Consider the following 144,179-nt stretch of genomic DNA (forward strand, 5'->3'; position numbering starts at 1 on the left):
TCCATCAGTGGTTGCAAAACTTCTGTACAGCAACAGGTTATGGTTTTATCAGCCATTTAAATTTGTTTTGGACCGACCATGATTTGTTTAAAACTTGCACCCCAACTGGAAAGGGACCAGGCAACTGGTATCAAATTTCATCAACTATATAGCCTTTAACTCCTTCTGACCCACATCCCAGCAAGACCCTAACAACCTCATCTTGATTCTAAACACACCAACTCTTGATAGAGAGGGTCCTGTTGGCTCATGGCCTGTTTTTACTCATTCAAATGATAAAACTCGTAATGATAGCTGCCAAGCCCCAGAAAATCCCCACAGCATTGATAACCATTCACTCCAATTATAGTTATATCCCTGTCATAATCAGTGATAACCAAGCTGTTAAATATGACTTACAACTTTCGAAATCAGAATAACATTATCTACATTACGCCCTGCTTTTTTACATTCCCTGCCACTTTGCAAAATGTCACTTTAAATATTAGCTTTATTAATATTAGATCACTTTCTACTAAATCACTGCCTATCCATGACATGGTAAATGACAATAATCTTGATTTTTTGGGTTTATGTGAAACCTGGCTAAAGCCAAATGAATTTGTAAGCCTAAATGAGGCATCACCTCCAAATTACACTAGTTTACAAGAGTCACATGAATCAAGAAGTGGGGGCATAGCTGCTATATATGCTGTAAAATTCATGTTAATGGAAAATCCAAGCCAGTCATTAAAGCTTTCTTAAAGCTCATAGATTCCACTGGTTTTACACAGCATGTTGATGTACCTACTCACCTCTTTGGCCACACAATTGACCTAGTAGACACGTGGTCTCTCTCTCAGATCTTAACTATCTTACCACATTTACCTGTCTTTTAAGATCACAGCTTCTTTACTTTTAAGGCTAAACTGTCTAGGCATTATATTAGCCACTCTGAAACCTACACTACCCATTGTATTGACTCAACTACCATTCCTAAACTTGCTGAGCAACTCGAGTCTGCTGTAACCACCACTGATCAATCCTGCTACCTTAACAAGTTCACTGACAATTTCAATCTCACATTGCTGAACGCACTTAATTCGGTTGCCCCCCTGTCTACTAGGACAAGGGACACACCTGGTCTCTTAAACAAAAATGCAGAAAACACAAATGAAAACAACTAAGCAAGAAACTTTTCAGCTTGCATGGTCTAATAGCCTGCTTGAATATAAACATGCTCCTCATGCTGCTGGAATGCTTCATTTTTCTGACATGACAAAAAATAATAAAAATACCCAGAATTTCTTTTTGACACTGTCACTAAACTCACTTGTAAATCTCCCTATAGGCAGCACCTCCCTTACTACAACTGCAACTTCATAGAGTTATTCATCACTAAAGTTGATGAAATCAGAAAAACAATATCCTCCTCCTTCTCAATTCCCACATAGGACAAGGTGGTTACATCTGAACATTCTTCTTCTTGCAAATTTACCTACTTTGAGATAATCTCCCTTGAAACACTCTCTAGACTGGTATTTTCTTCCAAGCCCACTACTTGTTTACTTGATCCTATTCCTTCCAAGTTTATTAAGGACGTTTTCCCAATTCTAAGCCCACTATTACTACAGATAATAAACAGCTCTCTTATTAGTGGAATTGTGCCTTCATCTTTTAAAACAGGAGTTATCAGGACATTCCTAAAGAAGCACAACCTGGACCCTGATTTAATCAGCAACAACAGACCAATCACAAATCTGCAACTCATAGATCACCTCTCATCCAATAATCTGAATGAACCTCATCAATCCAGCTTCAAAAAATTCCACAGCACAGAAACTGTTCTGACAAAAGTGGTAAATAATGTACTACTTGCTTCAGACTCTGACTCAGTTTCAATATTGTTGCTCCTAGACCTTCTATTCATTGTATTAGATCGCCTAGAAAGTTATACTGGTCTCACGGACACTGCTCTCTCCTGGTTTAGATCATACTTATCTGATATATTTCACTTTGTTTTACAGAACAACTGTTCATCAGACCACATTAAGGTCAGTTATGGTGTGCCACAGGGTTTGTACTTGGTCCTATTCTTTTCTCTATTTACATGTTACCACTTGGTACATTAATCAAACTAGGTTTCCATTTCTTTGCAGATGATATTCAGCTTTACATCTCCATTAAGCCTGACGCCTGTCATCAGCTGGTGAAGCTGGAAGAATGCCTATTAAAAATCAAACAATGGATGTCATCTAATTTCCTCCTTCTGAATGCTGAGAAAACTGAAATGTTAGTTCTTGGTCCAAAGCAGATTATAAAACAAATACAATGATCTCACTCTGAATTTAGCTGGTTCCACAATTTCACAAAACCCTTGTATTAGAAATCTCAGTGTCCTATTTGATCCTAATCTCTCCTTTGGAAAACATATCAACAATATTACAAAGACTGCATATTTCCATGCATGAAATATTACCAAGATTTGTCCCATTCTTTCCACTTATTCATGCATTTGTCTCATTTAGGCTTGACTATTCTGACACCCCTTTCTCTGGCTTACCTAAATCAAAATTAGATTACAACTTGTACAAAATACTGCTGCTAAGATATTAACCAAAACTAGAAAATTTGACAAAATTACCCCTGTTCTTGTTTCATTACAACGGCTCCCTGTACATGCTAGATCTGACTTCAAGATTCTACCTTTAACTCATAAAATATTACATGGACTTGCGCTATCCTACTTATCACCTCTAATCACTCCTCATATACCTGCTAGGGCTCAATGATCAGAAAATGCTGGTCTCCTGACTACTTAAAAAATAAATAAAACATCAGTAGGTTGCAGGGCCTTCTCTTACTAAGCCCCTGTTCCTTAGAATTGTCTTCCTATCCAAATATGAGAGGCTAGCTCAGTTGATTCATCAAAAGTAAACTCAAAACACTATTTGTCTATTTGCATCAGCCTTAAACCTCACTTAGTCTTCCTTTAGTACTAAATTATGGTTATCCAGCTTATATTCAGTTCTAGGTGTGCATGGTTACATATTTGTACGTAAATGTGTATGTTACACATTTCTGTATGTGTGTTTTCATCTGTATCCAGGTGTGAATGTACATGAGTTTTATGTGCATATTGTATATTGCTGTATTTTACTTTACTTTTTTCTTTTAAATATTTTTGTAAGTATTTCAAATATTTTGTTTATAATGTTTTATATGTAGTTTATCTCACTTTTATATGTTTTTATGGATTTTGCTAATATTGCTCATTACTGTTTTATTATATATGTACAGTCCTTTGAGGCATACTTTGTGATATTGTGCTATAATAAATTTTGACTTGACTTGATTTGACCACCCATATACTAATACTAATATAGGGATGATCCAGTTTAACAAAGCCATTCTAAATGTTCCCATTAGTGTCAAAGCCTGGGGCCAATTGTGAAATGCTCTCTGAGTTTTGCACTAAAGATTTCAGTTCAGATTTAAAGCCTCAGACAGCTATACCAAGCAACAAATTGTTTCCTATGATAAGAAATGTTTTTTAAAAGAATGGCAGGAAGGATTGTTTTCTGATAACTTCTGTTCTGGACACAACAGACTGAGCCCTTGCCCAGTGAGAACCATGTGTAGTCACTGCATTCTCTGTCTCTAACCCAACAAGACCACAGCCATAAACCCCCTCTGCAGCATCCAATTCCCCCTGCACACTTAAACTGTACCCACAACTGCTGCTTGAGAGTGACTCAATCCAGCTTAGCAGATACACAGCAATACTCAAATCCCTCTTCCTTTTAATTCGCACTCTCGTGGCGGGGTGTTAATAGCTTACACAACAGATGTTGAGTATGCTGCGTTTAGGTCCATGTGAGCTGAAGCCACCCGCAGTCTAAGACATGCATGACAACCTGTGACTCTGTCTCTGAGGCAAAACAAGCCTTTTCACACTGTGTCACACTTACGTTTCTTGCATGAGCCGACAGAAACAAACCCCGTATGAGAACATACACAAACGTGCGACACGAGAGGACAACATGCAAAACAGTAAGCGTGGGAGAGAGTGTGAATGAGAAGGAAAGAGATGGAGGAAGTGACAGAGAGAAAGAGAGCGATGACAGCTTCCATCTGCTGGGGAGCTACTGATGGTTTCCTCAGACAGAGAGATATCCACTTGGATCAGTATGCATGTATACCCACTAATGCAGTAATGAGGGTATTCGACAGAAGTGTGCTTTATGGCAACAATTAGAGGGGGAGGAAAGTTTCTTCATCATGTATAGAGCAGTCAATTTTATAAACAGCTGCAATTCATCTGATTGAGATAAGAGTGACTGTGTTCATTATACGCTGATCAAGGCAATCCTGAAGAGTGTGAGCAAAAGCCCAAATCGAGCTACAGAACCACACCTGAGGCAAAGGGAAATTTATTTTTGCAGGTTCAAAATATGAAACTCTAGTACATGTTGAGAATTTGTGCATGAAACAAGTCTAAATACAGGATGCATAAACAACTTGGCCTTGTAATATTTTTTTCCAGGAAAAGCTAGAGCAGTTGCAAAGGCTAAAACAGGTGTGATGTGTTCATTGGTTTGACACTTTGACCCCGAGGTGCACAAGAAAGGCTGCCACATTCTCTCTTTCTCTCACGCAAGAGTTGAACTTGTCATAGGTAATATTTTCACCCATCTCGCTGTGTGGTCATCAGCACATTGATTCTAATGTAATGGGATTTTGCCTAACGCTGACATCTTGTAGTACAGGTGTGCAAAAGCCTCCAGGATGGCAGATTAATGCTGCATTCATTTCTTATGGGAAACATGGTAGATATAAGCGCCTCCTGCCCCACCCCCATCCACACGCACACACACACACACACACACACACACACACACTAGAAGGTACCCTTCATTTTAGCGTTTAGCTGATAAATAGTACGAGAAAACACAGTTGACCTCAGCTAAGGGAGTTATTACTACTCTGAAGCTCAGTGTGTTGTGATGGATCCAGACGTCTAAGACTTCCTGAATTCTGACATCAATAAACATCTGTCCATATGTATATATATATAGCCTGGTATATATTCTGTTTTTTCTTCCCACAGCAAATTTTTCGGTCACAACTCTTGGCATGGCAGGCCATTATTTTTGGATGAGGAGCAACCAAAGCCTGATCTTTGAAGCACCTTTAAAGCTTTAAGAACAAATCTTTTGTACCAATTTTAACGAGTCTGGTGAGACTCTCTGCTGCAGTTTGGTTGATAGTTAGATGACTTTAAGTGGCTTTTAGTGTTTGTAATTGTTTTGTATAATTGTCACAGCAAGTAAAGTAAAACACTTAATGATTCCATAATTCATCAGTGTTATGTAACTTGCCTCTTAATATTTTGGAAGTATAATGAAGCATAAATTTCTTTACCTCCACTCAGTAACAATGTGCATAGTATTATTGTCTCCTGCACTCTTGTGGTCTGAAAGGTACGTGACGGCTTAATACTCAAAAACTCGAACATTCTATATATTTATAGATCCAAGCCTGGGTATACCAAGGCTACAAGTCTTGAATTTCCTGACACTATCAGTACTCGCTACAATAAAATTGGTGAGGGATAGTGTCCTCAGAGCACTAGTAACATCTATTGATTGGATGGAGCACCAGCACATATAGAGGTGGAATCTACAGGTAGTATGAATGCAGTACAACCGTCCCAGTGAGGCTCTTTGCTGACAGGAGAAGAGGCTGGCAACACAGTCAGGGATCAGACAAATTGGAGATGGGGTGGGGGCATTTTATAATATTAATAATAGAATAAAGACGTATATAAGGGTTTCTAAATATGTTTTAGTTTGCTTTTTTTTTTTTTAAATTTGGTGCCAATGTGATGAGATTCCGCCATCATATTTCAACCGAATAATCTTGCTGCAACAATAAATATCTTAAAGCAACTAGTTTTGCAATCGACCAATCATTTCATGACACTTTCACTTTTTTGAAAAAACTCTCAAAACTATGGATGCAGTATTAGAAACAACTGGATTTGTCTGACCCCATTGGTATATTTTATCCTTTCACAACAGTTACTATACCTTATAATAGACAGAGCGTATCCTCTTTGCATAGGCATAAGGACACCGAATAGCTACACCTATAACCTGGCCACCAGGGTCCCACCAAACACGCAAACTACAAGCAAACTAACCTCAATTTTTCAGGATAAGGCACATTATAAGATATTAGATATCAGACTTCAAGATGGTGCCCATTCATTGCTATGAAAATGCTTACTGAGTGCCAAAAAAGTTTTCTCAAGTCTTGATTTTCTTCCACAATGTGGCCCACTGCACATGCTTGTTAATGTTTATCTCCCTAACCCTGCCTGCTCACATCCCATAGACTTCACATTAGGATAACATCACACACATATAAATAGCTTTTCTAGTTTTGCTAATATGAAGCCTTGGATTTAGAGATGTTTGGTTTAAAAAATCATAGTAACAAGATGGGGAAATGGGAAAAATACTTTTTGGTCCAGCTGGTGATTTTTTTCTTTTTTCTTTTTTTTTCTTTTTTTTTGCAGTACCGTGGTTGGCCACTGGAGGAAATTGGCAGCAAAGCTGAGCAGCTGTGCCAGCTCTCTTAATACATTCATGGGTTAAAGCCACTGTGTAGAATTTGAATATGTCCAAGTTTGGTGGCCACCTATGCACACTACTACCCCCTCTCCCTCCATGCATCTGACCCAGGGAGACAGAGAAGAATGGGCAGAAAGCAATTGGCTGCACAATTTTCACTGGGATTTTCTGGAAACCTACCTGTGTGCCATTATGCCAACTATTTGAAACATCAAGTAATCACTTTAATTTAATTAAATCACTTAAATTTACTTGTGTTTCTTTCAGTGATTTCAATTGATTCTTGTTCTGCTTGTTTCAACTTTTAAATTTTTTTTTTTTGGAAACCAATTTAAAATGCCTTCTATGCTGGTTTGCTATGTTAAACCATGCTACTGCCACTGTGCCTGCCAGTATAAATTATAATAATAATTACAATATTAATAAGTGTATTAAAAATATAAAATATAAGCATCATATTAAGAACATTGTAAACTGTTCCTTCTTACTTTTTTAGGGGTGGGGGACTCAAATGCTACTTATTAGGTCAGATTAAATGATTACAAATTTGACTTTAGGTGTTCTTTTATTATCACTATAAAGGTCAGCAGCAGCCTTGGATGCCTAAAACAAAAGGCCACATCATATATTATTATGAACACTGTAACTCGGTCCTGAATGCCAGCTGATGTGACAATATGTTTTTGACATAATGCTGTATATTTCCAACAATTTACACACAGTCGTCACACTTCACTCCTATGACCATGATGCTTCAGTCCTTTACTGTGCGGCTCTGTACAGTTCTGTTTTGTACTGGACACTGCTGCCCATAGTCACACTCAATCTGACACTCAAGACTGTGCACCCATATGACGTGAGACACTCCAGCACATGACATATTTGGCTTTAAAATGACGTCACGGCAGTGTGGGGCTCAGCAAGCAGGTCGCTCGTCAGTCTGAGAGAAGAGGAGCAGCAGGAGGAGACGGACCAGCCTCCTCTCCTCTCGAATGACAAAGCTCTCATCCCCCCCTCTCTCCAACTCCTCTGAAACAACTCTCAACCTTCAGGATTCTCCTTCGTCGCTCCCCCTCTTCCTTTTTTCAGTTGCATCCTAATTTTTCCTTTTTTACTTTGTCTTACCCCTCCGCACCCCTCAACACCTCCAGAGATGTGAGTAGATAACGAGGACCCCCTGCCAGCAGTGACTTGTCTCCTCCGTGCTTCAGAGAGCCGAGCATCCTCATCTTCCACCCTCAATTTCTGGACGTTCATCTGTCTTTCAACAATGTAGGAGAAGGTGCGCTGTCATTTCAGCGACGAGGATGCCAACTACATGGCTTGTTTTTGTTCTCCGCAGCAAAATATCTGTGTCTTTGCACCCTGGGGGAAAATGAAAGATTTGCGTGAGGGCAAAGTTTGAGCGTACCTCTTTTGGTTTCCCGCTCACCTGTCCCCCTGCACGCGCGTACCTCTCTCCTTTCAACTGATAAGGAGGAAGATTATCGCCAATTAGAACAATTGACGAGCAACTTAAAAGAGACTTGACTCTTGTTGTGGTATTTTTTTAGAGGGATCTGGCAGCGTTGTTGGATGAATTCTGTGTGCGCAACGTTGAAGGATATGGCTTAAATAATGTTTGCGTTACTGACAGCTGGAGTAAGGTCCGTCACTTGAGTGTTTTTATCAGCCATTGTCGACTCTGGTGGAAACCCATCTAAATGGGAGGATACCTGAAGGACTGAGTCGGATTCGGCAGTCGAGAAAAATGTGGATAAAACGGAGTGTTGCGCGCAGGTAAGACTTCATTTTATTTCATTTAATAGCAGTTACATGGTAATTATCAAATAATTAGGGGGTAACCGAAAGGCGTAGATATTCTTTTACGTTGTTTCACATTTGACGCCGCTGTTCGACAACATGTTGTCTCAGTTTTTTAATCTACGCCACTGCAAGTTATGAGTCTGCCTGAATTGATGATTGGACTACATGTATTTTATAGGTCTGTAAAGAACATGCACACATAGGGTCTGTCCTAGCAAAGTTATTGAAATGTACGCCGAATACTCTCCGCTGTAGTGTTGACACTGAGGAATGTTAAGGCGGAGGCTTATATATGGATATGTTTTGTGAGGTTTAAAAGAATAATATGATCGAAAACTTCACATCCTGTACGCTTGGGGTCGCCAACAGTACGGCGCAAGCAACACACATATATACACTCGGAGACACACGCGCGAGCGCGCTCTCAAAAACACACGTGTACAGACGCACGCGCAGACCCAACGTCAAGGTTAGGTCTGTCAGCTCCTCCCCACCTGTGAGAACAAACAAACGCACGCGCTCTCATAGAAACGCGCAATTAATGAGGTAATTAGTTGGTGAAATTATAGGTGAAAAAATGTATAAATTGATGAATATATTTCTGTAATGGATTATGATTCAATTAAAATGTTTTTAATCTAAGAGTTTTTTACTTTAAAATGCTAGTTGTTGTTTTTTTTTGGCCAAAATATAGAAGTGGTTTCTGTATTTACTGAGGCAGAGTTTATCCATGATAGAGGAGAGGACGGCATGTTGCCTGGATGGAGAGGTAACCTTTACCGTATTCATGCCAACAACAACCACTCACACTTAACCCCTGGTCTCCTATTGTTCTAACAGTACAATGAAAAAGGAAATAGTCACTGAACAAAACAATACATTGATATCTTCTTTGTTGTCAACATAGATAAAACGATAGCCCTGAACTGAAGCAGAGGGAGGCCAGTCTACATACTTTGACTTAGTTTGGAGGTCTGCAAAAAAAAAGAAGCTAAAATTGAGCTCATTCATTTAGCGTAAAATAGGCTTAGAGGTAATGACACGCTGTGAAATGAGACCAAACCTGCCAGCGGTGAGATTTTCTTGCCACCTGCTAGATCTCATCCCCACCGGTAGATCTAATTCCTGCCCATTTGCATCCATACATTAATTATGCATGACACACACTGTACATCTTAGGGCTGACCTCTTAGGGAAATGGCAATATGCGCTGTAGACAGAGCAGCTGTACGAGATGCAATGAAATGTATTTAGGTCCCATATCTTTATATGGTTTGGTCAGAGGTACAGAGAAACTGATTTACATCTTCAGGAATTTCTCTGTCACTTGCTGACATGATGTGGAATGTCAGAATGGGATGTGGGATGAACTGTAGCTGCTGTCATGGATTGAAACTGCTCTATTTATGTAGTAATTCACCATGTTCCCGATTGTGTTCGCAACCACAGGCTGAAATCTTGTTTGTTATTGTCATTTAATACCAGACAGTGATGGAAACATTTGGATGGAAGGTTTTTACTGGGATGAATTCTTGCTCTCCATTAAGGGCTGTGTTTCACATGATTATTCATTGTTTTTGGAATAACAAGAGGACACAATGGGCAGTGAGCATGTGCAGAGAAAGCTACTGTACCTGTTGGAACAGACAAAGAACCATCCACCTACAGAAACTAGATATGTGGGCGTAAACACAATAGCAGTGACTTTAGCAAACCTGGAGAGAATGAGTGATAGATAGATACCTAAATAAATTAAAACCAAGGATTTTGAAGATTACCACTGTAGTTACTCTTCATGTAATCTGGTCACATTATCTCATTAAGACACCCTGCAGCCTAGGGTTGGGTAATATTTCAGTATCATTCTTTAGAGACTTACAGTTGAATGGTTTAGTGATTACTATCGTTTGATCATGTCATGTTATCATTTCACAAAAGTGTGGTTAAAAACCAACAGAGTAAGTAGTTGTATGTATGTATGTGTGAGGTTTTCACTCATGCTTCACAGTGGAACACAGTTAATTCAATATCATATTGATTACATATTTGTGATTTTTCATGCATGTGATATATGTTGATATTGACAAAATATCCCGCAGTGTGATAACTATTTCAACTGCCAAGCCTTCAACCATATTGCCCTGCCTTGCTATATAGTTAGAGACTTCTGCTGTAATGAATTTAAAAATATATATTTTTTTATGGCTGCAACTAACTTTGATTACTTCATTAATGTATGAATTTTAAAATATTGAAAATAGTAAAAAAGCACTTCACAAGTTCCCACAGCCCAAGTTATTTTAAAATTGGTTGTTTTGCTTGACCAACAATCTGAAACCCCAAAATATTTAGTTTGGATTCATAAAAAAGATGCTTAATAAATTACTGAAATCAATTATCAGAATTGTGGTTGATTAATTTTCTGTATACATCATATATCGACAAATCTCAACACCAATGATGTTGCAAATTTAAATTATTGCACCTTTAAGTTATTTGTATACAGTGGCACATTCATGCTTATTGTGGAACACAGTTGCTTTGGGTCACAGTCAAAAATCAAGTAAAACTCTCATCATTACCAGTAGTGGGAAGGTTCTCTGTTCTAATTAAACCACTCGACACTCAAACTCTGTCAAGAGGTTTGTTTATTGGCTTGACTAGTGTATGTTGTTAAATATTGCCGGCAAAGCACAAACTATTGCACAGGATGCAAATGAAAAAAAGAGTTATTTTAGGAAGATGCAGTAGACCAACATGTCTAGTTGTTGAATAAAACAGAACATGCTCCACCTGAATGTACCATTTTACAGGCAAAGCAATGTGTTCCTCAGGTTTCAAACATGGTATATTTGTCTCAGAGAAGATAAATTTAGTTCTGATTGAAGATGGGAGTGCCTGTAATGGTACAAAATTTTAACAAGCTTGAACCGGATAGTGTCTCACTTGAGGGTTAACCAGCAGGGATTCATCTCTCCCCTTCTTGGCATCTCCGGGCTCAATCTCTCATTGATGTCACACAGTTTTAGGTTTCCCACAGTGAGCTCCCATATCGCTGAGAAACTGGAGATGCTATAAAGCCGCGGCACACTGCAGCTGCAAAATATCACTGGCAGAGACACTAGTTGCTCTTTAGGTGGGCCTCATTTGTCTGCTTCACCTTGACTTCAACAGGATTGTTAAGTAAAGGTGGCTGTTCCTACACATATCTATCTTATCCTGTCTTCTGGCCTGGATAAATTCTTAATTCCCATAATAACTGGAAATGGGGTAACTGTGATATGTCAAGTGATTAGAGTGTTAGTTTGAAAGGATGCTTAGAATATTTTGTAAGAAAGAGAAAGAAGGTGGCTTAATGAATTGTGAGCAAAATAAGTCAGAAATTCTGTTCTCATTGATATTCCCGGTGAGCCTGTGCTTAGTATTCTGTGTGTTATCCCTGTTTAAAAAAGAAAACTGTTGTGGATCTGACTAATCGTCTAATTCTGATTAATATCGCTGGCTTAATGAACCAGGGTTCCTAATATATTATACTCTAAGCTGAAGTGTTTTCACCAGTGAGAAGAAATTGCTCTTGCAAGATAGAAGTCTAGAGGTTCTCGGCATGTATATGACCAGTCGTAGTGTTCACAGCTAGTGCTATGAAGAACTCCAGGGCTAAACATGGCATTACTGTGTAAGAAGCCATCAGATATTCAGATATTCCTGTGATTTAGGTGCCATCTTAATAGCCTCTATGAGGGTTATTAACTGGGCCTCTCTGGAGCGTGATTAACCTAATTTGCAGTGAAATAGGCTGTGTTGCTTCTCTGAGATCCTATCCTCTGGAGATGTGTGTGTGTGTGTGCGTGTCTGTAAGAATGTGAGTGTGTGTGTGCGTGCGCGTCGTAAACACCCTGTGCTCAGCAGTCTGTTAAATCCAGAAGGAACAGGTTGTCCCTGTGAAATAGCGTAAGAGACAAGACATGGATGCTGGTTCATCTGACCATTCTGGAAACACCATCAAGAGAGAGACAAGAGAAGAAGAAGAGAGAAACTTGCTGTTGCTAAGCAAAGGAGGGAACCATAAATGACTCGCCATTGACTGGCAAAGCAATTAGTACAGAAGAGACACAGGCAGAATTGGACCATACATAACTGCTATTATAAGGTTCATTTTCCCACCAAAACAAATAACTGCATAGTGAATGCTTGACATAAGAGGGCTGGGGTTCAGCTCATATAGGTTTTGGAAATTTAATAATTATATTTGAATGTAAGCTCTGATGAATAAAGCATTGTGTAAATATTCAATAACAGGTATTATAACTGTATTACTATTGTTTTTTGGACTTGAAAACACCGTGAAACACGATTTAAACCATCATGGGACAGTAAAACTCTCCACTGAAAACCAGACAAAACAAATTCTTGTACAGCTACTTAATGCAGGTTTCTGTGCAGGATGACAACCTAAGGAGTTGGCCTAACCAGAATGATGATCAATTGAATATTTGAAATTATGGTAGTGAAAATATGGTAATATATCTTGCTGTATTTCACTCAGTTTACTTTAAACTCACATATGTTGTATAAGCTCTTAGGGCTAACAATGTTACTGATCTCCTCCTAAACATAAATCCCCACATTCATATCTCATAAAATTCGGGTTCAGGTTTCCACCATAGTGCCAGCAGCCCTCAGCCTGACTGGGTTTAATGACCAGCTTGTCCAGTTTGGGCTACATGAGAAAGTGTGTGTTTCTATTCCACTGAAGCACATCCATCCCACAGAGTGAAGGAACTAACAGCACAGAGCTCATACTTGATTCATGTAGTGAGCTTTTGCTGGATCAATACTGCCTCTACAAAGGATCAGATTTATCCGTCATGGCCCTTCTCACTAACTGGCCTTCTCCTGGTGTGGGGAGCATCTCTCAGCGGGCCACTTCCACTAAAATACTTAATAAATGAACAACAGAAAGTCCCCCCACCTTCTTTATTTTGTTCCCAGCTACTCAGTGGTAATTGACATGGATTGAGACATAGGCTGAAATAAAAACTTTGACAGTGAGGGGCTGAGTTGATTGGAGAATTGCCCTGTTTGTTTGATTCTTTTTTTTTTCTTTTTCACTCTATTCCCATGCTCTTTACAGCCCTGCTTATCTTTCTGAGCATGTGGGTCATGTACACTGTAGTGGAGGACATTGTGCAGTGGGAGTAATTAATGGGATGATGCAACACTCTTGGCTATACACACTCCACCCACCCCACCTTTTTTTTTTGGTTTGTTTGTTTTCCTCTATGAATTATGTTTCGACTTAAGCAATGCAACAGTGTTCTTTCAGTACAGCCATAGTATTAGCTGCAGCTGCTCAGTCTTACAGGCAAGGATGGACTGTACGTGTGTGTATGTGTGTGTGTTGCACACTACCAAAACATTTGGATTTTTTGATTTCATTGGATATTTGCCTCCCAAAGGCCTGCTGCACTGAGGCAATCCATAAATCTCTGGAACTCTTTGGAGAGCCAACTGTGGTATTTATCTCCCTAATACTGGATATCTACTGAGGAGAGCTTAACTCCTACACCTCAGAGCCTGTATTTTTCAAAGCTACACAACCACATGCAGCTGATATTCTGAAAATGCAGCCAAGGCGTAGAGATAATTCCGAACAGTGCGTTTTGAATTATGATGAAAAGATGTTTAGAGGTAAAATTTGTTATAGAAGTCCAGTGGAACACAGTTACTCTATTGTCCTCCAAAGGAAAAATGTCAAAATACAAAATTATCTATCTACAAGGATGATAGTGATTCTCCGCATCCCCCACCAATGTTTTTGACCTCTGGAGGAGTCACTTAGACTGTGTTTACATGTTCAAATAAGCTCAAGTCTTAATAAATGTTATACATGGGAAGATATCTTGGATAACCAAGGCACTCCATATTTGAATGTGATTAATTATCCTATATGCCAAAATGTTGCATTTTTATTTCTCAGAGTCAAATAAGAGTTTAAATGGATCGTTATAAAGGAGATATTGTTCATATGACTCGACTTGAATCAGGAAACCCCTCAGTGACATGTCTGTGTCTTTCATGTTTTGTTGTTGATCAGTGGAGGAGATGAGAGCGGGGATTGTGAACTCCTGGCCAATCTCAAGGCTTATAACACTCAGTTGATATCAGTGGCATGTCTTAGTTGGAGCAGGATCTAGGAGGATTTAGACACCATAATCAACAAATTAGAAACACAACATAATGGGAATAAGTAATTTGGTTCCTGTGTATCTTGGCAATAGAGCTTTCTATCACAGAGCTATTTGAAAGGGTGTATGTGAGTGTGTGTGTGTGCGTGTGTGTATACATGCTGGGTTATATTTGCCCCGTCACTTAGTCTGAGAGCTTGAGCACACAGCCCTCTTCAGTTCCAACAAAGGCGTGATTGCATATTCAACGGGCAAATAGAGACTCAAAGGTATCACAGCTCTTCCTTTTAGTGGACGCAGGATGAACCTTCTCAGCTATGCTGCATAAAACTCAAATTCTTCCACAACTGTGCAGCTAACACGACCAACAAGTGGAAAATTGTCATTTGCTTGAGTATCTGGTGCATGAACCTGACTGGCTCAGAAATTATGCAATATATTACTAGAAGACATTATAATCAGAGGTCATGAGCGTCATTAAATTACAAGTAAAGGCAAGTGGGCAATAATAACCCTTATAACTGTGTTGTGCCAGATATATAACATGTTAATACAACATGCAACTTAAATATCAACTCAACTTCCACACCATAATCATGAGACATTTTTCATTTATTTTGTTATGTCATCATTAAAGGATAAGGCTTTATACTTTATTTTAGAAAATTATTTAACCTTTTTTAAAAAAGAGACTATATAATTGTGTCCCATTTTTAATGGGAATCAAATATTCAATAGGAATCAAAGGTCTTTAGGCTGAGAGCCACAAACATGCTGGGGACGTCAGACAGTATTGCGGGACTCGCCAACGCATTGTTGGTTTTGGTTTTTCATAAGATTTGTTGACTATAATATAATACTAAGCCAATGTGATGGGATTATGATAACCATATAATGCATTTTGACCCATGTCTGAAGGCCTGACAGTTACCAATAAAAAGTAACATCTGGTTCTGAAAAATAGACACACAAAGAATGATGTTCATTAGCTGTGAGGATCAAAAATCAGTTCTAGTTTTCAGATATTGGGACCTTAACCCCCATAATCTGCCATCCCCTGATCCTCCTCCTTCAGGAGGATCAGGGGATGTTGAAGCCTTATCTCTGAAAAAGTGCTCTGCACAATGGGAGAAGAGAGAGTGAAAAAAATGCCAAACAAAGGAAAAAATGAGCAGCGGATTAAAATAACAATAGAGCATTTTGCTAATGGCCAATTTTGAGCTGCTGCCACAATATGATACTGTCTGCAAAAATTATAGCGGATAAAAAAGGTGCTGATGTCTCTAGAGATGTCCTCATGCTTTGCATGCCATATTGTGTGAGAATGTTAGTACGTGATGCCAGAAATATGCCGTCATTCTTTTTCTCAGACATGTTGCCTTATCAACACATATTAAGGCCTGCAGACAGATGTGATGAGTTAGACTTTGCTTTCCTTTAGTGAAGAATTTATTAATGTGAGGCACGACTTCAACAATGTGTTTAAGTTTGCCTTGAGTTTCATAACAGATTCTATTGTGTTCAGGACTGTGGGCCAGGTGCCAGTTAAAATGAGTTTTAAATGGGATAATGGAGCAAACCATGTAGCCTCATGATTCATAAATATCCAATATGCAGAACCATTCATCAAGGTTGCACAGAATTCTTCTCAGCATTTTGTATACCTTCTGACATTTTCAATTTGCTTTATCATTAACAGTTTATTGAGTTTATTGGACTAGAAAGGCAGCCCTGCCATATTTTTCATATGAATAGTGCATTTCTCTGAGGAGTTCAGCCTTTGTAATGGCCATATATTTTCCTAAATGACAGTTGGGTGTTTCTTTTAAACTGTACGCATGATTACACTCACTTGTGTGGATTTTATTTCCTTGTGCAAGTGGAGATGATTCCAGTCAATTTATGCATTGTCTCTCAACAGACACTTAGATTACACTAGACTGTAGCTCTGATTGTCTTGTCAGGTTTCAGTGCATTATAGTGAGGAAGGTTAATCAGGTGAGATCAGGACTACTTCATCAGTAAATACTTTGGACCCCCATGAAGAACAATTTGTAGAGTTGTGACATAGATAGTTAAGTGCTAGTGACCTTTGATCCATTCACTTTCTTTAGTGTGAAGCAGTCATTACAGATTTCCCCATAACCCCAGTTTATAAATAGCAATATAAGCATAAAGCATATTATCAAATATCAAGCATCCTAAAATGCTGTTCACCTTTTTGCAGTAAAAAAAATCACACACTTTCTAATTTATTTATTTTTTGATAAGTTTTTTTATGTATATGGTGAGTTTGACCTGCCGAGTGTGTAAAATCATCACCTTGACTGTATTGTATGTAGACAATGTAGTCTGGACCAAAGTGTTGGACTGACCAATCAACAAACTCTAGTGTGACCAAAAATTCTTGCTTGGCAAAATATCTGATGCAGATTTAGATGCAGGCACCAGGTTTGAGTCTCTTAGTGATCTAAGAATATCTTTGTAGCTTATACTGTAGTAAGACCTCCGGATAAACAGGTGGATGAGAAGTAGATTAGAAGTAGATACATTATTTATGCATCATTTTTGATATAAATAATCTGTTAAAACCTCAAAATTTAATTCTTTAAAGAGCTTTTTATATTTCCATCTATGGTTTCCTTGTTTTGTTGTCCTCAGTGTATGTATAGAACAATGCAAGAAGAGGAGAAACCCCTGAGAGACAGGTGTATTAAGGAGAGCAGAAAGGTCAGGGAGTGTGTTTGAGTAATCATGTGTCTGGAGTTGCTTGAATTGAAGCTTCCACATAGCCTCCCTCACTCCCCTCGAGAGTTTTGCACTGTGCAAGCACCGCAAAGCATAAGAGCCTCGCTTTTGCTCTATAATCGAAACGTCCCAAAAGTCCCCAGTCCTATCGTCTGCTTTATCCCACACACATACACACATAAGATAAAATAGCAATGCAACATTAAAACCTGTGATAAACTGTGACAAGGAAGGCAGGGATTTAGTGCTATATGCATTGAAAAGCCGCCAGTGCATTTCCATACATTGAAAAATTTCACATATTCACATTATATGCAGTATACAGCCCTGCTATCATTCCCAGTATTGCATACAGTACAGTTACATACAGTATAAACAAGTACACATGAGAACAAATACAACAAACAAAACAATAAAATACAAAAACAAGCAACAAACAAACCAAAAAATATACATGAAAAAACTGAAATAAATAGTCATGAATAAATAGAGCAGAAAGCACAGTAGGTTAGTGGCTACTTACCCCTGTGCCCTGCAGACTTATACAGTATGAGACAGCAGTAGGTAATGCCAAACACGCCATCACACATGGCACAGATTTGATTCCAGCTGTTAAACAGGAACAAAAGGCTGTTTCAACCTTATTGTTTTTATTTTATGTGTCAGTATTGAGGTAGGTATTTGCAGTTCCACCCATTACCCTCCTGTCTCTTGAACTGCAGGTTGCAACCTTACTCTTCTCTGTTGTGGTGGGAAACACCCAAAGTGTAACATGGCACCATTGTGACAACCAGGGTTTCCACCAGTATATTGCAAGCCTGGCGGGCTGCCGGGCCTGAGTTGACCCCCTGCCAGGCCTAAGCATCAGGGATTTTTTTTTTTTTTTAAGTATTTTAAGATGTTTTCTAAGCTAAAATGTGTTATACATCTTACTCCTTTAAGGAATAGCTCAGTGCGTAGCAAGTGTGTGGTCGAGAGAGAGAGAGAGAGAGAGAGAGAGAGAGAGAGACAGAGAGAGAGAGCAACCCGCCTACCATCTGAGAGCAGGCTGAGCAGGCGGAGAGTGGGAGAGTTTCTGCTGAAAACACACAGAGATCCGGGGAGACATGAGAGCAGCTGCTCGCTAACAGCTATGTGTGTTTACAGCAGAGAGCAGGAGGGAGGACAGACGTCTTGCTGCGCTACTCTGCTGCTGCGACTCTGCTGCTGCTCTCTGGTCACAGAGCAGACACTTTCACTGTACAATTGTAGTGTCTGTTGTCCAACTAAGTATTGATAACACCCTTAGTATTTTACAAATGAGTTTCTTCATTTGATGAACTTGGACGCTGATACATGGAAATTAACTAAATGGGTTTTATTTCTATAAAAAAAGCAAAATGGTGGTGGGGACGATGGGAAAGTAATGTAGGCTAATTGGTGTATGCCTGAACACTGTGTATCACTGGTAACACCTTTACACATTGCCACCCCCTGTTGGGCTGACAAACTTTTTGGCAGAAACCCTGGACAACACCTTGACAAACTCAGTCCTTGTAGGTTGCCTTTCAAAACTCTAAAGGTGCACAATGTTTGGGAGAAAAATCTGTCTCAGACAAAGCATGCACGCAACTTGTTGTAATATTAGCTCTTTGGAGAGCTAACATTCAACCCTGCTCATTTAGTAGTGATTTGCAGAAACTGTACTTGAAATTTCAATGAACAAAAATGTGCAAAATAAAATAAAAACAAAGCAAAAGGGTTTAAAATACTGGTTTTACAGAACAGTTTTCTGACTGGATGACTTGCTTTACTTCTATCAGTTTTAAAAGCACTACAGTATATCACTGTAACCTTTCGTAATACATCTTTTTAAACAATTAGAGTTGAATGTCTGAGATTGACATTCCAAGAATTCCCAGCATTTCTCCCCAAAATCTGCTCCCATTTCCCAGGTAAGATACCTGCGAGAATGCAGGAATTTAGCATGTGTGTGCACCATGTACAAAAGACTATGTACTAAAACGAAGATGCTTTCTCCAAACCTCATTAACCTACCACTTATTGGTCATAGCTATATATCAACCTTAAAGTGCCGTTATTATGGGATCATAAATGCATCAAATTTCAGCTGCAGACTAACTGTGTCCTTAAATATTGTTTAAAATCCACGGTTGTGCTTTCAGGCATTGTCTAACACTCGCGACAAACCCACACCTTAATGAAAATGAAAGTAGGCTTTACAGAAAAAAATATGTCCATCAGGCTTTTTTCCACATTTCATTACAGATATTCGTCTGTAATAAACATTACAGAGAGCAGAATATATACAATTTGCATGGCTTTAATTGATAGAGGCACACATGGTCCTTTCCAAAATTACAAAAGTTTTCATATATTTTGTTTTGCCTTTTATGTTTTTCTCTGTTTTGTGTGGATTACATGTTGAAATGTCTATCAAAACACAGCTTTCTGAGATTAAAACTGTAACATGTTAGATTTCTGCGTTTTACCAATTGTAAACAGTAAAAATCTATATAATGCCTTTCTAGTCCTCCGACAACTCAAAGCACTTTACAATACATGTCAACATTCACTGATAACAGAGGCTTCCATGCAAGGTACCAACCGGCTCATCAGGATCTAATCTAATGCACATTCATACACACACTTACACACCAGTGGTGCAGCCACTGGGAGCAATGGCTGTTCAGTGACTTGCCCAAGGACACTGCGACATGTTGACTGGAGGAGCTGGGGATTGAACCACTGATCTTCCAATTAGTGGACGACCCGCTCTACCTCCTGAACCACAGCCGCCCCACGGTGCATGTCAGTGAATGTTGTAATTCATTGACGTGCAATAGTGCACGTCAATGAATGTTGTAAACTGGGGTTTCACTGAAACTCTAGTACTTATAGTTTGTTTGCAATCATTTGTACGCAGCATAGTTTCCTTTTAATTTATTAAGTACCTGCAGTCATCACACAACAGCAGGATCGATTCATGCATATCCAAATTCAGAGTTGCGCTGTGCACATTTTCATGCACGTGGCACAGCAGCAGTAACTAAATCTCTCAACAGCATTGTCAAGATCTAACGGTAATTAATGTTTAATGTTTTTCTAAATGTCAGACCAGTATGCTGTTGCACACAGATTCCAAGTTTAACAGTGAAACCATTTGTAACATAACAGCTCCACCAGCACTTTTTTTTAAATTTTCAGCAGAAAATCAGACGATCAGTGTGTTTTTTTCACCTCAAAGATCCATCTATTTTTAAAAAGAATTGCCGTTCTACCACATAATCTAATGAATATGGAAGAAAAACATTATGTAATTAATTTCTAGCAGTTCTGTGGTTAAAATTAAATTCCATTTATGGAGAGAAATCCCAGGAATCCCGGGAAAAGAGTGATTTATTCCTGGGAAGTAATCATTTTAAAATTATGGAGAATCCTTCAACTCTATCAGCAATGGCCAGATTGAGTATTTTGGTAGTGTGTAGTACCTTTGCTTGTAGTGCTTCTCTTTTACAAAGAGAGCAGTAGTTGAGCTCAATTGTTTAGAGCGTCCATACTTGAGGCTGTCTCAGCTTTACAGCACATCTCTGCTGACCTCCTCTTGAAACCAGTGATTATTCTGGGTCAGACTCTCTTAAAGCTACATGCTGGAATTAATGGAACTGGGAAGGGCAGAGGACTGTTATCATGCCCTCATTTTCTCATAACGCTGCAGTTGAGGCAAAAAAAAAAATCTGCTTTCCCTCACTAATCCCGGAGGGGTCAGAGTCATTTCCATAAGATGTGAATGTATGTTTTCTGTAAGAAAGCAAGGCAATTACCAGTATATTAAAGGCGTTGCCAATAAGTGAGAGAGATGCAATTATTTACTGTGCTCCAGCCTTGTGGTTCATGTTTTTTTAGAGGTCATTTTGGTCTTTGGGGAGATTAAGCAGCATTTTCAGTTCCCTGAGGCTTCATGCACTTGTGATTTTACTGTGATGTTAATATGGCATGAACCCTTCTCTATTATTGAAAGCTGTTCTGTCTGTTATCATAGTGTGACAGTGCGTGATGTCATTTATGTACTGCATATTCATCATTTCAGCTGACCAGGTAGTGATCTGTGGAGCAGAAGACAGATGTGTTTCCTGGACAGTGGATTGGTGCACATGGAGACATGGAGTTCACTTGGACATGTATATTATTTTCTGGGCTCAGCAATAATATCATGTCAGGTTGTAAACATGTCTGAACTACTGATGCAATAACAACGTCCTATTGTCATAAACACATGAGTGTTTAGGTAAATTTTTCAAAATTCTTTTGTCCAGTGTAATGATTCAAAGCAATTTAATTTGAAAAAAGCATTTTAATGAAAAACTAACAAATTAGTTGTTTTGCCTGTTGTATTGCAGAACAGTGGAGCGGGTCATTGCATTGACATCAATTTGCACCAACCACATCTTGAAATTTAAGTCAAGTGTGCAGCGCTCGGTGTTCCCGGTAAGTTAGCATTAGCTTGGGTCCGAGGTAGTGGGGCATGTTTCCATATTTGGAAAGTCCTGGCTCCAAATGAAACCAACTGTAAACAGCAACTCTGGGCTTCAAACCGGCTATGTCCATCTTTATATACAGACATAGCTTTCCAGACATAGCTGTAACAATAGCAGTAAGACTGCAGGCATTACAGCTAAAGTTGGAACTGACATTAGAAGAGAGTTGTTGGTTTTCATGGATAAAAAAACAAGGATGTAGTAGTGTTGTGTTGCACTGGGATATTTCCATGGGAGCTGTAGCTTTTCTGTACGCTAACAAGTTAATTGTTGTTTAACTTTGTAAAGCTTACAAAGGTTTTGACTAATGATACGAAGTATTGTATTTGAAAGTCATTTACAGTAAAAGTTTGGACACACTTAATAAGAAACTGTGTCCAAACTTTGACTTCTACTGTATGTTAACATAAACTATATTTATGTTATAATACAGTATGGATAGAAAACCCCAGGAATACGTTTCCGTTTTCAAAAAGGCAGATAAGAGAAGCTCAATAAGAGATTACATTGAGTTAGAGGCTGGTTGAACAGCGGCTAGATGGAAGGTGACATCAGGACTTCAGCTCTTATCATATATGATTTTGCATACATTTGCTATTTGAAAAATATTCTTACCAACATTGTGAAATTGATTTCTGTATATATATATATATATATATATATATGTGTGTGTGTGTGTGTGTGTGTGTGTGTGTGTGTGTGTATACACATACGTATATATATATATATATATATATATATATATATGTGTGTGTGTGTGTGTGTGTGTGTGTGTGTGTGTGTGTGTATACACATACATACATATATATATATATATATTCTCTTCTCTCTCACTCACACTCGAAGGGCCTTTGTTGTAATTTGATGAAGCAGTCAAATGCAGCTTGCTTTGCCAGTGGGGTCCAATCTGCACTCCTGTGTGCACTGCCCTCGCAGTGAGTCATCTGAAAGGAGAAGTGTCCTTGTTCTATGGCCTGGATGTTATCAGAGAGTTTTTACCCCCCAGAGGGGTAAGACTGCCACACAGCTCCTTCCCTGTTCTTTCTTTTCTTTCTCCATCTCTGTCGCTGTCTTAGGGTAATGTAAATGCATACACCATATCCCCCCATCTCTATTTTAAGAGTCTTCTCCCCAGTGTGAACGGGCTGTGCTTGAGGCTGGCAGAATCAGGGGAGGTGGAATGAATGGTAACACATTGTATGAGCTCTCACCAGCATCCCTCTGTATTTAGTGCATTATCAATCCATAATCCTTTAAAGTTGTTCAATCTAGCAACACAGCAACTGAAGATACTTACTAGTATGCCTCAAAGTGTATGATTTTAAAGGAAGACATAACCAACCCACATATCCCCTGGAGGCTTTTAAGGAAAGCCATGACAGTGTTGTGTTTTTGCAGGAATAAAGGAGAATCTACAGACAACTTGGCTATAAATAACGTCTAATGCCATGATCTACATAGTCACAGAATGACAGCATGAATGTTCCCAACTGGAAACATATCTGATTGTTTAGACATTGTCAAAGAAAAGACAAACATCATATTCTTGCACATCTGGTGCTGCTTTATAAATATAACATTTTTCATTTGCAGTAACATTTGTTTGAGTAATTGCAATTTTTGCCAAAATTTGACTTAATTCCTCAGAATTGGGAAGTTACTTTAATTACCAATGGTTTTGGTGTTGATCATCTTCCATATAACAGTAGTATCACAAGAGGATAACATGATGAGGTGTGGAGGGAGGAATGAGAGGTTTTTGTCAATAGTATGTTGATGATCTCCTTTGGACACCGACTTTAAGGAGGGGGGGGGGGGGGGGGGGGGGTAACAGCCCCTGCCTAACCTAACCCACTATACTGATGTGGGTGTGGTTATGAGATACTGTGTTTTCCTATGAGTCCATAAAGGTACCAGAGGAACACAGGTATGGCTGCCAGCCAGATTCAGAGCACCTGGGCCTGGTGCTCCCATAGGATAAAAGGCCAACTCCCAGCGTTGTTCTGGCTCTCTCTCACCCAGACTCATCCCAGCCAGCATCTGGAAGCTTTTGCCTTTGTTTCCGCTTTACAACACCTTACACCCTACTGCTCACACATCACATTTACATCACTGATGTTACTGACTGTTACACTCCACATTTTGTAGTTGTGGTTATACTACAGATGTTTACTTTATTACAATAAATACCTTTATTTACCGCCATCCATTGTGTCCATTCCCATATTTGTCATGGCCTTGGATCCAGGTTATGACAGTTCACTGATTGATAATAACCAGATGTTTATTTGAAACATTGCAATTGTCATCAAAACAGGGTTAAGATAACCTGTGTAAGATCATAATCTGATTATGAGAAACATGGCTAAGATGGCCACTTACGGTTACACATAAAACAGCTTATCATGGCATGTTACTGTTTTCTGATTTTCATCATATTTTGCTTTATTAGAAATAAATTTCAACTGTCTCTCAACAGTGTGAACAAAGCCAGTCTGTACACACAGGTGATGCTGACTAGGTAATCTTTACTGTGCTGAACCCAGCAGTAGAATTTGTTTTGCTCAGTTTATGGGTGTTTGGTTAAGCCTAGAGGCTCCAGTTCCTGAAAGTGTTTATGATACAACGGTTCAGCACAAAAGCACGAATCATAGGTGGAGACGTTCCTTTATAGTTTGCTCTTGAAAGGGTTTTCTTGAAAAGTCACAGACAGGAAAACCTCCCCCTCTCTCAAAGAAAACATTCAACATATCCACTGGCAACTTACCAACGTGTTTGCAAATTGAATGTGTCCTAGTATTTGATAAAGTATATTGGGCTTGACAGCTGTTGCTAAATACTGTAGTACAACTGCACAGAGTTTTTCCTGGCTCAGAATGGGCCTTTGGGGGGCGACTATGCATGATATTAAGCACGATCGGTCCGTGAACAGTAAAGGCAATGAGTCCGTGTTACCTTATTTGACAGACATCTATGCATTTTCCTGATATTTCTGACAATTTGATAAACAAAAATGTCTATTATGCTTGAGTAACCAACATTGTCTTCCAAAAAGCTCTGCTAGCTGCCTCTAGCTGTTGTCATTTTTGAACTTGCCAGATCTCACAAGAGAATCAGGAAACCAGGTCTATGGAAACAAGCCCAAAAGAAGTGACTTGGCTCTCCAAAAATGAAAAATAAAAAATTAAAAAACAGCACAAACGATCTTACCTTACACAATGTGAGAGAGGCTACTTGATCAATTTATATATATATGTGTATATATATATATATATATATATATATATATATATATATATATATATACACACATATGTGTGTGTATGAATTTATTTTGCATTTCATAAGCAACCATTTCAAAAATACTGTTACTTGCAATTTTACATTTTTGTTTTTAACTCTAAAGAAGTTGAAAAATCCAACTGGCCAACAAAAAATGAAGAATGAATATATGAAAGAATGAAATTATTAAGTAATTATATATGTGAAGGCAAAACAAAGATAACACACTGTGACACACAAACACACAAACGCACACACACACACACACCTTAATAACTTTTAGCCTAGTTCTGTTCCTGTTTGTTTAATCCAAAAAAAGAAAAAATTCCCTTCTTAGCGTCGTAGTCTGGCACCATGCATTTAAATAACATATCAAAAACATCTGCTAAGGATTTTTTTAAAGATTATGTTCTCGTTTTGCATTTTCACTTTATTAGATGGGTATAGCGGAGAGAGACAGGATGGGATATAGAGAGGGGGAATGACGGGTTGGGTCTGAATCAAACCCGGGCCGTCGCGGTGAGGACCTAACGTTATGTGGTACACGCACTAACTGGTGAACCACTGGAGCGCAGCTAAGGATTTTAATGTTGGCTAGCACATGTGTAGTTTTGACAGCAGGCAGCAATATTTGACAACTTAGATGGAGCTCAGTCAAACTTTATTTAATGTTAGACATATAGGGAGCAAGCCCAAATAAGCAACTACACTTTAGAAACAAGCCCAAAAAACCACAACCGATGACTACAAATATTTGTAAGCGACTTTACAGGAAAACAAACCCAAAGTTGCTCATAACTTAGTTTATAGTATTCAAGTGCTAGGATTAGCCAGGAGTTCATACTTGTGCCGCTAACCTGGTATTTCCTAATTGAGTGTTCAGTGGGTGTCAAGTTTGAGTCAAGTCAAGTTAACAGTTTGAGACAAGCATAGAGGCTGTATTATGTGTAGCTTGGAAAATAGCGATATGGAGCACTGAATTTTTCTTTCTTCCTTGTCAGATCTCTTTTCTCGGGTCTGCTGCTGCTACACTGAGGAGCTGCACCGTCGGGAGGTTTTGGAGGTTTGCACCATCCAAAAATAAAAAGAATCACAGGGCAGCCTGGTGCGGTCTCGGTGCTGGGAGCTGAGGCGAGAGCAGCAGATGCTGGTGGACAGTGCAAACCTCCAAAACATCCCAAAACTGCATTTCAAATGGCAGAACTCGGCCTATCTGTCCTGCGGTGCGCTGCGGCCGGTGTGCAGCAGTCAAAAGAAAAGAGATCTGACAAGGAGGAAAGAAAAGGGCAAAATGAGATCCCTGAGCTGTCAGACGCCCCCCTCACCTCTAGAACAAGCAGGAGGAGATGGTGAAGAAGAGAGCGAGTGAGACAGAGAGTTGGTGTGTTGTGCTAAGTCTTGTCTCATTTGTGGTCTGATAAATAGTCAATTCATTAAATTCAGTTCCCCATATCACTGTTTTCCAAGCTACGCATAATACAGCCTCTATGCTTGACTCAAACTGTTAACTCATAGTCCTTCAGAATTAATGTTTCCCATTACTCAACACCAGACACCCACTGAATTGAACATACAGTTAGGAAATAGCAGGCTAGCGGCGTGAGTATGGATGTCTGGCTAATCCTAGCGCTTGAATGCTACACAGGACGTGTCTTACAGTGGGAAAAGCAGTGGGATCCATAACAACGCGTGTCAGATGCGTTCTCATCTACTGGGAATACTCCATTTGGTTTAGGCGAGGGGTGCAGGAGGCAGGACATGACGCAAAAAATACACTGTGGTTGTAATTCAGCGCTTTTAAGATTTTCACCAGAAATAAAGCAGCTTTTATTTTATGAGAAATCACAGGAAGTCCTCTCTCCCATTAGCGCTAGCTCCTTGGCGTATCTTTCAGGCTTAAATCAATGCAGCTTAGTTGGCTTATCCAGCACCAGCTGCATGTGTAAAACATAGCATCTGAGAGGACAGTGGATGAGAGGAGAGTTGACTGCTGGAAGTCAAAGGCGTCATATGTTCTGCTTGTTCAACAGTTTAATAAATTGCTATTAAATACATTTGGAGACGATTTGAATTGCTATTTTTATCTTCAATTCTTATTATTTTGGCGCTGGTGATTTTCCTTTGGCACTGGCTAAAACCTCTTTGGGGGGACACCAAAAATTCAATATGCAGTAAAAATCCCTGCTGCAGTATTGTTGTACCGGTGGCAGTACTCTGCAGCAGTAAATAGATTTTGAAACTTGGCAGCTCATTAATTGTGCATTTGTGATATCATTCCATCTCTGTGGTTGTTTCCAATGGCTGGACTTCAGTTTCATTATTATACAAGAGAGATAACCAGAAAACATTTTAACCATTCATCCATTGCAAAATTTTCCCTTTATAAATGTTTTTATTAACAAGTAGTAACAACAAAACAGACTGAAAAACAGACTGAAAAACAGACTGAAAAGTACAATTTAGAAATAAATGATGGTGAAAAGCTATCTCCCAGTAGACATAATATACACTGACCTTACTGAAATATATCAATGCATGCTGTGACTACCAATTTATTTTGCAAAATGTGTCCCCTGAATGAGGTAAATCAGGTATTTGGGGGAAACAGATTCATCAAAACGTATTTATAATGGGTTTCAGTCCTTGAAAATATTACTCAATTTACAAACATGCATGTTGGGATCAAATGAAATAATGGATTAATATGCAACATATGTGTCTGTTTACATCCTTGTATCAATGGAAAAATGAATATGATTTTATTCATACAACTAAGGAGTACTTCAACTAGGACAGTGTTGCATCCATCTCTGCCAAAAATTAGTGTCTGTAAAATTGCCTCTGATGAAATGATTAGGCCAAGATTAGGCCATAACATTTTGGGTATTAATTGAATTTAATATTTATTGTATATCCACACATGACATCAAAGAAATTAAATCATATAGAAAAGTCAAGTTAGTGAAAACAAGTTAGTTGTTGAGATGCAGTCAACACGTACATGCTCACAGTCTCATTTTAACCTCTTGCCGTATCTGTTTGGACCCACCAGAGAAAACCACCCACTGCAGCTTGAAACTCTGTGAACTGTAGCTGGTAAACCTTTTCCCCAGTGGATCCTTTTTTTTTTCTCCAAGTGCCGTTTTTAGAAGTGTGTAGGAGAGACACGGATACCATAGTTCAGCGTGTAAATGCTCTATCAATTGCTAGTGCTACCCTGAATAAAAACACTGGTTATTTTTTGTCCTCTGAAATTGTTAACACAAGGCTGAATAGCAGCACCTTTCCCGGGGCAGGAAAAACCCCACTGAGAGGTTAAAAAAAATAAACCACTGATTCAGTCTAAATCCTGCCTGACAGATAGCGTCTGCCATCACACACAGCTTTTCAGCAGAGGTGGAGTCACCTTCACCAAGGCACCTTTCAGTGGCTGTGTTGGCTAGAAAATTATGTATACTCAGTGGCAGGGCTGTCGAGACCACGCTGATAAAATTTCTATTGGTGGCAGCTTGGGGACGGAAGATGAGGGGACTGAGGAAGGCATGCCTTTTTCACCTCCCTCAGGTGGGAAGCCCATCTGCTGAGGCCTCACTTCTGCAAACTCCAAAGAAGTTCTAATTAAGACCTACTTCGCACAAGTGATCACAGTGTGATGATGACACAAGAAGTGGGCCAGAGATGTTGTGCAGAGGATAATAATTAGGTGCAATATCTGATTAGCTGTAGAGATAATAGTTTTGTTTTACTGGGTCTAACATGACGCAAAGGATGAGTTCAAAGAGTCAGATAATCCTTCATTAGCCCCTTGTACTCTCATGACAATAATTTATATACACTATAAGGAAGGAATTTGCACTAAACTTTGACTTTTTTAATAGTCCCTATGTGTAGTGCTGCTTTAATGTATTCTTAACTGTTTTGCCACTTTTTGTTAAGCTTGACTTCTTATGATTACTAAAACATCGAGGCTCTGAAGCATTTTAAAAAGGCTTCTGAAAAGCCTTTAAAGTTGGCCTCATTCACAGAGACTATATCCTGCCCTTTGTTTCTTTGCTTATCAGTGCCCCACTGGCACATGGTTTGCAGAATTGCTGCGCATAATAGCCTACACAGCACTCAACTACTTTGATCTTTTCTGGGGGAAGAGCAGAATCATCAGGCACTAGGCACTGCACGCCTTTTTCAAGATGCTTGACATGTTGGAAGCCCTAAGTATGTGATGAGTTTCCTCTTCTTTGAGAAAAACCGGTGGCTGTAATTGGCCAAAACTTAACACATGCTTCCTGATTAGATTATACATTTAGATAATACTGATTTAGTCCGTATTTACCACTGCAAATCAGTTTTGTCAGTCTCTGTTAACTGACAACGTTTCAACCGAAATACATTGAAAATATTAATAATAAAAGCTGTAAAATATGTGTAACAAAATAATCTCAAAGGTCCACTTCCCGTGAATAACAGCACAAAAAACATTCAAAACATTGACAGGGAGTAAGTGGACGACTAGAAAAAGATAAAAGCCATAAAGAGACATTTTTGAGCAGAACAGAGACAGGGACACGATCTATACGGCCACCTGTGCCCCACGTTCCATACTTAGATCATGTGATGACACCTGAGCCAGTTGCCGCTCTGAAAAAGCTGGTAAATGGGCTTTTGAAACAAGATTATTTTGTCACACATGCTGTTTCTATGTTCAACTGCAAATTATGGTTTGTTGAATACTAAATCATATTAAAACTGAGAGGATAAGTCGATAAACCGATAGTTGATAGTCAATTGACAGAAAAGAATCTGAAACTACTTTGATTATGATTTTTCAAGAAAAAAACGTCAAACATTCAGTTCCAGCTTCTCAGTTGTGAGGATTTGCTGCTTTTCTTTGTCTCATAGTAAACTAAATATCTTTGGATTTGGGGCTGTTAACAGGACAAAACATCAATGAGAAGATGTCACTTTGGACTCTGAGAGACTGACATCTTTCTGTCTTTCTGACATTTTATAGAACAAAGGATTAATCAAGAAAATCAGCAGATGAATATATAAGGAAAATAATCATTAGTTGCAGCTTGGAATTATATTCAGTATTAGCACAAAATATTTGTAAAAACCAGCCGTGCATATCTATGGAATCTGCATTGGTGCATATTATTCAGTCTCTGTGTTTATGTGTTTGCATGGTGAACTGGCCTATATAGTGAATGAAACAGTGGTTGCTCTCTATGTGTGACTGTTTAAATTAGCATTTGCACATATAAAGGCTAGCCAACTTTGCATCCTATCACTGCTGACTTCATGCATGATATGTGTCATAACACTGGTGCTAATGCACGAAAAACACAGTTGCACTAGTACAAAGTGATATAGTGATATACAGAAAACAGTGTTGACTAGAAAATGTGACTAAGATGATGAGTAAAGCTTTGGTCATCGTGGGATTTTCATGTCAGTAAACTAAGTTGTAACTTATGACCAGGCCTAACTGTACCAATTCATGCTCTCCCTGGCATTTCAAGTGTGATACAGAGAATCTGTGTTGTGAGTGCAGAGCAATAAATTAACTCTGAGAAGTTTTATCACACCCTGACAAGTCGATCTTTCACATAAATTAACTTAGTACAGACTCAGTCATCCTCCAACTGCACAGTATAGACAGCTTTTTGCTGTCATCGGTTTTAAATATCTCCATACGATACCCTTGATCTAATGCTACATACAGTATGAAGCAGAGGGAGAGAAATGGCGCTGAAAACAAGAACCCTCAAACATTGCTCCGGCTGAATTCAAAGGTCATGAAAGAGTGAAAGAGAATAGGCTGAAAACCGTGCAATCATACAACAGTGGAAACGACAGTAGAGCACTTCACATGTCAACAATCTGACGTGGGATGTAGACAACATCCTCTTATGCAAAGCAACCTATATCTTCAAGGCATAACAGCCTGTATGAATGGCCTTTTTTTTATTAACCGCTCTCACCCTTTGCTCAAGCATTTGATTCAGGATTATGCTGTAAATCTTTTTTTACAGACTTCAAAGGCTTCCCTTCATTCATTTTGGTCTTTTGATGGCATTATGTTGGTTATGTGAGGTTTCCAGTTTCAAGGGCAGGTAAATGGTATTAAGTTCTGTGTGCAATGGATTACTCAGTCTAATATTTTTTCCTGTTTGCACAGCAGTGCAGCGTGGGTTTTGAAGAGAAAAGTGACAGGAAATCAGAAACATGTCCACTTTGGTTGCAGTATTGGCGAGACAGACACTGTGTGCTGTAACTCTGTTGGCAAAGTCTTCAGTTGTACTTTGTAAAGCTTATTTTCAAATCTTTTTATGTGCAAGTATACACTTATTGGATAGATTTTTTTTGGCCATAGGCATGTTGTAAACAAAGCTGCAGAATGTTATTTATTTTTGACTAACTCTAAAATGCAATTTAGCTGTATAAATCAGAGCACAATTCATATGCCAATAATATTGTAATAAAACAGGAAACCATAATTATGTGCTGCAGACTGGTTCCCAAGCACGGAGATCATGTGTTTAATTTGGAGTTTCTGTCAAGGCCTAATCCCAATCCAAACCCTCCCGACAGTGGCATTTGTAGGAAGCTGCAGAATAAGTTGGAAGTAGATTTACTGAATATAGTACAGCTTAAACTGGCACAGAGAAGAGGGAGAAGTCAAGCTTGGTGAACCCTCCTCCAGTGCTTTTTCATATTTGGACTAAGAAGCATAATCCAAATATATTGCTCAGAAATATCACATCTTACATACATTGGCTTTCTGTTAAAATTCAGCATGGTTTGAGTTTGATGAAGGACAGCAGAGATTGGGATCCCAGATGCACAGACGCAAACATTCATTCACACTCTATGTGTTCGTCTCAGCTCCGGCTTTCCAGTATAACTGAACCAGCGTGATGGATGAGCTAGATCAGTACTGTAGGTACACATATACAAAAAATATTGTGTTTGTGTTTTCATCGTAGGAGTCTGCAATGCACAGAGATTTTGTTTTGTGAGTAGAAGACCACACTGCCTCTTTTATCTGCTATCTGTCAAGTCCTGCTTAAAATCATCATTCCAGCAAGTCTTCAGCTGACCTTCAAACCTGAGTCCTCCAGGCCAACAGACAAGCCAATTAATAGTTTTGCTCCATAACTTCACAGAGTAATTTCATTCCCTGTATGTCTGGCTCTAAAATAAGCTTGGCATACTGAGATCCAGGACTTGAAATTAGCCTGTTGGGTCACTTAATACTGCCTGAATAATGCATATAAAGTAGCTTACAGTCAACTTTAACTTCCCCCAGTCCTCTAATAAACATGTACATTGGAATGTGCCCTCTTCTATCAACTTGCAAGTTTTCAATTTTTCAGCTGAATGTGTTTTTTTTTTTTTTCCATGAAAATCCATCTGCCCGTATGCCCCACAGGGATTGCATGTACATTCACAATGCTCTGTGATGATAGAATTGTTAGGGGAGGGCAGTAGGAGCTCAGAACCAGGAGACGTCACAATCTCCACTAAAGGGATTCCCTGCCATATTGTTAGGGCTTAACTTTATACTGAAGTTAGTAATGATGGAGCATGTGCTCATAAAATAGGACACCAGACACACATTCCACCAGAAAGCAATCTGGTATGTTCACGCTGTGAATACTGCACTTTATCTGCCATCTGTGCAGTATACTTTCAGATTATATTTTCATTATGTGGGATGTCAAAGAATATTAGAGAATCCTTCTTAGATTACGAAACCACAGGTCTTAGAAAATATTATGTGCCACTTTATCTGTAGCATATGCTGCCCTTGCTGGAATTACAGTATATAAATGGTATGGATGTTATTATGTAATTATACCATGAAAGATAAAGATATTCCAGTTACTATCATGTATACATTAAAATCATCACATCCTATGGTTTGAAACCAACCAAGTTTTGGTATTTTAGTTTAAGATATGACTGAAATGATTATCCAATTATCAAAATAGTTGCTGATTAATTTTCTGTCAATTGACTATATCGAATAACCAACTAATTATTGCAGCTCTAAATTGTTTATCAATAATTTACAGCTATGTATTACAATTCTGAACAAAAGATAAAGGAGCAACAATAATGATTTAAAAGACAATAGGCAGGGTTAAGATTTTTATTTTTTATGTTTATCAGACAGCTGATTCATGTGGGGTCTACTATGTGGCAGCCAAAATACTACTTCAGTGAATCAGGTCTATTATACTTAAATTATTCAGTAAGATGTAATAAATAAAACACATTCATCTTTAAATGTGTTTTTATGTTAGAGTTCCACATTAGGGGCACTTAATTTCTCCATTATTGTCTCTAGATTCTCCTGGTAAGCTATTCTTCAGCTTTACTTCAGTCTGGCAGACCAAACGTAGCAACCTGAGTGTTTGACGTCCTCTTTCTTCTACAAATCAATTAGGAATGATGGAGTAAATCAGCTAATTAAAATCTAAATGTGTCAGTGCTACAACAGACAATCAATAGGACAACAAATTAGGAAAGGGAATGACAACTAAGCAATGTAAATGTTACTGACTAAAAAAACGTTTTGGTAAGTTGTGTACAAATTCATAAATATATGCATTACTTAATTACAGAATATTGAAAGGAGATTATATAATGTTTCACTTAATTTGTTTTATTAATAGTTATATTAATTGTGTAATTTGTGTATTTGAATGTGAATGTGTTAATTAATCACTCAAACTGTTTTTATGCTCATTAATCATTAAATAATTAATCACAAAGCAAGTCAATAACAATTAGGGGGGACATCACAGCCCTCATAAGAATTTTGATATGATAACAGATGAAGTAAATAAGTGAATAGTGAAGAACAAACTAGCAGATTAACTGGGAGGCACTAGTGAGCATGAGCTTGTCAGAAGTTTTAATATTTTTGGACACATTATACATCTTATAATCATAATCTGCTTGAAAACATTGGTCCTGATCGTGATACTAAGGATGATGTCGGAGTAGCAGTAAAAACTACCATAAAACAAATTATATTATCCTTAAAATTGTTAAGTAAACATTTGGAAAACATTTGGTTCCTGTTCAAGAGACATTGTTTTGACATGTTTTGTTGAAAATGATAATTTGCATTAGTGTTACTCTTCATGTATTCAGTTGTCGTTTTTATTTCTAATGAGAAAATGCACACATTTTTCTCTAAAATTAGTACCCATCTTGATTTCAATGTCAATGATCTGTGGTCTTCATTCACTGGTCTGCATCTCATTACACAGGGTGACTCTTTTAGAAATCTTACGACAGGCTTGACTATCCAAGGAGTCACAGGATTCTCCTCTGTTGCCTTTTGTTGCCATCTGCACTCAGGCTGCTCTTCCAGGCTCCTATGAACTCTCCCTTATTGTTGTGGCCATGTTCAAACCCAATATGGCAAAAAAAGAAGATGTTGCATTAAAGATTCCAGAGATTGCATTAATTTGGCTTGGAGAGTTAAAAATCGGGTGTGCTTATTGAGAAAGTGCCAGAATGTCAGTCTGAGGTCGGGGTCATGGCACTCATAATACGAATTATTACCCATATTTTTAGCTTTCAATAATGCACTGACCTTGTCACTGCTCTTTCATGACCACATCAGTCACCATTTATGGCTCAATTAAAATGCCATTCTAAATTATCTATATTAGTTACAACTTCAATGAAAGGTAGGGTGAATAATAAAAGCATGGTCCAGAATCTCACTATTATTATCTACAAAAAGACTGACTGAATATATTTTGAATGTTAAGTTGATTTGCCCTAGAATTTAAATTTAGCCGCATGTTATGATGGAGAGCACAATTCAACATGTTTTAACTGGTCTAATATGTATATATATTAAATTATATTTTAGAACTACTCACTACACCACCAAAGTCAGTGCTTTGACAGTAACATAAAAATGAAATAATGGTATTGTGAACAGAATATAATGATCATCCATTTGCCACAACTTGCTAATTGTCTTATTTTTGCCTTAGCAACGAGAAAAACAATAGCCTGGTTTACTCAGGGTAGCAGGGCATGCAGTGGTTCAGAGGAACAGTGCATTTTTGAAACAGCTGGCTTACAAGGCACAGCCTGTTTGAATGGTAGATTAGATTCCAATTGAAACTGATATACCTATGAAGTAGAAAACGGCCAAAAAAATATTTAAAATCTATAGCAGAGGTGTTATAATCCATCAAAACTTCATGAAACCTTTCATCTGGCTTCGTACAATCTCCACTCTGTGTCCCTTTTGCTGAACATTTACACAACACAAGACACACTATAATGTGGATTTTCATGTGAGTAGAATCACTTACGATCAGATCACATTCTCAACAGAAGTCAAGTGTCTTGTCAAATGTCACTACAGCACAGCTAAAGTTGTTAGAGACTTGTAAAAACATAACTTGGTGATTCTATGATCGACAGATATCTTTGTATTGCCTCTGAGATTCGATGAACCTATTCACACTTTTCCATCTATCATCACCTTTGTGATGCCTCCAAAATGAGTGCTCTGTGTGAGCTTAAATTGGCCAAGGACAGCAGAGATGAAAGATAGCCCATAATGAGGTTTCTCCCTTAGGAATCAATGTGTAGCCTTGTCCCAGGGGCCACTGAAGGTTGTCTGTAAAATCAGTCTACGACAGGGTCCTAGCCTCAACAGGCAGCCTATCTATCAACTTGCCATCTTGTTGATGAACAGGACTGAGGTTTATACATTAACAAAGGACATTTCGGGACATACTTGGGTGATGAATAAATTAATGCAATAGCTGTATTGGTGAAGATTTCCATGATATACTTGTCATGCTGTGTCTACTGCCAGCATTGTGTGTTACCTCCCCGATCATTGCACTGCATAATCAAATTGCCCTTTGGGAATCAGATGACTTTGTGTCTGCGGGAGATAATGCAGAATATGATGATCAGCTAAACCAGGCCTGACCTTGTGTGTCGGTGTAATCATCCCTGGATTGATATGAATCTGTAACATCAAGGATAAGTCCTTACTGCTTTTGACAGCTGAGAGCAAAGAGTGCAAATCCATAATCTTTCACGTTTTACAAAATTTACTTTGTGTCTGACCTTTATACTGTAATTCAAGAGGCTGTCTGTGAAGCTAATTATTATTGAAGCTTAATTGAGTAGGAGTGTAAGAAGTTGTGGAGTAGAACTTTGGAGGGTGAATACAGATGTGAATCTTTACAATAGACTATTAAGTTGAAGGTGGGGGGTGGAGGGAACCTGATTTGTATGGCTGGAACATGTAGTGCACTGTGTCTGAATCTAAAACAGTTTCTCTCATTTACTTTCTCCTCTCTCTGCAGTCCGTCTGCTTTGAGGCCAGGCAGCTGTGTGGGGCAAAGGGTGTGGATCCTGCTGGCCATGACCCACCTCACCCTGGACTTCTCTGTGTGCAGCCCCCTCAGTCAGGGTCTGGGGATCAAACTCATGCCCAAACCGGTGCCTCGCTCGCGGCCTCGCTGGCAGCCCATCTGGGAGACGCCCAACAAGCTTCACTGGAGAACAGTGAGCCCTCTCGCCCGCCGCCTCCTCAACCCTATCCCTCCACCACAAGACAATAGGGCAGGGATAGGGCCTAAAATGAAGGGTCAAAAGCATCGGAAGCCAGCACATAAAGGACAAGCAGGGTGTAAGGAGTGCCGGTTAAGATACTCTCAAATGGAGACAGGTGATCCTGTAATCGCGGAAGCTCCTGCAGCTTTATCCAGTGGGAGCAGAGGAGACACAGTGAGGTTGTTACTTAGAGCCAGGAGGCAGCTCAAATGGGACAGCTATGACAAGTCTCAGGAGGGCCGGACTACCACGGTGGCCGGATATATCGACTGGGGACCCACAGGGACAGATAGCATAGATGATGATAGCAAACCGGAGCCCAACATTACGCTGTCCACCAGGGTCTCAACTACCACAGTGGCAACAACCACTAGTACTACAACCAGGCTCTCCCAAAGGACGTTCACTGTGGTGACCACACCAGAGCCCAAGAGGCTAAGCACCACCAAGGCCACTAACAACGTCGGGGAGACTGCCAAACCACCAAAGCCATATGGAGACCCACCAGGTAAGACGTATAAAACAGCTACGTAGTCATCTAGTGTGAATTTCATGATTGATATGAGTGAGTAAGCTAAAGAGATTATTGTTTTAGTTGCCTTTGGAATGTTTTTCTTTTTATTTCAGTCACACTTTACAGACTCATAGGTCACCTCATGTCTTCAATACAAAACAGATACAGTGCTGTGAGGGTGTTCCCCCAAAGCCAGCACTGTCCAACCCTGTAGCTTGGGTTTTGTTCTGCAGGTTATCATCTTAACAAGACACTGCCTCACTTTACCTTCAACCAGACACAATGAAAAACTTCATTAAATCAGTACTGAAAAGAAATAAGAAACGTGCATGGCACAGAAATGAGCACCACTAATTTAGAGTGGTGTCTTGAGTGTATGGTATCTAGATAAATAGGAGTTTGCCCTACAAAGTTCATGTGTCTTTGGCCTGTGATGTAATGAAGTATCTAAGGCTGACATTTGTAGAGTAGAAATATAAGTATACTCATAACGAGAATAAATTCAGAAATGGGCTTGTAGGCTGATCCAGTTATACCAATTGATCCACAGAGTGATGTGTACACATTCTGACAAGAGCAAAACAAAAAGACTGGATAAGAAATGTCAAGTTTTTTCATTTTATACCAAAAAAGCATCAGCCAAATGTGTGCCCTTCATGGAGGCTGGACAAGCAAACTGAGTATGTGGTCCTGAAATTCTGAGAAGTGTGGATGAATGAAATAATATCACTTTAAAGGGAACATGGGTCACATAGGGGCAAAATTTTCAAGCACCACCACCATGGAGATCCAGGATTTGAATGCAACTAGCAGTACCTCCAGCTTGGTTGTGCACACCAACAAGCGCAATTGACACGTGTTCACATGTGGGAAGCCGGTGTGGGATTACATTCTTATCATTGCAGTACAGACTTCTACTGGACGGTTTGGGTGTCTTCGTTGGGGTGGGATCCAGGGAGATAGAGTGAGAAATCACTTGTATTACACACTTCTGATGACGCTCCTTGCTGGCAGGTGAAAAGATGCATCTGGTAACATTTTGTGTCATGAAAGTTGCACTTGTCTGTTAACTCCCTCCCCAGGTTAACAGGGACAAGGACTACATAGTGCAGGGGATTCCAAAATGGAGAGAAAATGGGGCTTAAATTGATAAAATAAAAACAAATAAAATCTCCCAGTTCCAGTCATACCTGTTTTCTGTAATGATGGTGCAAGCCAAACTCTTTTCACTTTCCCACTAGTGCACGAGTAATGATCTGTAGTAATGATGTACTTTTCATTATTTGATATTGTACCTTGAGAAAATATGCCACCTGATTCACAGAGAGAGTACTGGACCATACTGTGGTCCTCATACTTGAAATATTGTACATAGGCAAATGTGATTTCTTGGTCAGTCCCTCTGTGCTGTGGACACACAAACCTCCCAGCCCGACATAATAGATTTACCATTTCATTAAGTCCATGAGGAATACTGCTTTTTAAATGGACCATACAGATAGTCATAAAACATAAGTCATGTTTAACAACTTATGAACAAGCACTATGCTAATTGAAGCTTTTCCATTTGGTGCATTAATATAAATGTCATAAAATTAGGGAGTGAACAGTAAGGGTGATCAAAAGTCCTTCGCCACTGCCTCAATTAAAATGAAAAATGCCCTAAGGCACAGATCACTGCAGATGTATGCTGTAGATGTCCTGCTGGTAGAAAATAGCCTTCACTGATAAAATAAAATAAAATAACAAAATATCTTTCCCAGCTTAATTATGAAGTTAAGACAAATATAGTAGACAGTAAATTTATAAGTTGTGCTGATGAGGGACTTCAATGTTTATGATAATTTCATTCCAAACACCTGAGTAACGCAATGGACATTTTTTATTGAGCTATGCAACAATGACATCAACCATATAAGTTTGGTGAAAGTTATGTTGCATCTACGGGGTCTGTCTCTGCTCTGTGGTTCTATTTACACAAAGATGAGTGATCGTGATTGAACTATACTGTATCTCCTGTATTTCTATAATAAATGTAAACAGCACAAGTTCCTGAACTGGGACCTCTGGGAAACTCAGCTCTCATAGCTAATATTACTTTGTCCTCTGAGTACTGGCAAAAAAAGAAAAGAAAAGAAAATAGGGAAACACTCAGCTCTGATGCCAGAACTAAAATGACTGTAGAAATAGGCTTTAATGTTAGTGGTCTAAATATATATTGTGCTTTGTGACTGAAGTATGTATAGCGAATGTGAAATGAAATGGCAGCATGTAATTGTCTTGTCAGCATTGTTATGATCTCTTCATTTTCACTTGATTGGGGGAGGTGAGTGTGAGACCACCTGTGATTTAAAATGATGGTTTGATAGTGTATCCTGGAGGAAATCAGTCACCACTAACTGAAAGCTGATGAGAGGAAAAAAAAAAGCTCTGATTTTTCCAGCCGGCTGCACATTATTGTATCAATAAGCAGACTGCGTCTCCTCAGAACAGATGAATAGAATCACTTTTCAAAGCAAAGCCCGGGTACTTAACTGTTGTAGAAAACTTTCCTTTGCCTTCACAACACATTAACCCATGTCTGCCTCATATTGGCCCCAAGGCAAGATATAATTAACCACATAGTCGGCACAGCACTGGATTGCTGATGAACTGAAACTGTTACAGGAGAGGTGTTTCACTTTGTCTCTGTCTCTTACTCATATCTTTCCTACTTTGTCTTTGAGGGTGTTTATGGATACATTACATTCAATTTTAGCCTGATTAATGAAAACTTAGATCAAGAAAAGCTCATATAAACACCTTTAAGTGATTATCTTAATTGGAACAAGATGATTATCTGAGCTCACATAACAATTTAACACCTACAGTTCCGCTTGTGTCTTGTGATTTATTACAGCATTTATTTAATTCAGTTCAATTTAAAAATAATTTGTCCCTCAACGGGAATTTAAGGGAAGTGGTTTTGCAAAGAACTGAAGAAAGAGGACACATACACATTGTACAAACGTCATACATATTGCATAATATAAAGATACATATATGCTTTCTACACGTGGAGATCTGAAGGTTTTTTTACTCTACAAGAAGAGAGAATTCTTAAATTGGTTATTTGAAGAAAAAGGATAATTACGCTTCATTACAATTTGGTTCTTATTTTTGCAGTTTTAGCCATCACTTCTATTAGTTAAGAAAACATCATCTACTCAACAGTGTAAATGGGGTCAAAGAGGAGTTTTATGTTTAACTTCAGTGTCCTCAGGACATTATAGTAGTGTGTTAGTTCATAACAGAGTTACATAAAATCTATATATAAACATCCTTTTATGAGTGTGATTTAGATTTTAGAGGGTGTATTAAATTCATTACATAAAATAACTGTCTCTGTCATCAGTCAGTAAGGCTACAGTATTAAAGCACATCCTATGTCAGTGCTTATAACAAAGGGCTGCTTTGACACTACTGAGAGATGTTTTCTGTGCTAGACCAACCAAAACGAGTCTGGCTCACTTCCAAACAGATTTAAACAGGCGTATCAACTTCAATTTAAGGCTAATTGTGAGTGTAGGAGTTAGACTGGTGCACATGCTCACATTGTCATGACAATTTAGATGTATTACACTGAAAAATGCATAACTGGTGCAAAGACCATGTGTATGCATTATGGATGTCTGCTTTTGTGCATGCATAGACTTTCAGTCCTGCATCCACAATATGTCGAGATATAAGGTTTGTGCGTTTGGCACCCAGCTGTTTGGCTATGTGGCTTTCTTTCCATTGTTGTGTCTTGTCATCCTCTAGGCTAACCCTCGCTGTGCCAAGTTAACTGTGACAACTATCTCAGGTGAATGATGTAAGATCTACTTATTTTCATGGAAATGCTCACACATTCCAATTTTACCATTTCAATGCAAGTGAGGCAGGATGCAAAACATGCAACTCCATGAACCCCAGGTGATCTGTGCTCATTGTGAAGGAAAAAATATAACTTGGGACACCTTAGGTTGCAATTTAATGCAGCTTTACACATCTTAGCATGTTAACCATCTAACAGCTAACTCATGCTACACTGAACATTTTCTTTAAATACTTTTGTATTTCCCGACTCCCCCTTTCCTTCTGTCTCTGTCATCCAGCATCTCCAACACAAACACTTCAGCTCAGAGTAAACCTCTGAAAGAAACGAACCCAGCCACCCTGACATCCACGGCATTTTCAGCTAATTATAATCTGAAGAGCTGATGAAGAAATGACATTTGGCTCGTAAGATTTATTAATATTTAATTATGGATTTAACATTTTTCAGTTGGTTAATTATTTTGTCTTTAACATGTCAAAAATAATGAGAAATACACAAGTTACCAAAGCCTAAATTAATATATTAAACTTGCCAACTCAGTTGGATCAGCAGTTATAATTTTTTTATAATGATATGAAAAATAAAAGAAACTGCAAAATGTTTGACAAACATTGGAGTATTCTGATAAATTACTAAACCAATTATCAGCTAATCAAATATTCAGATATTTGTTTCATCCATCCTTCTGCCTGTTTTCTGTACCTACTTACCCTGTTCAGGACTGTGAGGATGGAGCCTTTCCCAGCTGGCATTGGCCAAAATTTGGAGTCTGTTTTTTTAGTGCCAACATAAACTCGATCTGACCTAGTTGTGTTTCCTTATACAACTAAATAAGAAGTTTTTAGAACAAATTCTTAATATGATTTCACAAAATAGGCTTCAGCCACTGCGGCTCAGAAAAAGTATTTATCACAATCCAGCCTCACATCGAAATGTGTAATAGCTACATTGGTCCACAGTGTAAAACGTATTCGTTTCACAATAACGGCTCTAAAATTGTGCGATGCCTACATTTTTTTTTTTGTTGTTGTTTTTGGGGGTTTTTTTTGGCCTGTTTTGTTTTCTACTAGTCTGTCATGCATTTGAATCATTGTCTCTGCGTTGTGTAGTTATCTGAGCTGTTATGTCATTTGTGTTATTTAATGTAACTGTTTGATGATGTTCTTTCAATAAAAAACATAGATTTTAGAGCCTCTGGGATTAAATGAAATTGAAATCCAGAATTTGAAGCTTTGCGATTGGCTGACTGGAAGACTGGCCTGGAAGTATTTTCCTCACTGTCATTGTGTTAATGTTTTCTTTTGATGATATCTTTAATATTTCTCAGCACAAAAACAGGAAAGTGTCCAACAATATGACAGGTTAATGTTAAAGCCATTACTTCTCTGATTCTGAGAAATACAGTTATATCTGAAATACTTACTTTTTCTAAACATAGATCATCTAGATGCAGTGTAATTACTAATTCAGCTTTACTAGATATTTGATATATTCAGTAGATATATAATTTTACGACCCTATTTGCAACCCTGCTTTGCAAACCGGAAGAACTACAACTGTGGTGCTGTTGTATCAGGCTGCACGGTGCAGCTCTGGGGAATTGTAGTTTTTAAAAAATATTAGTGTTTTTCCTAGAATTGGAAGTTGTAAATACTGAATTGTGAGTACACTGAGGAGTTTAAGGGAATGGTAAACACATTTGTGTAGTCAGATTTTAAATATCTAATTGTTAAATGGGTGAAAATTCATTTTAACCCTATTTTACCCATATATGACAGTGCCCCCAGTCGTTGACTATACTTACATGGTAGCTGAGGTCAAGAGCTCTCTATAACAGTTAGTCTCATGTCTGAAGCCCCTTTTGTTGCTTAATTATACACCTTCAAACATGCACCAAGGTCAAGGTTCAAAGGTCAGTATTTCAAAGCAGGAGTCATGTAGAATCTTCATACTGACATATGTTACTCTCCAGGTCGAGACCTTTCCAACGATGTATTTGATTTAGCTCTACAACAAAGTTTTAATTTTCTCATTTCATGGACACAAATATCCCAGGCCTAGTTTCAGAGAGCAGTTTGATATAAAATGGAGCTTTTTGTTTGTTTGTTTTTTGTTGTTCTCTGGACAGGAAAATGGATTATATAACTCCCTCATCAGTGCTGGTCACTCATTGACATGCAAGAGCTGTCTACATGGAACTGAGACATGTACTTTTCCCTCTAAATGCACTTTAATACGCTGTGCTGCTAACTGCTCATTCTTTTTTCGTTTTTTGTTTTCTCTCGGGATTTATATGTTTTTATAATTTTTTTAAGGGAATTTTTAGATATACAGTATATCTTTATCCTTTATTCCTTCCAGTTGCACTACTGTGGGCTGGGAAGAGCAGCATTTCGTTTTTTTGTGTATGCAAATACACAAGAAAATGACAATAAACTAAAACTTGAATCTTGAATCTTGTTTTTTCTTTTTTAGTGAAAATAGTGACCAAAGAAAGGCTCTGGAGGAAGCCCTGAAGTGCTTGGGTTAGAGTTTGTGTTAGAGTTAGGGCTGAAAAGACCAACCTGTTCTCATTCCCAAGTCATTAAATACCGACGCATGCATCAGCTACAATTTACACAACTGGAGATTTCTTGTAGGTTTATGATTCTTGGTTTTGGGCTTTTATCTCAGCATGACGTAGCCCATTCAATCAGAATCTTTTTTATTAGCCAATGCAAGCATACGAAGAATATTTCTTGGCATTTGCTCCCAAAAAATGCAACACAGTAGAATAAAAAATAGACAAAAGTAAGGTAATAATTATAATGATAAAATAAACAAAGTAATAATAAAATTAAATTGAAATGTTAAACTGTTTATAGAATTGAATAGTAATAGTTTTGAACTGGGAAATAAAACTTGAAATGAAATATTGGCTGTACAAAGGAAATATGGACTGTGCTATGGACAAAGAAATGAAGTGTATGAAATATATGAAGGTGACAAGAGCAAAAATTAAATGTGACATGTGCATAAACATTTAAATGATGTATCAGTGGAGGTTGAATGCAATGCACAACCTCAAGTCCAGTTTGATGAAATGTCTGAAAGTGACAAGTGCAGGGATTAAATGAGGGATGTGAAATGTAATGTCCAGTTTGATAACCCCGTCTTCATCCTGTTTATATGGCCATGTTACAAGATTTGATACAAACACACACACGCACACACACACACACACACACACACACACACACACAAGGAATGCATTGAAGTGCTTTATTGGATGAAGTGGCTCAATATTAATTGAGGAAGACTCTATGTTTTGAGAAAGATGAGTTCATATTAAATATACTCAGCCACATATTCTTGGAAATATAAAACTAAATGAGCAACTTCACATTTTACAATCACAGGCTATAAAACATCTTTTTGGGTTGTGGCCGACCAGCGTCAGTTTGACATGGAGTGAAGTCCACCAACAACCCCAAACAGTAGTCGAACATGCCACGTTCGCCCACAACAGAATGCCCTTCCTTAGCCTACTGCTATCAAAAACTGACAAAGAAACCCTTTATTTCTCAGAACTGAAGGAGAAGTAATTAAAACTGATGGCTTTAACATTAACCTATCATATTGTGGATCTATCAAGGATACTTTCTTGTTTTTGTGTTGAGAAAAGTCAAAAATATCATTAAAAGAAAACCTTAACATGGTGACAGTGAGGAAAATAATTCTGGGCAGATCCTCCAGTCAGCCACTTAACAAAGATTATGAAAATAAAATGCACATTTCTCACAAGAAATGTTATCAAGACACATTTTAATGCCGAAACTATCTTAAAATATTGCATTTCCCACCGAGAATAAAGGGAATGTCAACCATGTTGTTGTTGTTTTCTCAAACAGAAACAGTCATGTGATGTCGACACAGGCCAATAGAAAAGAACAGACCGAAATAAAAAAAAGTTGGCATCTCACAATTTTAGAGCAGTTACTGTGAAACTAATACATTTTGCGCTGTGATTTTGATGTGAGACTGGGTTGTTTATCATTGCTTGTCAGGCTCTCGGTAACAGTGAGATTACTGTATGTGTGTTCACCCCTGCAATAAATGGGCGCCATGGACTAATTCACTGTGACTCATGAATACTGTAGGCAACCAGCACAAATGTAAGCCATTAGTGTGCTTTGTCTCAGTTGTGTATGGCATGTGTGTATCATGACCATAATCATCTCATGCTGAGTGTGTGGGGGTGTGTGCACATCACTGTCAAACATGGATGCGTTTGTAGGGAGAGAGTAGGGAAGGCAATGACTCCAAAATGCTCTTCTCACATAGAAGTAGATATAATGAGCATTAGTCTGGATCTTGTTAGTTAGACTGTGGTCAAATGTAACCATTAATACACCAAGTGATGATTCATGTTTGACAGCGTATAGCACCTGTTCCATTATTAAGATAGAAAAGAAATGGAGGACTGCAAGCTTCAGAGCACACCGGAAAAGTTGTCAAAATTGCTTGCCTCCTGAAATTAAATGTCTCCTCACATTATGTCAGATGTTCTTCCTGCACAGTAAACACACAAACTTTGGACCAACAGACAGAAACATCATCCACAGTCTCCTCATTAATTATCTGTTTTTTCCATTGTGCAGAAGAGTTTCCCCCTGGCCAGTTAGTCAGTCATTTAACAATATGATCATCCATGTGATACCAGCTAGGGCTGTAATGACACATGGCAACAGAGTCGCTCCTCCGTCCTCCAGCCGTGATCCGTTAATCGTTCTCCCTCCACCGTCATCGAGGATGTTCCAATCACTGAAATGCATCTTAGTGGAGATGAGGAGAGAGGAGGCTCCTGGAGGGGTTTAGAGCGTGGAGCCATGGGTATATCCTCTGCGGAAGTTTAAATGGACAGCAACTCTCCTTTGATTGAATGTCTTTATTGATTGACAGTTAACAGGCTGTTGTAGTAATACAGCAGATCAGGAAAACTACTTATGGAACAGAAATGACGGCACCAATAGCAGCTTTTCAAATTCATTCATTAAATAAAAATTACTGAATCATGAATCAATCATAAAAAACACTGTAACGTTTTTTTTTCTTCATAAGCCAAAAGGCTTCTCCTTTCTTCTTTTCCGTCTCAGTACATCTCAGCTCCTTCAGGAAAATATGATGCTGCACAGCTGCGTGTCTCCTATGAAATCATCCTGAGCCTAAATGGGACGTCAGACTTTCACAAACTAAATAAGAAATATTTTATTATTATTTTATTATAAGCATATTCTGTAGGGTACAGCTGTTTTTATTGCTCCTTTACGTCGGTTCGTTCTTTCAGTAATTAACGGAATTAAATTGTCTATTTGTGTCTTGTTCTGTGGCAGCCAGATAAAAAATGGAGCATCGCAGGTGTTTTCCTTCCAGCTATCACTATGTAGAAATTAAGTAACAATTTAAATGATTAATTAATTAAACATGAATTTTAAGTTTAAAGTTTAGAGTTTAAACTTTCACTTAATTTCTACATAGTGGTAGCTGACTTCTTTATATTTGACAGTTGAGATGCTGTGCATCATGAGTACGTGCCGTCTCTTCAAAATTACATTGCAGTGAGTGAGGACGTCCCGTCTGATGGATTAAATTTGTCCGTCTTCACGTCTCTTCCTCATGTTTCTCTCTCGCATCCTCGCTGGGAAGAGCTATGAGGCGAGGAAGAGATGTGAGTGAGGGCTACGTGTCATAACTCCCACTCACTGTTGGCATCGATAGTGCAGGACAACAAAAAAGGAGAATTTATTCTGTTGTTGCAGAATATGCAACAAGTTAAGACCCTCTGCGTTTAGATTTCCCTTTTGTACTATTTTAATGTTTTCTAGTTATTAATATCATCTGTCAGCATGTGAGTCTCAATTGAAGTTTAATGACTTGAAGCCTTAGATGGCTTTAACTCTGTAAGAAATACCTCAAATATCTAATCAATATAATTAGTAAATGAATTAATAACTGAAATTTAATGTGCAATTTCCTGACAGTGTACCACCACTGTGCATAGTCAACATTAGAATTCATCTTGTGTTGTGTGGAGGTTGTGTGGATGCTGCAGTTCTTAGGGGATGGCTCCTGTTGCTCCTGCCCTCACAGCGCTCTGGCCATCATACAGGAGGTGTGAGAAGAGGAGGAGGAGGAGTTGGGTGGATGGGGGGGAGGTTATAGCTGTGGTGTCTCCAGATGCTCACTGATTGTTCCTGGTGATTGTGCTGCTAGTAACTACTCCCCCCTCTACTCCATGCAGATGGAGCTGTCAGCTCCATTATGGATATGAGATGATTAAAACTGCAGTCAGTAAAGCCACTACTGATAACTTGGGGCTTGTCAGAGGTCTGAAAGTCGCAAGGTTACATTTAGAGGTTTGTGTGGACTAAGTAACAGGTACCATGTGTTCCTGACAGATACAGTAGAGCCTTACAGATTTATCCTGTGGCCTCCTGAAACAGACAGATTTAGTGGATTATTTCAAATAGTAGACGGCATTCGGTGTAGGGGCCAGCAGGTGTTTAAAATAAATAGATCCATATGGCAACAGTTCAACTCACATTATCAAGTTTGTGAAGGGAATGGAGGATTAAATGAATGGAGTAAATAAATAAAATCTACATTGACTGTAGAGCAAAGTGAGCATGTAAAATGTATGTTAAGTGTCTCAGGAATCTATTTTTAAAGAAGCGAGCTCAGTGAACATTGTAATGCAGCATTTTGACCCATGGTAGAACTGTAGAGGCGTACAATACAGCCTCTTCAGCAGTGAGAGAGACACACATAGAGACAGAGAGAAACCACTTTTCCCAGCGGTTACCATGGCAATCTAATAAATTTGCCATTACTCTCCGTATTGACTCTCAATAAAGTCGGTAAAAATGAATCTCCTTTTCTCAAGCGTTAAATATGGACTTAAATGCTGATGCCCTGTGACAGGCGTACAGAGTCAAACCCCCTTACCCTGATTTACAGAAAACTCAGCCAAGAGGAGATGAAGAGGCCAGACTGAGCAGATGCTGTTTCACTTTCTGTTTCTCCACTTCTCAGCTCTTTCTTCATGGCTTGACACATCTGCCTAAAGGAAGAGAAGTGCAGATGTTGACTGATACACTATTTTGAATAGAGGAGATTGTTATATCAATCAGAGGGGATTGGGCAGGATTTTGATATGAGCCCCTCACTTGTGTGTGGTTTCATTTATTTTAGGTTTTGAGAGATTTTTCAGTTTTGTTGAAAAATTACAGAGCATTACTTGACAAGAAAGACAGAGAGAATGATACAGTATGCAGAAATATTGGACTCCAATCCAAAACATAGCAGGTGCATGTTTCCCAGCCCATTCACCTGCTAAACAATTCAGCTAAGCTTTGTTTGATAAAAAATACCTCCTGTCACCAAAATGACAGTACACAGATTTCAGTATGGTTGATTGAAGTTGCCTTAGTAACAAGGCCATTATACACCGACCTGAAAATTGCAGCCGTTTTCATTTGTCTGTTGTTAACAGGATGAGCAACTGTGTGTTCCACACTGTTCATAAAACTGACAGACACACTAGACAAGTGTATCCTCTCATGAGGGACGCCATCATAGAAGAAATACACCCTGGCTTCCTCTTTTTGGGCCATTTTAGCAATTGCCATCCAACCTGGCTGAATTATTCAGCAATGCCTTTGACATTGAGAGACAAGGCATGTAGAGTAATTGTTTCTGATCTCACCCTCTTCAACTTTCCCCTCCTCTCTCTCTCTCTGTCCTCCTCTTCTCTCTTCCTTTCTCAGCACCCTTCACTTCTTCAATAAGTGTTTTAGATTGCCTGGTGACTCAGTGGAAATCAGCCTAGATTGACACTTTGACACCAACGTTAATTGGCAATTCCTTACTATCAGCAGGCCGCCTTTGGCGGAAATCTTTCCCCAACCTGTCCTGTTCAGACGTCTAGTTGTGGCAATGACAATCTTGAAAGGGTCATGAAGTGTATTAGTGTGTATTAAATATGCCTGTACAAATGTGCATTGTGGTGTGTGGGAGTGAGGTGGCTCAACCTCTGTAAGCTGCAACTACATTTTACAAATGAGGGGCCTTCCCCACATTTTTCAGGAGCTTTTAAGCCAACACTGTGTGGGTGTAGGCACCATTAGCCCTAAATGGCTCTTTGCAATTCCTGATAGGGCTTACAGTACCACTACACATTAATGATCTGGTAGGCAGGTTGCTGTCTGTCATGGTTAAATATCACAAGTATCAAGAGTGATGCTGTTCCCATAAAGAGTCTGTATATGTACATGCAGGGTATAAGCAAACACATTACTGTTCTCCTGTAGCTTTCTTCTACCTGATGTATATTTGAACAACAGGATTTTTTCACAGAAGACATTTTGACATGTCAAGATCAAGATATACTTTATTTGTATCCAAAGGGAAAGGCATATTTACACCAGGAAAGGCACAGGTGTAAATAATAAAATGAATGATGGCTGAATTCCATTTGCCTGCTTCGGTTTCAGGGTTCTGGTATTGCACATGCTTGCTCACTGTCACACTGTCATGGTTTACTGAAGATTAGAGCCATTGTTGATGTTATTAGTAACACTGTGTGCTTTTCCCACGATGACAAGTCATAATGTCTACCATGAAAAAGGCCTATTGTCTATAAAAAAAAATGACAAAACACCCTTTATAACTAATTATTTAATGAAAAGGAAAATCACATATTGTGGATATATGGCAAATATATACAGTATATATATACAAAAGCTAACTGCTGGTTTGTCACTATATGAGCAACACCTCTCACATTGCACATGGTCATTTGTTCTATTGTTAATATAAAAATATTGATTAGTGCAGCTTTAAAGACATCCTGATCTGGTAACAAGTTCATTTTAAGCTTACTTAAAGAAACAGAAAGTCTGCTGTTAATGTCAAACTGTCACAAACTCATCCAGCTCAGCTATTAAGAAGAACTGGGTTCAGGTCTGTGGTCAAGCTACACACAGTAACTCACATTAGGAAGGTTAAATCCTCACCAACCTCTGCCTCAGTTCAAATGTGGTTCAGGATGTTGTGACCACATTTTAAATATTAATGTAATGCTGTTTTCGCTGTGTTGTTAGGCTTTTTTTAACCTTTAACTTTGTAGTGAATGTGTTACAAACCTGGTTGTATTTTCAGCTGTCTGCTTGACCTTTCTGTTGTGTTTGGTCATGTAGATATTTTAAACTGAGGCAAACATTGTATTACTAAAGCTAAGTGTATATCTTAAATGCATTCAGCCTGAAAAAAAACAAGATAAAGTGATGTGACAATGGTAAAAACCATATTGATGAGTTTCCAAAGGTGCTACAAAGCAGACATTACCTGCTATGCACATTTATTGACTCCACACTGAGTTTTTGCGTCTAAGCTTGAGATCTTTTATTAAAACTAGGTAGCAAGGGGAGATGTCATTTAACCGCCATGCTTTTCTTTGACATGTTCATCAAACTGTCATGGCCAAGAAAAAATCTAATTTATTTTTTGCTGGGAGCTTTGATGGGGGCTCAAATCCTGCTGCCATAGAGGTCACAATCTCTGTCCCCTCTTCTCTGTATCCCTTTCTGTCCCTTCCTTTTTCTGTCCCTCTCTCTCTCTCTCTATCTATCTCCTTCTCAGCCTCTCTTTGTTTGGCAGTGATTTGACCAAACAAAACCTAAGCAAGGTGACTGCCAAAGGTGATTTTTCAACCTGACTGCCAGGACACAATGAGTTTTAGATAGGCAGGCCAAATTTCCTCCCTCCAACTGGCAGTGCTGGATGAAAATAGAAATGGCCTCTGCACTCAGATTTGTCACCCATGTCATTATCTGCTCTATTATTCCTGCACCCTTAAGCATACTGCCCTGAAAATGAGGTTATAATAGACCTAATGTTGGTGTTTGTGTCGCTGGACCTCACGTTCTTGCTTTCATTTGCTTCATTAAAGAGCTGTATAAGGTACGTGTGCATATGTCTGGCTCCAAACGGCAGCTTGAAGTAACTCTTTATGAGCTATTTGGACTTAAATACCCTGAAATTGTGTAACATAACATCAGTAAACTACACACAGCATTCTCAATTGGATTGGAGACTTTGATATAAAATCACAGGCTGACAGTGCTGCTAAACAGCATGTGTTGTGTCCACTGACATCACATTCATCAATAGATTGTTGCATGCACAATTTTAATCTATTTCACTTGTTCCCTGTCCATGGCTGTCGATAGGAAGTTGGGATAGCAAGCAACTTAATGCAGCCTCTTAATGTGATTTAATCATTTGTGGTATTACAGGACAAAGTACAGCTTTTGATTTGAAATCTCCTGCCTAAGAAGTGCCCTCTTTCTCTCTGAAATCAGTGTAAAATGAGACAATTCTCAGTAGAGACCTCAGCTATTGATCAAGGTCAGGGGCAAGCTCTGCTATGTCTGAACTTCGACAGATGTTAATTTATGACCGAGCACTTTCAACCTAAGAGCCTTGACGTCATCCGCAGACACGCAGAGGGGGAGATATGATGATAGAGAGTGAATATGAGGAAAATGGCTTGCCAGATAAGTTAATGTGCCTTTGCCGTGGCAGGGGACTCTGATTGCGCTGGGAAGGTAAGGCTTCCCTTAGCCAGGCGGAGATATCATTAATCCAAGTTTGACCTGGCCTGCCTTTTGCACGGCCCTGCCCAGAAGTTTATTATCCAACAGGAGGCTGTCCAGGCAGCAGGCAGGCAGAGGAGAGGCCGTGTGCTTTTCCAAAATGACCGAGCAGCACTTCCTTTTGAGCCTTCCCGAAGACAAATTGGCTTGAATCAGCAGCTAGGCAGCTGGCTGATGGAGAGGTGAGATGTATAAGGCCCACGTTGGCATTTTCATCATGACGGCTTTTCTTTTTAGTTTTTTTTTCCTCCTGCAGCATGTCACCTGCTGCAGTGTGTCATTGTGTCCTAGTCACTCTCATGCTCTATCACTCACCCACACACATACACGACACACTAACCGTGCAATAGGCATGCACTAATCCTCACTTTAGACATGTACAGTACCTCAGTTTTGTTTGTGGATTACTGTCCTCTGGCTAAAGTGAGAGATCAGCACATGCGGGAGTCTTTAGACTGTAAATAAAAACAACGCTTTTGTTCATTAGTCACACAGAACAAAGGGAGAAAGCACAGAACATTTGGTCCTCATTCATATCTGCAAGCTGGTTAAGATGCAGTACTTAAGCAAAAGGCTGCAGTGCCTCATTTAAAATATACTCATAATTTTATGGCTTTGCAATGTCCAGACGGCTTAGCAAAACAAAGCTATAAACCAGATACCTCCAGGATTCAACAAAAGTGTGTGATAATGTGTTACATACATACAGTCTGTATGAGTTATTTTCTCAACCTTTTCTTTTGATATCACTATAATTGGGTTTTAATTTTGTCCAATAATGACGTTTCCTTAAAGCAGGCAGACAAGTACAAGTAGATCTTAAACAGTCCAGTGTATCATGAATATTAACAATCAGTGGGCATGTGCTTGGAGACAAGTAAGCTTGTGACATCTGGAGAAGTCCTGGCTGAAGTTACTCTTTCCCACTGTCACATAAGTACTGCGGTCCAGATACTTAGTTTAGAGGCAGAGCATTGAATTACCACAGAAACACTGAAATCAATCAGTATTTTTATATTTACAATGGATCAAATGATGTATAATGTGAAAAAAGTCATTTGTATTGACAGAGAACGATCACCACCTCTGCAGTTCATCTGAGTTACAGCATTGCATTGCACAGCATTTTAGCTTCTTTTAGCTGATTGTTTTGGGACTTTTGCCCACAAACTCAGCTCTCATCAACCTCAGTTTCAGTTTCAAAAGCTGTAGCCACTGTATTCTACCTGCCCAGCATCAAATGACATGACAGACAATACCGACTATAGCTGGTAAACATAGGAAACATTTAGCAGCTAAAGAGTGTTTCTCTCAGGGGTTGGTGTAAACCAAAACAGAGCTGAAAGGAGAGAGAATATTAAACTTATTTTCATCCAGGGACACCAAACATGACTACAAATGAATATTATTTTTAGCACTGAATGTGTAAATTCACAATTGTGCCATTTTTAAGGTAATGATACTTGTCAGATGTAGTGTTTTCAGCTGTGCTGCTGCTGCTCAGAGGGACCAAACCCCCCCCCAAAAAACAGTTTTATGTAGCATGAAAATGACTTAATTGTAAGGTCTTAAGAACTATAAAAATGCCTGAAACAATTTCTGAAAAACCTGAATTGCCTGCCTTTAAAGAGTTTGATTCAGTTTACTTTGCGCAGTGTACATTTGATGATACCAAACCAATGGTGAAATCTGACAGTATGATGTGAGTGGTGCTGGCAGTGCTGTTGAATTTATTTTTTATGAACGTTTACTTGATGCAAGTTGGTCACATTAAGGTTTCATACTGCTCTGATTGTTATATTGCTCAGTTCTAGTTTCAACATGTACAGTAGCTGTTAAGTCACAAAAAGGCTTTTGGCAAATGTTTGTTTATTTTGGTATTTAAATAGTTGATAGTATGGTGAACAATTACAGTGTCTAAATTTGTCCCTGTGAAGCCCTTAAGAATAGCATGAACAACACCTAATTTCTCGCTCTAACAAACCAGTTTTAATGCTTGTGTGTGTGTCCTTATTCATCTACCCTGCATTTAACATGCCTACCTTTTCTTTTTCAGACAACCTATCAGGATCACCTTTTGATCAAATATTGTATTTGATATACTATATCAAAAAATCTGTTCTCACTTAATGTTTAAATAAAAGCCTCAGGGCAAAATCTACAGAGATTCTTTGAGGTGAGGAAAAGCATACAAGCTCTTAGTGTGTGGGGTTTCTTTTGGAGAATTCATCTGGTATGAAAAATAATTAAAGCAGATCTTACTCTAGGATTTGGTATACATTGGCATAATACAGTCAATAAACAACCACAAACATATATGAATTTGGGTTTATTTTCTTCTTTTAATGATATAAGAATAATAAGTTTTATACTTGGAGAAAACTTGGACTTGAACTTAGTTATCCATTACAGTTGGCTGTACTGTAATGGAATAATTCATATCACTCTTAAATTATGAATAGCAGTGGGTGACAGTGTCATCAATACTTACTGAAGAGCAAAATTGCTCTGGGTTGTCATCCTCTACTTTTCTAGTGAGCTGCCCTTGATACTTTGTATAGTGCTGTGGGTTTGTACATTACAGAAAACAAAGGAGAAGCAATGTGCACGGCTCTCTGCTGTGAACAAAAAGAGTGAGACCATTTCCTCCACAAATGACTGTAATTCTCTGCTCTTCTGGTTTTTTTTCCATCTTTTTGCAGGTTTGGCAGTTCACCAGATAATCACAATCACTGTGTCTCTCATTATGGTTATCGCAGCCTTGATCACAACACTCGTCCTTAAAAACTGGTAGGAAAGATTCCTTTACTTTTTACCCATAAAGACAGCACACTGTAGCACCTCACACTTTGTTAGAAATCATTGTAGCTGACCAAAGGTACAAGGTATGATTTTATGTTTGTTGTTTGTCTTTGGTGCGTGTTTTTGTAGCTGTGCGCAGTCGGGAAATGGTCGCCACAATAGCCATCAGCGCAAGATCCACCAGCAGGAAGAAAGCTGCCAAAACCTGACAGACTTCACCCCAGCCCGGGTGCCCAGCAAGGTGGACATCTTCACTGCCTACAATGACAGCCTGCAGTGCTCACATGAGTGCGTTCGGACTGCCGTGCCCATCTACACTGATGAGATGATCCAGCAAACGCCCGTCTACAAGACTGCTTACAACGGAAACAGGTACACTGGCCAAGGACTCTTTATAGCATGAAAGGTGGAAGCACATCAAAACAGGAAGAAATACATATTCCAATACTTTAGGAATCTGACAGTTACAAAGAGGAAATCATAATGCAAACAGATGAGAAAGAGTAATGACAATCATAGTGAATCAAGGAATATTTGAATCAAGGAATACTTGGACTCCTCACACTGTTAATGTTTTATGTTTTGTTATTACTCTGAACCGTTATCAGCTTTGGTCAGAGGTTTGTGTGAGTAAATCAACACATAGACATAAATTGGTTGTCTGTAATGCTGTTGTCCATTGCCTCATTCCTTGTCCATCTGCCTGACACCTGGAGTGCTGGCTGAGCGGTGTGTCTCAGCACGCTCAAGCTGCACACAAAAATTTTAATGTAACAGAGATTTTTGTTGTGTAATGAGTCAGTTTATAGATGTAGGGCAATGGGACTTCAAGTCTTAACAGTGCCATTTTCTGTCTATTTGATATTTCTGACAGCATTTCAAATGGCAGACAGCTATAATACTTTGAAAACTGAACTTCAATACCTTGTCTTGTAATGTAATGTCAGTCAACTGCACACAACATATCCATGTTTACCAACCCAGCCGATCTGTGCTGCTTTTATAGCAAAGGACAGGAAAATAATGTAACACTGGTGAGTCACTGGTGTGTTTGTGTTTCACTCTGAGTTTAAATTATTAATTTCTGTGGATGAATATGTGTCCCTCTTGCGTATTTTGGTGTTATACCTCAAACTCATCATTATATGTGCAACGTGACAATAGGCTTGGTAGAGTTTTGACAGTGTTTACTAGATAACAGTAACAGTCATCTAAGCTGCTGAGCAAGCAAAGATGGTCACGCTTACTCTTTGTATTCAGACCCTGCAACAGATTCATTACATTGGCAGTGAGGGAAGGATAATTAATCTGGTATGAATAGTCCAGTGTCTGGATTTATTTATTTAAAGTCAGGAAGAATGCCTACGCTACTGGTGCCATCTCTCATGTTTAGCAATAAGATTGCTAAACATTGATGAATACAGGATTTTTACCTCCTCTTCTCGGTATGTGATTACCTCAGTCTCTCTGTTTGTGTCTGTGAGTGATGGTTCCATGTTGACTGTGTCATCAAAGGCTAACTATGAAGATTATTAGGTCTTGAAGGAGGTATGCAGTCTATTGAAAAAAATGTTTGTCTTCTGAGGAACCCTAACTACACACCTGCTCCACCATAGGGTCACTTCAGAATCAATTCAGGTTAAAAGCTTCCTATTGACAACCAACATAGTACTAATGGGATAAATATGGTACCAGTCAAACTGCATCATATTCATATCGGTTGATGATGCTCTAACCTCTCGCACTTTATCCCACAGGCCCTCCCCCACTGAAAGACAACTGATTCCTGTGGCCTTTGTGTCAGAGAAATGGTTTGAGATCTCTTGTTGACAAGCTGAAGGCCTTGTTCACTTCCTGTAGGTGGAAGAGACTTCCTGAATTCACGCTCTGGTAGGTACTGTGCCACTTTGTCCTGTTGCAAATCATTGCCTGACTTAGCCACCTCCATCCCTGTGGTGATGCTGCCCCACTTTGGGAATAGAAGGGAACTTGGCATGTTTGTCATTTGTGACATCATCATGACATCATTATGCCCCCTCTCCGTCTTCTGTGCAGTTTTGAAAAAGGATTGAGAAATCCAGTTCAGTGTATTATCATAGATGTTAGTTGATATAAGAGACTATTTGTGTATACATCAGCATTAACAAGCTATATGCTCATAGTTAATGATTTCACTGCTCATATCTAAAACATTTTCATTAATATGTATGTCACCAACCTCGTTCTTACACCAATAGCATATTGTTTTGAGCATTTCTAGGAGTGAAGGGGCATTTTCACTTGACTTGCGACATATTTTTATCCATGGCTATATGCCAGAATGGCCTGCATTTGAAATTCAAAGCGTGAAAGTTAAACACATGCTCTGGCCCCACAGTGTTGCTGGAAGCCCGGAGGGAGGTGTAACGTCTGCTATTGACCCAGATTTTAAAAGGAATAGATTGCCTGCAGGTAGTGTAGTGAGAGGACAGCGCCTCGCCGATGTCTGGACACACATTAGTCTCAGTCAACTCAGCTCTCTAAAGTGTGCTCCCAATGCTGAAGTCTTAAAAGACATAAGATCCCTTATTATCTCTGCAAAGTTAATGTATTTCTTAGGCTTAAGTGTATGTTTCAGCAGGCCTTAACATTACAGATTTTTAACAAAGCATTGCTCTTTCATCTGGTGTGAGAAAGGCACTTGGTTGCATGTTTTTCAGGCCAGACTTGGATACCAATTCCCCCTAAATTAAATGGAAAGTAGGCTAGCTTTGAAAATCTTATCTGTGTTACAGTGATTTCTTTATTATTCTCTGGGCTGATGATGAGGGGTAATTGTGATTCTGTTCTCTTACATCTCCACAGGATCCAGTTGGAAACAATAAACACACAAAAACAGCTTCTTTTGTAAAATAGTGTGATCACTCTTTGGACACTGGTGAAGATATTTATTTTTCTAGAGATGACAAGCAGAGCAGCCACAACGCTGCCAATCCATATTTCCAGGAACGTGCAGTCATTTAGATATAGATCATATATAGGTACATTTACAGGATGTGTGAGGCAAGACTGTGACCGTCACGGATGTCTCAAGGAAAACATGGAAGTATATTTGACATTTGACAAAGGCACCCAAGGAGCTGCTGTGGGTGGAAGATGAACTGTATTTCTGAACAATGTGCCAATAATGCCACTATGTGCCACAACCTGGATAGAAGGAAGTTTCAACAACAACTGATGGACTAAACAAAGAGCGCTATATTAACCCTGTATCGACTCCAACTACATTGTTTTTTTTTTGTGTGTGTTTTTTTAAAGAAATGTGAAAGTTAAAAAATGCTACAAATGTATTTGAATATGTTTTGAAATAGTTTTAAGAAATGTGTTGCAAAAGAGTCTAAAAGATATTTATATGAAGCACTATTCTATTAGTCGGGGAAGAGAGAAGATGGAAAAAAGAAACGGTATATGCTTTATTGAACAGTTGATTTTAAAACATTGTTTCTATCGGTCCCATTTTAAAAACAGAATAGTTATGTCTATTTTTTTACACAGAAGAGTCTGCCACACCCCCAACAGCGGAGGTCCGAAGCACCTGGGATTTAGCACTGTTAATTAAATATTCCCCCACCCAAGCTCAGAAAGAAAGAGTAACCATCTGAATACACATCGTGCAAGCCAATCCGATGCCTGTTCCAAATGCTTATTATGTGAGATTTGTAGCTGAATTTGCTTAAACGAAAAATACACAAAAGGTTTCTGTGGTGCAGGCTCACTGCTGCAATGAACCCCATAGCAGCAAATTCATATATAGATTGTGTAAGGACCGCTACAAAAGACTGCATGGAGCTGGACAGGACACTCATACTGCCTCAGGTCTGTCTAGCTCTCTTGCACACTTCATTTTGGTTTCAGTCTCAGCAGCTGTTTGGGATCAATTCTAATGATTAGTTGTGATTCAGATCGGAGCTGCAATGCTGAAAAGGGTGGAATAGATTCAATATGAGCTTCACATTCAAATAATTCATGTGATAATTTGCATAAATAGGAAGGAGATTGAAAAATTAATCCCCCTACAGATAATAAATGAATATCCCCACCCAACTCCCAGATTGGTTCACTTTTGACAAATTATTTCTGAAGTCTACAAAGCTGAATTATAGTCAGAGAGTCAAGAAGAACATGAACCAATTTGTTTAAGAGAATAAAATTATCCTCAGTTTTTAAACATAGACTTTGAGAAGCTGTGAAAGAGGTGCTGCAAAGGGGCGTCCCTCAGGATCAAAATGATGTGCATCATGTGTTTTAAATGCTGAGTGCAAGCAGGAAGGAATTCCCTCACCAAATGTGGTTAGTTCACTTCAGTGCCAGATCCACTCAACAGTTTGAGGACAATTTTTCTACCATATCAGAATTTCAGCTAACACAGACAGTATTTTGGGGATTGGTGACAAATAGATTGTTTTATTTTGTGCTAAAGGAAGCAGAGCGAAAATATGATAGACTTATGAGAAAGAAGAGTTGAATTTTATTCTTTTAGAAACCTAAAACACTCAGTGTCAGTGTATTGTTGAAGTAAGAGGATTATGACAAGCCAATCAGCCACCGCCAAATTGGTTTAAACTATCTCTTAAGTAAAGGTGAGGAAACTCCATGGTCAGGCAGGACAGTAAAGCTCTCCTGAGAGCATTCTAGCACCAATAATTTTATTATCAACCTCAAGCTCTGAAAGACAGATTACCTTTGTGCTCTGAAACTTTTGAGCAGGCCGCCTATAAATCTACCTTTATTGTGCTGTGGGTTTGTACAAAGCACAAATACAATTCTGTAATTGTAAATGTTTTTGGCTGCAGACAGCAATATGTACAGATCAAAAAGGAGGGTTTTATTGTGTGTCGACAGTGGATCTCCAGTAATTCTCCTTAAAGGATTCGAGAAAACAGGTTGTTCCAGTGAGATCAGTATCCGTAAATGTGAGCCATTCAGGAGGTGCCAAGATGGTGTGGGATAAACACTGTGGTGCAAAACTCAAAACTGCTTTTGCCCATTCACAACATAAAAACCACTCTCATGAATGACCCATACCAGTTCAGCCTCACATGTGTGTCAGGCTGCGGAGTTGCTTCTTTGACATAACATATATTTTTTTGAATGAAGAGTGTTATCTTAATAGTCAGAGGGTTATGAAAACTTAATGTATATTATACATGTGTAAATGTATTTTCTATATATTTGCTTCTATTTGTGTACAGGTGTGTTATATTTTTCAAAACCTCTCCTGTTTTTGGGAAGGTTTCAGCTAGGTCGGGGATAGTGTCTTTGTTTACATGTGTAACTACGGTATTTCTTTCAAAACACAAAACTAACCTTGTGCCAAGCTTCCTACCTGCACTTTCAAGCAGTACTTGTATTATATCTTTAGCTAGCCAGTATAATACTTCAGTAGACGCTGCAATAGTTCAGAGACTGGAGAGTCATTTCCAGGTGGAATGTGTGAAAGTAACAGTGCTGAGTGGTTTGAAGAAATGTTGTGATCATATCTTGGGTTCTGCTGTATTCATGGTTGGCTGGGAAACCAATGACTTGCTGTTCTTAAACATCATTTCTACATGAATTATAATATACAGTGTTTCATCACATGAATAATAAACAGTGTAAATCCAACAGTAGCTGCCAAGAAACCAACTTCACTTGATCTAGACTGGGTTGCATTCATTTGTCATATTTCTCATATTGTATTTGTATATACATATCGCTACAACTGCCCCAGACAAATGTATGATTTGTCACATACTTTACTGTAATAACTGCGAAAACTAACAAATATTATATATTATGAGCATATGAAATAATCAGGGAAAGAATTGTAAAGAGAGGATGGCTAGGACTTTGTCTGGATTTTCCTTTTTGCTGCAACTGCTAAAAGAGGTACACATAAGGATGTGGGAAACTATTTCATTTATCAAGGTTTTTTAAAGGATAATTCTAGTTTATTTCAACTTGGGCCTCATCTTTAAGTATAGGCATGGGTTGGCAATTCTGGTCTGTTGGTTGGCTGGTCCACCTCTTTGGTCCAAACTGAAATATCTTAATAACAATTAGATGGATTGCCATGACTATTTGTATAGACATTCATAGTCCTCTTAATAAGAATCCTAATGAATTTGGTGATCCCCTGACTTTACTTCTAGCACCAAAATCAGGTTGACATATTTGGCTCATAGCGTAATGTCTTGACTACCGATTGATGTATTACCATAAAAATTGGTTGAGATATCTTTGGTGCTGACAAGATGAAACCTAATGACTTTGGTATTCCTCTGATCCCTTGACAAGCATGCTAACACACTAAACTAAGATGGCGAACATTGATGTTCATTGTCATTGTGAACAAGTTAGCATGCTGACATTAGCATTTAGCTCAAAGCATTGCTGTGCTGCCTCACAGACCCACTAGCATAACTGTAGACTCTTTGTCTTGTTAGCTTTGACCAACATTTCTATCGGTTATGATGACATTGTACAGCAATATAGCTACACTGAAATCCTCCAAACTGTGTGCATGTAGCGGCATGTTTAAGTAACCTACATAAGGTTGGTTATTTAACCTACAGTAGGTTAGTTAATCCTTCATTTCAGCCTGTAAATTAATGTTTTCAACAGACAGTTTAGATATTCATTTTACCATTCACCTTCCTTTTCCAAATAAGTCACTAGTGTTTGCTAACAATTTATCCAACTGTTCATGTTACCCTATCTGAGTTATTTTTAGTGATGTTGCCACATTCCAAGATCTCAACAATTAACTTGGTGAGTACAATGTTATAATTACTGAAAGGAATGATGGCCAAAAGTATGAAAATTAGATCCAAGTTGTACTAAACCTGAATTATCCATTAAGCATACATACTGCAGATTGTTAGCGATCTTTGCTGAAATATCATGAAGGTTTTCCCAATCACAGCCACAACTTTAAGAAATTCGGTCTGCTGGCCATTTGAGACCATGCAAGTTCTGAACTGCTTTGAAAACTGTTTTATCAAAGGAGGTACTTGTGGTTGCCAAGTTTCTGTACTACTTACACTGTACCTGATAATTGTAAAATGTCAATGTGAGCCTACTGAAAATCGTTGAAATTTTTGTACCAAGCTGATAATGTGTGGGACTGACTTCTGATTCTACCAAATCTGATTAGACAAAGGGGAACTTTGACATTTTGAATTTCTTTCTGTGTTTAATACTGTGGGGAAAAGGTTTCTAGGGTTTCTAGGTAAGGTCACAGGGAAAAGCTTGTTTGCATTGATTAAAACTGTAGGGAGCTGCTAGCTAAAAGCGATCCACTTTGCATTTCTGAAGGACATTTAGATGAGGAAAAATTTAACTCGCAGCTGTGATATCAACAGGCACATGTATCTGGAGACATTGGCAAACATCACCCTTCCTCCTTTTACCTCTGTCTGAAATCCAACTGATATGCAAGGAAATGCCTTACTGCGTTCTTGCCTTTTCAGTTTATATTTCAGGATAGCTGATGAGAGTGGTGTATTACAGCTAAGAGGGAGGAAAATGATTCCACTCCACTGGTCAGATTTGATTCAGGTAACGTGAGAGCAATGCAGGCAAAGGCAGGGAGAAAGGGGAGGGGGAGCTTGTAGAAAAGTCTTAAATAGACACCAAAGACTTGACATGCCTTTTTTCACAACAAATGAATATTTTGCGGCTCCCGCCTCTGTCTCCTCAGCAAGCCACGAAACCTATGTTCCCTTCAGCACAAACAAGCTATCAATCAGCAAGGCTTTTCCTGTCAAGATGAAGGATGCAGCGCGCATTCATCTACAGGGCCTGTGATTCCTGTTTGCATGTCAGACATAAGAAGTGGACCTTATTGACATGTGTTGTTTGAATTAGATGTTGGCTCCGAGGCCAGGGCTTGTTTTTTCCATATCATCGGAAGCATTCACACGAGAGGAGGCGAATCAATGTATCGATTATGTTAAATCATGGCCTTCGGGTTTCTGAATTTCCGAGAAACATGTTTCACAGCCATCAGTGATGGTGATTTAAATAAAGACAGTTATCAATAGTAGGTTTCTCAAACAACAAGGTGAGACTCAACAGAGCACCAGAGAAATAGTTAATTTAACACTGAAGAACGCAACTCAAAGGGAAGGAAAAGGTTTATCTTTATAGACTGATATGTATCTCACTGAATCCATTTTTTATCCTGTCAGAAAACTGTAGCTCCTCACTCCGCTTCTCCTCATTGTTAAAAAAAAAAAAAAATCACGTACTGTGCGCTTACTGTATCTAAAGTGGAGGGCTCCGACTCTCCTCTCGGGTCATGTTTTTACTTTTCTATTCACAAGAGCTAAGGCACTGTCACTGTCAGTGCTTATCAATACAGTCAAAGACTTGAAAAAAAAACAAAACAGCAGCACTTTGTTTGCAATATCACAATTCTCTAATAATCCCTCTGTTAGAAGGTGATTTGCATGGAGGGCCTCTGACTGCCTTCAGAACAAAGTGAAGATCTGGAGTGAGAGACAAGGAAATTTGGGATAACAGGAAAACAGTGATTCATGGTTGCATATTTTCAGAGTTGTTGAAAATCTGAGTGGACAGAGGTGTAAAAAATATAAACATAAATAGCATACGTACAGTTTCAATTTCAAGGGGTGAGGAAGTTGTACAGGATTATTTTCTTTTGGGAGTGGGGTGGGGTGGGTGGGGTATTTTCACATGGGGGCACACGTGGTTTGTTCATTAAAGCAGACTTACAATCACAATTCATACCTACCATGAAGGAACCTGAGTCGAGTTGTGTTGTCGCCATAAAAATGAAGAGTTTGTACTTTGTGACTCTTAAAAACTTTTTATATTTGTGTTTAATATATCAATGAGTACCTCTGTTAACTTTTGTATAAGACCTATTACTATAGTATATACAAACACACATACACACACAACACACCTCCACAAAGGGACTCCAGTCTGTCTCTGTGACGGCTAAATGTTGTATAACTTTTATTTTGTGTCTTATGAACCACATCTCTTCCTTTTGTAGTTATTGGTAAACGTTTCGATTTCCAGGTGACTTTGATTTGGTTACTCTTGTACTACTAAGCTCTGTATTTGCAAGCACTGTAAATGCGATTCTCATTGGATTCGTCCTCTGTACATTTAGTACTCTGATGTTGCTATTAATAAAACGTAAAACAACATGGGCTTGTGCTATAGGGAGTTTGTTGAGAAGAGTCCAGGGTGGGCAGTGATCAGGGCACAACAGCACAAAATAAAAGATTTGAATATGACTTCAAGCTGGGTTCTGTATGAGTTTGTCAAATCAAATGACATGGTTATTTTATAGTTTCTATGCTTAGTTAGAATTTTAATCAATGAATAATTATCTTGTTCAATTTGATACATTAATATTATTACTGCCAACAAATGAGACCAGCGCCATAAGGGGAGCACCATCATCTACCAGCACTCACACTGCGTGACACTGGATCAGACTTAATAAGAAATCTGCAGAGGGTGCTGCATGAACTGAGTGAAAAGTCAATGAAAGAGGTCTCACATTTTATTGCTTTTAATATAAACAAGACAAGATACATAAAACTTAGTATCAACATCATTAACAATTTAACTCTAATGTTATCTCAAAATATCAAACACATATTAAAAAGCAAGCAGAACATTAATGCAAGATAAATAGAAAGTAAACCTAATATTGAAGTTTTAACCATAATTAGTTTTGGCATGATAATTAAGTTGTTATCACAGTTTGATGGTCTTAGAAAAATGCACTAATTACAATAAGTCATGTTCTCGAGAAAAATCTTGAGATAAAGGTGTAATCTCAAAATAAATGATAAAAAATGTTTTGCAACTGCAACCGCTCTCGGCTTCTGAAAAAGAAAAAAACACTTTTCACCAGATTAATGACTTGCTCTGTTTTACAGTACATTTCAATCATTTCAATTCAGTATCATCTATTGGTTATAACGGTCATTGTTAATATAGTAATATATGACTAAGCTTTAAATAAAGCTCAGTCATATCTTGCTATAGCTATTTGTCTGTATATTTACAATTATATGTTTTAAGCAGATGTGTGTACGAGTGAGTCTTATAAAACAATCCAAACATAGTATTAAAAAGACTACCCCAAGACATGAATCACCATATTATTAATCAATAAATATTATCAGGTGCCATGGTGCTGTGTGGCTGAATTGGCTAAAGTGTAATGCATCACTATAGTTAAATTTCTCCCAGTTTGACTGAATGTGTAATTGGCTGGGATCATCTCTTCATGGGTCTAAATCTGATCAACTGGGAGTCTATTTGGGTTCATTGACACCGGAACATCTATCATACTTAGAATAAATTGCACAAAACATTCACTGATATAATATCACACTGTGTTATTGTCAATATTATTATGGTCATTATGATCCAGTTATTGGCTCCAATGCACCATTGCTTTGTTAACTGACAAAAACAAAGCTGGCACCATGGTCCCTCTGGATAAAAAGCTCCAAAATGAGCAGTGACATATTTGTAGGGAGAGCCATAAGTGCTGCAACAGCTATTTTTCTACCTGATTAAGGTGTGAAATGTCTGTTCAGCTGGCTTTTCTTCCTATCCAGAGCAGTCAACCATTAGTAAAAGCATTGATTAAAGCTTTGTGAGCACAGCCTCTATTTGTTTAGTATTCACTTCACAATGGTTTTGCAGGCTGGGTGGAGAATCCTGTTTAACATTCGACCCAAAGTTACAGCCTGATCCCAGCAGTTCACATGAAGAAGCTTTGAAATCACCAGCTCCCAGTGGCGTTACATTTCTTCCATGATAAATTTCATTCATCTTATTTAATGTTTGTTTGGCTGCTGATCAATAAATTAACCACCATGCTTAGAATTAGTATATTTAGACTTTTTTAGCTACATTAATTATGTAGATTTTAATCCTTATTTTCACCTAAACATGACATTTCTGATTCGTCAAAGTTAGTATTGCCATATCCTGTAGTGTGTTATAGTGAAGTGTTCTGTTTTATACTATGTGCTAATATAACTTTGCACAATTGCTGCTAATTCATGTTAGCATCTAAGTGTTTTAGTTATGCTATATTCAGTATAAAATTTGGTTTTGATTGATCAGTGTGGTTATATATTAAAGGACAAGTTGGATTATTACAATTTAGATCCTATTTTCTTTAGTTCAGACAATTTCTGAACACTGTTGTCACTAAAGAAATTGCTAAATACAAAGTTGTTCTGATCGATCAACTTTATCCTATGATGAAACATTTCTATCCTGATGGAAGTGGTCTCTTCCAGGATGACAATGCCCCAATTCACAGGGCACGAGGGGTCACTGAATGGTTCGATGAGTATGAAAATGATGTGAATCATATGCTATGGCTTTCACAGTCACCAGATCTCAATCCAACTGAACACCTATGGGAAATTTTGGACTGACATGTTAGACAGCGCTCTCCAGCACCATCATCAAAACAACAAATGAGGGAATATCTTTTTGAAGAATGCAGACAGAAACTTCACCAGTGAGACTAAACTGAGCTGAGCGAGCTGAGCAGCTCGCTGTTTGCTTGTTTATTCACAGTTTATTAATAACAAACGTGTCACATTTCTAAATTGCACTAAAAGAGCGTCTGTCTCCACAGTAAATCACCTGTTGAGTATTTGATGGTTGTTTATTTGTGCTTTAGAACATAACTGCTGTGAAACAATCAGAAAATAACATATTTCTGTCATTCACAGGCTTACTCTCTCTATGAGTAAGCTTTCCAGCCTGTCTCTTTGTCGCTCACTCATGCTCTCAGTGTGCTTGCCCTCTCTCTCTCTTTTTCTTGTCTTTTTTAAAATGATGAAGAGAGATGTTGTCCCCTCCTCTCTCTCATTGCAGGGTTGTAAACCTCTGATCGAGATCATGCAGTAGCAGAGCCCAAAGGCTCCGCCCTGCAGCTGCAGAGCAGAGCAGCTGATGGCTTGTTCATTCAGAGTTTAAGTTTATCAATATTTAATGTGCCACTTGTCCAAATTGCACCAAATTCGGCACAGCACTCCCTGTCTTTCCTAGCCATACAAGTACCAAGTGTGGAATCGATCTGATGAACAGTTCAAGAGATACACGAAGGACATACAGACATAAAGACAGATATTCCTTCTTATAGTAGATAGATGCTATCAGTGGTGTCTGAGATATTAAGTTACACACTGACAAATAAGCAATCTGACAATTCCAAACTCCTTACACACACACACACACACACACACACACACACACACACACACACACACACACAAACCTGATCCCATTGATGAGACAATAAATGTTAATTTCCCCAAGCAGTCAGTTAGTGTTTTTCCATTTAACAACCTCTTCTGATCAGAAGCTGAGATCTATCCCATTCTTCCGTGTCTTCTTGCCTTGTCTCTGGGTTGTCGTATTCATTCTGTCTCGCCCTCGCTTTCTCTCGCATGCTGTCTGGATGTTTTTGGGACCACCTGGAGATACAGTTCTCCTCTCCAGTTTGACGAATCGGCATGGGCAGAATGAGTCCTCCTCTGTGCTCCCTAAAGCTGGGCCCTGTCCTCGGGGAGGCCTGCCAGGCCGCATTAGCATGAGGTTAGTTGGATCAGTCTGCACTGACTGTGACAGGCTTGGAGCCCCCCTTGCTCCTCATACATTAAATAGAATTATGCAGCCCTGCCTGCACAGACGGGCCCGATCAATGGGGTGGACGGCACATGCCAACAGCTGCCAGGGAGATACTTTAGTGCAGTGAGATCAATCCTCACTGCAAACCTGAATCTGTCAAAGACTCTGCCACCACCAAGCCCAGACAGCGCAGTCAAAGTTGATTAGCTCCTTAGTTTTCCAGTGTGGAGTGGAGAGCAAAGGCTACTTCTGACAAGCAGCTGAGACAGGTGAGGGAGGGTGAGGAGAGGGCATTCAATCCTGTTGCTTCCTGAATCAGAGAGCATGTTCTTACTCCTACTTTGTTTGTGCTACTTGTACTTTAAACTAGTCTGCAAGCAGTGGATTTGGGTTGCTCATGAAAATGTCTTAACAGACTCAAATGCACATCTACCTCAAGCTTCTTCCACTGACTACAGCTGGTCAGGGTTCCCTCTAGAAAATACTGTTTAATCCTGGCAGTTTGGCAACTTGAAAACTGAAAAAGGTTGTGCCTAAGGCAACTTAAGTTCACAGGTGACATTAGGCTGCCAGTGTCTCAGCCATGCCATTAGCTAAAGCAATACCTGCACTCCTGGATGAAATTGGCCATCCTACAAGTCTCATCCATAGACTGTATACTTTATAAAGATGAACGTAGCAAGGTGTGTTGTCACCCATTGGTTTGCACTGGAGCCCAGAGCCTAGAGTTGCTGTTGGTCGGCATCATCTTTTCCGTTTGGAGCCAGGGTCTTCCAAATTAGGAGTGCTGAGTGTTGCCTGTCATGCTCTGGAAACCATGCCCCGCTACCTTGGACCAAAGCGAACACCAACCGATGCACTCTTGGGCTAACATTAGCTACTTAAGCTAAATTGTGCTAATAGAGCAGGTGTCATAATCACGTAACGTTAAACTGAAATATTGCGACAATAGTCCAACTCATTGCCATTGTCTTGTTAGTGTAATTCCTTAACTACAAACACAGTAGAACTGCATATCTGGAGAAAAATCACGGTTTATTCTTTAAACAGAAGCTACAAAGGTCCAAGACAGAGTGACTCCAGGAGCCGGGGAGAGCAGCAAGTGAACGAACTGTCAATCACAGCTGTCAATCGCAACCACACAACAGACATCAAGAACTACTATAAGTCTTCAAATCTTATTAACAGATCAATAATTTCCAAAATGACCATCAGCATACTTATTAGAATGCTTGAATTTACCAATTAAGATGATAATGACTGATGAAAAAATTATTGACTTAGTATATCTAGAGAGAAGGTGGTGCTTTTTGAATGGGAGTCAGTTGGAGCCAGGGATTTTTAGGAGACGGCATCTAGCAGCTGTCAGTGGCATTGCACTTTAAGGGACTTCCACATTGGCTTCAGCCTCAAGCTGTGGTGGTTGCCGCTTGGTCTCATCTCATATCCTACTGTGATTGTCCTTCTTCAACAAAGTGTCATGCAGGGTCCCAAATTGTCTCTACCTGGTAAGCTTGTAGCATCAAGGCAGCATTAAGTGCATAAGGGCTAACCACTTGTGCCTGTGGTTGGGCTCAGGTTTGGGTGTGGTATACTTTTTTTGAGCTGCAAGTATGAAAAATGGCATTGCTTACTAGAGAGAGTGGACGTGCTACCAGCAGCACTAGCCTTGGGTACCATCTGGTGTCTCATCCATTGCACGAAATATAAACTAACCTGGCAGAATCCATACAATCCAGGTCCAACAATTGGGTTAGCAGCAGGGAGAACCGGGAGTGCTAACAATAGTACTAACAATGAGGTGTTGCCAAACTGCCTCAGTTGGTAAATCCACAAAGTCAAGAACCTTTAGAGGGTTCCCCCTCTTCTTTCTTTTCACATCAGACCTCGGAATCCTCCTCAGAGACGCTATTCAAAGGAGTAAGCAATGTATTGTCAACAGACTGTACTAACAGCTACTACCATTTGTTTGCCTCCATACCTGTGAACCTGTCACAGCCTGTGTCCTGAGCAGAACTTCATAAAACTTGCATCTCTCCAGGGTTATGACCGTCCACACAGGTCTACAGGTTGGCAAGTGCAGCTTTAGCCTGCAGCATGCCCAGACACACAGGACAGATAGTGTGGGTGTCTGCCTAGAAGGGGAAGAATCTGCTAAAGCAAGCTTCTAAGGTGGGAGTGTTGCATCAGCATCAAGGCTACACCTCAGTCCCTTTCCCGTTTACAGATTTACTCTGAAAACAGATACAGAATTAGGGCTGAACTCCATCATTTATAGAGTGTGGCACATTGATTAGCACCTTAAAGGTAAAACTAACTAACAAGCCCTAGTAAAGCTCATAGATGCTACACACATTTTAAATATATATATGGTATATGAGTTTCCTAATGCAGTATAACTAGGGATGGAGTTTGATAGCATTTTATCAAATCCCAATCCAGTATCTAATACACTTATGGGATCTGAATTCTTCCAAATCCCTTAATCAAGTCTTATTAGGATTAGCCAGGGTGACCATATTTTCAAACCCCTAAACCAGGACCCTTAAGTGTACCACACATTCATGCATGTATGCACACATGTATGCACTTATGCATACCATACCATACCATAGGTGTTTTCATGAGGATAGGGTACAATTATTTCTCTCTTAGCTCTTAGTACACATACTGAGTGTACCTTTCAGCACCATGGACAGCACCTCAGCAGACGAAAAATTATGTTTTGACTCCCAAAATCCACCAAGGTATTTGTCAGTCACAGCGCGCATAAGTCCAGGCTGCCAGCTAAATGGCCGACTGTGACTCTCTGCCAGCTTTTTTTTAAAACAAAACCATATACAAATTTCTTTGTGGCCTATAAATAACTCTCTAGGCTGTAACATAAAAATAACTTACATCTTCACAACGCTATGCCACGAGCTGGTCGCAAGTTTTCAAAACAAGTTTACGATTGCTACAATTGTTTACAAAACGTAAAAAACAAAACAAAACAAAAAAACATTAAAATGTCAAAACATTAAATCATCATTGCACCTCGTTAATAATAATCTGACAAAGAGCCTTTAAAGAAAGTTACCTTTAAGAAGATTGCCAGGTAGGCCTACTTATGCTTTGCAGTCTTTCTTCTTAGTTAGAGTTTCTTTTCTGGAGTACTCAGGGAAACCACTTCTTACGTTTGGCCGTCTTAATATGATCTTTATATCAGCATTTTCACCATGCATAACTGAAAATGTACTCTTGCAGTATGTGCAGAACGCAGCATTTTCATCACCAGGTACTTTACGAAGGAAGGACTAAGCCTCATGGAGCTCTGGAGAAAAGACAGACTCTCTCTTTGGTATGACAGCTACTGTAACCGTTAGCATACTGACAGGTTCTGTCAGAAAGAGCCGCAAGCGTCATAGCAACAGCCTTGACAACAACACATTGATTGCCACATATACAGACCAGTGTATTCAACAATCAGTGTTGAATTCAGACACGTGGTGAATTGTTTATGTTTTTATATTGGGTTGGGTAATACTGTGGGACAGAACATGATAAATGATATGATGTAAGCAGTGAAAACAAGTGTAATATATTTAAATTGTGGCGAAAACTGGGACAATTTGGTAGTGAATGTTGAAAACTGGGACATTTAAGTGTTTTACAGATATTTGTTGGCACTCAGGACATCCACTTTGAAGCCGGGACAATCCCAGACAACAAGTCATTGTAGGTTTACCTTTCAACATTAAGTAACTAAAATAACCATAACCCAAAGATATCTAATCGCGGTGTTTGGGCGTACGAAGCATGGGACTTTGACACAGAAGACCTGGGTTTATGTCTTGCATTCTGTGTGTTTAGGCAACTAGAACACTTGGGTTAAGATGAGGGAAAGAAAGGTTGTGGATAAATACTGAAAAAGTCAGCACATTCTGTGCTTTTAAAAAATATATTTTCACCAACGAGATGCAAACAAATATTGTTCAATATTCAATTGTTCAATATTAATCCTTCCTATTTATACAAATAAAATATGCAGTTAGAGCAGCATTACATTCATACTGGTATTCATAGGCTGCAACTGTTGCAAAAATATGATTGTGAAATTCAGTCATTGTGGTCCAGATTGACAGGTCAACCTCTCAGAGTTAACCTTGGTGGTTGCTGCATGTCTGTCACTCTTGAACTCCACCCAGGCTACTCAGATTGACAAGTTTGGGATTTTCTGGCTTCAAGACCTGCTAGGTGGTGGCAGACGGTTCAAGCTTCAAGACACCCCTGAAAAATCTATAAAGCAGGTGACAACGCAGACGCTAATTCCATTTTTTTCTAGAAATCTGTTACTAGAACATAATCCTTTTACTGCAACCCAAAAAGAGAATTTTATAGCCCTGATAATGAGCTAAAAAAGGACAATGAACACCAGAATATTACACAGAGCTTATGGTCAAATGCCATGCTATAAAAACACACTCATCCTTAGCGCCTCCAGTAATGCATTGTTAAGTCTGCAAATGGCAAAACATTTTCGGGTGACAGACTAACTTAATGTCTGTCACTAAGAAGAGCTGTGAGATGCCAAAGGGTGAGAGAGACCAGAGAAAGAGAGAGAGTAACACACAAATTTGGAGTTAGAACTTTTACCGTTCCTTCAACAAACTTGAAACCAGAGGCGGTCGCAGGAAAGGAAAAAAAAAAAAAAGAAAATTTAATTCCTCTTGCAACTGAAAGAAAGACTCTGAAACAGATTAAAACCTGGAGTCTGGAGTTGCCAGAGGTGATTTGTGGTGATGTCATCCAGCTAAAATAGCTGCTCATTAGCACCTCTGAAGCAGGTCGTATGATTAATCGTCACCAAAGATTTACAATCCAATTAGAGAGTGTCTGGGTGTGGAACAAATGACTCACCTTTGAGGGAAACACATCAATGAAAAGACCCAAATGGGCTTTTTTGGGGCAATTTTGGTGTTACAGGCTGATTGATGCTGAAGTAGATGGGTGATGTCTCCGGGACTGTGGATGTTTGTCATATCCGGAGGCCATCACTCACCATGCTGGGTGGCTTGTCGTCGAAACATGGCAAGTCAGTAGATACACAGTTTATTCTTGACATCAAACACTTTGCTGAAGTGATTTTACATTACATTCTGTCAGAGACCAGCAACACACAAAAAAATTGGGTCTCATTTTGAGCACATTTGTGAGTGTGTGCACACATGTGCCTGCGAATGCATTTCTCAGGGAATGACTAATTTAGCAGCGAGCGCTTCTCCGCTCTCCAGCCTAGCCTGAAGTTTTAATCCCCACATTTGCATGGCTAAACATAGATCAGCCTCAACACATCCGCACTGGATATCGACTCGAGGAATATAAATGCTTGTTGTGACTGCACGTTGAAAATGTTGATTAAACATTTATGAGCTTGCTGCTTCTCTGTGTCTGCAACGGCCTCTCAAACACTACCTGTATATGATACAGCTAAACAGTATATGCACAGGTTCCCAACTGAAGTGAAACAACTTCAATTTTTTTTCCCTTGTTGGGGCCAGGACACTCTGTGTTCCAAAGAGTGATTCAATTCCTTGCAAATGGGCTTCTCCAAGAGCTTCTTTGCTGAGTTTAAGGAGAGAGCTCACAGATGCGGAACGGATGCAATAACTGCCGACTCCCTGGCTGATAGAATAGCTTTATCACACACTACTTGCGCTGTTGAGCTGGGGTATTCTATCTTCTGGTATTTTCACACGCACAGAAATGTACAAAGACACACAAAGGCGCTAAAGAGACGGTGATATACATGACAATGAAAATCCTGTTGGGTTTGTAGGAAACATCTTACATGCAGTCAAAATATATTGATTCCCATTTAATTAAGCAGGAATTAAACTCTGTGTGTGTATGTGTGTGTGTGTGTTGTGTGGCTGGTAATAGTAGCTGACGTCGAACATGTCTCAGCAGCTGCTTGGTCCTCCTGTTTGGCAGAGCTTCTTATCTGCGCACTTCTAAAGTAGGTCAGCTCTTGACTGAGAATGTGCCAGAGAAATAACTCCAGTCACTTGTTAGTACAGGTTAATTGATATATGGATCAATAAATGTATAAATAAATGCAGTTTTGTTTCTGTTTTTTGTCATGTCAGGAAAATACTATGTGGCTGAACATACAGGTTGTGAGTGGACAAAATAACAGGAACTCCAACCAATCCAAAGCAAGTCAAAACAATACCCATGCAAAAAAAAATAAATAAATAAAAGTCTGACCTTCATTTGGCTGATATTGTTGAGTTTGTTTATACTGTATCAGAGATGTTGGTTAAACAGTTCATTCTGGAGGCCAGTGTGTAGTGCTGTTTGCTGTTTGCACTCTTCAAAAAGATATTCCCTCATTTGGTGTTTTGATGATGGTGGTGGAGAGCACTGTCTAACATGTCAGTCCAAAATCTCTCATAGGTGTTCAATTGGGTTGAGATGTGGTGACTGTGAAGGCGATAGCATATGATTCACATAATTTTCATACTCATCAAACTATACAGTGACCCCTCGTGTCCTGTGAATTGGAGCATTGTCATCCTGGAAGAGACCACTCCCATCAGGATAGAAATGTTTCATCATAGGATAAAGGTGATCACTCAGAACAACTCTGTATTGATTTGCAGTGACCCTTCCCTCTGAGGGGACAAGTGGACCCAAACCATGCCAGCAAAATGCCCCCTAAAGCATAACAGAACCACCAAATCTCCTCACTGTAGGGGTCAAGCATTCAGACCTGTACCAGTTTTTCCTTTAATTTAACGCCCATCTGTATATATCAGTGGAGGCTGGTCCATAGAGGCTATCTATTTTTTGAGAGGCAAAAGGGAGATCAAAATATAAAAAAGAATATTTGGTTGAAATAAACCATTACCAAATCTCAGTATTATTAATAAAATATTTTTTCTCTCTTCTTTGGAAAAAATCCATTATTGAAATTCTGGTTGAAATGTTTAAACAGCGACACCTGCAGGCGGGAGGAGAAAGAGCAGTGTGTGTGGAGTGGTGGTGGAGGAGAGTGAGGGGGACTGGGGGACAGAGGAGGACGGGGGCCTGCTGTCCTCCGCAGGGCGGGATCTCTTACATCAATTTAATGTACTTCTTTTTTTTTTCATACTAATGTTTGATTGGCCAAGACACATAAAATGATGCTCCAAGGGAGGCTGTCCTCCCCAACCAATCAACACCCAGAATGCAATATTGACATGGAGTTGGTCCAATGATAGTTTCCAGATTTCATCTTCAATTTTCTACCACTGTAAAGCAGCAATAGATAACGAGCAGTAGATAGCTCCTTGCGTTAGCCAACGCAACAGTTAGCTTGTTGTAGCAGCCTGAAGGACTCTTTATACATCCATGGAAGGACTGTTAAGGATTGTTGTTGAGCTAACAGGAGAATGGATCTGGACTGTGCGGTGCAGCAGCGGGACGCTGCCGGGGAGGCTGGAGAGAGAAGCAACCAGAGAAACAACCAGGAGAGTTAGCTTGTTTGTCATTTTTGCTAATGATATCAGACTGGTTAAGCAGCAGCCAGAAAGTTCTGTTAACTAACAAACAAGATGACCAACAGCCACAAATGGATGTTATGACATGAATACTTCATGTCCATGGTAGAAAGAAGAAGACATCAGATAACGTGAGTCAGATACAGATTCTCTCTCTCTGTCTCTTTGGTTGCTGATTTCATCTCTGATGGTTAAATGTGTCTGTGGCTGTTGTGTGAATTTATCTCCTTAACAAGAATGCAGCAGAGATGATACAATGTGCTGTGGGTAGTTTGTTTGTTGAAGTTACAGTAAGCTGTCTGGACTCACTCATTCATTTAGAATTGATCCCAATTTTAATTGAGTGGTTGTTCAGTCACCTGTTGATGTTGTCTGATTAGTGAATGAGTGTGCAGGAGGTTTGGCTGCTTGTTGTGACAGTTTCTTCATTTCGTTTTTAAGCTGAGCTGTATATTGGGTAATAAGCTTAAATTATCTAGAATAAGATGTTAGATGTAGAATAAGTGTTAACTAGTGGTGTAACGGATCGTAGTTGATCCGTGATCGCCCCCCACGCATGTGAACTGCGGATTAATTGCAAAATTTAATGTCTCATTTAAGACAAAGAAAAACAAACAGCTGTAAGTACAAGTCATGGACAGATAGCGTGTTGCTAACAGGGATTTTGAAGAGCGACGATCAAACCAGCATCTAACAGGTCCGAAGTGACATTTGCAGGTATGTTTACCTGCTGTTTAATGTGTTGCAGCTGAGCAGCTAATTAGCTACGTAGCTGCTAACTGACGTTAGCGGTGCACTTTTCTCCACTGAATGTTAGTTTTGTGGCTCGTTCAACAAGCTGCAGGACAAGACGTGTTCATGTTTCTAAGTTATCATCAAGTTTGATGATGTGGACAGAGGCTGTTTCATTCACTACCGTGTTTAAAAGAGGAAGGTATCATGCTTCATATTGCAATTTAATTTAACAATAATTGAGCATTGAATTTTTTTATAATTTAAGATTTTATTTAAACATTGGACATCTTACATGTTGTTTTCATTTAAGACCATGGGCAAAAGTTCCTTGCTGTTCCTTGCTCTAAGTGTGTTACAGAATAAGTGGAAAACGTTTTATTTGTCTCCCCCTTTTTTTCTTTTTGCTGATCCTAAAAATGATCCGATCCATGACTCAAATCTGTGATACGATCCGAACTGTGAGTTTTGTGATCCTTTGCACCCCTAGTGTTAACATGTCAGCTTTGTAGACTATATTTTGTATATTGTGCGTGGATAAGAGTGCGTAAGTCATGTATTTGATACATGCATTAATACTTTTTTAGAAGCTACACTTTTAGATCTATGAATGTTTTTAGTGTTCAATCTTTCTAGTATTCAGCACTGATCTGGACCTGTATCAGATTTTAAGCTTTGTGGTACTTTATATATTTCTGTATACTAAGAAAATACATAGGAAACATGTGTAAATCAAGTGATATGTTGTCTGTTTTTGATGAGAACATAAATCTGTTGTCACAATAGAACAGTACTATAAATTTGAATTTCACTTTGTTGGTAAAATGACACATTCTGAACCACTCCACAGCTAAAATGAGCACTTCTTTGTTTAGAAACAATATGTATAAATGTCTTTAGAGAAGCAGCCTTTTCACCACTCAGGGGTTTTTGTTTTTGAAAGCAAATTGATTTATTGGCATATAAAATTGCACCCCATCCCTCTGATTTCATCAGGTGGGGACAATGTTATAGTTTGATGCGGTTTGTTGTAAGATTCCATGTTGGTTTTCCTCCTGTCCTTCCCAATTTTTTGAGTCACCAGCTGCTACTGGTATATATATATATTACCACAGTGTTAGGCTGAAGACAATACAGAAGTACCTTCTGCAGTGCCACAGACAGCTGCCACATGCTGGCTCCAAGTGACTCCCATTCAGAAAGTCCCTACTAAGTCAATAATTTTCGTCAACAGGTCATTATGGTCTCAATCACTGAATTCGGGCCTTCTAATAAGTGTGCTGGAGGTCATTTTGGAAATTCATGCTCCATTAATAAGATTTGAAGACTTATAAAAGATAGGGATGTGCAGAAGGCCCAGTATTTGTATTTGTATCTGTATTTATTGAGGCAGCAAAACTATTTGTATTTGTATTCAAATAAAAGTGGAAATAGGCATAACAATCCTGTTTTTGTTTTTAATACACTTCTAGTTTTAGGATATTTAAGAGTTAAAATATGTGTTCTTCAATAAACTGTTGTAGCAAGGGAGGGCTCCCACACCAGGTCTTGAATCCTGGTCTCCCAGACTATGGAAAACTGCACTGACCATTCAGCCAAAGGGTTCAGCTTAACCAGACACACAGACCTGCAGTTATTTATACACCCATGACACAGAGACAGCCAGCAGAGCAGAGAGACGGAGACAGCGATGTAACCTTGCTACACTCCAAGTCCCGACTTGCTTGCTGTTATTTGACTTTTTTTTCTTTCCAAAAACAAATAATTTTCAAAATATTTGTATGAAATAAATATTCGTCATAACCCACTATTTGTGCTTTTCTGAATACTGTATTCAGATTCAGCTAACCCCCTCATACAACGTTTTGATGTCTGCCATGTGGGTGTTGATTGACAGCTGTGATTGACAGTTGGCTCACCTGCTGCTCTCCCCAGCTCTGGGACTCGCACTGAGTTGACTATTGTAGCAATATTTCATTAGTTTAGTGTTAGTTGAGTATAATGCCTAACTTTTTAGTACAATTTAGCTAAAATAGCTAACATTAGCCCAAGTGTGGACTGCTCAGTTCTCCCGGTAAACTATCATTCGCTTCGGTCCAAAGTAGCAGGGTGTGGTTTCCAGACTGTAAAAGGTAACACTGCAGACTCCTAATTCGGAAGGTCCTGGCTCCAAACAGAAAAGATGGCATCGACCATAGACAGCAACTCTATGCTTCAAACTGGCTCCAGTGCAAACCAATGGGTGATGTCAAACCTCACTATTTTTTTTTATTTTATTATGTTATTTGAGAGGGACAGTGCATATAAATAACATCTCTGAATATATGCCAGAGTTAGTCAGACAGGCTTATTTTCATCTGTAGTCCCTGGGCAGGCAAATAGTTGGAAACACAAACATTACAAATAAAAGCACAGAAAATACAATCAACAATAAAGCGGTGAGAATATGCAGATACAAACAGAGCCTGCACTACATAGAGACAAGAAAGGAAGCTCTTAAGACACACAAAATAAACAGTAGTGTGACAATAATCAACAAATCAACAAATAGGATGACAGCACATTCAACAAATAGCACAACAACACACTGTCAGGACTGCTGAAGTGTGGATATTATGTACAGAGCCTATGATAAGAAGAGCAGCTCTTACATTAAGTATAATAATGATCTAATAAAACACCTCACTGTCCTAGTGTTCACAAGTTTGATTTTTAATGAACCAGGCTGTTAATGTTGTGGTAAATGAATGGCAGTTGGCACAGTTTCTTATGTATTGTGGCAAGTTGTTCCAATCCTGAGAGGCTCTGACAGAAAAAGCAGATTGGCCAAGACTACTTTGTCCTCTAAGAGTAAGACAATCTCCTCGGGTTGTTGTGGTGGAGGAGCCATATTGTGTAATACCTTGAAAATGAGACACAGTCTACTGTATTTAACCATGTCTTCCCAGCTTAGTAAATTATGCTTTTTCAAAATATTGCAATGATGGTCTCCTTATGGCTCATTGTCTAAGGTTTTTATTGTTTGTTTGTTCAGTGATTCTATTGGCCTTAGTGTGGTTTTATTGATATGTTCCCAACTTGTCAGACAGTATCTGATGTGTGAGAGAATCATTGTATTTATAAACATTTTAGCTGCATTAGTGCACCCTAACCCTAACCCTAACCCTAGATTAAATCTAACATTCTTTGCATTTTTTTTTTACGTGTGATATGAAAAACAGATTTGAGTCAACAGTAATGCCAAAGTATTTAAACTCAGACACAATCTAGTTTTTTTCTAGAGACTATGATATCTGGATGTGGTGTTGAGGTTGGTCTTTTTGTGAAGAACATGCTGACTGTTTTTGTAATGTTAAGCTGAAGGCAGGATTGAACTAGCCATGTGGTAGCTCGTACTATTACGGCAGACAGTTTTGATGCACCTTCATCTTTGTTTTTGCCATGCACATAGACAAACGTATCATCTGCGTACATCTGGACAGTATTGTGAGAGCAAAATCATGGTAGATTATCTTAGTACAGGCTAAACAAGAGTGGGCCTAAAATAGACCCTTGTGGGATACCGGTAGAAGACTTGATAAAAGCTGATTGTTGGTTGTATACCCTCACACATTGGGTTCTGTCTGCTAGGTATGATTTCATAAAGTTGAGTACATTATGAGAGAGGTTGAACCTGGGGACCTTCCCTGACGTCCACTGCAACCCCGCCCACTGGCTCCTGAGCCAAGAAGCCAAAGCAACCTCTTAAGCAAAAGGCAGAGAGAGGGACGTCACATCCCCCACAATCAATACATACAACAGCACAACAACAAACAGTACAAAGCAAAATAAAACACACAGGACACACCATACAAAATACAAAATACAAAGCTACATACAAGAGCACATCACATACACCCATAATGTCAATTAGAAATTAATAATGTAATGTAAACTTGTCAAAATACTCCAGGCCCAAAAGTGGGCCTGGACTAGCTGTAGTGACAAGAGATACAACGTGCTTGCTTGGAAGGCTCAGTACAAAAAAAGGCAATCATTTCTGTATTTTAATGACTGATAATATACTAGAAATGAAATACCTATTTTGACAATACATTCATATATTTCATCACATCAAATCATATCACATCACACAAAAGCTAAATCTTTATTTTCTATACTGAAGAAAAGCTGCAGCTTGACTCAGAATTGCACTGACTGCTTGATCGTCTCTGGCACACCTCCCACTGTGCCTGTTGTCCCATCCCAGTCAGGTTCAGTCACGTTCCTGGGGAGTCACCAAAATATCAAAAGAGCACAGACAAGAAAAAAAGTGAGAGATTTTGTCAGGGTGCAATTGACAAGAATGCCATGTTTTTTCCCACTTCACAGGCACAAAGCCACAGTACGTATCATACATACCACAGAATGGGGGGCCAGTATGTTCATGTGTATAGGCAGCATACTGTTATTACACAGAATCAGACAGATGTGATAGCGGTGACATGCTCAGTCTTAAATCACCAAGGCTGAAGGTCTAAAACCACAGCTAATGACTCCTGGAGGCTGCAGGATTCATTACACTTAATAATGACTCATGGGATGAAACAAACAACAAACCAATATGACTATTAAAGGGGAAAATGTCAAGTTGGTCCTGAAGGTGTTGCCAGAGGAGGATCAGGGGGGTCATTAAAGGTCATGCGGTCATGAAAATGAAAGTGGTTCATCCCTTGGGAGCATGAACATGCTCAGTTAATCTTCCAATGTGGTGCTACTTGTGCACAACTAGAAATTTTGGCCTGACGATGGAAATAGAGGACAGGCCAGAACCAAAACACTGCGTTGAATTTAACTGTCTGGGGATCTTGAATGTATACACAACACATTAAATGTGAAACTGGTTTTCTTGTTGGCATTCTGATTCGTAGTCATTGGAAAGTAAATTTATTGTAAAAGTGGTTGTTATGCAAATGTGATCACAGTGACAATGTTCAGCAGGTAATGTTTACATATATGTTGACAATACTACATAACTTTTGTTGACATGCAAATACATGCATTTTCTTTTTGTCATGTCTTGGTAAAATATACGGACTTTGGGTGAACAAAATACCAGTAACTTCAGCCAATCTAATACAATCTTAAACAACATCTATGCAAAACATTATAAATTATAAGGCTGATAATGTTGAGTTTTTGTTTACACACTGTCAGAGATGTTAGCTGAAAGGTTCATTTTGGAGGAAAAAAAGTGGTGCAACACAAAGTTCAGCTGAGGCTGATGGGAATGTCATTAGTTTTGCAGGTATTTGATCATAAAGCAAAGTACTGGGCAATTTCAAATTTTGATGATGGCACTATGGTAAGTTACATATTCACCAAAGTTATAACAGATCATCCTGGAAGGCGGATGTGGATGTGTGACCAAATTTTATGGCAATCCATCCAAACATTTTACTTTGACCCAAAAATGTCAATCTGCTGGTCAGGGGATCAACAAAGTCAAAAGACTTTGTTCTCATTTACCATGGAGATTTCAAATATCTGCACCCAGTTTCACTATTAAATAGTTGTTGAGATTTTTCACTCAAAGCAGTGGACTGACTTATAGACCAACTGTCAATGCTATACTGAGAGCCACACCGCTAGCATAGCTGAACACTTTCACATCATCTTCCTCCAGCTCTGTCATTAGTGGGGCAGCACAATGAACACTGAAATGAACCATGTCTACTTCATCATGACAACAGATTTACAGATGCCAGTTGAACAATGCGAGCAGCTGTTTTTGTCCTGTGTATTGATAAGTGTTGTTGGACATCCAAGATGGCTACCAGAGAGTGTATCACCTGCGTATGCAGTCTGTTCTTTTTTCACAGTACAAACATATGTCAGAACAACATGCAGTGGAATTTTTCTTTCTTTGGCACATAGAGGGCAGATCAGTGTGAACATATAATAAATCTGCACGTATGTAAAATGGAAAATGCCTTTGTCAGTCTAACGCCAAACTGCTACCTGTTCACACAAACATGTTCTCAGCAGTTAGCAGCAACTCATGGGAACACAGTGAAGTCACCTCCTGTGGGTATTGATTTCTCTCCCTGTGAATGTTAAATGTTTATTAAAAGAGTTCATCAGCAGCAGGAGAGGCAGGGTGCCTTGAGGCGCTATCCTCTTCTCTCACAGAGGAAGCCCACCCCCCACCCTCCATCTACCCCACCACCACTTTATTCCCTTTCTTTGAGCGAACACAGATTGACTTTAGGACAGCCCAGATCCGTCTTTTCCCATCTTTCTCCGGGGCACGGACCGCTTTCTTCATCGTCTTGATGTCCTTCTTCGCTCGTCCACACAGAACTTTGATTACTTTCCCTCAGCCTAGTGGCTCTGAATGGCCGGTCCGGGAGGTCAGGAGTCCAACTAACAATACAGGGAGCAGGGAATAGGGCCGACTGAGAGAGCTCCTGCTAGATTCACTGTCCGCCATCTATGACTTGTTTTCTTTCAGCTGATGGAAGATGACTTCCTTCTCTCTGACTGAGTTCTCTTTCAACCAGGCGAGAGAAGATCAAAGAGGCAGAAGTGACAGCGAGCGTGAAACTCATTTTTGGATTTGACTTAAGAGTTTACTGTGCCTACTTTATACATGTTTTCCTTTAATTTTCTCATCATATTTAAGCAGACAGGTTTGTGCATCAGATTTGCCATCTATAATAGTTTTGTCAGTTTGTATTTTACATGAATCCACAAATTGAATATGAATAAAGTGTATATCTGAATTTTTTTTTTTTTTTTTGCAGAACTGTAAATGTGCTTTCAAAGGGATCAACTTTAAAAATCAACAAAACCTAATCCTTAACTAATAAACTCTGTAGGTCATTTAATTCAAAATAAGAACAAAGCTGACCCCAGTTTAAACTTGAGGGGGTTAACTGAGATCAAAGCTGGTTCTGATGTAAATATTTTAAAGAGAGTGGGGGAGGAGAAATTGCACTTTGCTATGAGCCAAAAACTCTCCTGTCGGTTTTGTTCATTGTAACATTTGCTCCTGATGAGAAACACAGCCACTGGGTGATGTTAGAATTAAACAAACTGAACTTGTGCACATTGATGCAACCAATCCTCAACATCGGGTGTGAGTGTAAACATTTTGTGTGAAGAGCATTAAGGAAGTGGTGTAAAAATGTAAATATTGTTAAGTATCTCCAGGAAATTTGATCAAATGATACATTACAGTTTATTTTTATACTCAATTTAGATGCGCTTTATGAATAAAGCCGATGTTTTGTTTTTTTCACAATGTTACATGGATGAGTATAACATACAGTGAAAAAACAAGGTTAGACACAATTTTCTGTCAGTTTACTGCATATCTGTGAGTGGAATTATTTCATCATGTATCATGTTCCATTATGAAATGAATTTGTTCTGTTTGACATATACCTATCCAGATGCTAATTGCCTGCCAGCAACAGATGAGGTGGCACACTGTGATTATAATCACAGATAAGTTGGAGATTTTCATATTTTGCAGACAGCATCCCGCCGGCTTGACCTTTCAGCTATTTTCATGGGACTGCCCTGTTTATGATCAATACAGCAGCTGCCCTGCTGGGCCCTGTGTTCAGAATCTTTTATTTCTTCCAAAGCCTCCCAGTTACTCTGTCATTATAGTATCATCATCACATTGAATCCTACAATCAGGTTTGGTGTCAGGTCTGTTTTTGGAATTATTATTTGTTAGAGCATCGCTTCTGATGCATTTCCATTTTTTATGTTATATGTGATCAGCCGATCATTACGGACTTGATTGTGGCTCATTACTACATAAACATCACTCACAGTGTTTTCTTGGTCCCCATCACGGCCGCTTGATCTCCATAACACAGGTGTCTGGTCCGAGGCAGTTTGTGTTCCCGTCTAGTCCCACCAACCGATGTGCTGGCATCAAATTTCCACGGTCCAATTATTGTGGTCAAAAATGTCACAGTAAACAGAGTTATCACAATATTCATCTTGTTAGTGCTAGTGCTTTTCTTTTATTAAACCTAACACCAACAGTAAATTGCATTTTGCAACTTTTGTTCACTCTGTGGAAGTATTAAAAATGCACATCAGCACACAAAATACACTTAAAAACACCAGCAGGTAATTTGTACTAAAAGACAGTTGACTGGGAATTACTTTGAATGCAGCATAGTGTCTAGGTTTCTGATATTGTGTGATATTGTACATCCACTCATGTTTTCATACAAGTTCTGTTTTCTTTTGCTTGCCAGCTAACTTGCTACATCAATGACAAGTAGTGAAATAAAACTGGCTATGAAAATGGCAGCAAGTGTGGATGATATGTAGGTGCAGCGGCACAGGTTGCTGTACTTTGATTTACAGAAATATCAACTATTAACCTCTAATATGTTTTTTATTATGGTGACAAACATCAAAAATATCCCCTAGCGACTGCTGCCACAGCATCTGTTGACTGAAAATGATCCATTAAAAAAAGCACCAAATTGTACACTGCCATTCACACACCTCCTATGTGACGGTTCCACCTGATTTCAGCCTGGTTTCATGCATCCATGTAAACACAATGAGTGTAATCCAATCTCTTAAACTGATTTTGAGTTACCACTTTTTAGTGAATGGCATTTCATGCAGTTCTGCAACTTCAAAACTACAAAAATCACAGACCCTGATAGGATTCAAGAGGCAATAAGTGAGAGGCTGAGTTTTAAAGCCCACTCCTCCACAAAAATGTGGTTTTCTTCTTGTTCCTCCAGTTGAATGTTTGATCTTCACTGTGCAGAATGACAAATGTTCAGAGTTTGACACTAGAAGGCTGTTTTCACATTCATGTGCTGAAGGGAGAAAATTTCTCTGTACTCACTGAAAATCAGAGTTTAAGACTTTTACCTTTGAGCATGATTTGTGACATCACAACAAGTTTGGAGCCCGTCATCGTTGAACTTAGTGGTATGCAACTTCCAAAGATGTGATATGGAGACCAGCACACATACTCTGAGAATGGATTTTTCAGTGAAGTAGGAGACATCTTGCACCCAGCAGTTAAACCTTTGAAATGAAAAATACTTGTATATTCAAATGTTGTGAAATTTTTCATGAAGGAGAAGGAGCAGAGGTCATTTTAAGGATTTTAATGGAATAATTGATGTTTTTTGTGGGAAACGCACATTAGACATATTTGATTATTATTATTCAAAGTAAAGTATTTTATTTACATCTAAAAACATGTCTGGAGGGGATTGTTAAGTTGACAAAGATATCATTTGTAGGTTTTCAAGGCTGCTAAAATAGCCTCATTTTCTTTAATTGAGTAGTATAGAGGAATAAATACATTGTGGTAGTAAGTCCAACTTTCAGTGGAAAAGAACATGAATAACACACAAACTGACTTTGCAGCATCTCTTATGGAAAGACTTCCCTGTGAATACGTTTCAGTGATCAGTGTTTGACTGAATGGCCAATTCCTGTCATGATTTTAATGGTGGGGGGAAGATTATCATTTATCATCATTACCACACACACACAGAGCTGTGCTATCTCTGAAATACTGAGAGCTCCTTTGTCAGTATTGTTGGAAAGTTTGAGCTTTCAAAATCATTTCAGTAGGTTTCATCAGTGGCAGCTGGTGAGAACATTAATTGCCAATCAGTTGATCCTGCAGTTTGCAGGGGTTAAGACCATCTCATCTACTTAATGTCATCCACTGCCTCTCCCTTCTCACATTGATCGGATGTTGTTTAATTACCAGCCAACTGTAGAGACTCAATGAACTATTAAATAACTTAATGATTTGGCACTTTCCCCCCAATAGCTCGGATCCAGTGAAGCGGCTCCCTGCACATATAATACAAATGACTACCGGCGGAGGTGTATCAGCCTCGTGCTCACACCAAACACATTGTAATTTAGTTGCTATGAACCACAGAGGCCGTGTAAGCACCTCAGAGATCATAAACACTACAGTGAAAATTGTTATCCCAGATTTTCTCTTGAAAGGGCTTTAAAAACACATATAACTCATTTATTTTGTCAGTGGTGACTCAATCTCCAGAGCTTGTAACACTCAGCCTTTTAAATTCACCTGCATTGCACTGCCATCCCTCCCAGAGGTGCTGTATCACCAAATTGAACAGGAGCGTTGCAGGCTTTATGGATTGGAAATGAGATGACTGCCGTCAAACCCACCATGACATCACGTGTCAACACTTACGGCGAGACACACGGCTACTGTTTCATACCACCACTACCTGCTTTTTCTAACTGCTTAAGTGGAAAACTGAAAGTTGTGGATTATTAAGGGCAGCTAAAAGGCAGCTGCGATAACTTGGTGCCACTGGAGAGATGTCAACATGATCCACATGGTGGCCAAAGGCAGCTTTCATCTTACAAAAGATTCTTTTTAATGCTCATCAGCCTGGAACCTAGAGAGCTCATGTTGTATACAGTAAACCAGCTAGCCTGCCTGCCTGCCTGCATCACCCCTAACAGTCAATGCAAATGCATGAACATCTTACCATAAATCATTCAAACATCTCTCTGATCTTAGCCAGCACTCAAAGGGAATGCAGAATGTACATACTTATTAAAGGACCATACTGGTGGTTTTTCCATATTTTAACCCATTAACTACAAATTGTGCATATTATCATTACTGCTGACCACTTTCCAAAGCATATCATTCAGTCAGTTTGCAGAAACATGAAGCTTTCCCCCCTCACATGTGTATTAGGTAATATGTGATAAAAACTTCAACAACACATTAAGGGCAATCAAATGTTAATGTTAAGTCTTAATCTGAGTCTGAGCTTGATTTTCCTACCATCCTAGCACGATCCACTCGCTGCAAGGTAAGAAATCAATATGAAATTTTACACAAAAACAACAGCAACAACTAAAATACAAACAATCCATAAACAACCAAAACCATATTTTTAAAACATGGCATAAAGTCCAACTGAAACTGCATTTTATTATCCCTCTTTGCAGTCAAAAACATGTTTTTAAAGGTGCAGTGTATATGATTTAGTGGCATCTAGTGGTGAGGTTGCAGATTGCGACCGTGAAACTCGCAAAAAACATGAAAGGCCCTCTCTAGAGCCAGTGTCTGATTTGTCCACTCTGGGCTACTGTAGAAACATGGTAGTGCAACATGGTGGGCCCTGTGGAAGAGGACCAGCTCCCTATGTAGATATAAAGGGCTCATTCTAAGGCAACCAAAATACAATGATTCTAATTTTCAGGTGATTATGTAACGGATAATCAATGAGTAGGTGTGCGTTAAAAGGTTTTAAGGCACAACATGGAGGCGAACCACACTGCACACCCACAAGTTGTTATACCGTGGTCATTTGCCAACGACATAAAATGAATGCATTCGCAAATTTTTGGTGAAAGTTTTGCACTCAAAATCGAAAGGTTATGAAGCAAGAGCTTACCGTTGTCATGACAACTTGCCACACTGTACTCACCGCCAGCCTTGAACCGAGGCTTAAAATTCACATAAGGTGTCATTAAGCATAACTACAGAGTATGTCTCCAAATCAGTGTTCTTTTGTTTTTGGTAAAAAAGTCTCTCAGTATATTAACTGCCCATTTTGTTGCCTTTTTTGTGTTAATCTCATCCTTCTCTTCCACTATCATTTTAAGCTCTTCAGGTTTCAGTTCCTTGTGCCATTTTTCGCTTGGTTACTTTCTTCTCCATTTCTCTTCCCTCTGCTGCATCCCATGCTTCAAAACTTCATAACGAGTAAGCTTTGACAGCTGTGCTCTTTAATGTTGCTATGGTTACAAGTTGGGTAGCGGATGAATCTTGAACAGTGATTAAACTTGAGCTGAATTACGTGTACATTAAACTGTTTTAACACACATTTGCCAGCCAGAAAAGAGTATTCACCCAGACCATGGTATAAACACTAATTAAAACATACTTATGAATATTATATTCCATTTCTGCCAAGTCCACTCCACTAGATGCCACTAAATTCTACACACTGCACCTTTAATTATATTGGTAATATTGAAAATTAAAATTAAGAAAAAAGGTCTTTGGGGAAATATCAGAAATGCTCCTTTTTGTCTCAGCTGGCCGGAGGGGTGTGTTGGTCCTTGTGTTTGATTGACAGTAGCTGGCAGGCTATTGGTGTTATACCATATGCAATGGAGACAAAGTAAACAATTTGGTGTAGTTACAAGTCATGGACAGACAGTATGACGCTTACAGGGATTTTGAGCAATGAGCAAATCAGGAATGAGCAAGAGCAATGACCAAACCAGCATCTAACAGGGCTGAAGTGACATTTGCAGGTTTACATGCTGTTTAATGTGCTGCAGCTGAGCAGCTGATCAGTTATCTAGCCTGCTAATTGATGCTAGCAATGCACTTTTCTTTTTGGTGGCTTGTTCAACAAGCCAAGGTGCAGGATAAGGCATGTGTTCATGTTTGTAAGTCAGGTTTGTTGTCAATAAGGTTTGTTCTTCAGTGGCTCTTGTGTTGTGTGGCTACTGCTATCAGGCTCAGTGTGACTGTCTGCTCCGCCTATGATAGAACTCTTACATTATTGCTTTATAAATGATTTGATTTTTCAATATCTGTATTGTAATTTCCTTCAGAATTAAAGAGTTCAGTTACCATTTACCCATACCTATTATTGAGAACTGACTCAAATTTGAATTAAATGTATTGATTGTTTCAATCTTAGTGTATACAATTTATACTTATGATGCAATTAAATTTCATGCACATTTTAGTGTTTAAATGAGGAATTCCCATTGTCATCATTAAATGGTTCCATTGGAATTCATTTCTTTTGCTCATAGTATCCCAAACTAAATTTTAATTGGCCCTTATTTTAAGTGTACAAATTGTATTTTATTGTGCAGCTCATTAAATTATGTATAAAATTCTATATATATATTGTGAAAATTCACTTGTGATAACAGATCTTGCTGATTCCACAACAATATGAAAGTTCTTGTATATAATCTAAACTTCAGTGATAAATAATAACAGTTACATTTTTTATACTTATACTTCTCATGGAAATTAGTCATTTGTATCTAAAAAATGATTTAATGGATTCCACCTTGAAAAGTGGTGTCATGATCCAGCTTACTCTGGATATAATGCACTTTTTTAGGTTGGGATAATAGACACGTTTAAGCTCTGAAGCTTTGAAGTACTGAAAAATACAGGCTTGTGTCAAATCATCAACAAGCAAATGAAGCTAACTCTGTTGTCTGTGTACAAAGATCGGGGCTCAGGGCCATGTGTACATGCTCAACAAAGTTGTTATTTATTAGCTGTGACTCAGGAGTACTTTCTTTATCTTGTTCCTCTTACTACCATCTCTCTCTTTTGCCCCTCTCTTACATGCAACATCCCATATACTGCTATTATTAGCCTATGATTTTGTCAAAACTGTCATGTAATTATGCTTTCTTTGGCTTACAGCATAGATATTAGGGTTGTGCAGAGAGCCCAGCAATTGTATTTGTATCTGTATTTGTTGAGCCAGCAATATGTGTTTTTAAAATATGTGCTCCTCAATAAACTGTGAGGGAGGGCTCCAACACTGGGACTCAAACCCTGGTCTCCCAGCCTACAGAAAACTGCACTGACCACTCAGCCAAAGGGTTCAGCTTAACCAGACACACAGACCTGCAGCTATTTCTACACCCAGAGAGACAGAGACAGCGATGTAACCTCGCTGTACTACGAGTCCTGACCTGCACGCTATTATTTGACTTTTTTTTCTTCTTCCGCAAAACAAATCATTTTTAAAATATTTGTACGAAATAAATATTTGTAAAAACCCACTATTGGTGTTTTTCCAAATACTGGATTCAGATTCGGCTCCACCCCTAACAGATATACGTGTTTATATGGATACTACTTGCTGAACATTTCCGAAAGTTCTTGCCAACGTATTAGAACAGTTGACACCTTGAGCAACAGCAGCAAATGCAGTCCAGTAAGGAGCATAAGCCCAACAGGACAGGACATTATTTTCGAGGAGCTGACACTCAACAGAGTGTGAAAGATGCATGTGGCTACTGATTATAAAGCTCAGTTTAAAATAGTTGTTGTCACCTGCCTTTGTGACCAAAGGCAATCGGTGCCCGTCTTTTGGAAGCTCTCCAAATATGTTCGTCCTCTCTGTCCTTAAAGTCTACAAAGACGGAGAAGGTGAGTCATCCATTCTCAGCCCTTTCCTTGATGCCGTGGCAGAATCTGACCATCCATCCCTTCTCGCTGCACTACAGAAAAGCTATCCATTCATCCTCACTATACTTCATCATGACCATTCATCCATCTTCAGCAGCTTGCAACCAAACATTAGCATCATTGCACTATACATCTTTGATGGCTTTGGAATACAAATCAGGATGTATACTATCCAAGTTTGAGTAGAATTTATAGAAGTTGAACTTATTCAAAAAATAATTATATTTCAAATATGATTGAGAAAGATAATTATGTTCCCTTTGAATTCCTGGTAGGCTCCCTCGACTATCAGGCAACTTTAACTGACAAAAATAGTTACTGACGGTCTTTGGAAAATTAGACTTCATGCCCAAAGCAGCATTTCCTGGTGCAGCATCGCACTGCTGTTGAAGACAATTTTACATTTCAAATGTCAGGTTTGATTTGTCACCTTCAGTGTCTTTCGTGGCCTCATGTAGTCAATTATAGAACTTTACAGAGTCTAATTTAGTGGGAATGAATGAATGAACTCTGTTGTAGCATCGCTTCTTATTTATGCTGATGGTGATGAATGTGATTTCAGATGTGAAGAAAAATCTGAATATAAGATAATAAATTCATAATTTCCTAGCAGTCCAGGACTGTGGCTGCACTGTGCATCTCCAGGTGTATATGAATGTTTGTGTTTGTTAATATACACACAAGCATATTTATGTATGCTTGTATATACAGTGTGCAGCAGCAGCACAACCTCCTGTAGCTACCCAAAGCTGCAGCTGTGTTGTCTTGCTCTCAGCTCCATAATAACATACTTTGCATGTACAGGGCAACAAAGAGTGGCGCAGATGTAGTTATTACACACTCACAGAATATTAGGTGCTTTATGTAAGAGAGATACTCCACAGCAGCAATAATATGTTACACAAGTTAACAAACCTCTTATATTACTCTTCCACTCTAGGACTCTACTACAAAACATAGTAGACAGTCTAAATTTAAGTCATTTTAAATGAAAACATGCTCTGTGTGAAAAGATGAAGACTAAATCTTCATAGAAATTAAGGCAGGTGTTTATGGCTGTTTCATCGCTAATCTGATAGTTACCGTGTGATGAAAACCTGATCAACTGGAAGTGTTCTAGCCCTAATCCAGGACCCTGATGAGACCACCTCCCAGAGCCCATGGAATAAAGCTGAAACTCACCAGATAATAAGATTTATAAATAGAAGATATAGATGAGACTACTGTTTTAATCAGTGGTATTGCTGCATTATATTTTCTAGCCACCAGTGGCAGCACTGAGCGCACTGCAGCTGAGCAGTTTTCTAGTCTGTCAGTGAGGAAGTAATCCTGTGCCATTTGTGATTTCACATGTATTGACTGAAATGTAAGACGCTTTTTCTCAGTCAGAGTAAAAATCATGTTTCTTGTTACCTTACACCCACTTGATGTTTTATTCCCCCGATCTTACTGATACTGAGGAATTCAAGAAACCTCCACAATATATTTCATCCATATTTGATACATAACTGTTTGACTTATAAAAACAACAATGTTGTGATTAACACAACTTAAAGTTTAGTTCATGGTTAACACCACTGTTGATCAAAAAGCCTCAGCTTTTTCTCTGAAGTGAAACATTTGAACTAGGTCACTCATAGTGTGAGGAGTGGGCACAAAATGACCATGCAGCTTGATGAAGAACACTTGAAATCACCCCAGAGGGCAGAAGATAGGTTCACTGAAGAAAAAAAGCACCATCAGGTGCATTTATTGAGGATTTTTCCTGTGGTTTTGTTTACTAGCCTGCAGAGCAACAGGCAAAGAGCCAATAACATGCAGTTTTTTGCATCAACTATGAACAAATTGCTTGAAGGAAGAAAAGCAACTTTATCTGTGTCCCAGATTACTGAAATGTGTCTCCTACGAATAGCCTCATTCTCAGGTTTTATGTCATATTCACTTTGAGTGCTACTTTTGTAGTCAGAGTTACCATTTTGCTAGACAAAACCAGAAAAGACCTTTTGCCTCTGAGTGACACAAGCACAGGTACAATTTGAAACTTGCATCAGGTACCTTGGCGCATTAAAGCTTGGGCTTACCAAAGCAGCATTTTCTCCCCGACATCATTCCCTAAAGATGTCCTGGTAGTTCCTGCATATTCTCCCTCATCCCCCTCATCTCCTGACTCCCAGCCTTTTGCTATTGTAATGTAGGGTGGAAGAGTAGAAAGTATTGAAAGCCTTGTTTTCAGCAGCTGCTGTGTATGTCTCTGTTGAGTTTTTCCTAATTACCTCCCAAAGGAGCACTACTGCTGTCAGACAGAAAGAGAGGAGGGTGAGAGGGAGCGATATAGAAGAGGGGAGACAATGTAGGGGATAGATGGGAAGAAAGACAGAATGTCGACGAGAACAGGAAGACAGCAATACACGGAGAAAACAGAGCGAGCAAGGGGAGATAAAGTATAGGCAGAGAGGAGAGGCTTGCATGCAATCTTCCATTTAGCCTCGCTCTGCCATGTTTACTGTCACTTCAGCTCTGGAAAACAGGTAGAATGCTTCCATCTCCAGTACAGGCTTTTGAAAAATGCATGGAGCCACTGTCTCACCAAAAACACTCCATCTAATGGGTTTTAACATAAGTGTAGAATGCTTGTTTCATCACATGATGTACAGCAGTTCATGGCAGTGATGTTCTGGTGTGATGTATGTGCTATATATGAAATGGCAAGCTAATAACACAAGAATAGCACCAACCAGGTGTATGTTGGTCATTAAACCTGACATATCCACAGGCTAAATGCTAAAAAGCTGTAGAACGGGCTTCATGAGGCCCTTTATCTGCACTGACAGTGTTGCTTTCACATCCTATTTACTATACACTCACACAGGGAGACTGTAAATTCTGCTACTGTGGCCATAAGTAGCAACTACAGTTTAATGGCACATTGAATTTCCCTTCATTTCCCCAGATTCTCCTGTGTCAGTTGCTTTGAAGACATCATCATCATTGGGTGATGTGAATGAAGGCAAGTAGAGTGGAGAGCCAGAAGTTTTAGGTTCTGTTCCACAAAACCTCATTCAAAATGACACTGACATTTGTGATGATGCAGTTGACTAAAATACTATCAGATAACCTTGCTCAATAGTATGCTGTGTATTTCACTCAATTTTAAGGTAAATAGAAAGAAAGCGTTTTACAGTGTAACTTCTCATCATTTACCATGTAATTTCCCAGAATTTAGGGTGTAACTTCCTTGTATGTCTTTTTCCTCGTTTGTATTACACAGTAAATTACAGTAAAATTAAACAGTAAATCTCAAGAACATGTATTACTTTTACAGACAGAAATTATGGAGACATTGCAGTAAATCACAGAAGCTGATGAAACAGCGGCGGCTAGCCCAGAAATTATGTCAGAGTGTTTACATCTTGTTTTACTTAGGTGTTAAAGCCACTGAAATAAAATGTATCGAGCTAAAACAGTGTAAGTAGAGAACAGTAATAAAGTCAGCATACTGCCAGAGTAATGTCAGTTGCATAACAATATCTACCTAAAGTTTGCTAACATTAGCCACCATAAGCTACTTTTCATACCAGACCAAATAAGAGTTTAGGTGAGCGTACTCATGTGTTTTTATCACATTATGAATTTAACTTTTTTTATTTGTCAGAGGAATATTGTGTTATTATTTCTTTCAAAATGTACACAGTCTCACTTTTAAATAGCCATATTATACAGACTACTTTCAGTTTGACCCTGTGACAATCTGTCACCAAACTAATTAAAAACAGAATTTCAGAGACGGTGTGGTATTACAAGGAATTTGTCACTAATCTTGAACAGTTCAAGATTAGTGACAAATTCTCAACAGCAGGACAAACAGGAGGCAAATCCTGACATTGTCAGACAGGATCTACATTTTCATGCACCAGTAATCTGGTTATTGGTCCACATTCTGGTTAAGGTCTTTCTGCTGAAGCTGACATTATCCTGACATGAGGTGTCTCTGTTACCATAAGTACACAAATGAACATAATCTTCTGGCTGAGTAGGTCAAACAAAGGAGGATGATCTCAAGTCAAGTGGATTGTTTCATTTTGACCTGGCACTCATAATACTCTGAGTGTGTGAGACTGACAGTGAAATTCAAAAGTAAACACTGTTTCTGTGCCTCAGTAGCACATTTAATATGGGAGTAACCATATTATTCATGATCAGAGAGAGACAGAGTTTTATTCTAACCCACTTATTCTATTACGTATTCACACAAAACCAGGTTACTGGAGTAACCAGGCCAAGAATGTAGTTCTCCATGAATGGAATTGAGGCCACTAACGGAGAGACACAACACTGTAGACAAAGAGCTGTATTTTGGGTGATTTTATGGTAATGCAGATCAATTTTACATACCATTTCAATTAATTACCACTGGAGTTCTGTTGTGTTACAGCCAATATGCCAATACCAGTGAAATATTTTTTTTACAAGACACTGATTCAATATCTAAGCCTCCCGGTCTATGTGTGTGTGTGTGTCTGAAATCATATGGACAATTGCCCAGATTGATCAAATCTGATAAAATCATTGGATACAAATGTACAAACATTTTTAGGCAGTTCCTGTTTCAGCGAAGCAAAGCCTGAAAATTAATACGTTTTCTTCATAGATTTCATTACTGCCACCACTTTTCATTACAGGAAGCTTAAACTTGAAAGCTATAAGTCATATATCAAAATGACCAACAGTTCACATTGTAGCCCCTCGTCAGCACCTCTACCTTCTTGAAAATAACACAGGATTTGGTCCAGCACTTACAGGATTAAAATCACAAAGCCTTTCTAGTTATCACAAATCACTGGATATCCCAAGCAACACCAGTCCTGTGTATACGGGGCCTCAGAGAGCTATATTAAAGCACATTCCCACTGTGATAGGCTTAATATGGTGGCTGTGAAAGTGAAGCACTATTACTAAAGGAGATAATGTGTCAATTATATTTGAGGCTGGATTTCTTTGCTCAAAAATCAGAAAAGATCTTAGGACCACTTGCTGTAATTATGGTCTGATCTGTGATCTCTGTATAAAATATACATGGAAATGTAAACTTTTTTAAAGTTACAGTTTACTTCTGCAAATGCACTGCTGCTGCGAGCCATCTTAATGTAGCTGTCCATGGTGCTGAAATAGTAACGTAAGCTACAAGTGTTTGTTAGCAATGCAATATACAAAAAATAAAGACAAACATCACAAAAGGAGCAATGTATCTGGTTAATTATCACACTGAGTACATGATGAAAGTAGAGCCTGCAGTCTTGCTGCCTTACCAACATTATTAAATCTTGCAGTAACACTTCTTGTAAGTTTCCCCAAGGAGACACATTGTCAGTGAATGCAGGTGTTGTCACTTTGTTATCAGATTAACATCACTATATAAAGCCTCCAGAATAAACCAGAATAAAATAAAGTGCATACACACACCAGTACAAAGACAGAAAAAGTATGGGAACAAAGAAATTTCAGTGTTTGCCAAAATGTAACCTCTGCATATTAATATTTTGAGGTACTATATATGTTGGTGCAGTGTATTAATATTTGGGGTACAATATATTGCTGTTGATTAGGATGAGAGGAGTTGATTTAATTGGCAATTACTGAAGTTCCCCTCTGACTAGCCAACATTCATCCAGCTCCAGCCTCTATTCCCAGTTTGCACCATGATGCAGCTGGATTGTGCTTGTGCCTCTGGTCACCTAAACTTCAGAAACATGTTGGTGCTTTCACCCAATTTTGGGAAAATATAGGCATTAGATTGGGGCCACATGAGGTGAACACATATCAGTATTCAGTATCGCCATACAATCAGTCACTGCTCATCCTAATGAGGGCAGATTTATTACAAAAAAAGATGCCAATACTGTCCACAGTTTACTTGTCTCATCATAAATAAATGAAGGCTCCTTACAACAGGCTATAGAAAGCCTAATTAAGTGGATGGCTTCTGAATTCACAGATGGGTTCTTCTGATCAGTGTAAAGAGCACATACTGTTTAAAAGGCAATAAAAGGACTCAATGTAAACTGTCCATTGATCCATTTATCCTGGCTTACATCCAGCATTCTTACCGAGGATCAGTGTCAAAGCCTTGAATGTGTCCTCCTCGCAGACATAAGACCAAAGATACTGTACAATTTGGAAATGCCTTCATTTTGGGATAATTCTCATTGGAATCAGGCAGAGATGCAACACAAGACCAAATACACAGCCTGGGATATCAGTTTGCGGAAGCATTGACTACTGCTTGTGGGGTTTCCTGCTGCAGTTATTGTATGGAAGAGTCCAAGGTGGATTTCTCCTTTGTGAATTTACTCATGGAATTGAAATGGGATTGGGCAGAGGTATTTATTTATTAATATATCAAGTGTGGGGCATTACCTCGGTGGCATATTAGTTTCTCTTCTCCCAGTGCCCCCCCCCCTCCCTTCGACAGGCGGCATTAGTAAATGTGTGCTGACAGCAGAGGTTACCTTGAGCAGGCCGCTGGACCTGGGGGCTGTATGTCTTCATTTACCCCAGTATCTGCAGATGCCAGGGAAAAGGGAAAGTTATTTTCTGTGTCTGGCCCGCGGGGAAAACTGAGGCTAACGATCTTGGCCATGTTTATTGTTACCTTGCTCCTAGAATAGCACTTTACTTTTAGGAGCAAGCACCAGGGAATGCAAGCAAGAGGGATGAGAAGGTATGGGTGTGTGGGGTGTGTCTAAGTGTGTGTGAGTGTAGCAGGGACAGAGGTGAGAGTTGAGTTAGGGGTGTTTGGGTCACTGGCTGGACACACATTCATACACAGTGAGAGAGCTTTGAACCCAGAAGTCGGCTGTGTAGTGTGATTATACTGAACCTGTGTGTCCACCTATTAATCATCTGGCCTACTGGAGGTGGATTATTTAGGTCAACCTTGATGCAAACACCCTCCATGAAGTTACTGCATAGTGCTCCATAGTACGAGTCCTTAGATCAGTATGGCACTAGGCTGCGTAGTATAAGCTAGTGTGATGACACCACTTAAAGGAATAGTTTTAAGAAATACTGCTTTCTTTACTGAGAGTTACTGTAGATGAGAGGATCGATAGCAGTCTCTTGTTTGTGCATTATATATGGAGCTGGAGCTGGGAGGCAATTGACTGAAAAGTGATTGTCCAAACACAGCTTTGCAACTACTGTAGGCACGGCAGGTCTGTCAAGCTCTGGATTTCTCCACATGTTAAAGCGGTGTGTATGGGGCTGTAGAAAGAGCGATAGTAAGTAGTAAGAGTTTGGAGGGTGTTGTTTTTCTCCCCTAGCCATTACAAAATCCAAGTCACACAAGCAAAAGTGTAAGGAATGGATTAAACAGTGTGTTTATCTGCTCTAATATAAGCTGCAATCATTGGCAGTCTAGCTCACTATCTACCTGAACTCAGCATTACTTCCAAAGCCAAGATGCACATCATCAACTAGCGTTAATTACATTAATTGGAGGGGTTACAATTTTTAAAAATGCCCCATTCATGGCTAGCACATGCACTTCGCAGTATTTCCTCACTGTGAAAGTCAGTCCTGGATGCTGTCAGAGTTTATGTTAACATTAGCAGCTCTGTTCTGAGTCATAACTGTAACTATTTCTTCCTCTAAACTTCAGCTCTCCAGCTCTTCTCAAAAAACACCACAAAAACTTTTCAAACTCTTCTTTCACCCACAGTTTCTGTACTTCATACACAATTTATGCATTACACATATCACAGTCATTTAATCTCTTTCACTATATCGCATTTAAGCAACTTAATGTTTTAAATTTTGAGTTTTGGCCTTTAAAATATTAGCTATATATAAGTGAGTACTTGCAAATGTAACATCGATAGATAGATAGGTAGGTAGGTAGGTAGGTAGGTAGGTAGATAGATAGATAGATAGATAGAGAGATAGATAGGTAGATAGATAGATAGATAGATAGATAGACAGATAAATAGATGTCTCTCCAGTCTTTCCCATATTTCACACTGAGACATTGTCCTTATCTGCTCCGAACAGAGCAGTGCCCTCTAGCTCTTTCTTTTTCATTATAATGGAATAGATAAAGAGTGTATGTGGACAGTAGGGAGCAGGAGTCTCAGCCACAAAGCCAAAATGAAGGGTTATTACAGTTAAATACAGGCTGACACTCTGTCGGCTAATCCTCAGGGCGGCCATTACAGAGAAAACTAATAGGCACATCAGTAATCAGGGCCAAATTCATTGTCTTATCTTGGCCCTAAAAGAACCTCTAAATAGCACCATAACAATCAATGTAAGATGATATCCCCCAAAATGCAGTAAGAGGTACAGACTACAGTTGCTTCATGAGATTTTTTTTTTCTTTTTTTAAGAAAAACAAAAGCAATGGTTATAAATTTAGTAGCAAAAAATGACCTATAGTTACGTTTGAGTGACATACGCCATCTATTGGCTGTAATAATTATGACCCCAGTGCCTAAGCCTAACCAGACCTTAACCACAGTGTTGTCACACCATAAAACATCATTATTTTTTAACAATGATTTGCAACTGTTTTGGAAAGCTGCTGATCGAGGTGGCATATTAGAAAACGCTCCTCTGGGTTTTTCTGGAGTGCAGGTACAATCGACCTATCTGGTCATTTAATTGTAAGGATGTGTTGGACCTCAACCCCATCCAACACATTTGGATAAATTGGAAGTGTGAGCCAGGCCTTGCCACCCAACATCAATGATCGAGCTCATTAAGGCTCATGTTGCTGAATGGGTAAAATCCCTGCAGCCAGGTTCCAAAATCTTGTTTAAAGCCTTCCCAGAAGAGTGGAGGCTATTATAGCAGCATATTAATGCCCATGGTTTTGGAATGACATGTTTGGGTGTCCACATACTTTTGACCATATTGTGTGTATGAGAAAGTCAAACGAAAGCAAAATCATTGCAAAAACTGTCAGTCCTGTCTGATAAAACACTAGGATAATCGCTAACTCCTTTTGCCAAAGATGTTGGTTAACTCATGAAAATGTAACAGTGCTGAGCTAATTGCATTGAGATCTGAGGAATGTCTATAAAGTGTCAAGGGGGTAAACCCTTGACAATTCCATTAAATGTCCGAAGATGCACAGAAACACTGAAAGGCGGAAAGCATACATCATTCAAATCTACCCTGATGCACTGCTGTTAGTGCACTCAATTTATTGAATTGAGTTTAGTTTTAATTTGCATCCTAATTTGACCCTGGCACCTCTGACTAAAGCTCAGGGCGCTTTTTTTCGCTTCCCACTTTGTAATCAGTCAGTTATTCGTGAGTACTTTGAATACCAATGGTCTTACTCCTCCAACTACTAAGAGGTAGGAACATTTCAGACAGTCATTGTTCACAGACTCAAAGTGTATGGGTGTTGAAATTTGATAACCCACTTTTTTTTGGTAAACCAGCTACAAAAAATAGAGATAAAACTCAAGTGCAAGTTGCCACTTTGTTGAAGTGCTTAGAAATACAAAACATGATGACTGGATAACAGGTTGAAAGAATATGTCAAAGCCAAAGTTGAGATTTGAATTTTCTGAACACCATATATATTAAACACTGCTATGTGTGATATCTCAGTTATGTGATTTTATCATCATAAGTTACTCTTTGTGTACTTTCATTCAACTTTAACTTACACTGACCTACATTCCCCAGAGTGCCTTTTGGCAAACCCCAGAGAATGTGCATGAATGAATAATTTTTAACGTAGGTGGAAGGTGCAACAGTGCTGTTGGAGTTTTCCAGTCACCCTTCATACTGAAAATGTAATGATGCTGCATTATATTCTGGTCTATTGTAGCAACTTTTGGTATGTATATGTATAAGCAGGTATAGTATCTCCACATCCTCTGTGATGTATGACTGTTAAACATACATGTGATGTTCCTTTTTGATTTTGAGGGACACCGAACCTTATATTTACCATTCTTGTGTCTGGATCTACGGTTGACGACTTTATTCTCTCTGGTAGTCTGTCCATCTGTCCTCTTGTCCAGTGATGTGGTCCATTGCAAGGTATCTTTAAAACACTTGCCGGCTTTTCATATTTATGGTCAGATGAATACTGATGTTTTGGTGGCTGTCTGACCTTCCTCTCTAACACCACAATCACCACAATTTCATAAAAATGTAATGAAATGCACTGAACCCCGTCATACTAACAGGAAGATTTATATTCATTTGGGCTATCACTCTAAAGCTAAGGCCAAATAATCAACTTTGTGGAAAAGATAACTAACAGCTTAACTGCTGTGAAATTTGCATTTGATATCACTTTGAACGAACAACCCCACTAACAGCAGACTTTACACTTGCACACAAATGACATAGTCTAACGTTGTGATTGTCAAGACAATTACTAAAGACATCCATGCTTCCATTCCATAAACCTCTTCCACATAAGCCTCCTTAACTTCCTTTGCAGTACCATCCAGAGTTCAAATTTTGATTTTTAGTAGTCTCCAAGCCCAAACTGAGAAAACCCTTATGACGTCAATGGTGGTTATACAGACTTGACAAAGTTTCTCAGAAGACATCATATAACAGTTTTTACAGGCTGAGTAGTAGTAACCATGACAAAGTTTTATTTGTGAAATTAATGGAGTCCTCCTTTCAGGGCTGCTAACTGGACTAACCTTAGAATTTCAAGGTGTCAATATACCCAATCAGAAGTGCTTTTCGTATAGTCAAACAGCTTCAGAAACCCGCTCACCATCCAATGACGGAATTGGGAGGCTGTGTCCGACAGTTTCCTTAACCTTCTAAAACCAACAAACTGACATTCACATCCACTTCACGCAGTAAGCAGGGTGTGAATATTTCTTGAATATTTCATGTACACAACAAAGTGCAACATTGTGATTGCCATCTCATATTTAAACTATTATTGTGTCTCTCCCCTTTCTGTGACAGATGACTTGTCATGCCATCTTTAAGTGTGGTCATTCTGAACAGCTATAAACAGCGAACAAACTAGTTATTTTCTAGTGTGATCTTTAGTCTTTATCAAACTCATACTCACAGATATTACACAGTATAGCTACTGGGAATAAAGTCATTTACAATCATTGTCTTCGTAATCAACATTTATGTTATAGCTGCCTTTTTAACATTGCTAAAAGATTTTGTTGTGGATTCCTCTTTCCTTTTTATCATTTTACAGTCAGCTGAGCATGAATAAGATATGTGAATGTCTTATTGTAAGGTTGACTGCAGAAGCCCCACAGCTCCAAGTTTCCTTGCAATAAAATATGAGTTTGTTTTTTTTTATCTTCACACACATTCCTTGCCATCCTTCCCAATTTTTTTAAGTTGTAGGAAAAGCTTTATCTGTTCTAAAGCTTTGAGAGAGAAAAAACAGCTTGAGCAGTAGAGGTGAACTGGCTATTTGTTTAAATTGTGGACCACATATGAATAACTCTTGGCTCTGCACATATGGTTCCTGGCTTCTGGAGAAAGATGAGTCCTGTTTCAGGTCATGCTTCCCTTCAGCATATCAACATATTTCCCTCATGCATATGAGGGCAGGCATTCAGTGGCATGATAATCACTCCACTCGAATAACTGTCCACATCCCTCTCTGGCTTTACTGACCGCCTGCAAAACCCAAAGGACGGTCCCTTCTGTTGGCGATGCCAGCCACACGCTAAGCCCCCATCCATCTCCCTTGGCCTTTTTTAGCAGTTTTGTCCTCTTTCCTTCTCCATGCCTCCCTCTCTGGTTCTCCATGGGTCCCCTAGGCAGCGGCAGGTGCACTTGGGGGGCTGTGGAGGGTCTTTGCCAGGAGCTTGAATGAAGCCTTTATAGACTGGCTTTCAATGCCCCCCCTGTTCCCCCCTGTGCTATCATAGGAAAACCACTATCATCACTGTTATGATCTACAGCCCTCCGATCGTGGCTGCTCCTTGCCAGACGAGGGGCTTACAAAGACCTCCTGGGGGGTTGTGATGCTCCATTTCAATATCAGACCACCCCCATCCCCCCACCCCCACCTCCTGCCAAACACACACCAAAGACACAGAAACTGCATGTTACTTCAAGGCAGCCGGGCTACAGTGACAGAGAACAAGACAGACACAGGAGTCTGACAACCCAGCATTCAGTGGAATTACTGCAGAATTAAGCTGGTGAACTGAGAGGAGAGGAAAAATGAGTCAGCACAGCCTGTCATTGTCACTAGTCAGGCCTAACACCAGGGCTGCTGTAAACCCAGAGATGCCAGTTAGCTCTTTAAAAATCTGCAACATTTTTATCTAAACAAACATGTTATGCAACTATCACCGATTGCTATGCGGCAGTGTGCCAACCTATTTACAGCTCATGGAAGCTTTCACATTTGCTCTTCTAAAGATTCAGTGTCTTTACTGGCAAAGAGTCATCTGGTGCACAGGATGTAATGCATTACATTCATCATGTGTGATTTGTATGAAATTATTGCAATATCTGGATTGTTAGCATGAGCAGTTATGGCAGACAAAGAAATTAATATTGGTTTCTGGCTAGTGTCCGCTGTGGATGTGTTTTTGTTCTGACATCCACAGTGGTTGTGTGTTGGCACCAACACAGTACCTTTTGATTCAATGTTTTGTTCACCACTGGGTGCAGACAAAAATAACCTGCTCACCAATCAGCAACGCTAACATTGAATGACTATTGGATGATTCTGCAAAAATCCTGCTTGTTTTCTGAACATTCATTGCCAATGTCTCTGGAATTCTAGGGGTGTAAAGGTTTCCTGATACATATAGGAAAACTTATACATAACCAGAGATGTGACCACATTGATACACGACCACCCCTGAAACAAATTTTGAGTGAAATTCATCAAAAAGGTAAACATCTATCACTGATCTATCCATGTAACTTTAGTATGCAGGATGAGTCAGTTTGTGTGACTCTTTATTGTTTCCACTGTTCCCAAAAATCTTTGCATTATTACTCTGCAAAATGCTCAGTGGCATCATAATATACACTCAGTTGCCAGTTCAATAGGTACACCTAGCTAAAACTATCACAATCTACAACAGCCCTGCAATGAATCCTACCTACATGCAGATTGCTGAGAATGTTCATTTTTTGTTGAAATTGTTTCAGAGACTAATAATCTGGTGTATACTTGTGGCACCCCAAACTGTGCTAAGACGATGCATGGGCTGACAGCAAAAGCAAATAATGCATCTGTGATCATCTAACGCTATACTTCTAAATCACAGTGGTAAAATATATAGTTATATTTATTATAGTTTAATTACTTCAAACCATCATCCTTTCATTCACTAACAGGTAAAAATAAAAAGGCAAAAAATAGTCACAGCTGAAATTAATCATATCAAATCAGTTCTGAATTATTTATAATTTAGATTATGAAACAGCATCTCTAGATATGTATAAAAGCATCTGGGAGGCATAATATGGTGACAACAGTATGGTTAAGATATGGATAAAGTTAGTCAATAGTCAAACACTTCAGTTAAGGTCATGGCAATAAATGTCAGATTGTTCTTTTTGTCTTTATAAATTCTGCCAACACTGCTGTGTTTTTGTATATCCTTCAAATAAATATAAACCTGACCTAATACTGTCCAATATGTCCATGTTTTGCTTCTATTGTTTGCTGAGCTCTCTCAACTCTGTAACACTTTCATAAACTAAACAAAAAGACTTCTTTCATTATTTCCTCTGTGTGTATGTGTCTTGGCATTATATTATGCAAAATTATTTGTGTGATTGAATTGAATTCTTTGAACAGTTTGTCCTCAGGATTCTGAAAAGACGGACTGATTGTCGACAATTGGCGAATGAGCAGTCATTTGTATTTGTCCATTACAGAAAACATTAAATTAGATTTAAACAATTAAATTGCAAACAAAGACTCAAATGAAATGGAAAGTATGGTGGAAACATGTTTGTGTTTGAGATCCAGTAATGTTTCTGTAATGTGCACTGAAGTCTGACTCTGGATTAGTGGTCATAGTCAGCAGGGTCAACATGTACTGATGCACCTGAATGCTTCTGCCCTCACGAGTTCCAGGTCAGCAGCACTAATGATTGTTACAATCAATGAAAATCTACTGAGGAGAATCCCTTCTGTCTTTTACAGTAATTTGATTTTTGACTTATTTATTTATTTTTACAAAAATCAATTTGTACTGCATCAAAACTATTAAAGAGGAACATCTCTTTCCACAAACAGTATCCCGAACAGAACAAACTGTGAATTGTTTTAATAGAGCTGATCCCTACCAAAGAAATAGTTAATCAAAATTTGTGTGAAACCAGCCCTTTAAATCCCACCATAATAATGAGTGATAGAGTCAGAGATATGACAACGGCATAGTGCACTTCTCTGATGGCGTATCGACAGGCTTTAGCGGTCAGAGCAGGACAAGCTTCTCATCATGTGTTGATGCCCTGAGAGCAGATGCAGGGTAGGAAAGGGTTAATCATGTAAGGTGCGTCCAAAGTCACTTCCTCATTCACTTAGAAATGAGCTTTCCCCTTCATCCTTCGTTGTATATTCATGAAGGTCCTTTAACCATATGCAGGGACCACTTCCCATTCCATCCTCATTGCCAATGCTGTTTTAAAGGAAAAAAGCCCTTAGAAGGGCAATATGTTAATTATTAATTGACCCATGCACTTATGCACTGTAGTGATGATGAAGATATGCTTTTAGAAGCCCCTGTAACCCCCCCTTCCCTCCACAGCATGCTTTAGATTTAAGACCTTGATGGAGAAACAATGCAAGCAAAAGCCAAATTGCAGAGTTGTCCTTTGCACCAACAGGGGTAGGAAAATATATTGAGTTGAACTTTCTGGGAACAAATGCCCCCCACCTACCCACAGTGTTTCACAACGATCTTTTGTCAAACAACGCAGCGACATTACCCTCTATCAAATCAGTTACCCATCAGCCATCACTCTAATCCGGGGGTTTTTAGCGTTGGCACTGGCACTCAATCACCAGTGCCTCTGTGGATTTCCAAAATGTACTGATCTTGCCAAAGACTCCATTGCCTTATTAAAGTGCAGTCACAGAGGCAGTGCTGTCGCCAGGTAGGATGCAGCAGCCTAAGGGAGGAGAATGAGAAGCTAGTGACAAGCGAATTCATTACACCACTTTTGTTGATGGTGTTGTAAAATAGAGTGTGGGATGCTGCACAAAGGTCATCTGCTCACACGTTTTTGTTGTTGGGGAAGGATCTGAATGACTGAATAAGCTAGTGACTATGTCTTGACCCCTTACTTGCATCTGACAGTCTTATTGATTTTTCACAGATTCTTGTTGTGTTTGAACTGGGTGGGCCAGGTTATGTGACAAGCACCTTGATGGTAATGTTTGTGTCTTGAATTGCAGTATTAGGAAATCATTTTGCTTAAAGGATATGGCTGGCGATTTTCCATATTTTCTTGATGTCAACAAATCTCATGTTTGGAGCCTTACCAACAATGAACTGATCTACTTACAAGTAGTGTGTGTATCCAAAGCCTGATACGTATATCTTATTCCTCTGTGCTAAAGAGCTCTGTTGTTGTCCTAAAACTATTAAAAATGTGCCCATGAGCCACACCATCGCACTGGGTGACATGCTCCTTCACCTTGAAGATTATGGTCTCTGTAGTTTGTTTAAAAAACAGCTCCAAAGACTAATAACAGCGATCAAGTTTTCAGTCTCTGGAGAGTAGTTCTGTGTAAGGCAGATGGCACTGTGCATGTACAGTATGTGGGGGAATGTGATTCTGTTTACAGAGCTTTGCTAGCTTGTTGTGCTACATATTACAACGTCTTGACTTTGTAATTAAGTTCTTTGAGAAATGTACAATTTAGATATCTTATAAAACTGCACACATACATTTCATAAGATTGTATACAAAGCATACCAGTGATTCATCACTGGAAAGCTCAGCGTAGCTAATTTAATGTCAAATTTAAATCATACTGGTACCCTCAGTACAGAAACAATGGCATAAATAAACAGAGCAAAAGGCGTCTGAACTCTGAGCAATTTTAAAATATCTGCTCAGACTTTGTAGAAAGTATATAATATGTTGCCATTCTCAATCTACAATGGATTAAACAGTCTGCAGTGGATTAAACTGCTCCTGCATCTGGCCCAAACCTCTCATTATAAAACAAACAAATGTTGACATTTTGAAAACACAGCGAAATATATACAGTATAACCAAGGGACTCATTAGCCACGTTAAGATACTTAATTGATCCCAAAGTGATGAAAACGATTGGTTGTACAGAGGCTCAACTTTAACTCCTTGTGCTTAGAGTGCAAACAGAGCAAAATACAGTAATTGCCAGGCAGCTGCAATGCAATAAATGCTTAATTGGTCTGTGTTCACATACTGTAATATAAAACATTATATATGACATTCTACACATTGGTGCCATTTTCCCAGAAGCCCGAAGCACAGCAAGGTGAGAAGAGAAACTAGACTGCAATTATGGTGTGAACTCTTTATGTGGGCTCTTAATTAATCAACCTTTACAGTATTGGGGTCATGAAGAGGTTGTAGTCTTCAGGAAAGTATTGAAAGAAGCTTAAAGATGAAAAGCGTCGAAGTGACTATCTGTCAGCCCCCCCCCTGACCTTTCTCCTTCTGTACCTTTAAACTCTATAATTATACAGTCCTGTAAAGAAATTCATTTGTGAAATAAATTGGCTCCATACTAGGCTTAGTTGCATGTCACCTCTCAGCTGATAATGCCATTTATTCACACTCCTTCAGGTAGTGAATACAATGTTGGTGGACTTTTGTTTCATATGGAGCTTTGCAGGATGCTCCATCTCTGTCTCACAAATAGTAGGAGGAGTGGGAGCTTGTTGTAAAAGTAAACATCCGTGCTTGCCAGCACCCTGCCAGTGAGTATCGGATGGTAAATGTTCAAAGCGAGCGATGCATAATGAGAGATGACATATTTGTTGATGCATGTTGTTTCCATGCTGGATGAATGTACAGAAAGTCTTTGTCATTGTTTACTATAAGAATTATGATTCATGCTTTTGCTGAGTGGGCTTGAGAGTGGACCACACAAACAGCCTTACTGATCACAAATAAATGGGAAATTCATTGAAATGCGAGACAATCCATCAATGTGTCAAAGCTGATATCAAATGCTGTCCCTCCAGACTAAATAGTGGATAAATTCAGTGCTGTGAATTAAGTCTGAACATTAACTGAACATCTGCATAATAATTAACAATAAGGGAGAAAAGAACTTGTGTGTGTTTGTGATACCAAATGATGCCTGGAATAACAAATGAAAACAAAACACATCCCACCACTTGCCAGCAGTGCAGGGTTTGGTATAACAGAGCTGGGAAGTAAAGTAATGAACTTTTCTTCAGTAACAAGTAGCATGAGGGATTCTAAGTTGAAAATCAGTAATTACATTACAATTATTTATCATCTCTGCTAGACATTGTGGGGATCTGTGTTTTGTTCAGTTTGGAGGGTATATGAATCCTGCATATTACAAACTTCTATAGTGCTGTATACAGCCACTGGAGCTACGTTAGCTGCTGAAAGTCAGCCAACTGCCTCCAAACTGTGGACCGGCTGCATGTTAAACCTAAAGCAGGTTAGCAGAGCAACAGCAGCTGCTGCAACCATAGTGTAGTGAGTGTCTACACAGGATGCATTCATGCATAGTGCTGAATGTAGATCACCAGCATTTTGGCAGCACTCAGAGCTCAAAACACAATGACTGAAGTTATGCATGTAAAGCAGAAGAAAATAGACCTGAAGTATAAAAATATGCGTCAGATTGTGGTACAAGCGTAATAGTGTGAGGGAAGTGCAAGCTGTTAAATAACTTGTGTAGACAGCTGTACTGAAGAAAACAGAAACATATGTGCTCTTATATCTTACATATGTGTTTAAAATACAGCTTAAACGCCTCCTGTGTAGAAAAGCCTCTATGTAACAAGTCATTTTATTAATTACTTCTGCTGTTGAGTCATTAATAAAGTAATGTAACTGTATTTTCAATGAATAACATGTCAGGAGTATATGACCTTTTCCAAGTGACTTGCCCAACACAGTTAACTACTGATTAAACTAGAGCAAAGAATTAAAAAAATTAAAAACAAATTATAAGAATAAAACAGAAATTCTTAATTCTGAAAGTCAAAAATTGAGAAAGATTCATAAGTGCAGGACATGTTTTGGGAACATATAAGGACAGAATTGCAAGAGTAATAGCCCAAGTCAAATAGGACTAGTGTTACAAGATCTCAGTGAGCAGCTGGAATTCCTGCTTGGTATAATCAAAGATCTGCCATCTCATTATGTTTCTTTGCATCCAAACTGAAAGCAGAGAAAGATCCATTTGATTTGACCTTGAGCTGAAGTATCAGTTGTAAGTTCTCCACCTTGTGCAATAAGTATGACTAATGCATTTTCTATTGGCTTTATCATGTGTCTACAGACATTGCTGTCACAGAAATTTGATAACAGCCATGTGCGCACATCGTTTGAAACCAAAAACTTGTTAGCATCACTAATTTTTAAAGTTGCATTTTTTTGGCCACTTGCAGAATGTGGAACAAATAAAATCATATTATCACCATATAAAGTTGTTATGGCAATACACATTAGCAATGAGTTGCATTTATTGTCATGTTCCTGTACATCTGAGAAATTTAAGTCCAATATCTAATCTCCTTTAAGCTCTTTTTTGGTCTCCTCCATCTGGCTCTTTAGATTTTAGATGCTCCCAGCCAACTTTATCTGTCTGCTGTTGGTGCTAAGAAGGTAGTATACATCCATCAGTCTATCAAAGCTTCTGCTGACTCGCTGCTGCTGAAAATGACATCAATGGGTTTAAAGAGTCTAAAATGCTCTGTAGAGTTCAGGGGAACTGCAGATTAGGATTTGTCTATGGGGGTTTGTCTCTATGAGCAACACCTTTCACAATACACATAGTCATTTGATCCAGTAATAATACAAAAATATTAAATAGTGCAGCTTTTAGTGCACAGGATCTGCCAAAATACGTTTTCATTAAATTGGGATTTTACCAACCAAACTGCATGAATTTGTCTTGCAAACTGTCAAACCTTGACTTCCAGATTTATTACAGTTTTAATTTTTTGTACTTGCTCAATAGTTTTGTCATAAAAAACACACATGTAACAGCATATCTGGGACTGGTAGAATTGGGACTGGTGTCTCTCTCAAGTTTGCCTATTTGTCTATTATCCACTCTGTGTCTTAATTCATTCAAGCAAAATACTAAATTCGCCTGAATGACATTGAGGTAGAGCATTAATGGCCTTGAAATGAGCACTGAACTATATGGAATTAATGTTAATAATGTTTAGAGCAGGCTCCCTGTGTTTACAAAATGTCTGGCTTTGATAGGATGAGAGACACTCACATAGACAGCAGCAAGTCTCTAATCAGTGTATCAAATCTTTTGCACCACTTCACACACATAAGTTTAGTCTGAACTCCTCTCGCAACAAGACGCAACAATATGTCGCACTGACAGTTTTACCTTGTTTAAGTTGTAAAGGTTCTGAAGCTGTCTTTGTGTTTTACAGTTTCCAACCTGTGTTGGCAACACAGAGAGGAAAAATGGTTCTGCTGTCCACAGGGAGAGGCCAAATGAGGATTTAGAGAGAAGTGAGGAATACTGACAGCCTCAGATGCCTCCAGACATTGAACAAATGCATAAACTTTCTGGAAATTAAAAAGGTTCATTAGAATTAGTTGTTTTTTTCAAATTCCATTTACTTTTGCAGAATAGTTCCCCCATTTTCTTCCAATTTGCAATAGGAGAGAAGATACTCATCCTTGATCATGGTAACGCTAACTATCCCCCTACCTTACCTGTCACTAATATGTGTACATAAATGACATTGTCTTTTTTAATGAAATGAAACTTCTAGGACATAGCATTTTGTCTGTGTCATGCTTCCATAATTTAACATTTCATTAGCTGAAAAAGGATGCTGGGACAAAATGCAATGTGGAAAGGTTACAAATGTTAAAAGGAGAAAAGAGTTTGCTGGTAGTCATCTAGCAGCTGCTAGTGCGTAGGTCGATCTTTGCACAGTAGAAACATCTGCACCTCCTGCCTTGAAAACTACAAAATGTATCTATGTATGTTGTTAATGTGATTGTGCAGTATGAAGCCTAGTTTGGTTTTTACAATAATTATTTATAATAATAATTTCTGTGCATTTCATATGTACCATGTTAACAATCTGTGATGGTATTATGGGTTTGACTTTATGCCCACAGGCACAAACTGTGTTTTTCAGTTTAATGAGATTCTGTGTCAGTAAGTGCTACATTGCATGTACTATCAACTAAGCCTGTATGTTATTCAGTTTCAACGAAAAAAGTGAATAAAATCTCTTTGTGGCACTATAAGAAATTAATTTAAATTCTGCTTAGGTTACATCTACTCCCAGTGCAGTCTTGCTTGCCGACTGTCCTGTAATGGAGATGCAGGAGCTTCCAAAGGGGTTTTTATAAAGTTCAGATTTCAGAGGTGGTTGACAGCTCTGCTCAGAGTGGTGGATGACATGGCCTCATCGGAAATGTTTTTTGTAGTTGAGTGATGGAAATATCTGTGGAGGGCCCCAAAAAAACTTGACTTTCTGACTTTTTCTCCTGACTGCTGAGGGAAGGACCAAGGACAGGGTATTATAACATGTTAACCTTGTACAAGAAAAAGTGAGTCTATCAAAATTGTACCCTTTTAAATAGGTGAAAAGAGAGACAGACTTGAGTTTCTATATCAACCAATTAGAAATGGCAGATTTTTTTCAGCATTTCTGGCAATATTTTCTTTTTATCCCTTCCTAAAAACTTTTCTGAGAGCATTAGTGATTCTTCTTTTTTTCTCATGGTCTCGAGTAGGCCCGACCCTGGAAAATCTCAACATCAGTGAATTCCCTCTTGCTAATGGAATACTATGCACTCACACAACATAATGTTTTACATGACTCAGCCTTTATGCAAACTTTCTGCTAACTAAAAAAGTTACTGTGCATCAGAGGCCATGTTTACTGTACCATCTTCCAAACAGAAGATAAAGCTGCTAAAAGGAAAAAAAACTGGGTGCAAGCAGGCAGTGAAATCTTTTTGGATTCTTCTCACGCTGGCTGTGCTCAGGGTGTGGAATTTGTTAAGCAGTGATTATTGTAGAATCCTATTTACTCTGCATTAGATACATAAACTTTGTGATTATGTGAGCTGGGGTGTGAGTGCACGTGAACTGTTTTTTGGCACAGGTATTATAATCGCTGTTTCTACAGTACATCTATGCTGCACAGGGACGGCTGGTTGACAGAAAGTAAATTCCAGTGGTTTAAGGGTGATGAGAAACCCTGAGTGTGAGGGAGGCTTCATCTGTCTCTTTGGTCATGTTTGCTGAGCTGGTGGTTTTTACCTTAATAACTCAACCCCCACGTACAGAGAACTGGACCTCCCTGACAGGGATCAGCTCCATCCTTGCCACAGAGAATGGGGGAAGCAGAGATTGGGGGCCAGAGATGAGAAAAATCATGGAGTGGTAAAAACCACAGAATCACTTAAGTGAAGTGGCTACTTGCCCTGTGAATCGGCTTTTCAAAGCTGGGGCCGACTGTCGAGCAGACACAAGCAGAAAAGGAACGCTGGTAACATTCATGGGGCGAGCATAAGAGCACTAAATTACACTCAGTTGTCTGTAGGTCAAGAAGAATGACCTGTACCCATTGAAACATCAGAAGACAATGCAATATTAAACACCATCCAGCATGAAAATATCATTAGTATAACAATATTAAAAGTCTAAAGCCCTGATAACTCTAGAGGCCGCATTATTTAGTAATGCATGTGAAATTTGTCCTTGCTGTGTCACCAGAGAAAAGAACATTAAAATAAGAAGGATATATCCCCTTGGGAGCATGAATGTGCTCAGTACATTTTATGTTAATCTGCCTATTAGGTTATGAGATTTCACGCATACCAAATTGACATTTTGTCCTGAGGGTGATGCTAGTGGAAAACTCATTAAATATCCAAAACAGAAATGGTTCATCATCTGGGCAGCATGAATGTCCTCAGTAAAATTCATGGCTAATGCTTCTAATGCTAATGTTTCGTGAACAAAAAATGTTGCTACTAATGGCGCTAAAGAAAATTTCAAGATTTAAGATGCAAGATTAAAGCGTGGTTGGACTTTTGAGATCAATAATGATATAAATATTTAAGAGTTTAAAAAATCTATCCATATTTTTATTATTTTTTTACCATGAAATGTCTTTGACAAGAATCCCTTAAGTTTTGTTTTTGAAGACTTGTGACCAGGATATATGCTGAGCGCAACACTTCCAACAGGTGGAAAATAAACTTGTCAGGGCTCTTTGGTGAACAAACTATGTAATGGCAACACAGTTTCTAAATTATTTCAAATATGTCTTTTGCAATTTCCTGTTACTTTTCAGCTGATGTCTTTGCTGATACTGATAAATTTGTGGGCAGGCTAATTTATTACCATTTCAACATAGCTGATGGGAATGCTTTGGTGACCTTACATAAGATAAAAGAGAAACCACAAGACATACAGATACACATACTGATGAAATTAGACAAGTGTAAAAACAGAAAATGACCGTGTCCACTAAGAAATAACACTTCTAAAATAAATAAATAAAACCAGCTGCTGGCGATAGGCATCTGTTTTGACCAGATGTTGTTAATCGATAAAAGATCAGGGGTCACCAAAATGTTTAGGAATCGTCCCTAGAGGACAATGAATACATGAAACTATTAGCATTGTGGTTCCCACTCAAAGGCCAGCCCCCCCCCCGAGTGATTCAAGTGGCTGAGAGCTGGAGAGGGGCCCTGGAACTTGTTCGAGGGATTTTAGATATTTATGGTGTCAGAGCTGTAGTTAAGCTGGTTTCAGGGGGACCCGATTTTCTCAATGTGCTCCTGGCTGGAGACAGCATTTGTCAAATGCTGACTGATCCCAGTCAACAACAATGAACAGGAGGTGGGCAAATCAGCCTAAACTATAGCAAACACACACATTTCTTACAGTCAGTGAAATTCAGTGTTCATGCACACTCCAGATTGTTTCACTGAAACAACAAATCTCTATAAATCACATTCACCACGTCCACATTAACATAAACTTTGATCCCACCACAAACATGTATCACTGTATTGTATTTGAACTGCATTGCTGAGGTGCAGATAGAAATTATTAGTGCTGACATCTTCGCTCTAGCATTTCGGCGGGATTGCTCTGTGCTGAAAAAATGATGACGGAAGAGTCAAAACAAATTGATGTGCTCCTAATCTGCATATTGATTGGGAACTTCATCAGGCATCCCTAATGAGTACACAAAAAAGACTGTGAAGATGAGATTGGTGATTATGATGAAGTTGCCATTCAAAATCATACGTGGCTCTCCAAATCAAGATCCACACACATTTTAACATAATCAATTATAATGTTTCTTCTTCAGATTTACAAGAGGGACTGCTCTCTGCAGATGTTTACTAGGTGAATGTTTTGAAGATTTAAATTATAACAACCTCATATTAAGTTTAAAATGCTCAGACAAAAGTATATCACTATTGCACAGTGCCCTTTTTAACAGTTGTTGCTAAACAACTTGTCAAAACTGTATTATAGTATGATAATTATGTGATAAAATCACTTGGATGTATGAATCAATGGGATTCCTTTCATAATGCTTTTATTTTTTTCCACAATATTATGGTGTTCTGTGGCTAAGCTGGCAAGCACATGTAAATGAACACCATAATTTGTAATGTCATAAGCAAATATCCCATGAAAAGTAAGACATGGGGTCATGGGGTCTAGGGCCATGCTAGCAGCTCTCTCAGGCTGCAACTTAGGCTCAGCGGTTCTAATGTTTTCATGGTCACATATTAGCTTGGTGTTTTAGCATGCTAACATTTTGCTATAGCATGTATAATAGCAATGATCACAAAGTACAGCTGTGGATGATGGGAGTTTGTTTTGCCAGTATTTGGTCATAAATAATGATGATGGCGCCAGATGAAAAGTCAGAGTCAGAGGTTATATCAATTCAACTTGAGGGGGGTGTATCAAAAGTCATGGCAATCAATTCAATTGTTGGTACATTTGACTTTGAACCAAAAACCTCATGCCGGCACTCATACTCATACTCAAGGGACACCAAATGTCATGGTAATCCATTACATAGTTGTTCAGATATTTCACTCTGGAATAAAGTGGTGGACCAGACTGACCTACATTGCCATCCCTAGAGCCACTCTGTTAAAAACAGTGACAAAGCTTTCTCATTGTGTCATAAAGCCAACAACATTCCTCTGGTTAGATTTCACATTTTTTGACAGTTGTAAGGATTTCTGCCTTGCAATGTTGTAAGTATGTCCACATTCCCTTGTGTGTTGTAATCCCATACCTAAGAAAGGCTTTTTCTCCCTGGGCATATGTGTCCCCTGGCGTCCCAGAGTCAACCATGGCTGCAGCAAACCAATTAAGTGCTTCTCTGGAGTCCCATCCCAACCTGACTGTCAGCCAGAATTTTCACTCAGCGCACCTTCTTCCTCCCCAACAAGAGCAGTGTCAGTGCTGAAACCACGGATGTATCATAAGAGCTTGATAGGGCTCCACAGCTCAGCCTTGCAGTCAATTTTTCTCTGTGGTCACTTGCAATATTACAATGAGAAATACCCCTGTGGCCCAAAAAGCATTTTCCCTATGGACCACCATTGTAAAAGAGACATCTGTAAAACTATTGACAAGACACCTCAATTTGCAAACAAGGTCAATTATGACTCTTTCTATTATGGTTTTTGATGTAAGTTTTATATTTGTAAAACTTGCCTCTAGCCGAGAAAAGCAATTTAAAAATCTGTGACGTCATCTCAATGTAAAGTCTATGGGCTGAGCGGGAACACAGCTCTTATAATACATCCATGGCTGAAACATTGTGCCTACATTCGACACTCAGGCCTGTTAAGCAAAACACTAATGGGACAACCACAGCCTCCTGTTGATGACCTGTGCTATCTAACTTTGCTATATAAAGTCAAAAACACTGCATGTTTCAATAGCCAATTTCACTCTGTTTCAATAGCCAATTTCGGAAATTGACAAAGCAGTGTTGCTGTTAAAGGAGAATTCCAGTTTATTTGAACCTGATGTATTTCCCATAAATGCGGCCATTGTGCCCTATGTGTCATGATAATTTTGTTCTCTCCAGCTCTGTTATAGAGATTCCGGCAATTCACAAAAAGACGTTTATTGCACAAAACAACAATCATCGGGGCAAGCTGGTGAGACTTCTACATCTTTCCAAATGAACATGATTTTTACATGAATAGCTTCAAAAGTTTGTTTCTGAGTCTGAATGAAAGTAAACACAGAAACTTTTTGCCTGTAGCAGCCATTATTGCTAACTGCATAGGGAACTACATCTGGGGCAGCTTGCTCGCGGGCTCAGACTACAGGAGTTTTAAAATCCTAATTTTGAAATTGGGTTGCATTACGCACATAAGGAGAAACTTCACAGATGTTCTTTTCTCTAATCTCAAACATACACATACTACAAGTTTTGCAAATAATGGCGCATCACACACTACAGGATTATTAAGAGCCAGAGGGAGCAATGCACCACATGATCTCATGTGATCTCATGGGGACACAGATGTAAACAAAATGCTTTGCAGTGAGTAATAACAAAAGCAAAAGGCTAAACGAGTCTGGATGAAAAAATGGTTGGGGAGACGCGTTCAACATGGGTTGTCTTTTCCTCAGCGAGAACTGGAGGTGAGATTTTAAGGGCTAGTATGTTTACCACTGCTTGACTAGACTGTCAGCTGCTCTGGGACTAACATTAACTTTCAACACTTCCATCTCCTTGTACTTCTCTCTCTCATTGGCTATTGTGGTCCCAGTCGTAAGCAATGATGTAATCATACAGATTTTAACTCCTAATTATCAAATTTGTCTGAAATCATCGGGCCGGCCCCGATGAGTCTGCAAGCAGTTCTGAAGGTTTGCATTACCAGATAATCTGGGCCAAACTTTGGTACCAACCAAGGTCCCAGATCAGATTTCTCCTCTGATTGTTGGGAGGGGTGAATCAGGGATAAATCGGCCCAAAACGTCAGGTCTCCACAGATGATAGGAATCCCAGCTGTGTAACTATTACAAATGGATTTTCACCTCCACAAAATCCACAAAAATTGAAGGATGTTGTTACAGTCAAAAGCAATTTCAAAATACAGAATGAAATTGGCTATTGAAACATACAGGGCCCTATTTTAACAATCTAAAGCGCACAGTCTGAAGCACATGGCGCAATTGCATTTAGGGTGTGTCCAAATCCACTTTAGCTATTTTGATGGTGGAAAAATGGTTGCTGTGCCAGGTGCATGGTTCAAAGGGGTTGTCCATAGTCTCCTAATTAATCATGGGTCTGTTTTCGGCGTAACATGCAATAAACCAATCACAGTGTCATTTCCCATTCCCTTTGAGAGCCAGGTGGGCTTGTACCTTGGCGGATTGCTATTATGATGGCGCATTTGCCAAGTAGTAAGAAGGAGCGCTTCTCTGCAGAGGGAATGGATCTACTCGTGCGCTTTCACTTTGCGCACAAGCCATAGTAACGAGCATAACAAGCAACAAGCACACTTGCCTCTGCTGCTCCTGGACCCTCCTGTGGTCAGCCCCAGACCACCAGTTTAAGATCCTGTTCATTGATTTGTTGTAAATTTATCTTCGTTTGGTTTTTGAAAAGGTTTATCTTTTTAATTACAGCTTTGGTTTCTATATTTTGTTCAGTCATGGAGTAACAGGTCAAATCAGTGGGGTTTTCATTGCTGAAAGTATGGAAACCTGATCACTGTACTCTCAAAAATGTTTGTTTGTTTGTTTGTTTTATTTGTTAAATATTGTTCAAAAATTAAATCATTAATTTTAATCATGTAAAGAATCATCAACACAGTTATCAGGACTTGATCAGCTCTCCAAGGTGCTGATCCTGCTGCTGGCAGCAGCTAGAAGCTGTGCAGATTTATTTCTTTGTTAGTTTAATCATTGTTTTCACCTCATTTATTTCCTCATGTGTTCCTCATGTCATCATGTATTGATGCAGCAGGAAAGTCGATCTATGTCTGATCCGTTGTTGTCCGTCTGTTTAAATACCAACGTGTATTGCACGTCTATTGCTCAAAATGACAACTGCGTCGGTCTTAAAATAGCAAAGACACTTGCTTGGTGCTGCTTTGCGCCGGGCGTAAGATCGGGCCCACAGTGTTTTTGGATTTATAATATAAGGTTAGATAACACAGGTCATCAACAGGAGGCTGTGGTTGTCCCCTTAGTGTTGTACTTTAAAGGATCAATGTGTGAGAATTGGCCACCTGATCCAAACAAATAGGGGGCAGCATATCATCCCCTCCCTTCCCCCCAAACACATTACCCCACCACCATTATCACTCACTGAATATGGCCTAAAGCTTACTGTTTAAAGTGAATTGGTGCTATGGCATTGTCAAGATATCAACATGCTACAGAGACATTAGAGACAATGGTAAATTACAAAAGAGCTGCACAGATCAGAAAGCAGTTGCAGCACGGAGATAAGTTATAACATGACTCTTAAGTAACAACTAAATAGTTACATGCATGCCCTGAAGGTAGCTGTAAATCATAAAATGTCTCAGAACTCACTAATGGTAAAACAGCACTTTTTCTGCCGCACAGCATAATTTTTTCATTAACTGCATACCATTTTGCAACACAGTAATCCAGTAGAAACCTAATTTATTAATATGATATTTCAATATCAATCCAGCTTACTACAATGTGCTACGATGCCAAATGGCTCATGCCAGCTTTCACATAGTTTGTGCAACCCAGTGCAGTTTGTCAGATCAGATGATATAACCAAGCAGCAACCTCCAGAGCTGAAAAATGAAGCCAATGTGGAAGTGCCAAAAACTGCAGTTCCTCGAATGGCCACTTGAGGCTGGCTTCAAAAGCAAGTCAAAAATGACTTTAACTTTACAACAGAAATAAACATGTTTACAGTCTGGTACAAAAAGGGATATGATCTCTATAGCTAATTTCCCCTTTCATGACAACTGCGCGGGGGGGGGGATTTTTTTATAACTCACCCGTTTAAATTTTATTAAGCCTTAAAGTTATGCATAATTAAGGATGTGGCTGCTTTGAGTGACAGGTTATTTCAGCAACCAGGCTTCGTTCAGCTCCACCTCTTTGTCCATTTTGGATTAGCCGGGAGTTAGGCGGAGTGAGGCGCTGCCGAGATGTCAGCGGCTGGAACCGCCCACTTTGAGCTTCAAAATCACTCTGCAGAAACCCATGGGTGATGTCACAGTGGCTACAGCCATATTTTTTTACAGTCTATAGATGTAACCAACTGATGTCTCCCCTATTTGAAGCAGCAGCCAGTGTAGGTATCAGATCAGTTCAGCCTGCCAGATCGACTCGGGGTCTGTGTTTACAGATGATGTGACATATTATGATTGGCTGTATATCTGTATGGTCGTGCCGTGTGTTTGCGCTGCACACTACCATTTAAATGAGCAAATTTTGCCTGTGCGATTGTTTGTGTAGAGAAAGAGGTCCACATCTAATTTAAATGTCAAACTTAAAATGTAAGTATTTCATATCTGTTTGTGTAAGGAGTGTAAGATAACTATGTACATACAATATATATACATACACTACTTTATTTATATATATATATATATATACATATGAAAAATTCGTTACATATATGCTATATATACAAGGAATATGAATAAGCTACAATATGCTACAACCTAAATAATTATAAAATAGTTTAATGATCCACTTACTCCAACATGCCAATAATTCTAGAATTCCACCAGGAATGTTATGGCAGCGCACCACTTAGCTGTAGCATGTATGCTAGAACCTGGAAAACTGATAAATTCTTGCCATAACTCATGGCATCATGTAAAGGACAGTATTCTTAAGTTAGATTAGTTAACCAGTTAACGTAGCGAATGTTATCTAACAAGCGAAGACCACAAGGAAGTGCGTCATCACTACTTTGCAGGACACACAGCTGGGACCCCGAACTGATCTGGCAGGCTGAGCTGATCTGGTACCTACACTGGTTGCTTGGACAATGTTGGTGCAACTTTCAAAATAGGTGTTATTTGGATAAACTGACCACATATTGGGAAACTACATGGTTACTTTCTAGCCTGAAAAAATATCGAAACTTAATAAAGTGACATATTAACAGTCCTACAGCAAAAATTTCAACAGCATTCAGCTTGGCTCTGCCATTACTGCCGGTGACTCAGGGCAGTGCTACTTCTTCTTTCTCTCATATTGGACTCAGGGCAGACTGGACACTACAGTGCCTCACTATTGTCCCTGAGGTACAAAGTGGTATTACGAGACAGTACGTGCAGGACTGGGCCGGAGCTAGCTGGTTAGCTTGCAAACTTCAATAGATATCCCTGCAACACAAAACATATAGGTCTTTGACATAACATCAAAACTCTTATTTCTTCACATTCTGTTGATAATTTTAATAAAATAAAATAAAATTAAAATTCTGGCTAGTTCTTACACATTGAACCTTTAACAGGCCTGAGGTCAAATGTAAGCACACTGTTTTTGTTGGGGAGGGAGAAGGTGTGCTGAGTTAAAATGCTGGCTGACAGTCAGGTTGGAATAATTTCTTATTTGTTTATTTGAAAAGCAGCAGATACTGAACAAAAGCATTGTAAGCATAACAAAGCAATTCATAACATCATACCAGAAGCTAATTTGCAGTTTTGTTAGAATGGATTTTGACTATAAGGAGATGCAATACAATTAAAGTACAATGAAATATGGGAAGGGGCAGTGCCACTCACAGATATTACTAGTTACTTCAAGGAAACTTTTTAAATTTGTATTTAAAATGGTTCCAAGTAAATCAGTTTATATGTGATGGGGTAAGGAGCTGAGGAAAGGCTGTCTGGAAGGTTTAGCGATCAGGACTTTTGAATTCCCCACAGATACAGCTATACTGTAGTAATTGAGCCAAAAATCTTAAGAGCTTAGATCATGTTTCTATGAGCTTTGGCAGACAGGGCACGTAAGATGTTATAAATAAGTTTAATGTTTGAAAATTTAATTACATCATAAATTAAATTAAAATGTTCAACTTCTGTAAGATGGTGAAATGTAGCTTCCAGTACAGAGTTTTGACTGTGTATAACGAGGTTTGATATGTTTAAGACCATGAAATTATGCAATAACTTAATTTTGAAAAGATCATTGAATGCATAAAAATGTTCACAGCGAGGAATTGTAAACAGTTTATAATGAATCTCGTTGTGCATACATTTTAGCTGCTCTGGTCACCATTTCAACTGCACTTTAAGTGAGAATATAATGTTATATTAAGATACTGGACCCCAGAGACTTATTATCCATGTAAGCACAGTTTCAAAAAAGGTCAGCAGGAGCATATAAAAGGTCAACGGATGCTATTAAATGCTGCTGCTCTGTTTGTGTCCACAATTCAAAAAGTAAGATGCAGGAAGTAGACACTGTTTTCTTAACAGTTAATGTTCAAATAATCCTACTTTACTGTCTATCAGGTGTGTTGAAACTGAAACTGTAGTTCTGTTTGCCATTATATCAGGGATACCACCTGATAAGGTATGTTCCACGACTTTGACTGGTAATGTGGAGGCATCCATTATAATTGTGGAGCACACAACTCAGATCCTGCTTATTTAACAACCACTTTAAGTAGGCTGGGTGGATAGATAGAACTTTTGTTCATCAAGAAACAGCTCCGATGCATAATCCCCATTCCCCAACCCTGGCTGTACTGAGCCTGGTGTATCCATTCAGACAGTGACAAGGTCAGAGCCACATATCAACTTTGTACATATTCTGTATTCACATAATAATCCATTCCACTTGAGTAGGCTCAAATGTTTAAGTTCCTTGGAAGAGGAGGAATATAAGATGACAAAATGCAAAAGTTGCATCCCTCAAGTTTTAAAAGCTCTAGTCTTCTAGTAAGCTACATTTTGTCTGAATAACCCAAGATTTCTCCAAGATATCCGTTTATTATATCATATTGAGAAAAACTGCAAATCCTCACATTGGAGAAGCTGGAACCTACAAATGTTGTTTTTATCTGATACTGTATTTGAAGTAGTTAAAATATTGAATTGATTATGACGGTTAATTATTAGCTGATCAACCAATCAATTTATAGATTAATAATTAAAGCACTGTATGAAACCACAACTTACAGACCAGTCTTTCAGCTGTAGTGGGAGACAAAGCAGGTGAATTTTTCATTGGTTTGCGGTCAGCTTCAGAGGATAATAAGCTCTCACATCTTTACCGCTTTTTCTGTCATGTTTGATGATTTGAAATCTGAATTAGTTGAGCTGAATCTGGTGTGATGGAGGCCACAGCTAGACATGACTGAAACAATAGTAGGACAGGGAGGAATGAAGGGACGTAGACATGTTTTGGACAGCAGAGAACATGGGTTGTGTGTTGCTGCACTAGTAAACTTTCATAGGAGCTGTAGCTTTTTGAACGCTAATAAAGCAATAGCTGTTTATCTTACATCACGGTGGGTTCGAATTCTAATCTGCTCTAATTATCTTTCTTGAGTGTTTATTTGCAACTTCAGAATATTGTCTATTGTTTGTGCCACTTACTTTTCAGATTTGCAGCAGGAAAGGATGGAAAGGAGAAATGATGCACTTAAAGGTTACCATCTAAAACAACTGTCCATGGCCGGCAACAGGGGTGTGCACAAAGTCAGGAGAGTGGAAGCTTTTTTTTATACAGAGATAATCTGTTCACCATGGCAACAACAGTGCTGTGCAGCCCGAGGCCAGCTTACTGATTTGGCTTCACAGTGCCAGGATAGTGGGCAGTCATTGCTTGGGCAGAAATAACTGTCACTGCAGCATCACCATTCAATAGCTCTCTCAGCCCACACTCATTTCCTGCTATTCACATTTGTAAAATGTTGTACCGGCACTTGGCAACTGTCAATGGCATTTAAATTCTACGATCGCTGCCTACTCAAAATAAATGAAGACATATCAGAATAAGTCACTGTAATGTCCGAATGTAATCCATCTACCAGATAAGGATCTATTTTTAATGGATGTCATTTCTAAATCCATTTTCACTTAAACCCCACCAGCAGTTTTCTATTGTATGATACCTGCCCTTGTGGTTTTCGGTCACCATTATTTAGCCCTCAGGGAATGTTGGCCTATGAATCATAGCACGTCCAGTCTTGTCAAAATGAAGCCGGAGAATATCAGGACTCAGTCAAGCTCACTCAGTTAAAAACCGCAACCTGGATGACTTCCTCTCCATCTCAAGGGCTCCTTAATGGGTCACTAAAGGTCAAGTGCAGCAAGTCACCTGAACCTAAGCAATGACATTTACCACTTGTACAGAGCTTAGAGAACACTGGGAGATCTGAAGGAAGCATGGGAGAGATAATACAGCAATGACAAAGAATATAACCTCCCATGGGGAGTCCAAGACCTTTTATTTAATATTTAATGTCCTTGTGTTTACCTGGTCTGAGGAGACCTTCAGCTGAAATATCATATGGGATTTTCTGCATCTGGACTATCAAGATGTCCTGAATTATTATATTAAAAATAAATCCACTGCGTCTATAATCTGAACATTTTCATGCCACATTTCTTTACAGACCAGATCAGACAAAGACATTCTCCTGACTTTCCAGTAGTCAAACTTTATTCACCCCTCAGGCCATTATTGAAGGGATTTACATGCATAGACGAACACTGAGTGGGAGTACAACAACCACCTCTATTAAGCATGCAGGAAATAAACCCACCCCTCACAACAACATCAGTTAACACTGGATAAAAGGTAAAAACTGAGGTCAAAACTGAAAAATGAAGTACACACTCAATCTTTCTCCTTCCACTATCTTTACACAATGCAAGAGGATATCTAAATCTGCAGTATATCTATGTAAATATGTTAAAGCTGTATGTTATAGCTGTTTGTTTAAGACTCTCCAAACTCACATGGGCAGAATCAGCCACAAAAACCTTCATCCTCTGTCTCAGTTTTTCTTCGCATTAGATAGTAGTGTGTGTTTTTTTTTTTTTTTTTACCTCTATTTGTACCAAATTACATACACTGAAATTTTAGAACAGATCACGGCCTTAATGTACGGTAAATATATGTCTGTATTCTGTACGTGCTACAAATGAATGAATGAATGAATTTAGTGGTGGGTAAACTAAGCTACTGTATAATGGTCATTTGTTTACAATGGTACTTATTTGTCCTTTAGTTGTCACTGGCTAGAGGTTAAACTTTAACCACCTTTTAGTTACTGCTATATCACTTCTAATAATTAGGCTGAATTTAACGCAGTCCACGAAATAGAATGGGAGTCTTCATCCCAGCGGCTCTGTGACAGCTATTGACTTAATAACGGCGGTGGGTTGGACTGTTGGGCTGTGCCAAAAGCTGCAGTAGGGAACAGTGAAGAAAAGGGATCTTTTACAGCTCCCATTGTTATTAATAGAACCTTATTAATTACTCACTGAGGTATTAAATATAGCACAGACAACAGGCCTCGGCTCAGCTGGAGAGCGACGTCCATGCAGCGCTGCTGAACGTGGAGCTGGCCCTGGAACAGCTGCTCAGGCCTCAAACACCTGAGTCCACAACGAGCCAAGCAGACACAGATCATCCTGTCCTCCATCAGCTGTGGATTAGCACTGGATTTGCCTTCTCCTTGGCTATGCGCGATTCAATGGCACCACCAATCTGCAAACTTCTGGAGATCCATAAAAGACAGCCGTTTGCTGTTTCTCTACACCTGGTTCTTTAAGAGTATAACTGGTGCATTTAGAGTTTTAGCTCACTTTCCATTGGTGTGCTTCATCAGCTACAAAATGGTAAAAGGGAATTTAAAGTGTAAAGTTTTGTTTACATTCAGGGTTTCTCACCCAAACAGTGTGTATCTTTAAGACCATTGATACAGTGGCTCTGAGAGCTCAACGTACGGCAACTTAAGAAAATACATGCAAATAGACAAAACACAAGCAAATTAAGAAAGCATCTTCATCAATTTGCCAATGTTCAGTATTTAGAAAATGTGCTGCAAATAAAGACATACATCGTATTAGCAGTTTCATCCATCGATGAAAAGTTTTAAAGCAAGCAGTGGCCGCAAAGTAGGTTGTCTGTGTGAAATATATAAAATCCTGATTTCTGATTGATCAGAAAACGCTTGTATGTGTCATTCTGGAGGGCATGTACCAATTACGTATTTTGTTGTTTAATTTGGGGGACTTTTTGCTGTTGTTGAAACAAGCCTGAACTGAAATGCGACGAAATACTCCCACTTCCAGGAGAAGCACTTTAGCTCTTTACTTTGAGTTCATAATTTTTGTATGACCCATACATGTGGCCATCAAAAAGCTGTCAGCAGTGATGGTCACCAAAATGCAGAAGCCCTTGCGGCAGATGATATAAATACACATCTTGCCTTTCAGGTACAGCAAAAGGCTTTTATGCTGTGACAGAAATGTATGTACATGTTCCCTTTATTGCAAGGCTGATGTGCCAGCCTACATTAGAGCCATTCCACAATCTGCATGTACTGAATATGCATCAAGGCAGAGGAGGGCATGTACTGTGTGGTTGCAGCATCTGTGTCTTCTTTGTTTCCGATGAGTGGACCATTTTCTGATGCCCAGTGACAAGCACCACGGTTCACATCACAGGCAGGTTTCCAGCCGTGTGGTGTACAATAAGAAACACACTCGTTATGCTGTTGAGGAACACAATGCTCGCTATGACATGAACCAGTAACAGCCAGAAAATGTGTCATACTTGACCTCTGAATTGGAAATTGTTGGTATTTGGTATGTATTTATCCCATGCTGTTACATCTGGCAGCAGTTAAAAAAAAAGAAAAAGAAACAAACTGTGAAATACACAGAAGGTCTTCCTTACAGTAAGGTGAAAATGAGGTGTGAATAGAATCTACAGAAGAAAAAACCCTTTTTCATCCTACATTACTTTGTCTCCACATCAAGTGGTTACCTCCAAAGCAGTATAGAGAGCATATCTGCAGTGCAATTGTTTGATTTTGTCAACAAAAGAGACTTTGAAAAATGAAAATAACAAACAGCACCAACCATTCACTCATGACACTCCGACTCATTGAAATTGCCTTTGCGCTGCAGCCTTGCCAGTTGCCTCAGAACTCTGTAACCTTTTGTGGAATGCAATGAGGATCAATGAAATTGCACCGGCTGCGGCAATAGCTGTAGTGCTCTCGTGTATTGATCGTAGGTTGTCTGTGGCTGTAGTCAATAACCTGTAGACCAGGGGTGGGACAATCAGCACAATCCCATAAGGCTCCTACAATGTGCTTTCCACATAGGCTTGCTATTAAAAGATGATTGCATGGCTTGTGAAACGCTCGATAACAAATCTAAAGGTGGCCATAATGATAAAAGTTAGTTTGTCGCTTCGGTGGGAGTCCCACAATCCCGAATGCAACAGTGCCAGTAAAATGGACGTTACATAATCTATGAAGTTTATTGAGCGATTATATTTATTGAACTCATAAAAACTAATAGGAATTGCAGGTCTCTGGTTTGGCATGGAGTATCACATGTTCTCAATATGCTTAATGAGGATGAAGAGGTAATATATCAGCACAGTAAATACTGAAATGATCAAACTATTTTGTCCTTGTGTTTTTTGGTTGAGAATGCTGAAGCCTTTAAGCCCTTGCAGCTGATGCATTTATGTTCACTCACTGCAGTTGCAGTCATCTTTTAGCTGTTAACTAAGGACTGACTAGGACTAATAGTGAGTGACACTAATTGAAATTAACTTTTTCAGTTCAGTTGTTTCAATTATGTTTTTAAAGTATAAATCTAAAATCTACCAGATGGATTGGAACAATTTCTTTGAACAGACGTTTATGGTTTCCAAATGATGTATTCTTATGCCTTCGGTGATCCGCTGACGTTTCTTCTAGGACCACCATGAGGTTGTGATTTTGAGTGAGATGTCTGAACAGCTATCGGATGGATTGCTATGAAATTTGGTAAGCACATTTTTCAGATCTTTTTTATGTTTGATGTCTTCACAATGTGTGCTAGTGTCAGATGTGTTCTTATTACCCTGTGTTGTTACTCTGTGCTGTCTATTTTTAATTTAATGCAGACTGCACTGCAGAGTCCAACACAAATACCTGCAAAATTAATCAACTTCAGCTTTACTTGGTCTTCAGTGGTTAAAAAAAAAGCTGCACTTTAAAACTATAAAACACAATAGATATGTGATTTCTTCATTTTAAGATGAATTTAGTTAATTAAATGGCATTTTCAAATTATCACTAAAACTATCATTTTTAGTGCTTCCTATAATAAGCACAGGGCTCAAACATTAACAGGTAGATGTTGTAGAGGGAAGTCTTCCCCTGAGTAAAGCAGGCTTTAAAAACCTTTGACTTACCTCACCAGAATAAGCCTCAATTTACATAACCTCATCCATCTTCTCTGGAAACCTATGAGTCACAGGAGAATAATTGTCCTAAGCCCTGTTGATTCAGAACTGTACAGATTGTCAATGATTGTCAGTACTCGTAGGTTAATAAACCAATAGTCAATGGATCAGTTCAAAGTTGCTTTAAAGCCATTCTCTGTCCCTAAAGACATTATCCGAAGCCCTTAAATCTGTAACTGGCAACCCAATCAGTAAGCAGTCAGGTTTTGGAGAGAAAAAGCCTGTAGTGTGACACACACAGCCGCACAGTGGATCACTTTAACTTAATTCGATTTTTTAAATCAGATATACAATCTCAGAGTTGTTTATCACCACAGAAGCGACATGTTCCCTCTAATTATTATGTAGTATTGTTTGTGTGAGTCAGTGTTCAACAGTGGGTGCATTTTTTTTTCCCAGGCAATTATCTCTCCAGTGTGTTTATGTATCTCACAGTTTCTCCAAGTTGAGCCTAATAAATATGTATGATTGAAGTAACCAGGTCTTTTGTTACTTCATGTAGAACTAATTAGAATTTAATGACAGCTTTTAATGATGTTGAATCTAGTCGGCATCTAATTAATCACAATTTTATGAGCAATATATCGCTACATTTATCATTTATGTTATGATAATATGAATGCATTTGTGAACAGAGCAGCTGACACACCCTTTGCTCCACTGACGGCCTGTGACTTAGAACAATATTCTGGTCCTGTTTATTGTCTTCAGTTTGAGTTAAACTTTACAGTAAATGCAATCCTTTTTTCTTTTGGCGTTCAAGGACAGTTATTCATTTAGCATTGAAAACTAGTGCCTAAACTAGTAATGAGTTTGCTTGATTGTTGCACTGACTTTCCTAAATTTCAACCTGAATATAAGTCAAATTCTGGGAAAATTGAAATTGATTGGACCCACACTTGACAGAGAGAAAGGACAAATTTAGAGAATCTCCATTTCTCTTTGTACAAGGAGCAACTCATACTAAATCATAGCACTGCAGCACAACGCTTATGCCATGGATCTTATAGAGTCTACTCAGCATGTCCAAGCCACTGGGGAATCTGCCTGCACTCATATCATGGAAACGTAATACCTGATCTTGTGTGAAATATCAGTCAATGACCCAGTCAATATCACAGCCCTGGCCACAGAGTGCAGGGTAGATGAACTCTGACTGAGCCACTGTTGTAGTAGAACAGCACATTTTAACCTGGAGATTGGTTTTCCCAGCTGACCATTTTTCTTCGTGTGGTGCCATGTCATATGTTTATAGCTGATTTTAAATATTTTTATTAGTCAACAGTGGAGAGTGATGGAAAATATGAGGAGGGTTGAATAAAAATGTACAGACTTTCTCACACTTGCAGACTTCCCAGGAAGTCCCCCAGTGTCAAGAGCTGTTCAGATCCACACATCCACAATTGGGCTCAAGTGGCCTGGGATGCAGACTTCAGCAGACTAAGAAGATTATCCATATTCATTGTAATATGGATGAAATAATGTAAAACAAAACCATTAAACTAAAGCAAAACATCCAATCTGGAGCCTACAGTACAATTATTTCTGTACTGATTTTTAATGGCATCTATTGTTTTTCCTTTTCATTTTTGATGTATAAAAAATGAACTCAAGTTTCTGGTTACTAGCATTTCTAGAGCTTTCAATCATATTTCTGTCCAAAGATGATCTCTAGCATCAGATGTGAACAGATAGACTATCTTTGAGCAGAGACATTGGTTAGGATTTCTCCCCCACAAACAACCACCTGTTATCACGTTCCACACTTAAGTGATGTCCATAGAGCTGTCTCCATGACAATTGTGCAAGCTCAGTCTGCTGAGGATGACTGTAGAATGTAGTTGAAAGCTCTGGGAAAGCCAGTAAGTGGACCTTGAGCTAAGTTTTCTTTTTTTTCTCAAACCATGGTTTGAACACACTGTCATTGTGCTGATGTAGTCTGGTTTTATATAAGAAAATGGGTTAAGAATTGTATTCATTTCCATGGAAACAAATGAGTCTGGTCTTCTATAGCGTATTTATTCACCTCACAAATTTGACTTTATGATGATGATGATGATGATGATGATGATGATGATGATGATGATGAGTCAGTGAGTGGATTTGGATGGCATATGAGTGAATGACTAAACCAAAAAACTCCCTCTGTATGAGGCATTTTTAAGAATAAATGTAAAGGAAAGAAAGGAAGAGCAAAACTTCAGTTCAACTGTCACTGCCAGTGTTTATTTGTAGGATGAAATGATTGATCAGGCAAAATGACTTTTTTTCCAATAACACTTGTCATCCAGTCATTTGTGGCTTACATTTGTAGTTGAAGAAATAAAATGTCTCACAGTAAAGGCAACTGGATTAATGACAGTTTCCAGTTGTTGGTAGCCACTATATCTATAACCACTGCATGTTAGAATATATAGCTTCATTCAGTAATGCTGTGCTGGCATATTTTGTACTAACATTAATGATTTAGCATAGTCTGATGGTGTCTGTGCCGTTGCTTAATTGGCTGCGGTTTACATTAGTTACAGTATTAATGTTTGGGCAGCAGTGTGTTGTCAGCTTGCCATGGTGAGCAGTGGTGGTAAAGGTCTGATTATATGTAACAGGTACAGTGTGGAGCAGGGCGTTTAATCATGGTCAGTGAATCCATCCCAGGTAAATAAAGGTTAATAAAAAGTGTAAATCTGTGTATAATGTTTTTCACACTCCAGTCTCATTCTCATCAGTGCATTGATCCATGCACAGCACCCTTAGCTTTCTGTAGGGATTGTAAACCCCACTTTAATGAGTTGTATTTGTTGCATAGAAAACACAAGATCACACCATAACAAAGGCCAGAACTTTTTCTTTAGTATGCAACCATACCAGAGTTTGAATGACACGTTTCATTACATGGTGTGAACACTTGACTGTTCAATTCATACAATAAACTTAAAGTAATCACACACAGAGAATAGATATATATCACCTTAAATCACATGAACATGAGTCCCACTGGGCAGTCCCACCAATGTTAGAAACAGCTCAGTGATTCAAGGTTAACATCCTGCAGGAACAGTTTGGCCACAGGAGGGTTAATCAACCAATCAGCCACAGCCATCTATAGAGGATGCAGTCGCCTCCACAGTCCTCATGTGCTATGTTTGTGGCAATCATGTACAGCCACACACAAAAAAATCTGTCAACAATTAAATCCGTTATATATGGTATATTGATATAAAAGTGCTCACCACAGTACATTATCCAGAAAAAGGGTTGGTAACCTATGGAATAGCTCTGCAGAGCTCTCTGCAGCTGTGCAGAAGCGTCCCAGTATATATGGTTGTCCTGAGGATTAGTTGACTAAAGCATATTTCATAAATTATCACACAAATTCTCCTGCCAGATTTAAGCTGATGTGAAAGCAGTTTCACTCAATATGTAAAGTAACAACAAGGCAAAGAGTCTTTGGCAAAGCTGCACTTTGAGCTAAATGCTAATATCAGCATGGTAACATGACAATGCTAACATGCTATTTCATGCATATTTAGCTGACATAGTGTGTACCAAGGGTGCTGGAAGTAGTGGGTCCAGAGGGCCACTGGCCGTCCCACTTTACCCTCCTCCGACTTTTTAAGTCACGAATCATTGTATCCCCATGAATGCCCCTATTGCCTGCTTGCTGTTACTCAGCCGCAGAAGTGTTACTGTCCTGTAAACTTGTAGTTTTGGGTAATTGAACAAAAAAGCTTATATCTAATCCCACAAGCACTAATTAGCGGCTTTGTGTTTGGAAATATACTGCCATCCTGTGGTGCACACAAGCTATAGTAACTCCACTAAAGTTTAGTAAGAGTCTCCGGCAGTCGATCTAGTGCTACACACACACACACACACACACACACACACAGCGTTTGGCCCCATACTTCTGAAATTAATCAGGTGTCCCTGGTGTGTACCATGTTAATAATTTTAATTTAGTCCATTAGAATGCATACAGAATACTCACAGCAAACACAAAGTACAACTGAGGCTGATGGGAATGTCATTAGTTTTGCAGGTATTTGGTCATAAACCTGAAGTCTTGGACAAATTTAAATTTTTACCTGATGATGGCTCTGGATGAAAAGTAAAGTAATCTCAAGATTTATTACAATTCATGTCAATGTCAATCCAACCCAAAAATATATTTCAAAGATATTTCACTGGATGAGTGGGAACTTTGATGTGCTGGTGATGCCAGATAAAAATCAAATGATCACCAAAATGCACGAGGATTCATCCTCTGGGCACCATGAATGTCTGTATCTGTATCTTCATAAAGCCATAAAAACTGCACAGAATATGACTGAGCCTACACAGGTCTAGGCCAACAATTATCAAAGCCTCATCTGCCTTGTTACTGTGAGCTGTTCTTGTACCATGAGAGCATCAGGTATAAATAAATTAAAGAATATCCCCATGGGTGTATAATTATTCTTTCAGCAGTGTGCAGGTAATTTTATGGAATCACATCTCAAAAATGCACAATGTTCTTTCCATGCTAGAGGACATAACCTCCTGCAGAATGATACCTACAGAGACCTGTGAAGTAATTTATCAGTTAGATGATTACAGATCCTGTTCTTCGATTTGAGTGGTCTCCGTGCTGCTGTTTACCTGTTCCCACCCTCCAGGGCACTGTGTGTGGGGAATAGCGGAAAAAGAAGGATCTACTTTTCTCCATCAGATACAACTATTTCAATTTAGGAAGCTTTGCTGCCATTTCAGCTGTCTGAACTGCTTCACTGGCAGTGGGAGAAGCTTGCAAATCTTTGTTGATGAGACTATTTTCAGTGACAGAACACAAACTGCCAAGTAAATCCTCTTGATAGCAAAGATTAATTACTATTGAGACTGCTGTTAGTCTTTTTGCTGCCTTGATATGCATGCTGGGGCATTTGGTGAGAAAAGATATTTTATTACGAGATTAAAAAAGGCATATTTTTTTCAAGTTCAAAGGATGCATGTACCCCTTTTATTCCAAACAAACTAGCCGCTATAGTCCAAACCTGTGGTTCTTTTATTTCCCAAGAGTCTTTCCTTTTTCCTCTTGCCTTTAAGCTTATGAAGTTGATTCATTAAGCTTGAGGATAAGAGTAAATGTTTTTCTCAAGTTGAAACATTTTAAACTCAAGTGTATGCATCCTTGCCTCAGTTTCTACCACCTGGGCAAATTCACTTATTTACGCCATGTTGCGTCTTTCCATTGACTTTGTATGCAATTGTGACACATCTAAAATTCACCTTGCATTGTCTGAACACGTCGCTGGTTGGATCATTCATTCAAGTCTTTGTTTATTTCCATTTTAGACAGACATTCCTGTGTGTTGCACCGCCTTATATGTGTTTTTGTGCCCTCAGTAATTGCTTGCAGGTTTGGTGGCAGTTGAGGGAAAGTACATGTTACATTTTTCACTTACGTTAAACCACTGATGTAACATGAACAATATTGTGGTCCAAACATAGATCGCCACAGGCATTTAGGAGCCTGGTTTGTAGAGAGTCATCAGATGATGACATCTACCATGCAACAAATTGACTGGTTGTTGGGCAGCCAAGGTAACCTCACCATTAGATAACTACTGTGTTGACTAGTATTATCTTTCAGGATATATTGCCACTGTTACTTTGTCTCAGTTTTAACAATTTTGTGTTTGCCACAAATTATTCTTTTAGCTGGCTATAGAATTATTGCTGTTTTGGCCTTACTGTACTTTTTAGTACTTTTAGTTAGGTCAGGTCGATTTATTCATAGAGGAGATTAAAAAAAAACAAATGTTGATGAAAGTACTGTACAGAAAGATAATACACAAATATAATTATGAAAATCAATCAACAAATGTATAAAAGTGTAAGAATCAATTATTTTGGCTAAAATCTTAATGACCAGTTATGTCATCATGACGACTCTCAACAGGCTAAAGAAAAGAAACAAGATCAAGACAAGAGGATCTAGTGGCAAACTATTCCACATTTTAGGGCCAACAACTGAAAATGCACAATAACCTTTGGATTATAACTGGAAGTATGGACCGATTAAGAACTGTGATTGGTCAGCAGATGTGAAGGGTCTGGAGGTGGAATAGGGGATGAGTAGAGTAGAGAAATGTTCTCTCTTCTTGGTACTGGTGAGGAGTCCCGCTGCTGCATGAGCCAGCTGCAGGCGAGCAAAGAGAGACACTCTTACACAGAGAGAATTGTAATAGTTGAGATGAAAAGACATAAAAGCATGTACTATGGTCTCCAAAACCTTAACTGACAGGAATGATTTACAGGGAAGTAGCTGGTGCTGTTAACGGCATGATTTGTTTTTAAAATTTTAAACCAGAATCAAAGATAACACCTATATTTCTTGCATGGGAATTTACATGTAAAGACAATGTCCCAAGAGTGGTAATTATGGTATTGGAGTCGTGTGCAGGGCAGGAGATCAGGAGCTCAGTTTTTTCACATTTAGCTGTAGAAAGCTTTTTGCCATCCAGGATTTACCTCCTTAAGGCAGTTCAGCAGGAAGTTAAAACAGCCCGGATCACCAGGTCTTAGCTGTAGGTACAGCTGGGTATCGTCTGCATAACAATAGTAGGAAGTAGGAAGGAAGCAGAAAGATCTAAAAAAAATTGAGTGTGATTTATGAGTGAGTCTAAAGACAAAATCAAATAATGTGTCACCTTCAGGACAGCAAACTCTATGATGATGGATCCTGCAGTAAAGCGGAGTTGAGAGTTGAGAGAAGTTTTCCAAGAGTCCTGGATAAAAACTAAAGCTTTGAAACAAACTTTTTAAAACAAGACAGGAAATAGCAATTAACATGGCGCTACTTATTATTAATAAAATGCTAGAAGCTACCTTAAGTAGCTGTGAGGGAATAATGTCCAAAGGACATGTACAAGGTTTCATATTTAAAATTATATGTGTCAAAGAGGAAAGAGAAATAGGTTCAAAGTTGATGTGAGCCAAGGAGCATGAGTGTAACTCTAACGGGTCATACGAGAGGGGTAAAATCTTGGATCATGTAATGTCAATTTTGTTAAGTAAAAGAATCTTAGGAAATATTCAAGGCTATCAAGTGTTGCTTCAGAACAATTTGTGACTGCAGGATTGAGTACTGTATTTATTGGGTCTATGGGCATGTTTGAAGATAGTATCAGAAAAATATATAGTATTTAATATGCTGTTCATCTTTTTTCCATTTACCCTCTGCTCTCTTGCACTCCTGCCTAACTAGATGTGCGGCAGAGTTAAAACAGGACTGAGCTTTGATTTGAGGTTTTCTGACTTTGTAGGGGGCAATAGAGTCAGCAGGGGGAGCTTTAATGAGAGCAGAGAGGCATCTAAGAGCTGCTTAGCAGCAAGAAGAGTGATAGACTAGGTATCTGAATAATTTCCCAGCAAAATGGATTTACGAGTGAGGAGGGGAAGTGAGGTGGAACTGACAGCTTTTATCTGGACACTGGGGACCAAAATTCCAAAAGTTACAACAAGTATATGACCATGTACACAACATTTGTTACATCTGCTAAGTTGTACACAGTTCTTGTGTCTGAACATAGTGGAGCATATAGCAGCTAAAGAGTCAGATATTTGTTTCAGGAGTTGGTGGAGGTCAAACAATAGCTAAAAGGAGAGTGAATATTGGACTTCTGACAGGTGGCCAGAAACATGACTCAAAATGAGTTCTAATGTTGTGTTTGCTGGATGTGTAAATAGACAATTTGCTCATGCATTTACTGTAACACCTTAACAAGATTATGATGAAATCAATGCAGTGTTTTCAGTGGTTCACTGTCTTCAGGAGTGACCAAAAAAAAATGTCATCAATGCAGCTTTAAACTCTCTCTCATGTCTTAGTAAAAGATTTTATTTCCCATTCTCCCGAGAATTCCAGTTGTTTCTTCTGGACCCCACTTTGTTTCATTCTTTCATTCTCTCTGTTTGAGTTTGTATCGTTAAAACTCCTCACACCACTGAGTGTTCGGGTTGAAACAGAATTTGATGTACCGTCTGAAAAATGAAACATTTGATCAAGAGAGGCTGCGAAAGCAATACAGTCAGTCTGAGGAACATACTGTATGTCAAAATCAGTGGAAATATAATTAGAGCTGCTGCATTGCGTTCGGATTGCTGACATAATCAACCCCCCCCCCCCCAATTGCATTATTCATAAATGTTATAATTCTCACCCATATGGATGCCATTCTTACTGCCAGTTTTGGTAATGTGGATTATGCCACTTTCCCATTGTGGCAGTGCTGAGATCTTGCACTGATAAATTAAGTGGCTGTATCATTTGCGGAGTATAAATGGAATGAACCCAGAATAGAGAGGTCTTTCATCTTTTCTGATAAGACTGTCCTGATTACATCTAAATGTAGAGCAACATTTAGAGGACTATCAATCAAGTGGAACCGTGAAAAAAGGGGTTGGGGACTGAAGGAATTATGACCCAAAATGGCCTCCCTCCCTTTAATTTCCTGTGACAGTATGCATTAGCTCTCATCGCCACCTTACTGCCATTAGAATGGCAAATGATTATGGCTACTGCCTCCACCAGCAGTAGAGAGGGAGCTAATGTAGCGTTTTCATGATGTTTTCGTCTCACATCCCGCCCCCGTGATGCCGCCTTTGCATCTCTGCCTCTTTTAAGTGTCTTTTTAGACTTTTTCCACTCTATCAGATTCCATTCATTTTCACTCTTCTGAGCCCCATCTGCCTCTTGGGCCCTCGGGGCGAGCCTTTAAAAAGCTGTACGTCTTTTTTGTGTTCTCCCCCTGCTAAGTACAGTAACTGGAGTCAGTCAAGCTTCAAACTAACTCAGTGTTTGAGTATCCTTGTACAAAGGAAGGGACTGCTTGTAAGTGTTGTGACGTGTTTGCCTCAGCTCTTGTCCTTTGCAGTCTTCCTTGCTGTGTTGGAATGATGAGATGTGTGTTTATGTGTGTTTGAGATAGAGAAAGAAAGAAATTTCCTGTGTGCAAGAGAAAGATGTGTGATAACGCGAGGTATCTCTAAAATTGCAGGAGCGATGAATAGGATTAAAAGACTGTTTCCCATCATTGATGATGAGGTTTGCCCTAGTTTAGATCCCCACTGGACGTCTAATTAAGATCTGCAGCTGGTTAGCATCGTCATTTACTTTCTCGCGCACACTGACTGGTATTCACAGAATACCATTGCATTATAAATCCACCATTATGCATGTATGAGTGTTTACACTGCAAATAAGATGTATTTTATCATTGTATTTACAGTGTATCTCCATTTATCACTGGTGTAACTAATGACCACGATGATGGATTGCAGTAATACTGTGTCTATCACTAGGTCCTTAAGTCCTCTTACTGTATATTGTGTTGGTAAGCCATCTCATCTATCATCCCCATCCCAGTACCCTGCTGGGTGATACACAGCACATATTCCATGACCATGGCCATACACTGTGTCATGCTTAATGGGAACTTGCTGCTGGTTTTGACAGGGGAAATACATAGGAAAGCCGTGCACTGTGTTGTTTGGTGGGTGACATCAAACACTTCTTCACTTGATTTGTCAGCATCCACGGAGACTTTTGGTTCTTTTTAATAACAGGATGAGAAGTCCTTGGACAGTATCCCCCAGCCTTTTGTCTCATGGCCAACATGAAAAGACTGCAGACTGAAGAAAACAGTGCCCTCCACAAAGAGATTCCTTCACAAAGCTGGTACATCTTTATCAGTTACAGGTTGTGTAATAGGATATTGATCTGCCTTGAGAAAACACTTAAATACACAGGATCCAAGCATAGGACTGCAATTTTACTAGATGTTAGACCAGCTCAGTAAATCAGTATTAGAATCAACAACCATTATATTCCAGGATTATTTATTAGCTAGGAAAACAAATAATTCTTCCTTTGACTGAAATGTTTTCATCTATCTGAGGATAGGCAGTTGGTTTATGGAGTATAAATATTACATCTATCAAAATTCTTTAGGCATTCTTTCACTGGAAGTGAAACCAAAGCTGTGTAATATCATTAAATATCACCATCTCAAAAGACAGAGGAGAGTCCACATGCTAGTTGAGTCATGGCTGTAAAAGTAGCCGGACCAAATCCCAGCTTCTGACTTTTCACAGCTGAAATTTTCATTCTATATTATGTAGCACACCAAATAAATGAGGAAAAAGTACCCAATTTTGGTGTATTTTGCCCCTCAGATTCAAGTACATTTCCAAAACTGATTGGACCCCTAAGGAATTATAAGAACCTATAAAATAATCTGCCCTGATTCAACAAAATTAGAGAGAGACAAACACTTTTCCACTGAGCTCTACACCTTGAGCCTCCCTCCTCCCCAAGATAAAGTAAACATCATTTCTGACATATATTACACCACAGTACAGTAAAATGGCACAAGAGTCAAAGGTTAAATGTCATAACGTCTGTCATCAAATGTATCCCACAGTCATAATGAAGTCGTTTGCCATGAACTGAGTGCCACAGCTCATGTGAAGTGACAGTTTAATGTCCTCATTATAATAGCTGAGACAGTAGCTCTTCTGATCAGTCAACAGGCACAAGGCAAGTTTGCCTTGCACTGGTTGAACTAAAGGCATATTTCATTATAAATCTAAATATGAAAAGCAGACATGTTGGAAAAAAGACAGTCAGCAAAGCAATGAAATCATATTTTAGACAGCATTAATCCGTTTAATCCCAAATCTTTTCGTACAATTTTTGGTTTTATGTTGGTTAATTAAGTGAAATTATTGGTTTTATACTTTGTCACAATAGTGACCGAGGGGAAACAGCATAGTCAATTAGACCTATTTACACATTTAAAATCTTAAAATAAAAGTAGCATATGCAACATATAAGAATGACATTCTGTTAGAATTTACATAACAACTTTATTACTATTTTCCATGTAATACAATGTTTGAACTATAATACAAACATTGCCGGCAAACTCATCTGAGGTAGGCTCATTCATTTATGACAAACAGAAGCCAGGACATGGAAACCATACACCATGTAGAACCCAACATGTAAGGGATAATGCCTGACGAGGTGTCCGTTATCAGGAATTAATGGATGACGGGGAGGCCATTAATAGGAACAAATCGACTGGAGCAGGTTTAGTTTGCTTTATGCAATCTCCTGCAGTTGGACTATAGGTCATGAAATCTGGAATCTGGGACACGGCTGGTGGTTTTGATCTTTTAGAAAACCTGTCCCTATTTTGCCATATTTTGAAGAGATTTTTCTGTTTTTTGTGGCGTGTTGTGCAGTCTTGTTTTCCTCAGGGCATCTCTCCTTTTGGCTGGTCTCTGTGGGAGACTTGCCAAGATATGGCAGTGGTGATGAGTTTGTGTGTGTGTGTTGGGGGGTGGTTTCACCACTTGGTTCTCATGAACATCGGCCTCATCCTCCAGATAGTTCACCTCTGCATCGCCATTCATAGTCTATCTGGCAAATGGCCCATTTCACCCTGGTACTCCCTATCTGAGCCATCACTATCACAGTCACTTTCAATTGTTTCTTTCTTTCAAGTAGTTTTAAACTGTGTAAACAAAAGAAAAAAAAGGATTAGCAGCCAAAACCTGTGTTTTCAGTTGAACCACTGTGTAGTATACCAGTAATAAACCATTTAAAGAATATATGTACAAAATATGATAGTTCCATCTGTTAATTTAGATGTTTTACTTCTTTTTGTGTGACACATCTGAGGAAGACATTGCCCTCTTCTCATTACTCAGTTTGTACATCCTCAATTCCTTCCCTCACCTCCTCTCCTCGCGTCTTAGTCCCTCCCACCTGAGATACGAGCAGAAGAGGTGAGGAAGAGACACAAGGAGAGAGGAGTCGAGGCAACAGGCATTGAACAAAATGAGACATCCTTGCTTTGGAGCCGTCATTTTAAAGCGACCTCAGTTAAATGTGACACAGCTGCATCATCTGTTCATTGTTTTGTTACTATATTAACACACACAAGCACACACACACACACATATATATATATATATAAATAGCCTTTATATATTTTATTGAGTGAAGCACTACAAATGGTTTATATATTGCAGCTATATGTCACACCCCCTTTAGATGTAACGGGTGCCAAAAATACTTACGCAAAGGATATACCTGTGCATCCTCGCTCCTCTCTCCTCGAGATGCATTTTAGGAATTGGGAAGTCCTTAAACATGACGCACTGAGATTTATTTCCGGGTCACAGGCAGGAGGACGGAGGAGAGAGGAGACGATGAGGCACAAAATAGAGAAATGAGAAGAGCCCATCTTCTTCCAGAGGTGCAAGCAGGAAGTAAACTGATCCAATCATGTGACTTTTCACGCTTGTCACATGACTTAAGTCTTACAGCACCTCAGGCTTTACACATAAAGACCAAACTTTATTCACATGAGGTTTCTTTTTTTTTTCAAAATGATGGCACAGGTACAAAACATTTGAAGAGCTTAGCTCCAGGTTGGTGACTTTTGGTTTCACAGAGTCTTGCTCTTGAGAAATGGTTCACCACAGCACCCATCTAGTCTGCCCACACAAGGATTAAGGCATAGCATTATGTTTCTCAAAATTAAAACCACATTTCACCCGAATCCCATTTCCTCCTGCAGCTAAAACAATTTAACAATGTGTCCTTAGATTTCCAATGAAATCCATCTTGGTGGCATTAAAAACCCTCCTGCAAACTTAAGACTATATTCAAACCTCCCTAGCAGCAGCTAGTGATATATATATACATGTAATTATATTTCTGTTCACTGGGGAACAATGTTAATGTCTTCACTCCCAAAATGATTTGTTGATGCCAATTCTTACTCACATTTACAGTACTTCTTTGTCTTAAATAAATAGGTCTGATCATGCTTTCCCTCCTCCCATTGGAAGGTTGGAACAAATATACTTTACACAAAACTCCCATTAGCAACTTTGTAAATGTTACAAAGCTTTATAACCAGTAGTAGAGTGTAGGACACATTGCAGCCTTTTCTTTAATTTCATGGGATAAAACAACCCTTCTTTAATTGCAAATTGAAATTAAATTGAATTGTGAGTGAATTCCACAGACATGGCTGAGTGCCTCACCCCTGGATCCCAAACTGACCTCTTTGCCGAGTGGGGGACACTGTAAAAAAATGAAAATTGAAGAGGCCTCCTCAGAGACTATATCTGACCAATAACTAAATTATGGCCTTAACTAAAAGCATAAATAGCATTTGGCGTCATTTGAACCATCAGAAAGGACTAGATAACAACAACACATGGACAGAAAACCCCCTTTCGTTATCTAAACAGGCCAGAGTCATAAACTCTAACTCACATTCCTGAAGGACATTCAGTCTCTCTACAAATCTGAATTTGTGTGAATTAAATGTCTAATTATCATGTAAGTCATGTAATGTTGTTTGTCATAGAAATACATAAAGAATGGTATAACTTTGATAGCTGTGTGGCATGGAAGAGGATTAGGGCCACATGTGAAAAAATTTGATTTCTGAGTTTAAAATCAGAACTCAAATACATTTTTCACATGTGGCCCTAATCCTCTTCTGTAGTGTGGTAATCTGTTGAGGAGAAATTCATTTTTGATTTTATTATATTCGACCACACATGACTGTACTGTTCTCTACTCGTAAGGTTAGACCTTAAAATTTATATTTTTTTTAATGTTAAGAGTTAATGAATGTTTATATGGCAAATATGCAATAGTATTTTAAAATCAACTAAGTGCTTAAATTTTTTTAATCTATTTATTCTAATTTAACTATTAATAGTTAAATTAGATAAGTAGTTGTATTGAATAAATTAAGTTTTCTGAAGTAATAAGAATGTTAGAGATAATGTGTGAAGAACTTCAGGTTGAACATTTTCTTTTACTATGAAATAATAATTATGTTGAACGTTTTTCTCAAGTAAGAGTCATGTTGAATTTATATTTGAAATGATGTCAGACAAACCTTAAAAGTCCCCAAAGCAAAGAAATTGAATATTCATCAACAATTTGGCATGAAAACATTTAAAACACACCCAAAACTCTACCTTTCTTGTTCAAACTTATAAAGATAACCTCAGATGGATGTCCTTTGAGCTGGTCTCCAGAAACTAGCTATGACACAATTCTATTATCTTTGTTTTTCAACCATGTATTAGCGTATTTTAATCTCTTATTGAAACAAGTTCAGTTTATTTTTATCTTATTTGTAACATTAAGTCTTGTGATTCCACGAATAGTATTTGCTTTTGATGTCACATCATCTCACATGGAGTTATCCACTACTAAATAGAAGTCAAATTCAACTATAATCTGCATTAAACTAAGATTACAAGAAACCAATGAAAACCTGAATCCTTAACTTAAACTGAAATGTCACTTTGAAGAAGACAGTGACGCTTGAAACTGGATCGCGGCCTGCTTGCTGACCACAGTACGGCCAACTGGGAGTTAAGCTGACAGACTCTTTCACTGCAGCCTGAAACAAGGCTTAACCCTCTTCACCAGTGCTTCAATACCACTGCGCCCACAAGGACTTGCCCACAGCCCACAGCTCCATCTGGTCTGTGCAACCACCAAACATCGCCATTGACTCCACATCACAGCCATCTACAACTCAACCAACACAAACCTGGGTCTGCTGAGGCGACATCAACTACAACAAATCCTTGTCAACAGTAAGGCATAACATGGCTTTGTAATCAAGGGTTGATGTCAAATAATATTAAAATTAAAAAGATAATATCTTTAGAGAACAATTTTCTTTATTATTTTATTTTATTATCATTCAAAGGCCTTATTATTCTTTTTCTTCATTATCTTATGCTTTATCATGTATCCCCAGACGTTTAGCTATTAATAAATGTCTTCATCTATCGTAAGAAGTTGTTGTTGTTTCTTTGGGAGAGCAGAGAAAACAGAGGTGACTGCTTTGAAAAGAACTTACAGTTATGAGACTGATTAATTGACCAAATTGAGAATTAAATTCAGGGTTTATTATTTTCTCTGGACATTAAAGATTACCTTTCAGGAGGTGGTGCCCATTAAACAGGGTTTTATATTAATTAAAGTCGATAAATTCCCACAAGAGCAAAAGTAATTCTCTGCTTTTTATTTTTCCTTTAAGGAAAATGCCAAATGCCACTCATAACTTTGTGAGTGACAGACTCACCCACAGTTCAATCTAGAAGTCTGCCTTTCATTTGCATACTAACTCTAATATTTATAAATATTTCTTGCACTGTCACACAGTCAGTCATCTGGATATTCTTCACTATTTGCTTCAATCAGTCTCATTTTGTCACGACCTGTGTTACTGTAAACAATCATCTTGTTTCAGTCAGGCTCTAAAAATGTTGGGTTCTAGGCTGCTTTCAGCTGTCATTTCAATGCATTTCCACACCTCACTTTCACTCCTTCACCTCCTGCGTTCCTCAGGCAGTGACACGGTGTCATGCAACTCCTGCGGCCAAATGAATAAACATTGTGCACACGCAAAAAACATGCAAATGCCATTTCCCACACATAAACTGTTATTTATAAAAAGGCAAAAACGTTCAGTGAGACTTTGTGCACCTCATGCATACTTCAGATCAGACCAACACATCCTAATAATTAAAACAAATAGGTCAGTTTTACCTGCACTCCAGAACGACCTGTTGGAGCATTTTCTAATATGCCACCTCTGTCCGCAGCTTTCCAAAACCGTCATAAATCACTGTTAAAAAAGAATTATATTTTATGGTGTGACAACGCTGTGGTTAAGGTCTGGTTACGATAAAGCACAATACCCACTTGGTTAGGGTTGAGAAAGATCATGGTTTGGGTTAAAATGATTACTTGAAACATGGTGTGGGTTAAAGTTACTACCTTAAAGTTAGGTAACTTTTGTTGTCATTGCAACAATAAATACTACGACAATCGTACTTTGAAAAATTGTCCCGACTCGCGGTTGGAAACGGGAAGCGAACAGTGGTCTCTTGCAGCTAAGTCCACTTTTTGCCATCATCTATCGAGCTATCCACCCAACCCCCCACCTCTGAATATGGACATTTGTCATCTTATACTGACAACATCTGAACTGTATCACTTTTCTGGGTCATAATTACTACGGCAACTAGATGGTGTCTGTCACTCAAACGTAACTATAGGTTGCTTTTTGCTTCTGAATTTACAGCCTATACTGTGGTTTTTCTTGGGAGGATGGGTTGGATCAGATGCACATCTAGGTTTCTAGTGTGATCAGGTGGTAATATGATAAGGTGAAGGTGAAAAAATAGGTTTTTTTGCAGTGTTCCCAGCAAAAAGACATATAATTACTTTTGTCTGATCAGTTGGATCATTTTTATATTTATAATGGAGGAATAATTTAATTTCCCTGTTTTTTTTAAAAATGTTTTTATTTTATCATTTACTATGAAGGACTGAAGGAATCACTCATTGATATAAATGGTTGATATAAAACTGCCAATGATGGTTTACAAGTACATGTGATGAATTAATGATACAGATGCTATGAATAACCACAGTCATGCATAACGGTAATGCAGAGTGACGGCTGCTCTGGCATTGATGTAGGACTTTGCTGATGCAACACAGACAGTAACATTGCACTACCTTGTTGATCTTTTCATTGACAGGTCTAAAGACTGGTGAATGGATGTGGCTGCATCCATTCAAGGCTACCTGTGGGTAAAAATTAACATACATTTTTATTAAAAATAATGAGCATTCATATTTCTGTCCTTTGAGTTTTTTTGCATCTCTCACTCCAGGTTCAGTTCAGTGAGTTCCTCAAAAATCCTGCTTCATGTCACTTCCATCCAGTTGTAAACTCCATAAAAACATCATTGCAGTTACCAAAATCAATGTCCACTATTACCCATAGAAGCGTTTTCTGATTTGACACCTCTATGGTTAAGGTCAGGTTAAATTTAGGCAATTGATACTTCTTAGATAAGGTGAGAGAAAGTTCATAGTTAAGTCAGTTGCCAAAATTGGTTGTGTTTTAACCATGAAGGTTAAATGTAATGTATGTCATGGGAACAATAAACATGCAAATTGTATGAATAATACCAGTAACTCTTCTCATCTTTCTTTTAGTTAGTCTTTAATTCATCTTTGCATTGTACATTATATATTAAAAATGTTTTTAGGAAAGTCACTACATGCAGTCACTACAAAGGCTAACAGAGCAGCCTTATGGTGTTTGTATTCAGTAGATTTTGAGACGTAACCTCGAAATTAAATCAGGAAGCTCTCACTTGCTCTTTGAGTCTCAAATACGCACTATTGCATTCCTACATGTAAGTCTTTGTGCACATGAGCAGAATGAGTACAGACCTGACCATTGTAAAATTTCCAGTAAAATTTTAGTAGCATGGGGACGGAGAATTAACAAGCTGAGTTACTGAACAGAGCAGTTGCTCAGAAGGATCGACAGGAGATTTATTTAGGTTTGGTTGAGTTATTCGGTTTTGATCCAACAAGAGCCTTTTCACTTGAAATGTGAATGTAATGGACTTATTGGTGTGTTTACAGGCTTAGGGCAGGAAGGCCCAATGAATTCAAGTCTATTTCATTATTAACTGGATGAGTCATGCAGGCATTTCACATACATTCTTTCAAAGGACATCAAAATGTCTTGATATGTTTCTCTCAGGCAGCTAGTTGTCTCTGTTTTTTATTTT

General features: G+C 38.9%; 1 protein-coding gene and 1 long non-coding RNA gene across 3 annotated transcripts in view; both read left to right on the forward strand.

Annotated features, from left to right (window-relative positions):
* Nucleotides 1-3,174, forward strand: part of LOC121895991 — a 4,704-nt gene extending 1,530 nt beyond the window's left edge. Inside the window, exons 2-3 of the long non-coding RNA XR_006095884.1 lie at nt 2,007-2,033; nt 2,139-3,174. This is a non-coding gene — a long non-coding RNA (uncharacterized LOC121895991). The remainder of the gene's footprint in view (nt 1-2,006; nt 2,034-2,138) is intronic.
* A 3,952-nt stretch (nt 3,175-7,126) lies between these two features.
* On the forward strand, nt 7,127-63,345 carry ajap1 (adherens junctions associated protein 1). 2 transcript variants are annotated; one of them, XM_042407847.1, is made up of 7 exons: nt 21,620-21,647; nt 21,760-21,847; nt 36,546-37,303; nt 54,565-54,652; nt 54,794-55,036; nt 56,422-56,554; nt 57,509-63,345. In XM_042407847.1, the coding sequence occupies exons 3-6, from the start codon at nt 36,604-36,606 to the stop codon at nt 56,492-56,494; spliced, it is 1,104 nt and encodes a 367-aa protein (XP_042263781.1). In that variant the 5' UTR covers nt 21,620-21,647; nt 21,760-21,847; nt 36,546-36,603; the 3' UTR covers nt 56,495-56,554; nt 57,509-63,345. The 2 variants fall into 2 exon arrangements, with proteins under 2 accessions (XP_042263780.1, XP_042263781.1); XM_042407846.1 differs by lacking the exons at nt 21,620-21,647; nt 21,760-21,847 and adding an exon at nt 7,127-8,396.
* The last annotated feature ends 80,834 nt before the right edge of the window (nt 63,346-144,179 follow it).

Source organism: Thunnus maccoyii, chromosome 4 (assembly GCF_910596095.1).
Source record: "Thunnus maccoyii chromosome 4, fThuMac1.1, whole genome shotgun sequence".
Classification (NCBI taxonomy): domain Eukaryota; kingdom Metazoa; phylum Chordata; class Actinopteri; order Scombriformes; family Scombridae; genus Thunnus; species Thunnus maccoyii.

What these genes read in the sequence shown, in the direction of transcription:
- ajap1 (XM_042407846.1), top strand. Translation starts at nt 8,368, where the DNA reads ATGTGGATAAAACGGAGTGTTGCGCGCAG. An exon ending in AAACGGAGTGTTGCGCGCAG is followed by an intron (nt 8,397 to 36,545) that starts GTAAGACTTCAT and finishes CTCTCTCTGCAG; the next exon opens with TCCGTCTGCTTTGAGGCCAG. An exon ending in ACTGCTTACAACGGAAACAG is followed by an intron (nt 55,037 to 56,421) that starts GTACACTGGCCA and finishes TTTATCCCACAG; the next exon opens with GCCCTCCCCCACTGAAAGAC.